The following is a 104139-nucleotide window of genomic DNA, read 5'->3' on the forward strand; positions in this document are numbered from 1 at the left end:
ACTAATTAAACTCGCCAAGCTATTAGCTGTTAGCTGTTAGCTGTTAGCCAAACACACCGTCCCAAACAATTCAAGTGAGCAAACTGTTTCCCCAAACTGTGTCTCGAGGTGCACAGGAGCAGATGGAGGGTTGGAGATGCACTCAGATGAGTGAGGCGATCAAGTATAAATAATAAATGTTAGTGAGCACCCAAAATATGATGCAGTTTGTTGCTGCAGAAAGACAGAATAGCCGTGGACAGACGTGGAGGGGCACACTCACTCACTCACTCACTCATGGATGCACAGACGTGACCGATCACATGACATATTCATATTATTATTTATTCACTGTAACTGTCTGAAACAAAAACGAATTCCCAAACAACTAAACTACGCTCTCAATTAGGTTTTTAGGGATATTTTAGGGATATTTTAGGGATAATTGAGGGGGGGGGGGTTTCTCGCACCAATCAGTCGCAGTTTGAAACGTGGTTAACGCACAAAACAAAATTAGGCAACAAAACTACTTGGTTAGATTCCTATAAATATGTCATATTTGCATGCTGACCACAGATACCTGTGTGAGTGGAGCCGGTCGTGGAGTCAGGAAAGCGGGTCGGCTATCATTTTGTCTTCAATAACTTTGGGGTTCCGGTCTCGTTGGGTTGAACGAGGTCGGGTCACTCATTACTGGCAAACGTGATCCACAACAAAATGTGTTTCCCCCTTTAGTTTGTTGGGTGAGTAATGTTCAGGACACCAGGCTGGTCAGAAGATCACTGGGATCAATCTTCCATTAGCCTACGAACCTCTAAGGTTTCACGGTAAAACATCGGATGTGGTGGTTGTTGAGATATTTCTGTCTGGACCAAAGTGTCGCTAATGTGGCTAAAAATCACATGTTTCATTCTTTGCATGGAAAATCTGCTTCTTCTATTATTCTTGAACCCCCTGTTGTAAATGTGTAAATGACTTTTGGTTTCATGATCTGTGGGACAAAAGGAAACAAGTAGCTTCCAGTTAGTCGATAATTCAATCTGGAAGAGAGAGGAGGGAAGTGAACGAGAGAGAAAACGAGGGGGGGGGGGGGCATGCTGGCTCTAATCTCCACAGCGGGACTGCTTACATTATTCTCGGTGGTCTTGTTGATAGTATTCACACTGTACAACATCCTATCAGGTAATATCACAGTCTTTGAAGGATTACTGGGAATGGGGGGGGATAATTCCTCTGAAATACTCCGAACATTTTCATACTAATATGGAAATGGATTTTGGCTTTTTTGTTCATCATCCTGAGGTTTCTTCAGAGCATGGTGACAGAAGAGAGGATGAGTTTGGTGATTGGACAGTCGTGGATGGAGGAGGAGGTCGGCAGAACGTGATTTATCTCTCTGGGACAAAGTGACTTTCAAGGCTTTTGGGGGGGTTTTCTTACCCTCTCTGGGTGTTACATTTACATTTAGGGCATTTAGCAGACGCAGACAATAAGTACATTTGTCAAAACAAAGAAACCACAACATATTATTGCCGATAAAGTAAGAGTGAAAAAATAGAAACAAGTGTTCGGTCCTTGTCTGAGTAAAGTAGTAGCTGTTCAGCAAACATACCTTAAGAACAACAGTGCTATGATCAAAGTGCTATAGGTAAGAACATAGAAGTGCTTTCTTTTGTTAGCATTAGGCTAACGCTAATACCACAGTGGTAAATGCAGACGGCTCTAGATAAGCCACCTTGTTATTATTCTTTTTTTCCCATAGGATGCAAATAAGAGGATCATAACCCTGGATGTGATCCTCCACGGAAACACGTTTATTGTTCCCCAATTGTTTTTTTTTTGGAGTCAAACCAAGTCAAACCAACATAACAAACACCTCTTGTTTTGTGTCCCGCTGTACCCTCCCCCCCTCCCCCACTGTTTCTGTTTTGTTAATATGAATATCTGGAGAGAGAGCAGCAGTGGAAACGTCACCTTGTTAAAAGGCAATATTGTTCTCAATTAATGAATCAATTAACGTATCTAACTGCCACGATACTGTATATAAATCATTCATTATCAATGCTCCGCTAACCTTCCGGTGTTATCTCAGCGGCCCAGTAGACGTCCCCCGCCCAGGTAGACTCTCCCCCTCCATCCCCCCCCTCGGTCTCAAGGTTGATCTGGTCCAGCATGGACAACAGACAGCTGCCCATCAGTCTCAGTCTGCTACAGCGGGGCCATTAGAGCACCGGCCCCCTGTTTGTGGCAACGTGTTTGTCATTTAACAGGTTTAATTAGACGCCGGCATTAATGGCCGAGATGACTTTGGTGGGCTGGCGGACGAATGACGCGCTCTCGACTCCGGGCAGCAGGGGGCGACAATATGTTTGTCTAAGAGTCGAGGAGGGGACTACGATGGAGGAGCAGAGCGAACGAGGGGTGAAAGGAGGGTCATATCGATATTATTTATGAATGGATGATTCTGTGTGTGTGTGTGTGTGTGTGTGTGTGTGTGTGTGTTAATGGAGCCCCATACTCTATCTCTGCTGGTCCAGCTCACCTGCCGTTCCCTCTGTCGTGCTAAGGATTATCCCAGGAAGTGAACTGGAGCAACAGTAATGTGAAGCGTGCCTCTTACTGTAAGCCCGCCCAGGAGTCTTCAACACACACACACACACACACACACACACACACACACACAATTCATCAAAAGAGGCATGCATGCTACATGGTTTTCAACCCTTGTCGGCGTCGATGATCGGAAACGTTCTCGCCAACGTTACGTTACGTAAACCTCCTTGTTACGTACTCAGAGCAGCTGACGCGATACGATGTGCAACAACACGATCCACGCAGGTTTGATGGACTTTCATCCAGGAGGCCACGGTTCGTGTTCTGTACGAAACTAAGAGTCAACGTCGGCATTTCTGTCGTGTTAGTCACGTGACTCACGTGAGTCCAATCATTTCCGAACTAACGGGTTTTGTTGCCTAAAGGTTTTGTTTTGAAAAGACACCATGCATAAAACAAATGTACACTCTTAGCTTGAAGCTAAAGAGCACGTTTGCAGGATTCATAGCTAGCATGACAGTTAGGAGTCGTAGCAACAGCCATGATCGTGGTTTACGTTCATTATGGGGGAGTGGCTTTGGAGGGAGGCTTGAAGGGACGATGCAGACATTGTTGCTAGATTTAGCAATTTAAACTTAGTTCATTGGAAGGGAATAGGCAACACTGATCATTTCTAAAATCTAATTGATCATCAACACTAGCTTTAAGGGTTTTGAGGGTTACTTCGCTCACATGCTAATTTTAAACCGTTAAGTTTGACCTAAACCTACCTAAGTGGTTTTGTTACCTGAACCTAACTAAGTGGTTTTGTTACCTGAACCTAACTTTGGCCGTTTCACAGAACACTTACGAAAAGCCTAAAATGCATTATAATGACATCCAGAATTTCTTTAAAATGTTGTTCCTGTAAAACTGAGTAATGTGTATACATTCGGTATACCTTCAGTAGCTAGCGTAGTATACTAGCTAACGCTAGTTGTTGGCGTGCTTAGCTCCACTGGTTTTTATGTTAAAACATAACATTTTTAAAAATCTACTTCCAGCCATCTTGACTATACCCAAATAAAACATGTTTGTTTTTTTTACAGCCTGGGGAGCGGGTGGATAGTTTTCGGACGCCGAGCTAACTGATGCTACGCCTTAGCGAGGCGAAGTCCTTATTTCAGGAAAAAAATGTACGGTAGTCAACGGTGAAAGACAATTATTTTTTTGATCCTGTTTGAATCGTGCCACCAATTACACCTGCGATGTTTGTCAATTTATAAGATAAGTTGTAGCATTATTTAGTTACGTTATTATCTGGATTGTAGCTATAAAAAAAGGCTCATTTAAGTTTCAAAGTGTCTGCAGGTTGATTTTTATATTTAATAAGCCCCCCTCGGCTGTGGCTTTTCGTTCCAGGCTACTATTTTTGAATTAATCGAGAAAATAAATGGCGGATTAATCAATAATAAAAATTAACCATTAATTCTTCCCTATACTAAAAAATATGTAATGGAACATCATATGCTCACATGTAACGTATACCTGATTTTATATTTTATATTTTAAAATAAAGACCTTTTCTTTGTTAACCAGAATCTAAAGCCCTTTTGTGATGTTGTTTTTAGTTTTTCATGTTTTCTACAGGTGCACCACAATAACAAACATGTTTTCCTCAAAACACATTGCTCATAAACAAATTAATTTATTACTTTTGGAGAATGGAATTGCTAAATATTATTAATCCAATCGTAAGCTTTCTTCTATTAATATTGCAAACAATAAAAACAGTGTTTTGTGATCCAAGCCAGGGAATTACACAGGACACATTTATATTATCCCCTTTACCGCGCACACACACACACACACACACACACACACACACACACACACACACACACACACACACACACACACACACACACACACACACACACACACACACAGAGACTTTTGATCTTCCTTATAAGGTGAACATGGGATTTCTGGTAATGTCCCGGCTCCATTTTCATTTTAATCACGGCAATGGGATCAGACAAGCTGGGAGGGGGTCGGCCGGCCGCGCTTGATTGTTCTGATTGAGTTTTCTTTGTTTGGCAGATATGTAATACAGCCTGCTTAAGAGGATTTGACGGACGAGGAAGGAGAGGTTATTGTGTGATTTAATCATGTTTCGTTGAGGTGAACCTGCACTTGTCCACTTCCTGACGGCCTTAACGTCTCAGCACACAGAGGGACACGTTCACAGGCATTAAAGCCATACTGCCCACATGCCACAATACATGGTAGAGCAATTTATTAAAAAGGACATGTTGCTGCCATTTTCCCTTTTCTTCAGTGCATCCAAAAAGCATGATTTAAAGTGGCAATCTCTGTTATTTTCATTTAAATAAATGTCTGTTAAGTCACTGTCTGTAAGGAGGAAACACAATGGTGATTTAGCCTATATGGCCCACTGATCAAAGTATTGCAATATATATATATATATATATATATATATATAACTTCACGTTGCAGCAGTACTCATGGCTGTCAATTATCTTTTCTTTCTGCCATAAATATCAGTCTATGGTAATTATATCAATATATATAATGTGAAAAAGTTAATAATTTTAGTGCTACTAAGAGCTTTATGATTTGTCCCACAAACTAACTACTTGACTGGATCTTTGCACACAATTCTGAAAACATGAAGCTCATTTATCAACCAAAATATATTTTTTTATTTCTTAGAAAGTACAAGTATTCAGAGACTTAGAGTTGAGCTCAGGTGTCTCCTCTTTCCCCCTGATCACGTTGAGATGTTTCTACCTTGATTGGAGTTCACCTGCAGTGAGTTCAGTTGATTGGGCATGCTGAGGACCGGGACACCCCTGCCTCTATATAAGCTCTCACAGATCCCAGCTCAGATGGGAGTGTGTGTGGTTGATCTCAGACCAGGTTCAGATCTGGAGATGATACAAAGATGGTTATGCTGCTTTGAGGAGCAGAGTGTGTGTGACTCAACAGGTCTCTTATACAGCTGAGCAAACGTAAAGAGAGGTGACCGAGAACCTCGGTGACACATGAAAACACCTTTAGGACCCTCAGACTGTGAGAAACCACATTCTCTGGTTTGATGAAAAACCAAGACTCAACTGTTTGGCCTTAATTCCCAGAGACATGTCTGGAGGAAACGGGCACCGCCTATCACTGGCACACTACCATCCCAGAGGTGAAGCATGCTGCCGGGGTGCTTTCCAGTAGCTTGTCCTTGAGTGGCCCAGACCCTGAACCCAATCAAACCTCTCTGGAGGGACATGGAGATGTTGGCGCCTCTCCAACAGCAGAAAAAACCCCAAATCTAGCGTTTTAATACTTATGTTTCATTGGTTCCCTTATAATAAAAGTGCACAGATTTCTGAAATCCTGCATGAATGAATGCACATATCTATATATTTAGGAAAGTGCACTTGATGTGTGCGATTCAGAGCCAATTATTTTGGTATAAAAAAATGGGATCAATACTGACCAGGTTTCTGGGATTATTCCATATTTTCCTCCTTTGTGTCGTCAAACCTCATGAATGGACAAAAAAAAGGAGCTTTCATTCCTGCTGAATAAAAAAAAATGGGTCATAAATATGTGTTTATCCTAAAACAGCTGGGCTCTGTGGCTTTAAAGCAAACGTTAATTAATGAGGCCTAAATGGTGCGTTTGTGTGAGCCAGCAGGATGAAGTATTATTATAATTATTCATTAAAGTAAGGAAAGTGTTCTATGGCAACACATTGGAATCAATACATTGTTGGTTTTGGCTAAAATAGAATTTCATCAGACTTTTCTGTGATGTTTTTGGAGGGTTGGATGTCTGGATGGGTATGGGGGGGGCTTTAACGTTTTAATGTGAAACAAAGATGGATTATTTAGCCGAGCATCGGATAATAGACAGATTATGGATAACCAAAAGTCATGAGGATAAATTATGCTGGACAACGTTAGTTACTGACCTATAAGGACACACAGGTTTTTTTAGATAAACTGAAAATACACATTCCGAATGTTAAAATGAGCATTGTTTTTGGACTTGAATGATAAATGTGGGTAAAAGCACCGCTCTGAATACGTCCAGAAGGGTTTCCTGGTGTCTAACTGGTCTTACCGTCTGCCACTGGGAGGATTAGGCAGGCGGAGTCGGTGGGTGACCCCGCCCCCCTCGTGGTCACTCTCCCTTCCTCAGAGAGGAAGCAACTTTTAATGTAACCTGGTGTGTAAAAGAGAGAGAGGGGGGGAGAGAGAGGTAAGCCTAGCATTAGCTCTGCTCAGCTTGTGTTATTTACTGGAGTCCCGGCGGGGCGCCGGCTCCCGCTACAACTCAACGCTGGTCGCTTGTCGGTATTTTGACACGACAGATTAATCTAGATTGAGAGACGCACAGCATGCAAGTTCCTACTTCTGCTCCCACAGTAGATCACACAGGAAGTAGCATCATGAATGTACTTTCTTTTTTTTCACATTTACATGATTTCGAGAGATCGTACAGCAGGTTTGGATTTAAGCATTATCATATTATTTCTTTCTTTTTTTAACAGTGTACCCTTAATTACTTAATCCTCTTACACCGATGGAAAACGGGGTCATGTGTGTGTTGAATATCATGTGAGAATCTATTGTATGTGCTTGTGTCTAATTCGCCCCGACGTGGAGGCCCACCCAAACACACAGCAGCTCCATGTCCTCAGCTAACGCTACCCTCCTCCTCCTCCTCCACCTCCTCATCCTCCTCCATCCCATCAGATCATAAGTGATCAACATCTACGCCATTTATTATGAGCAGCAACAGCTACGCTCTTAGAAATGAAATGTATGTACAACAAAAATATAAAAAAAACCTCACTGAAGATTTCACTGATTTTATTTTTTTGTAAGACTAAAGTTTCCATCAAGAACCCTTTTGGAAGAAAGAGTTCTCCAAGGATTGTTGGAATCAAACCAACCTGCCCACACATCCAGGAACGCTGGTTGAGAACCGGGTTGTTGTGCTGCACCACAGGAGAGAGAGCTATGGGATAGGAACGGGTTCTTGGTAGAACACACAGGCATACGGTCTGTGTGTTCTACCAAGTAGCCGGAGTGGACGTAGTCCTTGTGACAGCACCCGTCGTTTTGTGGACTGCGGTTTTGAAGCCATTTTGGCTGTGGCCATCTTGGATTTTTGCAACCAGTGAAGGAAGTGACCATATTTGGATTTGACCGAGCTGTAAAACCTCTGTAGGGGGGGTCAGGGTGGAACCTTTCACAGATGGTTCTATGTATAACCCTTTGTGTTGGGTTTTAGGTAGAGCCTTTAGAACTGGTTCTAGGGTCACGGTTATAAAAGGTTCTACCAGGAACCAGAAAGTGTTATCTTATGAGGACAAGCCGAAGAACCCTCTTTGGTTCTGTTTAGCACCAAGAGTGTGGTGTAGAGATTTGCAACTGGAATTCTGTTTATAATTAATTATAATTAATTCAGTAAAATCTCTCCTGTATTTAATTTTTTCCTTCATTTGCTGCCAAACAACCACACATTTTATTGGTTTTATATGAAATACACACATGGATTAGTACTTCTACTACAGTCACTATCTGAGGTATTTGATAACATTTCCTGCAGAACATTTCTCCTGTCTGGTGGCGTTCGGGGCCTCTGTGGAGGCTCTTTGCGGCCGACGGCTGGTTGAGTGTGGCTGCTTGGCTTAGCGTCAGCTGTTGGCCCAGTCAGGCTCAGCTCAGATTGCTCCAGATTAGGAGATGGGGCACTCTGAGAGCAACTATGATCCATATTAAAGCTGCATAAAATGAAAATTGCAAAGATTTAGAGGCGGATCATAGGCCACAGAGAATTTAATCACAACCTGGCAGTGTGTGTGTGTGTGTGTGTGTGTATGTGTGTGTGTGTGTGTGTGTGTGTGTGTGTGTGTGTGTGTGTGTGTGCAAAACTCTGCATAATACAGAGCACATAGTGACATGAGGATTATAGATGTAGGCTGTATTTACTTATCAAGCCAGTGTTCAGAGATGTATCACAAATGTTTTAGCGCCGCTGCAGCTCCTTCTCTGTCATGGTACCCGAGAGCTTGATGATGCATGAAAACTGGGGGGGGGGGGGGGGGGGGGTTTAAACGTTTTCAGACAAATGTGACGACAAAAAAAAAAACTTGGACATGCATTTGTACTGTGTTGGTGTGGGACTGGGAGAGAGTGTGTGTGTGTGTGTGTGTGTGTGTGTGTGTGTGTGTGTGTGTGTGTGTGTGTGTGTGTGTGTGTGTGTGTGTGATACGGTTCCGGTGTCCTCAACTGTTGTAATCCCCCTAAAGCTTTAAATACTGCTACTGTGTATTTAAAGGGTCTAGTAATAGATATCTGCACAGAGACCACATTTTGTTATAGTAAAACATTTTTTTAATTGGAATTATAACTCAGAAATTGTCTTTTTTTTTAAATCTCACAGTAAAGTCATGAATATGAGAATCAACTAACATTCAACACATTTTACTTAAATTACAAACAATAGTGTGGATTTAATTATTATTCAAAATGCAATTTAAAGATGTAATATTGAATTAAATGAATTAATGATATGCTACTTTGTACATCTCCTGTTCCTCATTACATGTACTGTTCTTTTTCTGCACTACTGTGATTTGACAGCTGTATTTACTTTGCATGTTTTATTATGTGTTTACGAATAAGCCACCAGTTCAATAAATATGACGTTGTCAATATAGATTTAGACGATCAAATACAACAACAAAAAAGCGTGGCTGTTAGAATTGGCTTAACTTCGACCAGCTGCAACATTAAAATTCTCTTTAGACGCATAAAACATTAAAATCCAATATTACGACGACGGGCCATTCTGCATAATGAGTACTTTTACTTTAATACTGATAGTAAATCAGATTTAAATGATTTTCCCTGCACCTTTAACGTGCATGTGCAGCCTGAACCAGGTACATGTTTGATTCTTACAGTAATGTGAAAGCTTTTTATTGTTCTATGTCACTGCGTTGGTGTTTGTGTGTTTGCAGTGTGTGTGCGCGTGCAGCGTGTTGTGTTGTGTGTTTGCAGCCGCAGGCGTTATGTGTGCTGGAGATACCTGACAGGATTGCTGACCTGTGCTCTATCTGTGCTCACCTGTATCTGCGTCTCTGCTCCGTCTAAACACATGTGATGTTGCCCACAACAATATCATTTCCTCCAGTTTCCTGCAGCTTTTTTCTGCTCGCTGCTTCCTCTTTCTTCCATTCCATATCTCCAAATCCCTCTCCAAGAGCACAGTGTGTGTGTGTGTGTGTGTGTGTGTGTGTGTGTGTGTGTGTGTGTGTGTGTGTCAGCATGATTGTCTCACACACACACAAATGTGCTCACATGCACAGAGCGCAGACTTAGATGGAGCAGATGGTGACCGTATTCGTTTTTTCCCCGACTAACATTAACCATTCATTATAGGCGGCAGACTAAGCCAATCCCACATCCTCCCCCATGCAACATGTACACACACACACACACACACACACACACACACACACATACGCACACATGTCCAATAATTTTGCCATCAGCCCATTGATGGTTCCCAAAATCTTGCGTGGCCCGTCAGTGTTGATGCTCTCCTTCCAGACGGTCCCAGCTCTGCTCCGACTCAATCTGTTGACATTTCTGATTCCGTCCCCACGACTCGGATTTCTGCTCCGTCACTCCGGCAACCCACAACAGGAATCAGGAGCATCTGACGCTTCCCTCTGCTTCGCCTTTCCAATCCAATCCTGCTATTTCTTTATTTTTTATGGTCTTTGTTCTTTCCACTTTGGCTGTCTGGCTTCCTCTGACAACCTCCCCATAAATAAGAAAATCACTCCTTCTTTGTGTGTCTCTCTCTGTAATAAAAATCTAAAAAACCTGTTAGGAAAATCAGGTTTAATCTCTGGCTTGAAGAAAAGATGAGCATTAATCCACATCTGTCCATGCAAAATGTTGACTTTGTGTATTTCGGACCTCACAAGGCCTGTTAAAGCTGCAAGCTCATGCTGAAGAACAACAGGAAGATACCATCGAATGTGTCGAAACATTTTCTTTCAAACTTCCGTGCGTTCACGGACATGCACGCTCACCCTCCGAGTGAAAGGCGTCTGAGGAGGCTTTTCTTGGCCCGCTGCCTCTCTGTGTGGTCTGAAGGGTGCAGAGAACTCTCACACACTTAAACTAATGAGAGTCTCGATGCAGCCGGAGAGCAGTGTGAGTTAGTGTTCCTCGGCCGCCCGCCGGACATCAATCGCCCCGCGGCCTGAAGGCTTTACTCAGTTCCCTTTGCTAAACTGCACCCATCGCTGCCCTTTAACCACACACACACACACACACACACACACACACACACACACACACACACACACACACACTCACACACACTCCTGAGGAGTCTGAACCTCCTGTGATCTACACCATAAAGAATCAAGTCTGCAGCCAGCTTGAGACACACTTACTCTTTAATAATTGCTGTATACAAGAAGTGCACACAGAAATATGAGCAGCTGTAAAAAAAAATGTTTTAATAAATACAAATTACAGCTGTTTTAAAGGTCCACTAGGAGTGCTGTGGAGCAGCTTGTTACGAAGCTACAAAATGACATTCCTATACAATTAAACTGCATCCTCCATCCCAGCGAAACACGCATTTAACAAACACAATGAAAGAAAACAAAAAAACTTGTTCAGGCAACAAAGCTACCTGGTTAGTTTCTTTTAATAATAATAATAATAATAATAATATTTTTTATTCGTTGGCACCTTTCAAACACCCAAGGTCACCTTACATGTTAAAAAACAGAAGAAAAAAACCCCATTAAATACATACAATAGCACATATAAATACATACACATATACAAGGAAACTACAATGTTACGAGATAAATACATAAGAAGGACAAAACGGTGGGGGGCAGAGAATTATAGGGAGTAGGACAATTTAAAAAGGTGTGTTTTGAGGTGGGACTTGAAGGGTTTTGCCTAAAATTATTATTATATAATTGAAACTAAACAAAAACACAAACACATACGTTTCCCTGGAAACGTAATTCACAACACAGTCTCGTGGTTGGGGAACGTGAACGTAAACACACCTGCATCTCGATTACTCGCTCAGAGCGTCTGACGTATGATAAGGTTCACAGAGCAGGAGGGGAGGGTGGAACAAACACGGGACTTTCATGCAGGAGGCTGCTGTTCGTCTCCCACGTGAACGTGAATCCTTTGTCGTCATGTTTGGATCGTGTTTCCTCTTGCATATATTTTCTGTTGATTAATTCCATTACGACACAAATGTTGGCTTTATTTGCTCACAATTAACTTTCACTCATGTGATATTATCCATAATATGCATATGAACCTTTATGATGACTGTTAATAAATTAATTAGTTGGATGTATTTACATATATCACAGGGATGTCAACATGCGTTTCACCGTGTCCTCATTTATTCACCCCCCCCCCCCCCCCCTTCCCAAAAAAGAAAATACTGTAAAGACAAAACGCATTAACGCCTGTCTGCCCCCCGTTTCCACCTCCGTGGGTCACCCCGCTGCCCTGAAACTGTCCTAAATGACTTAATCTCGGTCCGCCGGCGCTCCAGAGAGGCTGCTGAGTGAGCGAGGAGGCTCCGTGCTGTAAGGGGATTGCTGTAATTACTGGGATCTGTGCACCGTATTTATCTTTTCAAGGGACGGGTGATCCTGCCATAAAAAGCCCAACATTTGGCAGTTAACTAATGCATGCCATTAGATTGATTGTGCTGGATTTGTGTGTGTGTGTGTGTGTGTGTGTGTGTGTGTGTGTCCCATATTTCCCCTACTGCTGTCATGCTCCGTGATGTGTGTTAAATAATGCCCGGTTGTTCCCTGTAATCCTGATTAAATGGGGGTTAATGTGTGTCTGTTATACTTTTTCACAGACTCTCCAGCCGTGACCTTCTGGGACTAAAGAGTCCTCGTAAAGCGGACTCTCGAGGCGTGATGAGAAAGAGGGACGAGGTTCAGGTCTGGATTCCTGCTCGTCTGCGTGGGAAAAGCAGACAGACAGAAGCACGGACGTCGTATGAATACAAATAAATTAAAAAAGCTCTTTCCTTAAACACAAACCCCGGAGCAGCTTTGGAAATGTGAAAAAAAGGGAATAATGAAAGAAAATGAAATTATCACTCTTCTTGGATGTGGCAGAGAAACAAACAGATTGACCACGCTCTTCTTTTCCAAAATCCTCCCCCGTTGCAGGCAACATGTTCCTCACGTCCATCTTGGCTGATTTTTTTTTCTTTTTTTTTTTGTTGTGTTGGTGTCAGTGTGTGTGTGTGTGTGTGTGTGTGTGTGCGTGTGTGTGGGGTTTGTGTGAAGACGGAGGCTGCACCAGGCTGTCCAGCCTACACACAAACCGTCCCGTCGTTAAATCACCTTACTGTTCCATCCACCGTGCACCGCCCTGAGCGTGCTTTCATTTGATGTGTGTGTGTTTTGGTTGAAAATGAAAGAGACACAGACACACACACACACACACACACACACACACAGGGAGAGGAGAGAAAAAAATAAAAATTGCAGGGATATTGAGAGAGAGGATGCATAAAAACACTGGATGTCAAAGTAACTCCAGTCTGCTCTCTTTGCGTTAATAAAACTAACTTTTGCCATCTTTGTCACTTCAAACTCTCCTGCACACACACACACACACACACACACACACACACTTTAATCTCTTTACTCCGTCCCCTTTTTCTCCCACTTGTTCCTTATTAATTTTTATGTTTCTGACCTCAGAAAATGGCCATGAGTACACAGATATATTACAGTAATTATCTAATTTTACAGTGCCATTAAATGTCACAGAAAGCCAGAGTTATGGCATTAATACAATAAAGAGGGTTTTGGGGGCCAGAGGGATGATAACTTAATACTGGACTGTGGATATTTGCCAGTTTTTTCAAAAGACATATCAACATCAGTGTCTTTTATTGTAAAACGTGATTAAATAAATGTATTAATATCGGTTGAATGTAAACTTTGTTTAATTTCATGTGCACTATTTAAAAAGCCTGTTTTATATTTAGCTGAATATTTAAAAACCGTTTCACATCTTCGTGTCTGTATTCAGACGGAGGAAGTTTTTTTGCAGCAGAATTCAGATTTCCAACGTATTATATTTAGACTCTCCTCATTCTTCCGGCGGATCCTGGCTGCCGATGGTGTTATTTACTGTGGCTCTGACTGAGGCACATTTGGGTGCAGTTCAAATTCAAAGCTGTGCCAATCGACTGGTTTCTTTTTTTTTTTTTTGTATTTGTATTTTCACCCCCTTTTCCAAATCGCCCTCTCTCCACTCGTTTCCACGTACCTCTGTCCCAGTAGATGGAGATGTGAAATATTTAAACACACTTTGTTGTTTGGGGACAATGCACTTCAGCAGATGGGCCATCGCCGCCCGGACCCCCAATGTATGCAAATCTCCATACAAAGCAGCCCAGGATGTTTTCAATATAACACAAGTGCCTCGGGCCCTGTTTTAATCCCTCTTTACCCGCAGCCAATGCACTGTTTCATCCAGTCAAACGCCTTAAGCGCTATGTCAACTTGGACATCTGGCCACATAACTGAACCAAAAAAAAAAAAAAAGGAGTGTGGATGTGTGTTTGGAGAGGAGGGGGACGGGGGGTGTTTGTGGAGGGTTAGATGGGGAGATAAAGGTGATACAGTGCATGCTGTTGGATGGAAATATCCCGAGATGAAATGATCAGCGGCATCATTAGCGGCGAGCACATGAACAGGAAGTTGAGAGGAGATTCTTCGGCCTCCACACCGGAGGGGAAGCAGGTGCCAGTGTTGCTTTCTTCATTGTCTCTTAACTTGTCTTGCTGTTTTTCTCACTTGTTTTTCTCACCCCACACACACACACACACACACACACACACACCCTCTAGGAATAAGCAAGTGCACACACACATGCGTGCACAGATGCATCAACACACACACACACACACACACACTGGAACGTGGCAGGGTAACACACTCATGCTGCCTGCAGACGTTCTGGTCAGAACACTGATTTCTGTCGTTGTGACATGTGAAGGGTGCTACAGCACAGCCAGACACCTGGACACACATGGCAGCTTTCACTACTGTGTGTGTGTGTGTGTGCACGCTAGGTGTGCATTAGGTGTTGGGGGAGGGGGGGGCGACATCTCCTGAGGGTGTAACTCATCAGCTTTTCCTGGATGGACCACAAGTTCAGACGCTCGTGGCGATGTTAGTCGTCCTCATTGACCTACATGATGTAGAAAACACACGTGTGTGTGTGTGTGTGTGTGTCTGTGTGTGTGTGTGTGTGTGTGTGTGTGCAGCGCGTGTGCACGGCGAGATTCGATGCGTTCTCACGGGAGGACGGATCTGATCTGGTGGATCCTTGTCCACGTTTATGAGGACCGGATGGTTTATTAGGTTGGATTTATTATTAAAGGCTCCCTGAAATAAAAAGGTTTATAATGTATCAGACTTTATGATTGATAGATAGATAGATAGATAGATAGATAGATAGATAGATAGATAGATAGATAGATAGATAGATAGATAGATAGATAGATAGATAGATACTTTATTGATCCCCTAGGGGAAATTCGGGATGACAACCACGTCACATTTTTCATATTTAAAAACAATTATTATCATGCATGCAAATCTGAAGCAGGTTAGAAATATGTTTGTAAATGCACATTGAACTATTAACATTTCTTAAATAAGCAGCGCTGACGTCTACTTTACTTAAAGATGTCTTTGGAAGACATTTAATATTTAATTTAATATTTAATACATTTAATACATTTAAAGTCTTATTGCAGGTTAAAGTGAGAAACAACAGGTGGAACTAAAGATGTTTTGCTTCTTTCAGTCGAGTGGAAAGAAAACATTGAAAATACAACTTTAAGTGTATTTTACTACTTGTATTTTTGGATGTAGATTTCTGTGATACAAAATATAATAATGGTAATCACTTGGGACAGTTTCATGTTGATATCTAGTTTTTTTTTTTACCGCAGTGTTTTCAGAATGTATGCAGTTTTACAATCTGTATATTTAAAGGCTGTTTACTCTAAATGTGTAGATTTAAGGTTTAGTCAGAAAGCTTTTACATCCACCAAACGTTCCAGTTTATTTCCCATTTCTCTTTTATATTCTATACTGAGGCGTGTGTTCGTATATCATTCATAGCCGGATTTACACAAAAAAAAAATTTCATGACTGTTGACGGGGTTTTCTGATTTATGGAGCGATACAAAGAAATGTCCAAATTCCCTCTGACTCTCAGGTGTCAACAAATTCATTTTGAACTTGGCTTCATTCAGATTTCTCTTTTGGAAATGTATGCAAACAAGCACATATTTGACAAGATAATGCCTCATTTGCATATTTAAACAATATATCAGAAAAACAAAAACAAATTTAAGTGATTAACTCAGATCATTTTGATGATATCTCATTAAAAATGTGAGCCTGTTCACCTGTAGCGTCTCCTCTATAAAACACCACGGATTAGAACAACGAGCAGCGTTTCACTCGGACATTCGGCCTCTTTTTCATCAGATTGTAGAAATGTGTTGAGGTTAGAGCGGCCGCTGCACACCGGAGCTCTGCAAGCGTATTCCTTTTGCAGCGTGTTTGTAGCTGGCATGAGAGAGACTGCCTGCAGCCTGTGTGATGGTCTGTGGATGTGTGGGGGGTGAGGAGGGGGAGGGTGGTGGGGTGGCTTGTGTGTGCATGTGTACTTAAACCTCAGGCCATGCATGTGTGTGTGTGTGTGTGTGTGTGTGTGTGTGTGTGTGCAGGGGAAGAAAGAGCGTAGGTGAGTGCAGAAGACGAACCTGTCAGATTCACAGCTGGTTTCTCTGGCTGCAGGGCTCAGGCCGGAGCAGGGTGACACTCGGCATCACAGCACCGCAGCACAGGGCCCGGGGTAAACACACCATCATATACTGTAGGCAGACCTGTGTGTGTGTGTGTGTGTGTGTGTGTGTGTGTGCATACACAGAAACACACACCTCGGTTTGGCTGCCCTCACCCCTGTAAAACCAAGAGACCAGTGAAACACACCACCTGGGCAAGTCATCATATCTTGTCAAAGATTTTTTTCTTCTTCTTTTTGGCTCGATGGAGGTGTGAACAACATCACAGACCAGATTGTCTGGCAATGGACTGATCACCATGTTGTACGGGAAGGGGGGGGTTGAAAGGAACAGAGTGAGAGAAATAATAAGAGCAAGAAGTAGAATGCAAGATGAGAATGTTTTTATATATATATATATATATATATATATATATATGTCTGAGTAGACTTGTCTCCCTGCATCACATGACCACGGTTGCTGGATCAGGACTATCACGGTTGCTGGACCAGGACTATCACGGCCACTCTGGATGATGATTGGTGATAGAAGTTGATGGGGTCTATTAGCTGGACTGCATCCCCGTTCCTTTGGTCTCATTCCGGGACTCGCTTCGTGGCGTGTTCCCGAGCGAAGTGGACTCTCTGTGGGGGAAAAAATAAAGAAAAGAGCCTCGGGCATCTCCCCACATCCTCCACCATCCACACACATTTACATCTCCACCAAGATGCAAGTGATGGCAGTCTCTTCAGGGTGTGATGAGGAGGTCGGCCCTATTTTACCTCCTCGTAACAAAAAAAACGACTGAGGTGAGGAGATGTTAATTATGATTCTGCACAGAGCACACAGGTACGCCTCGGAAAAACAAACGGCCACCTTGTGGATTGTGTTGACGTTTTTTGGGGGAGAAAAGATCCAAAGTGGAGTCAATTATAAAAATAAAGTAAACATGTTGACAGCAGCAATGGAGCTGTGTTTTGACTGCTGCTGTCGGGGGAGGTTCCCCTGTCTAAAGTTACACAGCGAGTGATTACACCTCAGTGATTGTGTGTGTGTGTGTGTGTGTGTGTGTGTGTGTGTGTGTGTGTGTGTGTGTGTGTGTGTGTGTGTGTGTGTGTGTTTGAATGCGTGCACTCGGCGATCAACTTCTGCTAAATACTAATTACTGAATACTTAGTACGGATGCCCTTTCTATTGGGTCCCTTTAGTATAAACATTCATTATGGCTCTTTTTGTCCTTTGTAGCCCACCATCATTACCCCCCCCCCCCCAGGAGGAGCAGGCGGAGCCGGGGCCCTGGCCTGGACCAGGCTGGGGGAGAAAACACTGTAGAACCAGAGCGCCGCGACCTGGGAAATGCACACAAGTGATATTTGTGCGCGGAGATCAAAAAGCGTTTACCTTTAGATGTTTCCCTGATATGAATATTCAACATCCTTATTGAAATCTAATTTGGGTCTCCTTGTCTCAGGGGTCTTTTCATCAGTGCCTGTTGCCCGAGGCCACTGCTGATTGACAGCCAAACTTTAGTAAAGAGCAAGCAGGGGGAAAAAGGGGGGAGATCTGGTGTGGCGTTGGAGATGTGAAGCCGGGGAGGGAGCTGGAACAGATGAGTGGAAGGGGTGCCGAGGGGGGAGGAGGGGGAGGAGGGGGGAGGAGGGGTGTTTAACCTCCTCGTGTGCATGCACAAACAGAATGCTGCAGATTATTAGGAGCGGAAAATAATAAGCAATCAGAGCTTTTTAACAACAGTTCATCAGCTCACTCATAGATCATTTGTCTCCCCGTAACCTTGGCGACTCAGTCTGTCGGGAAGGACAGCAGATCTGCATACAGCTGCATTGATTAGTCCATTAATCCATTAATCAATCGGTTTATATCATCCCAACATTTTGGACCGTTGCTCAAACAATCACATTGCATTCTGGGAAAGCACATTTTTCAAGGTTCACATTGATTTCTCACCAGATTATTAACAAAAAGGGTTATAATTGTTTGTCACAGCCCAAGCAAATACATTTTCTTTCAAGGATCTTACTTCTACGTCATTACATCAAATAAAAGTTTTATTCCTGAACAATCGTAATGTTCTTCATGCATTCAATCTACTTTACAGCCGAAAGGATGATTTGATTCATCAATTAGTCGATAAACAGAAAAATGATTTGTGCTGCTTTTCTTCGTCTTCTGTGAGAAAAAACCTGACAAATGTTTCCTCATTTCTGACATTTTTATAACCGGACAGTTAATCGAGCAGATTGAGCAATAATGACAATAATTGTAGGTTCCAACTCCACTGAAAATAACAACAATAAAGAAGCATTCACGTTTAAAAATAGCTTAACTTTTTATGGAAAGAAGATTTGCTACATTTACACAGCAATTTAATTTGTTCTCTTATTTTAAACTCAGCATCTGATGCTCCCCGCCAACGGCTGAGCACCATATTGTATTTCTTAAATGATATTTCCACACATTTGTTCAGTCGTTTGTCTCCGTTTCTGACTCACGACCTGTGAACTCTGACCTTTCATTTGGCAAAAATATAAGAACGATTGAGACTCTCACTCTTGTCTGCGGGGGGGAGAGACTTTGTGTCTTCGTTTTTCTGGCTTATATAATAACACATTTTCATTTTCAAGGCTGAAAAAAAAAGCAGCCAAAGCTGCCCCTCTCCTGGTGAGGCTCTGAAACCAGAAAACAAACACTGTGAAGAAGGATTCAAACCAAACATACCCGCGGAGCCTAGAGCAAACACACACTCACACACACACACACACACACACACACACACACACACACACACACACACACACAAAGACTGTCAGTGTTGGATTTTACCTTGTTCTGTACAGATAGTCCTATTGCTGGTGGTTCTGAATTAAAATACACACACAGGCTGGAACTTCTTCGGTTGTCAGGACTCTTTGTCTTCACAAGTCTTTGATGTCCTCACGAAGTAGGCACGTCTCCCATTGAGGTGTCCTCATAACCCAGGGAAACGTACACACACACACACACACACACACACACCGTCCTCATCTGGCCAGCGGGTTGAGCATGATTTAATGTTGTTATTGCGCAGGTGTGGGTCTCGTCCCTCAGGGTTCCATTAAAACGATGCCCCCTCTCAATAGCGGCTCCATTTGCTCTTTAGATTTAACACAGGCCATATGTCTAGCAGGAGGCAAACAGCTGATGGGCTTTAATTGACAGAAATCAACATATTTGGTAGTGTGTGTGTGTGTGTGTGTGTGTGTTCGGGCTCAGGAGATCGCTTTAAAGGGGTCAATTGTGTATCAGAGTTTGGCAAGAAAGGGGTAGAGGGGGAAACGAGAGAAGAGACGACGATGAGGAACAAGAGGAATTCATTAAATCCAGATTCACGCCGTCGCAGGACGTCAAGGTGTCGTCGTGGAGACGGCGTTCTCGTGTTCCAGGAAGCGTGTACAGAGCGTTAACTTCATGCTTCATCTCGCTTCACAGAGAACCGGAAATAAAAGCTGGCCTCCACTGCAGGGCACTCAATCAAGACACTGAAATAATTAGATATATCGAAAAACCATTTAATGCTCACTTGACAGATATAATTCTTGGATATATATATATATATATATCTTTTTTTTTTAAACTAGGAGAATGGTTAAAAGTAGTTCCAAGTCATGGGGGATAATCCGACATTAGGCTAATAGCCGCAACGCAATTAGCACATAAAAGCTGTGAATGGGCCCTCGATATGGAGCCCTCTAAGGAGTGGCAGACTTCCGAAGCCTCCGATTCCACCACTACAAAGTCATTAATCCTTCCCACACAATGACCAGTCTTAAACAAGGCCTCTATATTATTAGCTAGCCCCTATATGGCAGTTTAGCCGTCGCACTAATTAGCATGCAGATCAGGGAGACAGAGGAAGGACACGGGACGAGATGGCGACACAGCGAAATGTCATTAACTTGATGTTAATTACTAATTAATGGGGCTATTTCATTTACATGTATCTCTGGCTCTCTGATGGGGGGGGGGGGGGGGTTGCCTTTACTGGGTTCCTCTTACAAGCCGACAAAAGTTGGGGGAGGGTTTATATCTCCTCCACACTTCACCCTCGCCGTGTTTCATCTCTGCTAATTAAATAGTGGGCCACTCATCATGATTATGTCTGCTTTTACAACACCGCTTTCTGTCATTGAGAGCACTCCAATAATAAGTGACCGTCCACCTCTTTTAGCACCGCGGCTGTTTTTCTGTGAACTATTCATGAAAAAAAGACAAACTCCACTCTGACTTCTATCTGACTTGTTACTTTCACTCACTTGTAACCCCCCCCTCCATCCCTCCATCCCTCCCTTTTTCCTTTTCATTGCCTCACGGCAGCCACAAGCCACCCGTCTCCATGGCAACCTGAGCCGTTCGGGTCCCATGAGAAGGAGTGGGTTGGGTTGACTAGCGTCTGGCCGTTCACACGTGGGCAGTGCCAGCTAGCCAACATGGCACACAGCATCCTGCCATATGGTGCCGCCACATACGTCCCGCTGCAGTCCGGACTCGGGGATTCTGGGCCCGCATGTGAGGGCAGACCTGCACCAGACCCAGGTCCAGCAGCTGATCCACAATGCTGGGTTGTCAGGGGTCACAGCTTCATGATGGAAAAGGGAGGGTTCATTGTTCACCTGTATGAAATTACAGAAGTTATCTCGTTGAAAACTTTCAGCGGAAATTAATAAATAATACATATCACCGTGATAATTAAAGTTGATTACTAACATTGATATGATTTTTGTTACAAGAAAATGGCTGTTTAAATATGCAAATTATGCATTATCTTATTTAAAATCTGAACATGAAGCCAGGTTGAAAATTCTTCTTTCATTTTGTTGGCATATTAAGAGTCAAAGGTTTTTTTTGTGTGTGTGTGTTTTTTTTTTTGGGGGGGGGGGGGGGGGGGGGGGGGGTATCTCTTTGTATTTTTCCATAAATCAGTAAAAAAAAAAATATTGACAGCCACTCAAATTTTGGGTCAATTTGTGTTCAGGCATAAAATGTTAATGATTCTGGAAAGCTGAAGTGAATATTTTTTGGCTCAAAGTGAGAAAAAACATTAAAGATGAGAGTAGGGTAAAAAAAAAGGGGGAATAGATATCATGAAACTTCCCTGGTTGATTAGGCCTACATACATTTAGACGAATCTTTTTTCTATTACAAGTTTTCTGAAGTGTTGTGTTTAAATATGCAAATGAGGCATTGTTTAATGGTCACTTTAGAAATTAATTTAGAAATCTACAAAGAGACAAATAGTGAAATAAACATCGAAATGTGTGTTTTGGATGTTTTCTTTCCACGAGTCAGAAAGAAGACAATGTTTTTGTCTGTAGAGTTCCCACATAGAGACAGTAATCAGCACGTGTCCTCTCCTCATTATCGGTACTGTGCTGCCCCCTTGTGGCCTAACGGGCGGATAATGCTGCACACTGAAACAACTCACCAGTGGTGACAAAATAGATTTTTATTCAAAGTTAATATATGCTTTTAAATACAACTTTATCTGAAAAGCATTAGAATACTGCATTTTCTTGCAGGAATGTATTCTTTCTATAATACATATCTTACATGTTATCAAAGAAGGGATTTTACGTTAGATATGTCGCCAGTTATGATCTATTACATTTTGCATTATTCAGTAACAGACAAGCAATGAAAGCAGCTGTAAATAATGAACATATGGAAAGGCGACTAAATCACAAAAAAATGTTTAACGTACTTATAAATACATACGTACATTTTGTATCTGAAAGGTCTAGGCATACACTTTGTGTATGATCACGTCACGACTGAATACAGGTGCTTCACAATCAGTCAGTTGGTGTAGATATCAGGTTTCAGATCAGATATCAAAATAAATTATTCTTAATAGTCAGTAAAATTGTCTTTAATAACACACACACAAGCAATCTAAAGATGTGTGATATGCAGAAATATATATTATATCTCTAATAAATAGAGCAAGGGTTTGAATACATCAAAATAATTTCTTATGCCCACATTTTTTTATCAACAATGACAGAGAAATGTTATAATGTGCATTTAACAAATAACAAAATGTGACTATACTGACGAAATATTCAGCCAAAGGATACCCTTCCGTGTATTAAAACATCCAAGTATGTGAATAATAGTAACGAGTCACAGAAGAAGCAATAAAACCCCTACAAATAAGGCAACAATGTAGCGATGCATGAAAATCAATAAATGACGGTGTAAGCAGATCTTAGTCCTGTCACGGCTTAAATCAGGCACAAAATAATAAATGCATAGATTTTAAAAAGTAGGCGTGTCACGTGAGCACTGAGGATGAAAATCTTTCAAACGTGTTGTGAATGCTACAAACAACCACATCCAGCCCCGAGCTACGCAGCTAGCTACATATTTTTGCGGTAAAATCTGCGTGTGTTCTCCAGTTTCGGCCTTTCCCGCAAACATTCACAGCGTCAGTGTGTAACACAGACAAAATATTTATATTTCCCCCAACGAGACAGACAGACACTTCCTCCGACATCACCGTGACACGTGCATAGGCTTTGTCCTAAGCCCCGCCCCTTCCACTAGACCGCCACAGGTCCTTATTTTGGAATAAATACGTACGCTCGTCAACGGCTAGAGACAAATAATTTTGTTTAAATTCTGCCATGAACTACACATATGTTTGTCAATTTCAAAGATAATTTTAACACATTAATGAAGACGCAGTTTGTTGTACAACTGCTGAAGAAAAGAAAATACGTAATTAGAAAGACGACCAAAAAGTCGTGAAACTGACGTATTTCCCTGAAGCTGCATTTGTGTTGTAACATTAGATATTGAGATAACGTTACATCTGTGATGGAATGTAGCTAAGTTAGCTAGGCAGCAAGCTAAGCTAAGCTAACGGCCATGTTGGTGACCGACATTGTGCGAGACTAGAAACCACGACAAACTCCAAAGGTCCCACTTCACCTCCATTGCCTTCTCAGATACTGATGTCACTTCCTGTCTACCTCTTAGGTTACAGTGATGTTAGGTGTGACATTTTTTTTTTTCTTTTTTTTTTTTAAACGCAAAAAAGTTCGGAATCCGGTTCTCACCGAAACGAGTACATATAAGTTTCTCTCCACCAAAGTGAAACTACTCTCACAGAAAGATCCCTTAGGATTATTCACACGAAGATTTTCTTACTGAATATATTTATTTTTCCTGTTATCTAACTTAATAAACTCTTGAAATAAAAAAAAAGCCATATAAAAATATAGGAAATCAAAAAGAATTAAGTGAGGTATTTGTTTACATGCCTAGAAAGAAAATCATGAATTAACTTGGTCTTCCTACTTGAAACATATTCCTTTAAAGGAGAGAAGATCGCACTTCCCATGACCCCCCCACACACCGACTGTGATGATAAGAAGGAGCTCGTAACCATGGAGACGGGGACTATAGAAAGTAAATCGTACAGGACATTAGAGTGCCTGCCAAGTAATTAGCGGCTGGGTAATGAGGTGTCACTCATCGTTCTAATAAAAGCCTTCAGGTGCTACGAGGGTCTGGACCCCCCCCCCGCCGGGTGACATCACACACACCACCTGTCTGTCATCCATCACCGCCACATATGACAAGACGTGGACAACAACTAACTTCCACGACCCAAGTAACACAAACAACAAATGACAACTGTCGCCCAGAAACCGCTTAAAGGTGCTAAACGTGAGATCGCCTTAATATGATGATGGCTGAGCCGGGGGGTTTGCAGCTAACGGTGCTAACAACGCAGATGACGGCTGCAGTGCTGACGTGGCTAAAAGCGTTTTACCTGAGGGGGGAAACGGACGGTGGGCGCTACATCGTTAACAAAGTGATGTCTGATAACAACGCACACAGAGGGACTTCTTTCTCTGCTCAGGGAGACATCTTTTACACAGCTAAGAGATGTTTGCTGCTACATTTATGCTCCGATTATCGAATGTAGCACCCGTAACCACCACGCGCTGCCCCAGCTGAGATGTGGAGGTAGTGAAGGCCACCCTGAACTGATGAGTATCCTCCAACATGCCCGTATGTTTCTAGGATTTTATGCTTTAGCTCCACAAGGTTTTTCTCAGTGACAGTGTGCCGGCTCTGCCGTGTGCTTTTCAGTAACTCTTGCGGTACTTCCTCGACCGGACTCCAGGGTTTCGTATGTGGGCTTTGTCCGTGTGCCACTCGGTCCCCCCCGCTGTGGACAATGTCCTAGCTGCTGGTTTGACCAGGCGGGTGGTATAGCACGCCGGTCCTCTCTGACGGCTGATGATTTAGATGTGGATGTGGTGGCGGACCTTGCTCGTGTCGATGTCGACCCGGCGGGCCTCGGCGAAGGCCAGGAAGGTGCAGAGGCCCAGCAGGTTGACCGTGGTGATGAGGGCGAACACAGTCGCCCAGGAGCCCGTGGCCTCAATGAGATACCCCGAGAAATACACCAGGAGGACGCCTACACACACACAGAAGCACCATTAATAGCATATCAGCACTATTTTTTAAACAAAAGCACACAAATGCATTCCATGTGATTTTTTCCCACAGAGGAAACAGTCCGTTACACTTCCCTCACAGGACGACTGTCATCCTCTGTATTATTCATCTGACACAAACTCCATCATGCTCCCTTGATGAAATATGCATGACACATAGGAGCCGGCGTGAGTGACAGGAGACACACACACACACACTCTCACACACACACACACACACACACACACACACACACACACACACACACACACACACACACACACACACACACACACACACACACACACACACACACACACACACACACACACACACACACACACAGTATTCCCAGAGTCTCACCTAAGAAAGCACCGAATGTATTCATGACACCTGGAAAAGAAATGCACACACACGTGTCAAATTAAAATTAAAGTTTCACCTGATCATCTAAAATATTTGGTATGCGTTATCATCGCATGAGAAGTTTTCAGAATTTTGGGGAGTTTTTTCTTGTTTTCTTGTTTTTTTGTTAAACTTACCGAATAAAGCTCCAGCACAAGAAGGAGCGAGATCTTGGACGTTTACAGACACACCGCTGTAAAAGAAACATGTGTAATTAGCCAACAAGTCATCTTTTTTTTTCTTTTCTTTTTTTGCATCGCTCAAAGAATACTTGGCAGAATTAGAAGTAACACGTAGGACGATCAAAATAAGAAATGAATTGTGATTTATTGAAATTATTGTCAGCAGATATTATCATCTATATATATTTTTTGGGATCAGTGCTGGAAACATGAGTAATTATTATTATTTTATTTCTTTAGGGAGTAAACTGTAAAAAATACAAATAGAAGTAAAATCTACATGCGTCCTGCCCAACAGTTGGAGACATATTTTAGTTAATAGAAGTATAACTTCAGAAGAAGAAAAAATAAATGAATATTTAAAAAACAACCACGTCACAACGCCGATGCTTCCTCATACTTGTGGTCGTGTTTCGCCATCGTCTGTGGTGACTCACCCTTACTTGGTATTGCGATTGCACATGTTTTATTTTGGCACATTGTGGACATTTTCTGGGAGCAGACGTGAAAGCGTGGTTGGACGGTGGGTGCCGGTACCTGTGACTGAAGGTGCTGAGGCCCATGGTGGCAGACACGAAGGCTACGGCCCAGGGGAAGGTGGTTTTACCACACAGCAGCAGGGTGAACACACTGGACACACCCATGGAGAAAAACTAACACACACATACACAAAACATGCAAATGAAAATATTGCATATGCATATACCAATAAACAGATAACACACAGAACAATGAGTCCACTTTCAGATATTTTACCTGCATCAACTTCCTCACTGAGGCTGTATCGAAGCCTGTAGGGGTCAACAGAGAGAAAACACAATCATTCAGCTGCTTTATCCTTAAAATAAAACTCTTATATATCTGTTGAACCGTTGCCCCACCTTGACTGATGAGGTGGTCGGACAGGCAGCCACTGAACAGGGAGGAGGGGATGGCCACCAGCCAGGGGATCACGTTGAACACCCAACCCTGGAGGGACAACATGTGCTCTGGTGTGAACCAACATTTACATTTACATTTACATTTACATTTACATTTACATTTAGGTCATTTAGCAGACGCTTTTGTCCAAAGCGACTTACAATAAGTACATTTGTCAAAAGAAGGAAACAAAGAAACCACAACGAATCATTGCCGATAAAGTAAGAGCTAAAAGTAGAACAAGTGTTAGGTCCTCATCTGAGTAAACTAGTAGTTCAAGAGCAACAGTGCTACGATCAGAGTGCTATAGGTAAGGGTGTTTTTTTTTTTTTTTTTTTTTTGGGGGGGCGGGGGGGAGGTCATGCTAGTCGAGGTCAACATGACCAGAATCAGCAGGGAACACTCCAGTGTGAAGGTCCACGGAGATGAAATGGGAACATTCTGTTTCTGTCATTCTTTAATCTTCTTCTTTACCCCATGGATTGCTACGATATCCGATGTGCATGGTCCCCAGAGGACGCATCCCGATGACGTGGATGATTCCCTGACTTTTTAATCTTAGCCCACCAGCATGTCAAATCAAAAAATCATTCCTATTATCTGGGATGTGAGGTCAGAAGGTCGCCTGGTTACCTTGGCGTCGGGGAAAGTGTCTTTAAAGAAGGTCGGCAGCCATGACAGAAGGGTGAAGAAGGTGCTCGCTGTGCAGAGGTGCGTCACGATCACGGCACTGATCGGAACCGGAGAAAGACAGACAGGATAAATTAGATTAGATTACTCATGCTGTTGTTTTTCATGCACTCGTCCATGTTGACATTTTGGGTTATTTAGCTCTTCTCTCAGAATAGTGGATAGAAAAAAAACTAATTTAGGTGTTTATTTAACAACTTGGTCTATTTGACCTCGTCGATATCTCCAAAAGTAACCATTAGATAATGCATGATTTGCATATTCAAACATAACACGTACAACATTGACTCTAATTTGTCAAACAAATAAGAACAAGAATAAACACAACGTGTCATAAAACCAACTGTCCAAGAACACAAAAACTAACTGTCTTACAGTCTTACATACAAGGAATCAACTGGGGAAGGTTTTTATTTTATGAACACGGTTCAACGCAGAAAAAGCCTACAGCCATGAAACTATGATCGAGGTGGTATCATTTAAATATGATTATATAATTTGCATGGCAGTGTATACACATATCTAGCCCACAGGAAGAGACTGGAAGGACATGGAAGAACTCAATATGAGAGACCTGAATCTGGTCCATATAAAACCTGGTTCTTAGTCTGCAGAAAGGGTTGTATTTCTCACTAAGCTATGATCTGTCATGACTGAGATACACTATTCTGCACCTCCTCTTAGATGATTCTTCTTCATTTCAATAGAGATAACACACACACACACACACACACACACACACACACACACTCTCTTCCGGTATCGTTATCTCACCAGACTGAAGGTTGTCTGAGGAGCCGCAGCCAATGCCTCTTTGACAGTTTGTTCTGGGCGGAGCCACTTCCCAGGGACTCCAGGGTGATGATGGGCCCTGCAAACACACATGAACACCAGCACGTGAGCAAACCAGCGTGCTCCGACGCTGCAGACCACCGTGCATTTAAAGCCCCATCTTGCCTTCTCCTTTGAGCAGATACTTCCACATGCAATAGGCCCACAGGACCGAGAGGAGGCCGGACACGTAGAACACGCTCTGCCAGCCGTACAGGTCCAACATGAGGGAGCCGGCCCCTCCGATCACCAGAGTGCTGGGAACAACACACACACACCTCCGTAATGAAGCACTGGATCGGGCGTACACACAGCATGAGCTGAAGTTTGCAAGTAAAAACACATCAGAATGCTCAAATGAATCCGTCTATGCAGCTGCATGTATAATTAATTCAGCGTTTTATCACAGTGGTTTCACAATTAGTGAGTTTGGTCATGATGAACCAAATGAAGATTTGAGGAAGGAGATGGAGGAGGAGCCTACTCGGGAGGATTGTTGCTGTTTTTTAGTAAAAAGGAAGGGGAACAATTGTATTAAAAATATAATACAATGAAATCGATATAATAAAGAAGATTTTAAGTTTTTTTTTAGGCAAAGTCAAATTGCTGAGTACTTGTGTGCAAGATTAAAAAAAATACATATATAGATCAAAGAAAATGAGTATTGTGTGGAATCTATATGGAACGAGGCTCCAGGGATCATGGTTAGGCCTTCTAGATTTGCATCTGATTGGTTCCAGTGATTCCAAGACCAAGGGCATGATGGGAAAAAACGCCTGGCTGACGCCTCATCACTGAGCTGATTGGCTCTTACGTTTGAGTACAAACACCACGTTTTGTAGAAATGCAAATTCTAATATCAATGTGTTGACAAACGTGTTGTGTGGTTGATAATAATATAAGAGTATTGATCACTAAACTCTTACAATGTGTTTCACATATAAATAGAACTACAAACAATAAAACTACAGGTAGTGGGCTCTAACAGGATGTAGCTATTTCTCAAATTTCCTGTAAAGTCTCCGCCCTTTTGCTGCTGTGGCTTTTACCCAGAATGCATTTGGTTCAGAGTGTTTGTTCCAATGCAACATACTATTTAAACCATAATGTTACGACGAGGTAGTACGTCCCAATCGAACGCAGCAGAACATACTTTGTAAGAAGGACGGCTGCGTGACGTTCTAGGACAAAAGAAGCCTTCGGACGGCCGACTCACCCGAGGTAGGAACCGCTGCCCACGGTGCTCATGAGGAACCCTCGCTCGCTTTCCACCACCTTCTGAGAGCACAGGCTGGCCAGAGAAGGGTAATGAACGCCTGCAGGCCGACAAGAAACACAATCGGCTGAGGCACTTCAAGAGATTAAAGGCAACCAAAACACACACGTGGTGTTTATTTTACTACTTTGTCTATATGTGTATGTAGATTTCTCCTTGGAACCCAACCAGGTGGGTTCTACCACAAAACCTTTTTGATATTCTAAACATAACATTTGAGAAAAATTTGAATACAAATAATTATGTACGTAATCAACTGGGGAAGTTTTATGATGTGAGAACCCCTTGTGAGAGGTTCTACAGACAATCCTCCTGTGGTGTAACATTTTCACCCAGAACCCTCTGTGGGGGGTTCTGTCCAGAACCGTTCCACCTTCTATGGGTGCTTACAGGAACAGTCCAAGAGATTCTTCTAGAACCCACCCAGGGGGTTCTAGATGGAAACCCTTTTCCGATTCCTTGGGTTTTATCTGGAACCCAATCAAGAACTCTTTTGTATTACAAGGGTTTCATCTAGAACCCAACAAGATGGTTCTACCACAAAACCTTTCTGCTATTCTGTGGGTTGCATCTAGAGCACAACTAGGGGGAGTTCTGCCGAGAACCTTTTTATACTGTAGTCCAAGGGTTTCATTTATTCTGGGGGTTCTACCAATAACCCTTGTTCTATTCCACGGGAATCAACTAGAATCCAACGTGGGGTGTTCTATAGGGAATCCTAGGGAGTCCTCTCTGGAGGTTCTGTCCACCTTCTGTGGGAGATTAATCTAGAACCCACTCAGGGGGGTTCTACCACAAAACCTTTTTGCTATTCCAAACATAAGACTTTAGAAAACTATAATACAAACAACTGTGAAAGGAATCAACGTGGAAAGTTTTCTGATGATATCTGCTAGTGTTTTGTGTGTGTCCTTTATCTAAAAAAGCATAAAAAGGTACCCAAAATGCACTTTGGGAGAAAAACTAGTTCTGAATTTAACATGCATTTGTGTGATTTCGCATTGTCCGTCTCAATCTAACAGATTGATTATGACTGATAATTATGCCTTGGATTATGATTGTGCTCATCTCACCTTGCAGCAGGCCCATGAGGAAGCGGGCCAGGGTCATGGAGAGGATCGGCTGGGAGCAGAAGTGGGCCAGGATGGGGGTGAAGGCCGTCATGGAGCCCCAGGCCGCCGCAGACAGCAGGAGGACCTTCTCACCCCCGACACTGTGGACACCGAATATAACACCTGCCTGTTAGGAGAGCTGCTTCTATCAGCTAAAGGTTTGATCTCTTTTCTTTGTCACACAAGTAACATCGGGCACTGTGGATGCTTCATAAAGATGACATCACTGTAGACGTCGGTGCCGGTTAGTGATATCAGTTTAGAATGACGCTGTGAGCCTTCTGGAGTAAACAACTTTGTAATACACAGAAAACCTCCAGCTTAATTCACCGCGTGAGCAAACACCAAATGGGCTGTTTGCGTCAGTGCTTGTGGTGTTAGCAGGCAAATATGACTCAATTACCAGGAAGCATTCAGGATCATTCATAACACATCTGTGCACCCACGAGAGGTTCTGTTTGCTGAGGCCTCGGTTATCTCACAACGACGACGTCGTCGATACCCACCGGTCGCTCACGTAGCCCCCGAACACCTGGGTGAAGCAGTAGCCCCAGAAGAAGCTGCCCAGCACCATGCCGGACTCCCTCTTGCTCCAGTGGAACTGCTCCGCCATGCTGACGGCGCAGATGGGCATCGCCACGCGGGCGCAGTAGAGGAGGCACGTCCCGAGCAGCAGCACCGCCGTCCACACCCTCGCCACGGGCCTGCAGAGGGGATCGAACAACGTTGTTAGGGGGGACAAACTTTGGAGTTAAAGACCACTGGACAGGGGAAGCGTTATCTAACTGGGGGAGGGGCGGACTGTCCCAAATGTGTACTCTAAGTAGCTATGAGTCAGAGTGGCTTCTACACTCTTAGAAATAAACGGTGCTAACCAGAACCGTCAGCTGGTTCCTGGTAGTATCATCGTTATGAGAGCAGGTTCCCTTTAACTACAAGGTTGGCACTTTGATCCCCAGCTTCGACTTTTTTAAAGGTCAACGTGTCTTTTAGCGTGACAGAAAGGTCAGATTTCATGCACTTGTATGTATATGAGGAATTTGGTCTTCATAAAGGTTCCAACTGGAACCCTTTAGGAGGTTCTATCTAGAATCGAACATAAAGGGATTCTCATCTGACCAGCTGTGAAATGGTCCACACAGAACCCCCATGAGAGGCTCCAGACAACCCTCCTGTAGTGTAATAGTTTCACCCAGAACTCTCTCACACCTGGGGTTCTGTCGAGAACCTCTCCCCCTTCTGTGGGTGCTTACAGGAACAGCTCAAGAGATGAATCTAGAACCAACCCAGGGGGTTCTACTGAGAACCCAAGGGTTTAATCTAGAACCGAGCCAAATGAGGTTCTGACTACAACACTTTTTCGATTCTGTGCGCTTTATCTAGAACCCAACCGGGGGGGTTCTACCACGAAACCTTTAGCTATTGTGTGGGTTTCATCTTGAGCCCAGCTCTCTTATTCCACGGGACTCAACCTGAATCCAAACAGCGGTGTTGTGGACTGTGAGGATACCTCAACACCCGTGTGTTCAACAACACTTGGAGAACTCTGTCGTCCAGAAATGATTGCTAACAGAACCCCTCAGTGTTACAAAGAACCATTGAAAACAGAAGCAAGGGGTTCTGGGTAGAACCCCCACCCCATCAGGGAGAACCCACCCTGATGACTGAGGGGTCTGTGTTCGCCAGGTTGAAGTTTTAAGGGTTTTAGTTACGGTTCTAGAAGTGGATGCAGACCAAATAAAGGCCGTAACTTTCCGATGATGACGTCCAACACATTTAATAACTGACTTTTCATGGAGGAAGTGCGGTTTAATAGTTGACTTCCTCCTTTACCAGCCGAGTTGAGCGGTAAACGTCATCTTCATACGTGTCATGTTTTCACCTCCACCGACGCACGTAAACACGGATACAAAGAAAAGCACCGCTGCAGATTCACGTTACGCACACTTGTAAAGCGAAATGATGTGCTAGCATGTTGAGTAACGTTAGCTAACGCGTTAGTAACGTTGAGGAAGACACGTAAACGTTACCTCGGCCAGTTGGCGTTGTGTTCGGGCCACTTCTTCTGACTCCCGGCGGCAGCGCCGACCTTCTCGGACGGATGGTTCTCCTTGTGACAGACCACATCTGGATCATATTTCTTGCCATATTTTTGAATAACTGCCATTCAACGCGAGTTTAACAGCAGCCCTCCCTCCTCCACCCCCCTTCTTCTTCTTCTTTCTTTTTTTTTAACCGCTTCGTTTGTTTTACTTTCAAAAAGTAAACAAAATCAAAACCTTCTCATAAAGTATGTTTTCCGATCATATCTCCAACTCCATAATCTGCTGGGCTGACGGGGAAACGCGGGGCCGATGGTCGCGGAACTGATCCGGAGGAGGGAGTGTGTTGCTCCCGATGCCCGAGGAGGAGTAATCCACGTGTCAGTTTTTTTCTCTCGCTCTACCAGCCTCCCTCCGCCGCGCACGCAGTTCTTCTTTTGCTCGGTAGGGGTTAATGTGGAAGGGGTTTTCTGTTTGTTGTGTTAGTCTGTTAGTCCAAACCGGTTACAACTGTCAATTCGGCCGATTCAAATCAAGTCATGTCATCAAAAAAAAAAAACCCGCCGTCTGCCTCCGCCCCCCCTCTCCCTCTCTTCAATCGTGACGGTGCAAATAGAGAAACCCAGTGGTGTCTATGGGAGCATCGTTGGAGCACCAGGATGTGCTCTCTCCTCCACCTGACCCCCACGTCCTTTTCCGGATGGAGACGTGATGGTGACCGTGCTGAGGAGCTGCTGTGCAGGGAGGGGAGGAGGGGAGGAGGGGGGAGGTATTGCGCATGTTTGTTTTTAAACGCACCGTCTGGTCCTGGACTTTTTAACAGTTATATAAGAATCTGCATTCTGCAGAACTTTTTTTTTTAGCTGCTCACTTGCCCCCCGGATGGTGTTGGTGGAGGAAGGACTCCCATGATGAATATAAGTATGATAAATGTGCTAACACTCACTCTTCTTCTATATTATTATTCTTAATGCTTGTCAGTCGTGCAGGTTCACCAAAGAGAAAAAAGCCCACCACAGACAGACCCAGATCCGGCTCCCACCTGCAGTCTGGAGGTGGTGGAGCTGGACCAGGACTTCAGAACAGGGCAGTTTGCATTCATCCTCATGTAATTATTGTTTAAAAGGAGCTACAAATGCACTTTTGTTGTGCATCGCTGTTTTGTACAAGGACGATAAAAGCTCCTTGAATCCATCATAACACAACTCTCACAGGAACAATGATGGAGTACTTTTATAAAGAAGTCATGCCACTTAGGGAAGATCTGAATATTTCCTCTACCATTCTGCATCAAGTAATATACATATTATTGGATTATTGTAATATTAGTATTATTGTAGCTGGTCAAAGTTGAGCTTATTATAACTACTTAAGTGATGAGGTAGTTTAATCTATTGCATCAATTATTATAGATTGTGTTTTGTGAAAAACCTTCATCTGACTAGTGACTGAATTTCCCTCTCAAATGTAGCATAAATACCATAAAATGGAAGCACTCTAGTTAACATAATTAAAGTACCTCCTCTGCCGCTGTACTACTTTTTTTTTCCAGAATTAAAAACAAACTTCCAAGTCCTTTATGACTTTAAAAATCCACTTTTATTGCAAAATAACATCCCAGCAAAAAAAGCACATCAATTTTTTATTATTTTTATTTTGCAAAATATCTACGTATACCATATATGTAAATATTCCATCTGTAAAAGTGTCTCCATGTCTCTGGACACAGATTTTTCCGTTCACATCTTTTAATATCATCAGTGATATTTTATAATGAGGCTGCCTTTAAGCTTGCACGGTACGCTGCAAAGTTTGAAGCATTCCAGGAACCTTCGCCATGTCCCGATTCACTTCTAGCGCGATGCTCGGCTTCTCTTTTCTTTGTTCTCGTCTATGTTTGCATCTTTTTTTATAATGTCTCAAGCAGTAACGCAGCGCGAATCTTAAGCTGAATTTTAACTTTCAAAGTCACAGTAGTTCGAAGGATCCCAAGTATCTTGCTTTGGCTAGTGCCGTCACCTACAGTACGAGCTAAAAACTACTAGCTGAAATGTGTATGTTTTGGATGTAAGGTCAAAGTTCGTGTTTCTTCAAGGCGCTGCACACCGAGCCAACCATTTTCCCTGAACACCAAACTGGTCACACACAGAAAGTGACAGCCTAATTTAGGCTTTATTCACACCCTCCGATGCCAACAACTTTCCCTGCCAACAGACAGAAAAACTAGTGTAACTGAAATATACTAATTATACATAAACACATATGTAAATTATAATACCAAGTAAAATAATGGTCTGCACATTACTTTAGTGTGAGAAGTCATTTTAAAATGCCATCAATCCAGTTTGCACATTCTAAGTTATTAAAGTATCAAAAAGCAACCCTTACAAAAAAAGAAAAGGTTGTACTCTCTATGAGTCAGTTTGTTGGGGTATAAATAGATAAAGGAAATGTGTCCATTTTGTAATGATGCGGTGTGTATTATTCACTGGGGGAGGGGAGTCCTTTATTTTGGGTCTTCGATGGTTCCCTTGCTGAGGTCTGTCATTTTGGGATACTTCACTTTCTTTTGGTCGAGTTCATTTTGAGCCCACAGCAGGAGCTTCAGGAGCTTGGCCAGCTTGGGTGTCGACTCTCTGTTTTCATAGTCTAGCACACACTGATTCACTTCGCTCCACACCTGAAAACAAAAAGACATAATCACGTTATTGTCTTGTACACTTTCAGTAGTTACCAGCGGATCACAGGCAGACATGGTTACAAGCTTCCATCGTACCTTCTGTCTCTGCATCATGTTGAGGAGATCCCCGAATGGTGACTCCTCTGGGTTGTCGAAAGCCAACAGGGCCAGCGTCCTCTCCATCTCGGTCAGACATTCTCGGCTCTCTTCCCCCTGCTCTGCTAACTGAGACTGGGCAAACTCCAGGGCGGCTTCAGTCTCCCTCAAACGGATCAGCTCAATCAGATGCTGTTGCTGCAATCACAAAAGGGGGGGGCGGGAGTGAAACGGAACGGAATGCATGCAGTAGAAAGAGGTTTGTTTTTTATTTTATTTTACCTGTAGGTGGAAGTAGAGGTAACGGTTAGTATCCAGCAGCTCTGGGTGCAGACTGTTAATCAGTGCGATGGCGTCCTGGATCTGCCCCTTCAGGATCATCTCCCTGATCTTAATTCTTTCATCTAGGGAATCCAAGTCGACGCTCGGCTCTATTCCAGACTCCATCCTGAACTTCTCCGCCGCCTCCTTGAAGCCCTCTGTTGAGCGGTGACATCACACACACACATTCCACATTAAAAGCACCGCGTGAAGCGAATTTGGGTTGAGGGGCTACTGCAATGCCTTGCATTAGAAAAACTTACATATGCTATTAAAGGGAAATATAACACATCTGTAAAGATTTGGGGCTCATTTATGGAGTGGGATGATTTCATGACAGCTTTGTAGTCTATTGTTCTTGCTTTGTTTTATTTATTTATTTTACTTTTTGTTTTGTTCATTGATCACAATATGTATTAAGGGAATACTTGTATGTGGGATACAACTATGTGGATGCTTGTAAAATGTTTTTATTCTTTACTTTTCTTATGGAAACATGATGTAACAGTTAGTTACCAAACTAGCAATATACCACTTATATCTGCATATTCTTTAATTCTTCAAGTGCCTTATTAATGTGCCTATTGATTTGTTTTGATTTGTGTCTTTGTATTGTACCAGAAAAAAAGACAGTAAAAACATTTGTCAAAAAAAGCACCGCGTGTATCTGTATAACTGACATTTACACAGTAAATAAACAACCTTTAAGTGACAATTTAAATAAAAAATCGGTACTTCACCTGTCACCAGATAGTTCATAATAAGCCTGTTCATATCAGCTCTCTGGATGTGGACATTATTCAGTTTATCCATCCACTCCTCCCTCGTTATGTCCTCCGTCTTCTCTGCATAACTCATTATGATCCTGGACGAGCAAACACAGAGGTTATTTTTTAAATGGACGGAAAGAAATTACGTTACTCACAATACTGAACTCGTAGTGAGGACAATTACATAGTGTAATAACTGTTTTGGCAATTTGCTCTTCAGTTTTGACAACAACAGAATCCCGGAAATCCTGAATCACAACAGTTTGGGCCTTCGGTGAAAAAGACAACATTGAAGCCCGACTTTCGTCAACGCACATCAAAACAAAGACAACACCGCCTTTTCGGTGTATTTATATCGGATACAGGCATCCGGAATACGCGCTAATCTGTTTAAACGTCGTCTATCGCCGTGTATCTACGGTAACACACAAGTATCACGGTTATATAACTCATAATACCTGAAAATAGTGTCGCTACTTCCCAGCAGTAGCTAGCTAGCGAGCGGAGAAGAGCCTCTTCTTCTTCTTCTGCTTCCGCTCGTCTATTTCCGGTAGTCTACACGGGAAGTACGCCGGACTGCTGCCCCCACAGTAAGTCAAAGACATTGCAGGAATATTCAACACTGCTTATTACAGCCATAAAATATGTTTTAAAACAGAGGTGAGAAGTAGCGATGTAACAAATACTTCGGTATTGTACTTAAGTAGACTTTTTAGGTATCTGTTCTTGAGTATTTATTTTTCTATAACGGCCCTGCATCACTTTTAGCAGCTCTAAGTGTGCTCTACTGAAATCACTTGAAATAAGAGGAGCTAAAGCGACCTCTACTTGTTTGATTAAGCTATAGACAGAACTGTACGTTGCTTGAGAGAATATAAGTAATGTGTTTCCCATTATTATAAACATTACACACAGACCGGCTGCTGAAAAAATGCAAACCATAATCATAATCATTCAAATTTGCCCCCCTAATTTTTTGATTTGTATTCAAAACCCACAACTAAATTATTCAGTTTTTTAATTAATTACTTTTCATTGTTGTTGTGGCTTTGGCCACATATATGCTCTTTGGTCTTTGCAAATTATACAATTAGAGTTAATTTTACAGGATGATAATTCATGTAAGCACTCATGTGACATGTCTGTTATATGTGGATGATACTGCTCGTCATGGTTCCTCTCTAATTTTTCTCTAAGTTTTATATTTAATTGATAAAAAAAAAAACTATTGCAAAGTGGCACACCACATAGACAGTGTAACATAGTATGATACAGAATATTAATAACATATTTGTTTGTCTAGTAGTGAACTATTTTCATCATATCATATTATATTATATTATATTATATTATGTTATAATATATTATATTATATTATATTGTATTATATTTTATCATGGCTCCATGTATTTCCGGTCCGTCCCACATACCTCCAGATGTCAGCAACAAGAGGCCCCGCCTCCCCCCATGGTTACCATGTGTACCGTTTCTATGGTGATGACGCTGTTAACTTTAAGTTCGTCCACGGGATAAAGCGAGTCGCTAAAACTATATAAGTTATCAACCAGCTACCCAAAGCGAGAAGATATTGAATGAACGAACAGGTGAACAGGTTTAAACGGGTTTAAACATGTTTATAAAGGGTTTAAACATGTTTATAAAGGGTTTAAACAGGTTTATACAGGTTTAGAGATGTTGCTACTACTGCTAAATAAGCTAACGTTAGCTAGCCGCTAGTTAGCATAACAGCCACAGGTGAAGTTTGCTTCCGGTTATTTTTCAGTCGCCAGAGATGGCCAGCCCTCCCGGAGTTTTCAGCGACACAGGAGCGAGGGGCAGGGCACAGTTCCCAGTCCTGCCCCCGCTTAAAGGCCCTCGGGTCCGGAAGGAGGAGGAACAGCTCGCCGCAGCAAAGGAGAGCATCGCGGAGCTGATGACGTCTCAAAAGGAGCTGCTGAGGCACAGGAGGAGTACAGTGCAACGACAGCAACTCAATCAGATACTGTATGTTGTCAGCTCGGCTGTGAGATAATGATCCCAGTATCCGGCCTGAGCCACTTTACCATTATGTGGTAATGGGTCCCCTGCAATGTGACAGTGTTGACTAAATGATTGCAGGGTGTCCAGAGCCATGGAGTCGTACAGCAAAGAGAGGCGAGCAGCACGCAGCCAGTCACCAGAACCACAGTTCCCAGCTTCTGTATGACAATCATCATTTAAATGCACATTTTATACAAATATTGCACAGTATAATGTGGTATATTTAAATAATTCCTTTGTAGATGTGGAGTGAGAAGCGGAAGCGTAGGGTAAGAGTTGTTTTTAATTCACTTTTTTAATTAAACTTGATGTGAAGAGAGTCCTGTCACTCATTTTTACTTTACACTTGCAGATGAACCATATGTTCCTGAAGCAGTGTGCAGAGAAGCGCCCGGTCGCTCCGATCCAGCAGCAGTGGTTGGACTCCATCGTTGCCCGAGTCTCGCCTAGACTTAAAGAGGGGCCCGAGGCCAACACACTCCTCCAGGAGCTCTGCAAGGAAGTCAGAGACGACTTCCATGATGTGATTGTCAAGCACGGAGGTATTGGCAGCTCTGATCTCTGAGTCCTTGTAGACTTCCTGTTAAAGCATGTCTCACTGTGGCATATTCACTCCCTGTAGGGGACACCATACTGAAGAATCCACAGACAGAAGGACCTTTCTTAGATGGACAGACAGCTGTCCAACCAAAGTGAGTGTCTAAATGATTTACCCAAAACAACCAAACAGTTGTTCTGTGTTTAATGTCCTTTACATTTCCAATCTTTTGCAGAATTCTTGATTTCTCCCAACCGAGGCGTAACAGCTTCAACAGAAGCCGCAGTATGATGAAAGCAAATTTGCACATTGTTCATCCGGTAATGCAGACTGTCTTGGATGTTGGCCACATGACATTTTCTCCACTGGTCCTGGTTGATCTGTCAGGATGCAGGTAAGGAAAGACACAATAACACAACGCGGCGCTAAAATAAGCACAGAGCTGCTGATTCTGATCACACAGAGAGTTTCTTTCCGTTTTGGCCTCAGTGCTTCAGGACCCGTAGACTGTACGAGCCTACGGAACAAAATAGCCGTGGAGTGTAAGAGGACAGAAGATCGTCTCATGAATACCTGGTTTCCCAAAGTCATCCACATGTTAACAAGTACAGCAACACTGAAGGGAGTTAAAGAGGACAAACTGGACTCCTTGTATGACTGTGCGTGCACTCTCATCTCCAATCAGGTGAGCTGAACAATTTAACCGTGTTTATATTATGGTTGTTTCACTCATTGCTGAATCAAAAACGGCAAATGGATATATGAATTATGTCATACAGTCCTATGCTATCATTTTAGCAAGGCAGTCCACTAAGACACACCTCCACAACTGTGACATGTTTGTGTTTTTAATGCTGCATATGGAGTAAATTGAATTGAACAAGGAAGATTGTCAAATATAATCTCCTCACTTTATGCAATCAAGTACATTTATAGCCTGCTGCAATGAGATCTGATCCCCGATCTGTTTTTTATATAAGCAGCACTCCAGTATTTAAATGTTTTTTAATGAAATGTATGGATTCTGTCGCTTTATTGGCATGTACGTTCCTTGATTGCACATTTTCTTTTGACACTTCCCAGTTAAAGTCCTTGCTTCAGACAAGTGTAGAGGAGTTTGTCAGTCTATTTGATCCAAGCAGTCGTCAGCGCTTGCCCGTCTTTCGTATGGCTCTGACGTTCGATGATGAAAAGATGGAGATCTATCCCTCCGTGCAAGACCTGGAAGCTGCTGTTTTTGAGATGCTCAACGCCATCACAAACACACTGCAGGTGAGCTGATGTGTAAGAGCGATTTAAAGGAAAAATGACCACTTTATGACACATTCTTCATATAAATATATATATATATATTTTGACAGAGAGTGCAGACGGTCCAATCATGGCTGGCACAATCCGTACCTTCGTTTGTGGATGCCAAGGTGGCGGATCACATCCTCGCTGAGGCTCGGGCCACCGTGAAGTCCGCTGTGTGCAAGAATCTAGAGGAACCTGACGAACATTTCCAAAACTATGGTGATTCAATTATATTCAATGTTATTTATAGTGTCATATCACAACAGAAGTCATCTCAGGACACGTAACACATTGAGCAGGACTAGAATATGCTCAAGTCCCAACATCACAATGTTTTAGAGTTAAATAATTGGCTTTCATCACCTCGTTGATTTTATTTCCATTTATTGCTGACGGGTTGAGCTTTATTTTGCAGTTGAAAACTACGACTGGCTCGTCAACGGAGCGGCACGGCTCAGAGTGGAGAGGTTCATGGAAGAAGAGCACTCCTTTGATGAGTACACTCAGGTGACTAACTTATGAAGTCTCATTCATGCTGCATATATGTTATAGACCTATTCTTGCTGATGACAGTCAATGTGTGATCACTTGTTTTCTTGAAGCAAGTGGAGGAGTTTCGTGTTCTGTCAAAGGAGATTACCAGCCTCCCAGCGAAAGCCCACTTCTCGATGGTCCATCTGGACTGTGAGGAGATGAAAACGGGGCTCGCCAACAAAGCCACACACTACGCTGAAATACTTCTGAAGAAGCTGGTCTCCAGCCACCGACAGCAAAATCTACAGTCAGTCTCTTCTTGTAGCATTCTTTAAAGGAACAGTGCGTAGCATTTAGGGGATTTATTGGCAGAAATGGAATATACTATTCATAAGTATGTTTTCTTTAAGCTGTAATCACCTAAAAAAAAGAGGAATCCTTGTGTTTTCGTTGTGTTTCCTTGTGTTACACACTGGATCTTTAACAACAACTGTCTGTTGAAACGCTCGGATTCTTTCACAATCCTCTTTGTGTTTGTTTAAAGGATCTGCTCTGAGTTTGAAACCGCCAGAGAGAACGTTCTGAAGGTACCAGAGAGCACGGAGGACATGGCTCAGATCACCGAGCACATTCATTTCACCAAGACGAAGGCTATCCCAGAACTTAATGACAGAATAAAGGTGAATAATCTGATGATCGCTTCTTCCTTATACTCAAGCATGTTGATTTCACTCATCTTATATCACATTGCGTTCCGACAGGAAGTCTACCGTAGAGTGCTCTACCTCCTGGAGGTCCACCCCATCGAGTCAGAGGATCTGGAGCTCAATACAACCGTCTTTCTCTGGCCGAGCAGAATCCTCCATGTCTTTGAACTCAGTGATGAGGTAATGCTCTCGTGCCTGCCGACAAGAGAATATCAGGGTGGTTTTGTAAGGATGACCTGATTCTGGGCGGCCATGTCATTTTCCAGGTGATGCAGAAGGCCATGAGGAAAGGTGAGCAGGATCTGCTCGCTGCAAGAGAAAGATTAGCAGGAGAGCTGAAGAAGTTGGAACGCAGGACGGAGGAGTTCCTCTATTACTCTGAGCTGGATGTGATCCAGCAGGTACGCTGTCATGGACACTTTCAGATCATAGTTGCAGCATTTCAGGAAATCCATGCATTTGCTTTCTTGCTGAAAGTAAGATAAGAAGATCAGTAACACTCATACTTGTCTGCACGATATCAAGCCTGGTAGCCTGTGAGCTTAGCAAGTGGAACCATTAACCCCACTTTATCTAAGTCCTAATCTCTCAATGCCTTCAAATTCCTTGTCAGTATCAGTTCAATGATATTAGTGATGTACAAAACTGTACAAAAACTTCATAAAACCTAATTTTAGTATGGTTTCCTAGCAATACAATTACATCAAAAGGGATTTTTTATATATATATATATATATATATATATGTGTATATATATATACAGTATATATGTAAATAGAAATCTAATATTCCTATCATCACTTTTTGGCCAGTACGTAACGGATGTCAGAACGGTGCAGAAACTCCTCCAGGAGGCTGAGAAGTTGATCGTCTTCATCAACAAAGAAGAGGCCTTCTACGAATGGGAGCAAACGTGTTACCCAGAGGTGGAGGTCATCAAAGAGCGGATCGAATCGTATCAGAAGCTGTTTGGACTTGTGCTGAAGTGGCAGCGCACAGAAGACAGGTCTGGTTTCAGCTTTGATGTGCTGTCGTCTCTTCGTTAAAATCATTTCCCCCGATAAGCTCTCATCTTATCTGTGTGAGTAGATGGATGGACGGTTCCTTCCAGGACCTAGATGGCGAGAGCATGGAAGTGAAACTGGATGAGTTCTTCAGGGAGATCTTCAAGATGCTCAAGTTGTTCCAACAGAAGCAGAACAAGGCCGAGCAAGAGGTTGGTGGGACGACGAGGGGGCAGGAAAGCCCCACAATCCTTCTGTGCTCCACTGTAATGGAGCAGATCAAAGGGTTCAAGGTACTGTATGGAACTGTCATCTCCTTTAAAGTCTTAAGGGAAGCCTTGTTTGTTGAACCAGCGTGTGTGTGTGTGTGTGTGTGTGTGTCAACAGGACCACATCCCTGTAGTGTCCATCCTGTGTAATCCAGGCATCAGAGCTCGCCACTGGGATCAGATGTCAGAGGTCGCGGCGTATGACCTCACTCCCGACTCTGGTTCGACGCTACGCAAAGTTCTCAAACTGAACCTGACCCCTTACCTGGAAGAGTTTGAGTCCGTCAGCGCCGCTGCTAGTAAAGTAAAAGGCTTCTACAGCGTTTAAACCCTTCATACTAAATGGATGTGCTGAATGCGATGTGTCCCATTTCTATGTCTCGACAGGAGTTTTCCCTGGAGAAGGCTTTGCAAACCATGGTGCACGTTTGGGACACTATTTCCTTCCACTATCAACCTTACAGAGAGACCGGCGTGTCCATCCTGACCGCCTTGGAAGAGATCCAGACCATGCTAGATGACCAGATTGTAAAGACCCAGACGATGAGAGGCTCACCTTTCATCAAACCTTTTGAGAAGGAGATCAAGGTTAGTTTTAGAGAGTTTCTTCACATAATGATACTGAATGAATTCTCAATTTAACCCTTTGTTCTTGGACCTCAGCTGTGGGAGGAGCGTCTACTTCGTATCCAAGAGACCATCGATGAATGGCTGAAGGTGCAGGCCCAGTGGCTTTACCTGGAGCCCATCTTCTCCTCTCAGGACATCATGCAGCAGATTCCAGAAGAGGGACGACTTTTCCAAACTGTTGACAAAAATTGGAAAGAGGTCATGAGGCACTGTGTTAAGGACCCGAAGGTAGGTCGTGGGTAGTCGTCTTTATGGACACATTGTTCTGAGAACAAGGAGAATCTAAAAGACAAACTGTGCCGATTCGTAATTGTAGATTCTGCCAGCAACCTCACTGCAAGGTTTGCTCGAGAAACTCCAAGATTCAAACACCCTCCTGGACACCATCATGAAAGGACTGAATGCCTATTTGGAGAAGAAGCGTCTCTTTTTTCCGCGGTAAACATTCTTTTGTCTAATTCTTGGTTATTACCTCTGATTTTATACTGACAACTAATGCCACTGCCAGGTTCTTCTTCTTGTCCAATGATGAAATACTGGAGATTTTGTCTGAGACCAAGGACCCACTGCGAGTGCAGCCCCATCTGAAGAAGTGCTTTGAGGGTATTTCCAAACTGGACTTCCTGCCCAATCTGGACATCCAGGCAAGGCGGCCACACGTATTGTTATTGGTACATGAAACCACACGATTTAAACCTTTATTAAGTTGCATACTGTTCTCGCCCAGGCCATGTATAGTAGTGAGGGTGAGCGTGTTCAGCTCATCCAAAACATCTCCACGTCTGAAGCCAAAGGAGCTGTGGAGAAGTGGCTGCTGCAGGTGGAGGACGTGATGGTTCGCAGTGTCAGAGACGTAGCAGCCCGCTCCCGGGTGGTGAGATCCCGCCTTCGCACCTTAAACGATACACAGTACTGTGATGGTGATTATGATGCGTGAACATAAACGTGAGTGTGGTTGCACCGACAGGCCTACGCCGAGACAGCACGGAGCCAGTGGGTCAGGGATTGGCCTGGGCAAGTGGTCCTCTGCACCTCGCAGATATTTTGGACCTTGGAGGTTCATGAAGCTATCAGTGCAGGAGCTGAGGTAGGGATTCACACCGCTTTTCTCTGGAAATGTTACTTTATTTAGTACAATTCTGATGAAAGTTGTGCAGATTCATAATTAAAATCCAAACTTAATTTATAAAGATGAAATCCGATTGATTAACAGTGCTGTGTACATATTACATTAACTATAGTCTAGAGGTAGAGCAGGGATGTGTCTCACTCCTGACCCGGTGACCTGATTTCTTCTTTTGTTCTCTGAAGGGTTTGAAGAACTACTATCAGCAACTTCAGAATCAGCTGAAAGACATTGTGGAGCTGGTGAGAGGGAAACTACCCAAACAAACACGCATCACTCTGGGAGCGCTGGTCACCATCGACGTCCATGCCAGGGATGTGGTCATGGAGCTTATCGATAAAGGTACCGCACGGCGCCGGACGCAGACGTGACTCTAACAGAGCTTTGAGGAAATACTTGGTGTTTTTAACAGGTGTCTCGGATGAAACGGACTTCCAGTGGCTGGCCCAGCTTCGTTACTACTGGAGCGACCACAATGTTCGCGTTCGCATCATCAACTGCGATGTTAAGTACGCCTATGAGTACCTGGGGAACTCACCGCGTCTGGTCATCACTCCACTGACCGACAGATGCTACAGGACCCTGGTAAAATATCTGACACGTATTTTATTTTCTTATTGGAGTAACGCTGAGTGATCAGTTATTTCGCTCCCTTTCTGTTTTCAGATCGGTGCTTTCTACCTGAATCTGGGTGGTGCCCCTGAGGGTCCGGCTGGAACAGGAAAGACGGAGACCACCAAAGATCTGGCCAAAGCTCTAGCTGTTCAGTGTGTGGTCTTCAACTGTTCTGATGGCCTGGATTACCTCGCTATGGGCAAAGTAACACCAGCTTGCTTTTAATTCTATATCATGCAAGTACATTTACATTTATTTAACTAATCCTTTGGTCTAGTTTTTTAAAGGTCTTGCTTCCTCCGGTGCGTGGGCGTGCTTCGATGAGTTCAACCGTATAGAGCTGGAGGTGCTGTCTGTGGTGGCCCAGCAGGTTCTCTGCATCCAGAGGGCGGTGGAGCTGAAGTTGGAGTACTTTGACTTCGAAGGGACGACGCTCAAACTCAATCCCAACTGCTTTGTGTCCATCACGATGAACCCCGGCTACGCAGGACGCTCAGAGCTCCCAGACAACCTGAAGGTCAGTCCCAAAAATATCATCCCTTACTACTGCTTCTCTGAATTATTGATTATATTAATCTACCTTATTTAATGCCAGCTCTAAAGCAAATTATACACTTTAATGAATCGGTAGTGCTTTTGCAACCCTTCAGTGTAATAGAAAGAAGTGTGTTTGTTTTTTTCATTCAAATTTATATTGAAATCAAAATTGGAGTACATTATACAGCACAACATATATATATATATATACATACAAATATATACATCCATAAACACATACATAAATCTAAATGAAAGACAAGAATAGCAGGGTGAAAACAAACAGTTAGCTCCATCTTCACCCTTCATTTCTTTGTGCAGGTGTTGTTCCGGACGGTGGCCATGATGGTCCCCAACTACGCACTGATAGCAGAGATCTCTCTGTACTCGTACGGCTTCCTCAATGCCAAACCTCTGTCAGTGAAGATCGTGATGACCTACAGACTCTGTTCAGAGCAGCTCTCCTCCCAGTTCCACTATGATTACGGCATGAGGGCCGTCAAAGCCGTGCTGGTGGCCGCGGGAAACCTCAAGCTCAAGTATCCGGATGAGAACGAGGACATACTGGTATTTGTGCTGAAATGAATGTGTTTGCAGAACTAGAACGGTGCAGAGTGCAGACCTCTGCCAGGTGTGTCTGGAAGGACTTCTGCTGTATTGTGTGATTGAGATAATTATTATATAGGATTATAAACGTCTCTAGTTTGTTAATTGGTTTGCAGTTGTTGACCCTTTTCTCCCCACATGTAATAACAACATGCAGCTCCTGAGGTCCATAAAGGATGTTAATGAGCCCAAGTTTCTCTCCCACGACATCCCGTTGTTCAACGGGATCACCAGCGACCTGTTCCCAGGCATCTCCCTCCCCGAGGCTGACTATCAGGTCAGACTTATGGAAGCCCTATGGAAACTCCAACATTACCTGTGTATTTATTGATATATTCTTATAAAGTATAGTTTTTTTTTCATATCCACGGCAGCTGTTTCTGGAGGCTGCTGAGGAGTGCTGTAAAAATCACAATGTACAGCCGTCACGGGTCTTCTTAGAGAAGATGATCCAGACATATGAGATGATGATAGTGAGGCATGGGTATGTATGTTTGCAGTTAGGACGCTGGCACACGGCTCTGAGGGAGTATTTCCCATCGCATAATAATATTGGGGTTTTTCTGTATCAGGTTCATGCTGGTGGGGGAGCCCTTCGCTGGTAAAACCAAAGTGCTCCATGTTCTCGCCGACACGCTGACTCTCATGAACGAGAGAGGCCACGGCGAGGAGGAGAGGGTCATCTTCAGGACGTTGAACCCAAAGTCCATCACCATGGGACAGCTCTTTGGACAGTTTGACCTGGTTTCCCACGAGGTAGACCCGTGTGTATTTATTCTGTCTCACAGAGAAACACAGCATCGGTGTATTTACAGAATGTACACGTCTAGGACACAACAGGAAGCTCTTTCTTCATCTGAGTCCTTTTTCCTGGTTATTAGTGGACCGACGGGATCGTGGCCAACACGTTCCGTGAGTTTGCCTCGGCTGACACGCCGGACCGCAAATGGGTGGTGTTTGATGGTCCCATAGACACACTGTGGATTGAGAGCATGAACACTGTGCTGGATGACAACAAGAAGGTGCGTAACACGCAGAAAATACACCTGATGAATGAATTTCTCCTCTACATGCTTCCATTAAGATCTGTCTTGCTCTTCTCTTCCTCCACAGTTGTGCCTGATGAGCGGCGAGATCATCCAAATGTCCAATCAGATGAGTCTGATCTTTGAAGCAATGGATCTGTCACAGGCCTCGGTGAGTCAGGGCTCTGGAGTTTTAATAAATTCATTTGATTATTCTGTCTTAAAATGTAACAGATAGTTATGTTCATCACTTGGAAGCTGGGAACCTGAAGGTTGATGTTAGATCCAGTCAAGTTAAAACTGAATTACTTGATTAAAATACATTGTGAAAGGCTAAAAGTGCTTGGAACACAATGATGGAAGTGATGGCTATTCTCCAAAAAACATTCTAAGTAGCCAAGACCTTGAGGAACACCAAGAGGACTCTTGTCCTTGTGATTTCCTTGTCCTTGTGACTTGTGATTTGAGATTCTAAAGGTGTGTTTCTGGTTTTGTTCTTGTTCCAGCCCGCCACAGTCAGTCGATGTGGAATGATCTACATGGAGCCGTCCCAGCTGGGCTGGGAGCCCTTGGTGATTTCCTGGATGAACACTCTTCCTGATGCCCTGCAGAGCCCGGACCACCGCTCCCTGTTGCTGGAGCTCTTCCACTGGCTGCTGCCCCCGGCCCTCAGGACGCTGCGGAAACACTGCAGAGTGAGTCCAGTGAAGTCCAGTGAACCACCATCACATATCTGTGGAACATTTAGCAGGCTATGTTTACATTTATATATGTATGTTTTATTTACAGGAAGTTGTCTCCACTAGCAACAGTAACACCGTGGTGTCCTTGTGTCGACTCTTTGAGATGCTGCTCACTGAACCTGTAAAAACCAGCGCTGGGGATAAAACTCTTCGCACATGGATCATGGTAAAAAGACTGAATCATATGTCATTACTTATTGCTTTGGAACGGTTCTCTGCACAACATTTGCACCTCCATATAAATGACTTTTCCATCTCAGTATAAAATAACATCTTCCTTTCTGATTGCAGGCAGCGTTCGCCTTCTCCCTGGTGTGGTCCGTGGGCGGCAGCTGTGACTCCGACAGCAGAGAGAAGTTCAGTGAGTTCTTCAGGGCGACGGTGTCAGGAACAGAGGAACACCCGATCCCCGCCACTGTGGGGAAGTGGGACTGTCCCATGGATGAGAAAGGACTGGTGTACGACTATTTCTACAAGGTATTGTGTATTTTTTTCTTTTGCGGTTTAAAGGTTTTTCACCTGCTAAAAGACTAAACTGTTGAGACCTACAAAATCCAGATCCTTCAAAGAAATGGCTGAAGCAATAAATCAAGTGGGACTGTCATTTAATTGCTGAATTTGCCAAAATAAAAGAGGGAAAAATGGAGTGAAATCCAGTTCATCATTTAGACAAATCAGGACCCTTTCAAGCGGGGAATCTGCACAAAACATTAGGAGACTTGACATTACACCTGGGGGATTTTTTCACTTTTAATTCAAATATCAGTGTATCATGCAGTCGTCTCTTGGAACAGTTTAAAGGAAAAGGAGGCTGGGCTCACTGGAATGATGTCATCATGAATGTCAACCTTGGGGACAAAAACACCAAAGTGCAGGAGATCATTGTTCCCACCATCGATACAGTGCGCTACACCTACCTCATGGACCTCTGCATCAGATACGGCGTGTGAGTATTCTAGTCGGTCACGGTGGCTCTGATACGTATACATTATTATTTTTCACATCCTTCCTCTGTCTCTCTGCTTAGGCCTCTCCTGTTTGTTGGCCCTACTGGAACTGGGAAGTCGGTGTATGTGAAGGAGAAGTTGATGAACAATCTGAACAAAGAGCGCTACCTTTCCTTCTTTATCAACTTTTCAGCTCGCACGAGCGCCAACCAAACTCAGGTCAGCATTCAGGGGAAACGTGGTTAGACGATGAATAATCAAAAGGGTTTAAAGGAATTAATTTGTTGACGTTGTAGTCGTTTTATCTTCCAGAACATCATCATGTCCAGGTTAGATAAGAGAAGGAAGGGAGTGTTCGGGGCTCCCATGGGAAAGAAGTGTGTCATCTTTGTGGACGACATGAACATGCCGGCACTGGAGCAGTTTGGAGCGCAGCCTCCCGTGGAGCTTCTGCGACAGTTCATAGACCACGGACACTGGTATGAACCGTCTATTATTAGATATCACAATGAAGAGCATCGTAATGAAGAAAGTAACCATTCCACTCTGGCAGGTATGACCTGAAGGATACCTCCAGGATCTCCCTCGTTGACCTGCAGCTCATCTCAGCTATGGGGCCCCCTGGTGGCGGGAGGAACGCCGTGACATCTCGCTTCCTGCGGCACTTGAACATTTTCAGCATCAATGCGTTCAGTGACGACACCATGGTTCGCATCTTCTCCAGCGTGGTGGCCTTCCATCTCAAAAACAACGCGTTCCCACCTGAATATTTCACTATTGGCAACCAAATAGTGACAGCTACGATGGAAGTGAGTCGCCCCAAAAACACACAATGGTTTCACGAAAACGGTTCACATGAGATGGATATGTTTGTGTTTTTTCTTGCATGTGTAAAAGGCTCTTATAAATCATATCTTGTCTTTTCAAATGCTTTAAATATGATGATGGAAAGGAACTCAAGAAAAACTTAGATATTCTCTGATATTAAAGGGGCACATTTACAAGAAAGAAATAACACATCTGGCAGCATTATACGGTTGAAGTTTAAAAGATAAAAACCAAGATATAACGTTGTATTGAATACTGTATGCGTTTAATTCCCAAAGGTGTATAAAAAAGCCGTGGAGAACCTGCTTCCAACTCCAGCCAAGTCTCACTACACCTTCAACCTGCGGGACTTCTCCCGTGTCATCCAAGGCTGCCTGCTGCTGAAGAAGAACTCCCTGGAGAACAAACGCACCATGATACGCTTGTTTGTGCACGAGGTCTTCCGCGTCTTCTACGACCGCCTGGTGGATGACGGAGACCGAGCGTGGCTCTACCAGCTGATGAACCGCATCCTCAAAGACCACTTCAAGGAGTCCTTTGACCAGGTGTTCGATCACCTCAAACAAAGCAGCAGAGTGAGTTGAGATTCACTTATATTTGACATGATGGAACCTCTTGGTTTGTGGACTTTTGAAGCCTTTTTGGCGGTTGCCATCTTGGTTTTTGCAACCAGAAGTGACACGAGTGGGTGGAGCCAAGTACAGCCAATACTGTCATTCAAAAGGATTACAATTAACTTGACTGGTCTGAAAACACACTGAAAGGGTTTTTTCTAAAACATAGACAACACCCAGACCGGACTGGTAGCGACCTGTCAATCACAAGGAAGCCCCGCCCTAAAGCATACCCTGATCTATCGTCTATTCGACTCTAAATGGACCATAATGTACTAAATGAACATCATGCTGGATTGAAGACCATAAACTCATGTTTACAGTGTTTAGTGAGGTAATAAATCAAGAGAGAAGTTTTTCTAATAGACCTTCATATAATCAGACTTCTTTTTGCATCCAGAGCAGTCGCCCCCTGATGGCCAGTAGAGAGAATGTAAATTCAAGGCACTTCATATGTTAACATATCTGTTTTGATATGTGGCGTGTATATCACCTTCCTTTCTCAGCTGGTTGAGGAAGACATGCAGAATCTCCTGTTCGGCGACTACATGAACCCTGACCTGGAGGACGATGAGCGTTTGTACACCGAGGTGCCTTCCATGGATGGCTTCTCTCAAGTGGTGCAGTCGTGTCTCGAAGAATACAACCAGATGCACAAGAATCGCATGAACCTCGTCATCTTCCAGTAAACATCTTTGCTTTTATCAAATCAATTCAGCGACACTTCTGCCTTGAATATCAGTCGATACCAACCACCTGTGTATCTGTATCTGCGTATTAAAAAATAGATGGTACGACTTTTATAATGTGCATACCTGACTTGACCTTTTTATTTGCAGGAAGTTCATGAAATCATGGTTTCATAACTCATAACTAACAGAAATGTCTGATTTCTGCAGCTACGTCCTGGAGCACCTGTCTCGTATCAGCCGTGTGTTGAAGCAGCCGGGAGGCAACGCCCTGCTGGTGGGAGTGGGAGGCAGCGGACGCCAGTCCATCACCCGTCTGGCCACGTCCATGGCCCACATGACCATGTTCCAGCCCGAGATCTCCAAGAGCTATGGCATCACCGAGTGGAGAGAGGACCTCAAGGTCAGCTCTCCGGTTTAGGACCTCCTTCTGTGTCCTGTCATTCTGACGCATCATAGATTCTCTTTTAATCGTTATTTCCTGTCTCCTTGCTTTGAATCACACTTTAGATGCTGCTGAAAAATGCTGGGGTGAAAGGTCAGAAGACGGTGTTCTTGCTCACTGACGCTCAGATCAAAGATGAGGCTTTTCTAGAAGATGTGGACAGCGTCCTGAACACAGGAGAGGTGCCCAATCTGTTCGCCATAGACGAGAAGCAAGAGATCATGGAGGTGAAACCGTAATGTAGACCCTCATAGAGCCGTGTTCCTGAAGGCCATGCTCAGCCCTGTTTAACGTCACTCTCATCTCTCTACCTCCAGGCTGTGCGTCCCGTTGCTCAGGCTGGGAATAAGAATCTGGAGTTGAGTCCTTTGGCTCTGTTCGCCTTCTTCGTGGCACGCTGTCGAGAGAACCTTCACGTTGTTGTGGCCTTCAGTCCAATTGGAGATGCCTTCCGAAATCGCCTGCGCCAATTTCCATCTCTTATCAACTGCTGCACCATCGACTGGTTCCAGGTGCTGTATCAGCAAGATCGCTGCTCGTTTGTATTTAATCTTTAGTGAAATGTCACATGCAGTCATGTGACATATGAAAAACAGTCTGTGTGTCAGTCCGATAGTTAGTCATGTGTGAGATTAAGAAAGAAACACCAGGGACCTCATGTGATTTAGAGATGAACCTGAGACTTTAATAAGAATAGAAAACAAATTATACCACATGATAATTATATTTCTCATTATAAATATTACTATTTATGTTTATGTGATACTCACAATGACCTCTTGCCCCAGTGCAAATGGGTCTCCATGCTGTGTAACGAGATGATCCTCCTGAATTTGCACTTTACGAAACCTTCAAAAAAAACTCCAAGTCACAGCGATGCAGATTCACACTAATATTATCCCATAATTACCTACTAATATATGGAAGGTAATTTGCGGTGGAATTATGACTCGACATATTACAGACATGGCAGATTTGCACGGGATTAAGATCACAGATGACCTCTGCAAGGTCATGCTCGTCCCAGCGAATAGGCCGGATGAGTAGATGCTGTTCTAAAGAGCAGTGTCAGCAGCGTGTCTTTGCATGTTCTAGTATTTGTTCCCATCCTCACCGTAGTTTCTTCTCTCCGCCCTGACAGCCGTGGCCAGAGGAGGCTCTGGAGCGAGTGGCCAACTCCTTCCTGGAGTCCCTGGAGATGAGTGAAAATGAGAGGCAGGAGGTCATACCCATCTGCAAAACCTTCCACACATCTGCCAAACAGCTCTCCCAGAGGTAGAACACACGCTTATTTATAAGAGAGTGTATTTGTGAGTCTTTAATTACACCGTCGCCGTCATTTCAGATTCCTGTCAGAGCTCGGTCGCCATAACTACGTGACAACCACATCCTACCTGGAGCTGCTTGCAGCTTTCCGTCTGCTGCTCACTCAGAAAAGAGAAACCGTCATGAAAGCAAAGCGGAGGTACACCAACGGTCTGGATAAACTGGCCTTCGCTGAATCTCAGGTACACGCAGCACCATTCCTACCACATTATTATTACAGCATACCTCATTCACTCATTTCCACAATGTTTCTCTGCAGGTCGGTGAGATGAAGAAGGAGCTCGTAGACCTGCAGCCCAAACTGGAACAGGCAAAGATAGACAACAACAAAATGATGGAGGTGAAGCTTGTTCATTCAGCCTGAGGGTCCCGACCCCATCTTTGTGAATACCGTTATAAATGAACATACTGAATGTGTTTAACGTGATGACTCCCAGGTGATTGAAGTGGAGTCCGTGGAGGTGGAAGCCAAGAGTAAAGTTGTGCGTTGTGACGAGGAGGCAGCGACTGTGAAAGCCGACAACGCTCAGGCTCTGAAGAACGAGTGTGAGAGCGACCTGGCGGAGGCCATCCCGGCCCTGGAGGCAGCGCTGTCAGCCTTGGACACCTTAAAGGTGAGCACCGCGTCGGCTGCACCGCTTCCTTGTACCGAGGTCAGACGCTCAGGCCATGGCTGCTTAGACAGTGGAGTGAGTTGAGCCGCCTGTTTCATTTTCAGCCATCGGACGTCACAATCATGAAGTCGATGAAAAATCCTCCGTCGGGGGTGAAGCTGGTGATGTCAGCTGTGTGTGTGATGAAGGAGATAAAGCCGGATAAGATAGCTGACCCGGCTGGCACCGGAAAAAAGGTTGGGAAAAAGGAAATCACCATCGTCTGTCCATTTTAACATTATTAAATATACTATATCTGGATGAGTAACATGTTGTCTTTATTGTCTAGGTTTTAGACTACTGGGGTCCAAGCAAGAAGCTGGTGGGCGATATGAACTTTTTACGAGATCTGAGAGTATATGACAAGGACAATATTCCTGTAGGTTTTTTTTTGTTGTTTTAAACACTTCCACTTGTACTTTGCTTCGCCTGACTTTTCTGTTTCTTCTTTGCAGGCCTCCGTGATGCAAACGATCCGTAGTAAATACATGACGAACCCTGACTTTGACCCCAGTATAGTGGCGAAGGCCTCCTCTGCAGCGGAGGGCCTGTGCAAGTGGATCAAAGCCATGGAGGTGTATGAAAGGGTGGCAAAGGTGCAGTGTTTCTGGCTATAAATGGATTGGTTTCTATCGCCTTCTCCTGAGTATACAACGTGTTCTCTGATCTCAACCGCTCTCTCTGGGTTTCAGGTCGTAGCTCCGAAGAAGGCCAACCTGGCTGAGGCGCAGGAGTCGCTGGCCACCGTCATGGTCCTGCTGCACCAGAAGCAAGCGGAGCTGAAGGAGGTGGAGGACCGTCTGGCTGCCCTTCAGCAAACGTTCGAAGAGAAGACGGAGGAGAAGGTCCAGCTGGAGTTCCAGGTGGATTTGTGTGCCAGGAAGCTGGAGAGGGCTGAGAAACTCATCGGCGGTCTGGGCGGAGAGAAGACCAGGTTAGGATGACGCTCCAAACTATTTTAACTCTTTTCTACAGATATATGCCACTGAATTGATATCTGTCTTCAGATGGTCCAAGGCAGCAGATGACCTGCAGAGCACGTATGATAACCTGACGGGAGACGTTCTCGTCTCGGCCGGTGTCATCGCCTACCTGGGGGCCTTCACCGCCGGCTTCAGGCAGGACTGCACCAAGGCATGGACCAAACTCTGCCAGGTAACGGTCCTCCGTCTCGTTAGTCTGACTGTTAACTCACGTTCTTTGAATTCAGACATATTTAATTGCTTACTATATTTCTCTTACACCTACCTTCCTATTTCCAGTCTAAGAAGATTCCATCAGCAGATGACTTCTCTCTCAGTAAGACTCTGGGGGATCCCATTAAGATCAGGGCTTGGAACATCGCAGGCCTTCCCAGCGACTCGTTCTCCATCGATAACGGCGTCATCGTCAGTAACTCACGGAGGTGGTGAGTCTGTATGGCCTCGTGTTTCATCCACTATTAACAAATTATTACATTTGAGGAAAATATCCAGTCTTTGGTGAAGAAAACACCTCAACCTGAGACTGAGCTCATTCTTAAAGGTCAAACATGCATATCTAACCTCTTACCTGTAATGGGATTTATCAATCTAGATTGTTTTGATGTGCTTTGCCTCGTTTCGTTCTGTGGATTATCTTGAGTAACCGGAAACAAATATAAATGTATTTTTTGGCACTTTGAGCAGCACAAGCCGAGAGCCATATCATCATTCCATCATATCATCATCCCGTTATATTGTAGAGGAGGCAGACGTTTACACTAGACGGATAAACCTAGATTCTGAACGGTACCACTGATGCTCGTGTCCTCGTAGGCCCTTGATGATTGACCCCCAGGGTCAGGCCAACAAGTGGGCGAAGAATTCAGAGAAAGACAACAACCTGAGCGTGATCAAGCTGACAGACGGGGACTACATGAGGACTCTGGAAAACTGTATTCAATTTGGAACTCCCTTGCTGCTGGAAAATGTGGGCGAGGAGCTGGACCCGTCGCTGGAGCCGCTGCTGCTCAAACAAACCTTCAAACAAGGTGCTGGGAACGTGAGGTGGCTGGGTTTTTAAATGTGAAACATAATATCTGACGTCATTTTTTTGTGTCACCTAGGCGGCGTGGATTGCATCCGGCTGGGGGAGAGTGTGATCGAATTCTCCTGCGATTTCCGTTTCTACATCACCACCAAGCTGAGGAACCCACACTACCTGCCAGAGCTGGCCACCAAGGTGTCCCTGCTCAACTTCATGATCACACCGGAGGGCCTGGAGGACCAGCTGCTGGGGATCGCCGTCGCCAAGGAGAGGTAGCCTCGTCGAAATGGTCACATTGGCAAACGGCTTCGATAGATATTAGAGTTTCTGCTCCTCTGCAGGCCGGAGCTGGAAGAGGAGAGAAACGCGCTCATCCTGCAGTCGGCGGCCAATAAGAGGCAGCTGAAGGAAATCGAGGACAAGATCCTGGAGACGCTGCAGTCCTCCGAGGGAAACATCCTGGAGGACGAGAGCGCCATTCAGATCCTCGACTCTGCAAAGATCATGTCCAACGAGATCAGCAAGAAACAGCAGGTGTGGCCGTCGCACAAATAACTCTTAAACGTTCTCCTTAAATAAAAGAACTGTGAAGTTGATGAGTCTGATCTGTGGGGATCTAACCTCCCTCCAGATTGCAGAGAAGACCGAGATCAAGATAGCAGAGTCCAGAGAGGGTTACAGATCCATCGCCAAACACTCCTCCATCCTGTTCTTCAGCATCGCTGATCTCACCAACATAGACCCCATGTACCAGTACTCCCTCAGCTGGTTCGTCAACCTCTACATCAACTCCATACAGAACAGGTGAGTGGATTCTGCAAAGCACTAATATTTCATTTTACCCTGAACATACAACTTAAGCAAACTAGCTGTAAGAAACTGAGTCCTTTACTCAGTCAGCACAAAGATCTAGCTGCGTTTTGAAATGCTGAATGAAAGACTCGGTCCGTGTTTGTCTGAAGCTCCGACGTTTTGTCTTTTTCTCCTTCAGTAACAAGTCCAAGATCCTGGAGAGGAGGCTCCGATACCTGATCGATCACTTCACCTACAACCTGTACTGTAACGTGTGTCGCTCTCTGTTCGAGAGGGACAAACTCCTCTTCTCCTTCCTCCTCTGCTGCAATCTGCTCCTGTGAGTGTTGATGGCCGACTGATCGTTAGAATTTGAATCCACGCGCTCAGATGAAGAAATGTGAACGTGTGCTGTCCCCTCCTGTATCCACTCAGGGCCAAAAAGGAGATTGAATGCTCTGACTTCACCTTCTTTGTGACGGGAGGAGTGGGCCTGCAGAACAGCGTTCCCAACCCCGACCCCAGCTGGCTCCAGGACAAGAGCTGGGACGAGACCTGCCGAGCCAGTGAGCTGCCCAGCTTACAGGGAATAAAGTAAAAAGCATCACTCTCTCAACCGAAAATGACCTTTTTTTATGACTATGTCTACAACTGCACCGTCTAACTAATCTATGTGTTGTTTATTCCACAGAGAGGCCTTTACGAAAAGCCCAGGAGACTTTAAATCCATTTACGACAGCAAAGAACCGAGCAACACTCCTCTGCCTCCTCCGTGGAGCGAGCGGCTCAACGACCTGCAGAAGATGATCGTCGTCCGCTGCCTCCGGCCCGATAAGATCCTCCCAGCTGTGACTAAATACGTGACGGGCAAACTGGGGAAGAAATTTGTCCAGCCGCCTGCCTTCGACCTGAGCAAGAGCTACCTGGACTCCAACTGCAGCATCCCGCTCATATTTGTGCTGTCTCCAGGAGCTGATCCCATGGCTAGTAAGTCACAACGGAGCGTCCACTTGATGCTCTCCTCCTGTAAATCAATAGATTTAACAACCCCCCCCCCCCCCCTCCCCTCACAGGCTTACTGAAGTTTGCCAGCGACAAGAACATGGTTGGTGCCAAGTTCCACTCCATCTCTCTGGGGCAGGGCCAGGGGCCCATCGCTGCCAGGATGATATCCACGGCCATGCAGAACGGGACGTGGGTGTGTTTGCAGAACTGTCACCTGGCCCTCTCCTGGATGTCTGCCCTGGAGAAAATCTGTGAGGAGCTGAGTCCGGCGACGTGCCACCCCGACTTCCGCCTCTGGCTCACAAGCTACCCTTCACCCAAGGTAAAGGCGTTTTTAAGACCAACTGTAAGCAGCAAGAGAGAGATTTATCGTGATGACCAGTCATTCCTGGTGTCAGTTCCCAGTGACGATCCTGCAGAACGGGGTTAAGATGACCAACGAGCCTCCGACGGGACTCCGACTGAACCTGCTGCAGTCCTACCTGTCAGATCCGGTGTCTGACTCCGCCTTCTTCAGTAACTGCCCCGATAAGGAGCTGGTGAGGAGCTGGTCCTTATTTACTTATTGAATATCTCTGTATGGAGACTGACTCTTGGATTTGTCCTCTAGATCTGGGAGAAGCTCCTGTACGGTCTGTGTTTCTTCCACGCTCTGGTTCAGGAGAGGAAGAAGTTCGGCCCGCTGGGCTGGAACATTCCCTACGGCTTCAATGAGTCCGACCTGCGGATCAGCATCAGACAGCTGCAGGTGACCCTTCAGAGCTTCAGACGGGCGAGTTCCTACGTCACGCCGATCTAAAAGTGCATCCTTTGTGTCGTCCTCCAGCTGTTTGTGAACGAATACGACGAGGTGCCCTTCGAGGCCATCACCTACCTGACCGGGGAGTGTAACTATGGCGGCCGCGTGACGGACGACTGGGACCGCCGGCTGCTGATGACCATGCTGGCCGACTTCTACAACCAGGACATCATCCAGAAACCTCGCTGCCCTTTCTCACCCAGCGGAGAATACTTCGCCCCACCGAAGTCCGGCTATGACGACTACATCGTATTCATCAAGGTAACGCCGCGTCAGATAACGCCCGCGGACAGGATGAATATGTATTCATACATATGTAATGTCTTTAATATCGTTCTAGGAGCTTCCTTTGAGCCAGCATCCGGAGGTGTTTGGGATGCATGAGAATGTGGACATTTCCAAAGATCTGCAGCAGACAAAACTGCTGTTTGATTCGCTGCTGCTCACCCTGGGGGGCGGAGCTAAGGGAGGGGCTAGTTCTGGGAGTGACAACGCGCTATACGACATAGCCAATGACATCCTTAATCAGGTATAAACTAACCAAACCTCCTCTTCATTTTGCAGTTGTTGATAGCCAGATTTCTGTGCAGGGTGTAGCATTCCAATAACCTTTAACCTTTCCCGTGACTGTAGTTGTATATTTTGTATATTCAGATTTGCTTATTTCCCCCCAGCTTCCAGCTGATTTCGACACAGAGGCAGCTCTCCTGAAGTTCCCGGTGCTCTACGAGGAGAGCATGAACACGGTGCTCGTCCAGGAGATGGAGCGCTACAACACGTACGAACTAACTGCTCTGTGCATCGTCGCCTATGTCACTTAAAGGGACAGTTCACCACAAAATCAGAAATACACATTTCTCCTCGCACTTGTAGTGCATTCATCAATCTAGATTTTTGTTTGTGGTGTGAGTTGCCCAGTTAGGAGATATCAAGCTGACCTTTCTTGAAAGAAAATAGTTCCTAAATGAACCCGCTCACAACATAGTCTGAGGATTTTGTTAAATTTATTTTTTTCACACTTAAATCACCACAAGCCGAGCGCTATATAGTCTCAATAATATATTGGAGAGAAGGTCACACATCCAAAAAGAGTTAGATAGATAAACAGTTCTACAGGTGTGATTTTTTGAGGTGAACTGTCCCTTTAACTGCTGTTTCTCTCTCTCTCTCAGGCTGGCTGGTACGATCCGTGTGAGCCTTCAGAATCTGTTGAAGGCCATTAAGGGTCTGGTGGTGATGGATGCGGAGCTGGAGGCGGTGGCGGGCGGTCTGATGGTGGGAAAGGTTCCAGAGAAGTGGGCCAAGCGCTCCTACCCCAGCCTCAAGCCTCTGGGCAGCTACGTTACGGACTTCCTGTCCAGGCTCAAGTTTCTGCAGGTGTGACGGCTTGATAACGATGATGTGGATGAACAGGAGATATGACATGATACGGGAGCTTGGCTGAGTTTGTTTACTCCACTTTGTGCGCCTGCAGGATTGGTACGACGGCGGTAAGCCCAGCGTGTTCTGGCTGTCCGGCTTCTTCTTCACGCAGGCCTTCCTCACCGGGGCCATGCAGAACTACGCCAGGAAGTACAGCGTCCCCATTGACCTGCTAGGCTTTGATTTTCAGGTCTCTTTGAATCCCTCCGTCTCCACCTCACAGATACTCACAAAGCCCTCAACGTATACTGATGTGTGCTTTTGTTTTCCTGGTTTTATCCTTCAGGTTCTTCCTATCGATGAGTCGGACTCGCCGCCTGATGACGGCGTTTACGTCACTGGAATGTTTCTGGATGGAGCTCGATGGGACAAAGGAAGGTACGTGTTCATAAAAGGGTTATTTTTAGAAAAAGCAATGATATATCATTGTGTAAGGAGACTCAATGAACCCTGTTTATGTCTTTATCAGTGGAGTTCTGGCTGAGCAGAACCCCAAAGTCCTGTTTGACGTGATGCCGATCATCTGGATAAAACCCAGTAAGTTCATGAGCACAGTGTGGAAACCAGCAAATGTAGCACGAATGAAATGATTTACATCGTCTAGTACAAACCACGCCACCTCGCCAGAAGTATCCAAGTACAAATACTTCCTTACATTTTCAAAACGGGCTCGTTACTTTAGTTTTAATGCATTTTTATTATTAATATTCAGTTATCCTTGCAATAAAACAGCCAGTAGAAATGTCCTTCATAGAGATACTTTTGACTTTATACTTTGAGTTATACTGAGATTTTTCACTTTTACTTGAGTAAAGAAGATGAATCAGTACTTTTCTTTTTGAACACAAGTATCCGTACTTCTACTTGCCTGGAGGACATTTCTTCAAATTTGGTCCAAAAGGTGATCAAAGGTCACTGTTTCCTCACAAAACACGTTTGTTTTGGCCATGACTCAACAATTCATATGTTATATTTGACAATTTAGCAGATGTCTAATAGGATAAAGTTTTCATTAGCCTTCCGTCTCTCCCACGCAGCGGAGAAGAAGAGCACGGACCAGCAGGCTCAGAGGCTGTACGTCTGCCCTCTCTACAAGACCAGCGAGAGGAAGGGCACCCTCTCCACCACCGGCCACTCCACCAACTTTGTCATTTGCATGGTGCTGCCCACCAGCAGGCCTCCTCAGCACTGGATCAAGCGTGGCGTGGCCATGCTCTGCCAGCTGGACGACTGAAATCACACAAGCTGTTTAAGCACTTTAGTGTCACACTTTTTATTAAGTAAGCAGTAAATAAACACAATTAAACAACATTCATTCAGAAAAAAAGTCATTAAAAAAAAAGTGAAATGTTAATGCCCCCCCCTTGGAAAACTGTGACATAGCAAAGCCTATTAATTAATAGAGAGATCTTTATTTTTGTGTTCCTGCTTCAGTCGCTGCAGGGAGATTCTTATTGTCGCCACTAGGTGTCAGTATTGTGTCTGTTAAAGTTCCACCGTGTCTTTCACAGGCTGAATATTCCACTGCTTCTTCTGGTTTGAGATCTCATTGAAACGACCATAACGCTGAATCCCACCTTTTTTCATTTTTAAGCTCACACCTGCAAATCCTGGCTCACCTGCTTCTTCTTTATTGGTGTAATATAGTTATTGTGTGTTGTTATATCTGCACTGGTTTCTTTAATAGCTTATGTTGTGCAACGTCTTATTCATACAGTATTTGTAATACATACATGTTATTTCACTTGTTTACTGTTTGTTTTGGATGTAAATAGAGCTATATTTCTCTAGTCGACGAAGTAGGAAAATGAGTTGTGTTGTATAATGAGTGCAGTAACAGGGCTGATGGCCACAAACACATCGCTGTCTGTCTGTGTGTTTGGGACAAAACAGGAAGTTGATGTTGCGTGGGAAATCATTTCCATATAATCTAAAATAGCTCCTTGTGGCTTTTCAGCTCCAAATGACAATGGGAGACATGAAGTACGATTGTTGCATGAACCTCACCTCCTACCTTATTTATTTTGACTTTTACTACATTTTTAAAACATGTTCTACTCTGGAAAAGTTCAGGATCATTACTTTTTAATGCATTTGAAGGGACTTATCCATTATTGTTTCTTATTCATTGTAATAAGATTCAGTTAGCCTTGCAAAAAAATAAAAAATACTTTGAGTACATTTCAGATTTGAGTCTTTTTGAACACAGGGATGTGTACTTCTGAGTATATAACCTGTTCTCTGACATGTGCCTGATGTACAAATTGACCCATGATCTTGCACCACCACCACTTAACCATGTGTTTCATCCTGCAGGACAATGTAAGGGTATCCAGGGCTGCAATGGGAGGGGACTGTTACACTAAACTTAAGAAGACCACCTTCGGCCAATCAGCATTCTCATATCAAGCAACTGGAAATGGAACTCAGTTCCACTCATTATCAGAGACTCTACAAGTCTTAAAAGTCTCTGAAGACATGGCTGGAAGACAGTCAATCTTGTGATCATTGATGTTTTAACTGAGTTTTGACTTGTAATGTTAATCCTGCTGTCTTTTAATTGTGTCTGTAATGTCTAGTTTGTGTGTTTTACTGGTTGAACATCCTGCCCAGGGACTACAGGTGCAAATGAGCTATTCAGCTAACCCTGGTATAGAAGCTATTCTATGGTCCCTGTCAAACAAAACCAATGAATCAAATCAAACCTTATACTATTATACACAATCTTATATAGTCGAGTATAATCAGTAGGTATTAAAGTTGGATCAAACAGACACTGTTGGTTCTCTATAAGGCTTTTATTTTGGTTCGACTAATAATTAAAATCCTGAGGAGTCTGTAAATGTATTTAATACGTCATGATTTCATCTCCATGAAGATTAATAACCGATTTGATTCCATCTGTGTCGCTTTTCGGCTGCTTCCAAAGCAGGCTGCTGCTTTGGAAACTGGATCAGACGTTCTCTGATTGGCCGAGCACCTCAACCTGTCTGGATGCTAATTGGCTCACCTGCCTCCCCTCCTTCCCCCCTTCCCCCTCCCACCTGTCAGGCACGCTCCTCGCCTTCCTTCCAGGAACAGAGCCTCTGTCGGAGGAGCAGCGTCGCGATGGACACCTGAACTCTCTGCGCGTTCACGTCTTTTCTCCAACGTCTCCGGTGAGTCATCACGAAATAACTCTGTTTAAAGACAAAACTCACTTTAAATGAGCGTGTGTGTGTGTGTGTGTGTGTGTGTGTGTGTGTGTGTATGTGTGAGAGAGAGAGCAAACTACCTCTTTTTTAGGCTTTTATTTTGTTACTTCCTGTAGCTGAAGCGCTTTTAGGAATGTGTATTTCTGCAGCAGGTGAAATATTCCCACCGAGTACAAGTATATGAGTAGTACTGATACTTTTTCTTTCCCATGATGACACGTTGATTGTTGCATCGCTGCATGTTTGGTGTCTTAGAGGGTTCGAGTCCAGGAGAAAGTCCAAATATTTACACAGAAAACGTCAATAATGCTGATTTCTGAAGGTGCCAAGCTAAACATTAATGAAATATTTCTGTTCCCTTGTGCAACTCAACAACCTGCTGTTCGCCATGAACTTTTGTTGACTGTTAATCATTAAACGAGCTGTGTGGCTGCCCTTGAACGCATACTTCACATATTTGGACCCCTCCTCCTCCTCCTCCTCCTCCTCCTCCTCCTCCTCCTCCTCAGCTGTTCCCACAGTAAACACATTAAAGCCCTTTCTTCCAGTCTGCAGGCTTTTTATCTGAGCAGTCCCACAGCGATCGGCCTCCACTTGTCTGTGAGCCAGCAGAGTGACATTCCTGTCACTATTAAAATGCTGACTCAGCTGTGGGTGTAGTGAGCTCGCCCTGCTGCCGCCCTGCTGCAGGTTTGCTGCCTTGCTCAGGTGTTGAGGTGTTGGCTGCGGAGGTGAATGGGCTGCTGGGAGGGACGGCGATGAGGATGCTTGGTCAACCTGCTTTTGTTGTCAGAAAACAGGCGTGAATGTGGAAACCGTCGTCGCTGTGTTTCCATGTCAACAAGTTTGAGATCAGGGTCGTCGTGCTGTTTAGTGGTGTTTAACCCCAAACTCTCACTAAAGACCACGTTATCTTCTTATTCTTTTAGTGAACAAGACATGTTAAAGTATTATTTTAATCAAATGAGTGATCAAATCTAGTGCAGCATCCTGCCTTCTTATTTATTGTTTCTAAAAAACAGTAATTTCTCAAAAGTAAGTCGTGAAATTTCAGTTTCAAGGTTCAGAGCCGATGTTTACGCTCAAAATAAAGTTTGTTGGAATTAATACAAATAAATGACTTGATAAGATGTTCAATCAACTTTTTTTAAACTTTTTTAAAAAATCCTTGAAACACTGAAAATGAAAATGAACAACTTCATGTTGAGGTCACATGTTTAGTAAAAACAGGCAGGATTTTACAAACATCAAGGTTCTCATTCAGGGGATTCAGAAAGTTTTGACATCCAGAAAAAAAAATCTACATTTTTTAAAATTATTAAAATATGTTAACAAGCTGTTTGATTGAATGTTCCTGTAAATTTAATTTCCCAAAGCCTGTTTAAAAAAATCTTCAAACCACAAGGAAGACTAACCAACGCCCAGTCTGCATGCAGGTGTCAAAGTAATTATATTTAAATATTTTGGCTTGCAAATACTTCCTACTATGATGGCCACTATGTCCCTTCCTTTTATTTGTTACAATGTAAATTCTAGAAAAATACATCGGACTTGACCTTACACCTTTATTTATCAAATATCCATTACATGAGACGTCTCGGAGGCTGCTGACACTTCAAGCATCATGTGTCATGTGACATCTGATCCGTGTCTTGGCGGCGGAGCAGGCGTGATCATGTTTGTGGTCGTGCGTCTGACTCGTCCTCACAGGAATCTCACGCCGGCGGTGAACGCCGTCAACGCCGGCGGGCTCAGAGAGCTGCTGTGACACCGGCTAATAACTGGAAACCTTCAATAAGAGATAAGAGAACAATGCAGGCGGCTTCGCTCCGCTTCCACGGACACACCTGGAGAACAGGCCACATATACATATACTGTGTGTGTGTGTGTGTGTGTGTGTGTGTGTGTGTGTGTGTGTGTGTGTGTGTGTGTGTGTGTGTGTGTGTGAGACCCGTTTAGTCCAAATCCTCTGTGCAGTCTTGATCAAATATTATCCCTTCATGTCTGAATCACTCTTCATTGTTGGTGCTGTTTGCTTCGGCCACTTAAAGTAAGAGCTTTGCTTTGAGTGGCTTTTTCTTGTAAAGAAAAGAAAAAAAGTCCCGTCCTTCAGCAGATCAGAGACCAGTGTGGGTGGAGCTTGTGGCCTCCGTCGGGGTCATCATGAACCACGTGGGCCTGTAATAATCCCTCCAGGTCTCATCTCACATGACGTGTCACATTAAAGTCAGGCTTATTCAGTGATGGTGAGCGTTTCTGGTGGTGAGTGGAATATCAGTTCATAGAAGCATTCACTGTTTCACTGGTATAGTTTTCTGTTGAGCATCACCTGAAAACATCCTCTTCCTCTGCAATCCCATGGAAAGCTTGTGCTCAGTTGTCGGTGTAATAAACCATAAAAAGGTCATCAATGATGTCAAAGTTGTTGCACAATATGCAAGTTCTGTAACGAATAATAATCTTTAACTGCTGTTTTTTTAAATCATCGATGAAATGTCAGAAAAACCTCCATTTAATATTCAATATCATCAGCCTCTTAAAATAAAAGCCTATATCATATTTTCTACTTTTTCAAGTATTTTTTCGAGTGTATGATATTTATGAATCATTAAACATCTATTGTTATAAGACAATATATATTACTTTAAAAGGGTGGCGACGTGCAATCAGACGAGACAAAGAGATGTTGCGTTGTCAGAGGACGAACGCTTTATATTTTTATGACACAAGTTGTTGTGTGATGTTTCCAAACCAATGATGTCACCATCGAGGCTCGTAATGTCGGCGCGTTCAGGTTTGGTTACACAACAAGCAACTCCAGGATCTCCAGATCCACATCAGTCCAGATCCTCTTCCACCTCAACCCTCCTCGAAACCAGGACCAACAATCCTGAAAACCCGATGTAATCATTGTTTAAATATTTAACCCACAAAGTCCACCCGACTGTCCACTCAGCACTTTTATTATCGTCACTTTAAGACTTTAGGATGCATCAGTGTCTACTGTGTGTGTGTGTGTGTGTGTGTGTGTGTGTGTGTGTGTGTGTGTGTGTGTGTGTGTGTGTGTGTGTGTGTGTGTGTTGTCTTATATCCCAGAGCCAAAGACACATTTCCATTTTATGCAAATCTAATATAAAGGAATCAGAATCTCATACGAGGCTTCATCTCTCGGCGGTCCGTTTTGTATTTTCTAAAGAGACGGCCACACAAACATCACCTTTTTCCTCCTTTTCTTCAGGTTCTCCGTCATACTGATCCCTGGTGATACTTAGAGAGTCCACAGAGGGCCCACGAGGCCCAGGTCCTAACCCCCCCCCCCCCCCCATCCCCCCCCTCGTCCTCCTCCCTGTGCAATGCCGAAGAGTGACACGTGGCCAGGCGGCGTTACCATGGAACCCTCGAGCAATCTGGACAGCGCCGGGAGCTGCGACAGCGTGATCAGCATGAACTCTGGGAACTATGTGAGTATCCCACTGAGCTGTCTGTTTCCTTGTTTCAGTGATGACTTTACTGTCACACTTACTTTGAACAATGCTTCAGTGTGTTGCTGCAACGTGGGAGGAAATGAAGAAGTGAGATCTGTGCACGAGGCTGCACGTTTACAGTAAACCTCTGAGAAGGTCAGAGGAGAGGACCGAATCTGTGAGAGACCTTCAGGGGGTTTTCAGTGTCGGAAACAGAGCCATGAACCAACTGTCCTGTCTCTGTGTGCAGAGTGAAGACAGCATGGAGCACCTGTCTGCAGAGGAGCGGGCGTGCCTCATGTATCTGGAGGAGACCATCGAAGCCCTGGAGGTGCAGGAGGACAGCGGCTTTTCCAACGACGAACCGGATCTGGGTTCACAGGCGGGCAGCGGGGGTCAGATCAGAAATGGTACGCTCCTCGCAGGGAAATATTCTGTGTATGTACCCGACAATACCTGCAAGTAATTGTGCTTTTCTTTCTCTAGACGTTTCCAGCTTCAAGGCCGATGAGTCCGATCCAGAGTCTGGATCCAGAGTGTCGACCATCGAAGACGAGGCTCTGGATCAGACCCCCGAACCTCAACCTGAATCTTCAAACGCCGATGGCAGAGTCCGCCCGTCAGCCACGGAGCTGTGTGTCTCCACGGATGGAAACGGTCACCTGAAGATCGTCCCGAGTGCCAGACTCTGTGAGACTAATGAGGCCTGTGACGGGGGTCTGGATGTGATCCCCCCTCCCGTGGACTTCATGGATGAGCCGGGTCAGATTGTAAGACTCCTCCCTCCGTCTGCAGGAATCTCCAACGGAAAGCCCGCTATCGACCTGGAGCAGCTCCGCCAGAGGGCTTCTGGCAAGAGGACTTCTGTGGACCAGGTGCCTCCAAACAAGCCCCCAAACCTGAGTCTACCAGCCGTCACCTCTGACCCCCTTATGACTCCTCCTCCCGACGAGCCCAGGAGCCCCCCCACCGTGGCCCCGAAGCCCAAGAGGCTTCCCGCCAACATCATCCTGAAGTCACACAAGGTGACGGTTGGCTTCCCCGACCCCTCGGAACATTCGGTGCCCTCCGGCAGAGACCGGCTCTCGTTGGACCCCCAGAGGATCCGCATCGAGGCCCTCAGGAAGCTCGGCCTGCTGCCTGCCGGGGCCGGTTCGCTGAGCCCCAAACTATCTCCCAAAACCAGAAGGTCGTGGGCAGCTCCTCCTTCTCCGATGAGTCCGGGAGCGCCACAGACACCACCCTCCACCCCGCCTTACAGCCGGGTCCACAGCTCACCTCCTGCCTGCCTCCCTCCACAGTCTCCTGCAGCTCCTTCACCTCCTGCCTGTCTCCCTCCACAGTCTCCTGTAGCTCCTTCTCCTGCCTGTCTCCCTCCACAGTCTCCTGCAGCTCCTTCTCCTGCCTGTCTCCCTCTCCAGTCTCCTGCAGCTCCTTCTCCTGCCTGTCTCCCTCCACAGCCTCCTTCACCTCCTGCCTGTCTCCCTCCACAGTCTCCTGTAGCTCCTTCTCCTGCCTGTCTCCCTCTCCAGTCTCCTGCAGCTCCTTCTCCTGCCTGTCTCTCTCCACAGCCTCCTTCACCTCCTGCCTGTCTCCCTCCACAGCCTCCTGCAGCTCCTCCTGCCTGTCTCCCTCCACAGCCTCCTTCACCTCCTGCCTGTCTCCCTCAACAGCCTCCTTCACCTCCTGCCTGTCTCCCTCCACAGCCTCCTTCACCTCCTGCAGGAGATCCTGTGGAGGTTCTGCCGGCTCCGGCTGCTTTCAGTGACCCCGTTGGACCTCCGCCGTCGTATGACGAGGCCAGAGTTCATGCGGGGGTGAACACGCCCCCTCTCACCCCTCCCTCCCCTCCCTCCCTGGCCAAGCGTCTAACCCCACCCAAGGGCGTAAGTGTCAAATCAGCCACCCTGGAGCGCTCTGGCCTCGGTCTAAGCAGCTCCCTGACCGATCAGGACTCCATCAAGATCGGCCACCTGCGTAAAACCCGGGCTCGGCCGGCCTCTCTGGGGGGCGGGACGGAGTTTACCAACGCTGCTGGGGGGGAGGTCTCGCTGGCGGGCCACGCCGCCGCCACCACCAAAGAGCCAGACTTACGGAGGTTGCTGCCCACCCACAATGCCTTGCAGCACTCCAGAGACTCTCAGAAGCTGCCTCGGTCGCAGGGCATCAGCGTGCTGATCTGCCCGCGCTCAGAAAACGGAGAAGACCGCCGCGAGGCCCTGAGGAAGCTGGGTCTGCTCCGAGACTGAGGCCCTGAGGAAGCTGGGTCTGCTCCGAGACTGAGACCCTGAAGAAGCTGGGTCTGCTCCGAGACTGAGACCAGATACTTTATTTAAAGGAACATACCGGAGGTTTTTACTGGGTCGACGACGGCGTCACAAAGCTTTCCGGGGAATCAGCGTTACCACATATTTATGCATTTTTCATTTCATACAGCATTAAGCACAAGACGTCTCCTCACTTGTGTTGAACGGTTGTCATGGCGACGCTTTCAAATGCTTGTTTCTCATTTTGTGCAGCCACACGTACAGTGTTGTACTTGTTTTTGGGATATTCACTGATGCTCTCGTGTTTAAAATTAAAAAATGCTGTTACTTCTAAGAGGAGATGAGTCATTCTTCGTTACCGTGACAACACTGATGCTGGTTCCTTTAGATACTTTCAAAAAGTCCTGCTCTTCACTTTCACTTCCTTAAAATAAATGTTTTTGAAGCTGTGTTGACTTCAGGGAACAGGTTCTACGTTTGTGTACTTGAACGGCATTGAACCTGCGATGCTCGGTGCCGTCTGTCAAAACAAATTGGTTTTGCACCACAAGTGGAGGGTGTTGGTTGTAAGTGAATATTTAAAGCGTGTGTCCTGCACAGCGAGGACATACCTCGGTGTGAAAAGCACATTGCCGGTGTCCGCTGGGCGATAAGAATCTGAAACATGCAGTCTGCGTGGTTGCACCGTGACGTGCAAAGATGTACAGAAATGTAAAATGTGTTTTCATTTTGGCGGATGATACTCCGTCGCCGTGGTGACCACCTTTTTGAATACGGTGTGTATCGTCCTGTCAAATCCTAAACACTTTGGATTGGTTTTCGGGCCTCGGCACCCTTTGATCTGATGTGATGACGAGAGAACCGGTGCGACCTGTTTCCTCGCCTCCTCCATGTTTTTGTGCGACACCTTCGCTGCTCGCGGTGGCACATTTACGAGCAAGAGGTGAGAGCAAAAGACAGTGTTATCACTGCTGCTGCAGGCGTTCAGACACCAATGGCTCTGCTCTTTCCTGATTTCTGTGTTCAGTGTTCAGTGAAAGATTGTTTAGATCCAAACAGAAGCAGCGTTGTTGCTGGTGAAGCTGTGAAATGTGTCCAAACTGATACTTACTCATCATTTATTGTTGTATAATATTCCACGTAGGTGTGTCTTCTGTGATTAACTGCGTTCGTGCCACCAAGTGGTGTGAAGCTCTTTGTTCGTCTTGATCACACCCTTGGGTGCATTTTATTCCCATCATCCAATTTTCCATTGTCTGTAAACAGAATATTTCCTTGTCCTGTGTTTATACTTTCACACGTCTGAAAGGAATTAAATACCTGATGAGTCAGCGGGAAACTCAGAAACACAGGAATATGGATGTGAGTATTTTAAAGATAAAGCGTGGGGGCATTAAAGGTGGACTTTCAAGACACCAGAAGGTGGAATCAAGCAAATAATCAAACTGGTGTGCTTCATTATTCCACATCCTCTTTCACCGTCGAGCCGAGAGAAGAGGAACCAGTGATGTGCTGTCAAAAGCAACACAGGCTGCTTTGTGCTTCTCTGTGGCATGTTGGTATGTGAGCCACCTTTCCATCCCCCCCCCCCCCCCCCCCCAGACCTGACACTTCCTGTCACTTTCCCTGGCGTTGCCCTCCGAGGCATCGTAGATCAGCTGCATTCTCGGTGAAGAACAAAGTTCAAAGGTGTGCGACGAGGGAACAAATAGACTCTTTAGCCTCCTAATAAGAGGGCCTCGGCTTCACTAGTGGGTTTCACTTATAGAGGAGAGAACACAGGTACTCTCACAGTCTGTGTGACGGTTTCTGAGTCTGGGGGGGATGATGGTCGTTATGTGGACCTTACATTAGCCGTGACCCGACTCACTCCTGCCAGACACTGAGTCCTTACAAATGCTGATGTAATGCATTTTAAAATGTTTTATTATTTTCTTTTAATTCTTCTATTTTTTTGTCTCACTTTGTTGTCTGATGTGAAGCACTTTGAGTCTGCCTTGTGTATGAAATGTACAAATAAAGTTGCCTTGCCTTGGCTTGCCTACCCCAAACCGCGGAGGGAGACGCCACCTGAAGGGGGGAACTACTTTTGTTAAAGTCAACCGGAAGTCAGATGCGGTCCGGCCTGCAGAAAGGAGGAGCAGCAGTGGATGTGAACACCTGGAGGCAAGGTACATTCTAACGTAATAACGCATTTATATATGAACGCAGACATGCAGTTACATATGTCTATATTCACTGTGACTTATATCGTAAATAAATGAGCCCTTAAAAAAAGACGCTTTTTGAAACTCCAGAAATTGCCTGAAAATAATCGCAATTTTAAGTTGACTTCACCGTCAACGTCATCCAGCGATAGTTGCCTGTATATTAATGGATGCGTTGCGTGCTGGAGCTGCTGTTTGCTAATTCGGCATGTTTTTAATCTGGCAAAAATGTAACTAGAGATCAATTTGTAGCCCCCGGCTAGCTAATTAGCTAACTTAATGGCAACAACAATCCCGTACTTATGACACCTGTGACAAAACTTACACGTCATCATCCCCCAGTTATAAGCAAGACAATTAATAATAATCTCAGATTATCCCTGTCCATTCATACAGTGATATTGGTTAAAAAGCCTATTTTACAGAAACAGACCACTAGAGGGCAGTGTAGATTCATACATATGTGTACCAGAACAACCAGAACAACCAGAACAACCACACTACAGACACTGTGCTTGAGATAAATAGGGTTTAAACAGGAATATTTCCCATCACATGTTGAAGAAAACGCTGCAAACAGACTGAAGACTTTCAACATTTCTACTTTCTGCGTAACGACACGGATCCAACAATGAATGATGGGAAGTGAAACTAGGAAAGTAGTGCACGTAGATACGTAGTGTTGAAACTGACAGATGTCTTTTGTTTGCATGCTTTTTTGTATTTTCTCGATGACTTAAAAAGAAATTCATGATCAGATGATTCATTGTGGAAATTGCATTCATTTATCACATGCATTTATATGTCATATGAGATCATTTGTTTGTAGATTTGGCAAGCTTTTACATTCACTGAGTCATAATTAATTTTAGTATTATAATTGTATTGTTATAGTGGAAAAGCTGGGGAAGGATAACAAATCGGCTTGCCCTTTTAAGGGGATTAAGTTTGCACCAACAGGTCATTTTATTGCCAAATATGCAAAGTGGGGAAAAAACCCCAACAACCCCCAAATCAATGACTTTAATTCAATTTCCATTTTATTTGCCTCATATGTTCAAGTCTTTTTGAAGTTCACTCGTTGAAAATGTGGGAAGAATTAGGTATTTTGCCTCTGCAATAATGAAATTGGTTAACTAATTAAAGTGTATTTGGTTCAGCTGTGGATCCATGAAAGGTCTCATAAAACGGGCTTTTGTCATGAAAACAGGACCTGTAGACTTCTTGTTAGATTTTCCTTACAGACTTATCCGTCCAGCCTGAGGGAATGAATAATATTTTGCAGTTCCTTTTTTTTTATGTACTGCTTATGAGGTCACGTCAGTCCTGAGCTGCTGCTTCTTTTTTTTTATCTTTCCAAACAAAATTGTCTCGTCTTGTTCTTTCCAGAGGAAATGATTCAGGTCGGAGTATTAGCAAAGAATGTAAGCGCTGAATGCGGCGGGCGATTTGCGGGAAGATGGTACTCATCAAAGTGTCACGGTGACCCTTAAATCACTCGTGTGAAGCTTAAGAGCGGCTGACGTTGTTTGAATGGGATGTGATGTTTGGTATTTCGCTGGTTGCAGGAATTAAACACGGCCGGGATCTTAAAGGCTTAGTTATATTTATACACAACCTCCACAAAGCTCCTCGGAGACACTCCCTGGAGTGTTGGAGCAGGTAGAGGAGGCGTAGCCGCGGTGCTATCAGGCTACACGGTGAGCTCATGGGACCCCCCCACCACCACCACCACCACAGTCCTGGTCCCATTCTGATCTCACCTACTTACAGTGTCTGTCTGGAAGAGACTCAAACCCTTCTCTGTGTGAGTCCACCTCAGAGGATCAGTGGAGACAAAGTGGTGCAGAACCCGGCCCAGTTCTTACCTGTGTGTGTGTGTGTGTGTGTGTGTGTGTGTGTGTGTGTGGGGGGGGGGGGGGGGGGGGGAGAAATAATTCGGGCTCATCAGTGAAGATTAAACTTAAGATCTCAACAAGGACGGAGTCTCCCTCCCCTTGATCTTGATGAGTTCACTTGATTTCAGGTGCACACACACACACACACACACACACACACACACACACACACACAGACAGTAGATACAGTATATATAAACACACGCACAGGCCTGCATCCCCTCCAGCACCTGCATGCTCGCTCACGCAGCCAACAAGCCCGAGTCCGTCTCCCGTCTCACCTTCCTTCCCCGGTTTGCAGGTGAAACTCGGGTTGATCATGTGACTCGGGGGGGTCGGCGAGGAGAACCCTGCGGGGGCCGTCGCCGCGTTGATAACACTCATTAGAACTCATCTGACATGTCCAGCGCTGTGATGTTACAAACACGGCTTTAAACTCCTCTCGTGGAGTGGCTTTCATCCGGCGACGCTGCCAGAGCAAGAAGAAGAAGAAGAAGTGTTTCCATGTGACACCTCCGTTTCTTCTTGATAACAGTGTTTCCTCTTTCCCCCCCGCTCCCTCTCTCTTGCTCCCTGTTAGTGCCAGCGACTGGGCCTGTGGTCGGGAGACATTCCTGGGGCAAGCCCACAGCGTTCGCTGGGATGCCTGCGCTCAAGTGTGGAACTCAGCAAGCCGCTGCGCTCCCCTGCGGTGCTGGCATGGTGAGTACCGAGAGATCCTGCTGGGCCTGCGGTGGTGTTGGTAACCTCGCATATGAAGCCCCTGCAGAGAGGGAGGGGAGGGGGAAGGGGGGGCTTACTGAGCCGGGATGCATTTCCACACATAAATCATTCAGACAATCGGGGAGGGAATGAATGTGGAAGTGGTGAGGAGAGTAAATGAGGAGCTGAGGTGATGCGTCCCCGTGTACGACCATCTGGAGGAGAGCGTTAGGCGCTCTGCAGGACTTCTACCTCCTCACTTCATTAGCATGCACTAGTACAGCCGAGGCTCTCACAACATGCATCCATCTTGCATTTATCTCACAGCCGCAGCTGCTTTTCCGTATCGTCTGACTCCAAAAAGCAGGTTGGAACAAACTCCCGTCTCTTAAAACAACCGGTTGCCGCATCCTTCTTTTTTAAGCTTTCTGATGTCTGAAAAAGTTTTGGAACCGTTGTGGTTTTATATATCTGACAATAGTGCCGTGCCTTTAACTCTGGGAAAAAAAGTTTTATAATAATACAGTAAAATCAAATGGTAACAACCATCTCCCTCCCTGCTAAAGGGCCGTAACGCAGCATACGTCGACTTGTAATCTCAGACGGATCCTCGCCGCTCTCTCGACACCTTCCACACTCCAGCCCAAGGTTTTTTATTTCCTGACGAGCATCATACATTAAACATGGCCTCAGCTCCCCCCTTGTGTGTGTGTTAGTGTAAAAATAGGTTTGTTGGGTGCACAGTGGGACGCCCGAGCACAGTCCCTCTGTCTTCTAATGAAGTGTTGCTGTGAAAAAGAGTGTTCTGACTTTCTCAAACTCCCCGAGTGACTCTGAGCTCATTTGGTTATACAAGTGCTCACAATTACCCAGAGACTTAGACGCGGGGACACGGGGATATTTCCATATCCCTGACGGATGTTATTTTAATTACACTCAACTGCTCGACTTTGTGCTTTGGATTTACGTTTTTTTTCTTCTGTGGATGTGAAAGAGGGATTCTTGGAAAGGTTTTCTCCGTCGTACTGAATCCCTCGTTTATTGAGCCCCTGGTCTCCGGCGGAACATATGGCGGGGGGGGGGGGAAACCGTATTAAATATCCTCCTTTATTAAATATGTCTTTTGGAAATAAGGTACATTTTGACACATAATCTTGAAGTGAAAGCAATTACGAAATGCTGATAAGACAGGATGATGCAAAATGTTCCTTTTGTTGGCATCATCGCCCACGAGTTAAAAATGATCTGCAACCTCGGGAAGAAAAGAGTTGTTATCTCCAATCAAGCCTCGTCGTGAGGATGAAATTATCTCTGATTTGTGGGGGAAATAAATCACGCACCGGGAGCCGGCGTGGTAATTATAGTGTAGAAATGCAAACATGAACGCATGGGCACAGCTGATTCATTTAGGTGATAATGCAGGAGGCGCTAGCAGGTGTTTGATGGGGGGGCAGATGCTTCGGCTCGGCGGGACTCTTCCTCCAAACTAATGTTTCACGTGTGATCGGCAGTGATGTGTGGCACGGCGGCCCAGCGGGCGGCTGCTTCATGTGAGAGGTCAAACAGCTCCTCCATGCTGACAAGCAGATGATGCACTTTATTTGATCAATACATGTATATTATTCGTTCAACATAACTTAATATCTGCAAGGATTTTTTCTATAAAGGTTCACTGGGATTTCAGTGCATCTATTACAGGTTTGAAATTGCTTCAGCCCCCAATTGAACTCTGAATACGGATGACGTGTGAGGGAGGAAATCAGTGGAGGTATGAAATAATAATAAAAAAAACACTGTAGGGTTTTCATTTCCCGTTTTCAAATAGGTTTTGCAATTTCACTCGTCGGTTGAACTTTTAACTCCAGTCGGATGAATCCGTCCTATTTGTTCCCCCTGGATTGAATAGTTTTCAGACATCCTGCATATACAAATATATACTTCATATACATACTTCATATATATATATATATACGTCATATACATATATACTTTATTTGACTGTTTTTATTTGTAGTTCTCAGTGAGAAAGCAGACATTCACCCACCATCACCCTGGTGGATGAAAACGTGCTGATGAGCTGCAGCAGAACAAAAATGCAATTTCCAGGCTATTACTTTTTCCATCTACCCCCCCCCCCCCTCCAATTTTTTAAGACCTGTTTTTACCACGTGACAGGACACTTTTTCTTCTTCTTCTTGCCAGTGACACCTTCACGGGACCACGTGGTCGGACTAAGCCCGGTCCACCTTCAGCCTCTACCGGCACCTGTGTGCGTAAAGTCCCGCAGGAAAAAAAAGGAGGGGAGGGGAGTCCGAGGAGAGAAGGAGCAGCGGAGGAGTCCGGAGCGCAGCGCGGACGCGTCTTCTTCTTCTCTCCTCCCCCTTCAGACCCCGCCGCTCCGCTCCATCTCTCCCTCTCCCCCCTCTCTCTCTCTCCCTCCCTCCTTCTCCCCCTTTCTTAAATTGACATTGGTCTGGCTCGGAACATGATAACAGAGAAGCCTTCCCCCGCTGCGCGTCGTCGGGCCGTCCTCAAGCCGGATCACTTGGAAGTCAAATAAGCAGGAGGGAAGAAGAAGGATCGCACAGTCTGCTATCAGCGGGAATAACCGGAGACCTTCATACGCACGCACGCACGCGCACGCTCCCGCACGCACCGTATGTGCTCTGGCGCATCGCCGATCGTTAGAAAGTGCTCGTGTTGAACTCCGGGGAAAGTTAACATGTATCTGCGCGCCGTGATCCGCGCGAGTCTGGGATTTGTAGGTCTGTGCCTGGTCGCCTTTGTCCAGCAGTCAGCTTCAGGAAGTAAGAGCACGCAAGGTACGTGAAGAAGAGCCGCTCTTCTTTTCTTTTCACTCCTGATGGCTGGGAATGTTCAGAGTGGGAGATCTGTGAGATGCTTGTGGATTTAAAAAAAAAAAGCTGATGATGACACTCGGTTAGTTGTAACAAGTGGAAGTTGAATTTAAGTTAAAAGCAAGAAATGTGAAGTTTTTTTGGGGGGAGTTTGAATCCAAGCAGGTGTCTGATCCGTGTTTCTGCTTAAATTCAAAGTTATTAAAAGTGCTCCCAGGTTGCCTTTTGGTCCTCAGACCAGCGTGAACAGTAAGCTCATCCTGCAGGTGATTTGTAGCGTAGACTCCTGCAGACCAGACAAAGTATTTGACACCGGCCTGCAACGCACACATGGAGGAGTCTGTCAGACGCCGCCGCCGCCGCCTTCATTCACACTAAAGGGCAGAAAAACCCTCCGCCACCTCACCGAGGGAACAAGACAGACACGGTGCTACACGCTCAATTTCAAGACCCCTCCTCCAGGGTTTTCATCACTTAATTTTCCCACAATGCAAATGCCAGGGCGAGAGCTTGCCAGAAGTATTTGCATGCAAAGACACATCACGGTTCCTGTGTGTGAGTGCTGATTGTGGTCCGTGATCTTTCGCACACACACACACACAGAGAGAGAGAGAGAGAGAGACATCTCTCGGGCGGTCGACGAGGCAAAAAGAGAGAGAGAGAGAGAGAAAGGGGGTGGGTGACTATTTTGCATCCTGGGTGGTCTGCCCCCGCTTGTGGGAAAACTCAATATTTACATTTTGCAATTAGAACTACTTTTTTCTCACTTAATTTCCCTGGACATGGACAACACTTGCTTGTGGCGTGGAATGCTGCCTTAACGGCGTGCACCTGTTTGAACGGACCCCGACTCGGGGGGCTGCCCCTCCAGATCGGCGGTACCCCGTCCACCTTATCTGGGTTATTTGTCAAATAACATGAAAACTAGAGAGAAATCTGGATTATTTATTCAATGCAGATGTTTGCGGACGAGAGCGTCGGACGAATCACGGCATCCGTCACTCTGGGAAAGAGAAGGAATGAGGGAGGGAAGGGTTGGAGGATGTGGTGGAGGGGATGACAAAGAAGGGAAAAATGAGAGCGGAGGAACCGGGAAGAGATTAAGGGTGCGAGAGACAGACAGCCAGCCAGAGACGAGGCTCCTCGGCGGGGAAAAGAGAGGGGAGCCGTGCACGTCATGGCAAATCACTTTCCCCTTGAACGGAGTCGGGGAGCTCTTTGGTTAATGCGGCGGCACCAAGGCAACGGTTGGTGTGGGGCTGACATGCATGCCGTGGCTCGGGCTATGTTGGTGTAACCTCTGCTCCGGGGCCCTGGGGGTCTAAAGACGCGAGGCCAGCCTGAGCGTAGGGAAGACCAGATCCAGGCGGACCACACTGTGGGAACCGAGCAGCCTTGGCAGTGTGGAGGCCTCGAAGGCTTACGTGGAAGAGATGCCGCCCCGAGTTCTCCACTATGAGCGAGATTGGAAAAGGAAGGAGAAGAACCCACCCCCCAAAATCATCCATCCACCCCCAACACTCACTCACCCCTTTCCCCCTTTTTTTTCCTTTTTCACCCAAACTCCTGCTTTGTCTGCTTTGTCCTCGCTTCCTTTCCTTTTGCACTTAATGAAGTAGCTTTTTTTCCTTTTCTCTGTCGGCCATAAGCAACGACTGCGTTACACCCGGAAAGCTTGCTGTCAGCTTGTGTGCTATTTATATTTTAGCAACAAAAAAAAGAAGAAGACGTGCACAGCTCCCCTCTGTCCCTGGGTTGCCCCCCCCCACCTCTCCGTCCTGTCCGGCCCACTTTTGTTTCTTGATAGAAGGCTGGATGTGTTGCAGGTCTGGTGTGTGTGTTTAGCGAGAGAGTGTATGTGCTGTGGTCATTCGGACACTTCTTTGAAACTGTACGTGAAGCCACATAAAAGAAGCATTTAAATGGGGCTTTTCTTTCCGCCCGTGGCCTTGAACTTCTCTGAGGAGAAGCCACACAGGCGGACGGAGACTGCGGCACTGTCTTCTGTGCACATGGCCAGTCATCTCGCTTTAACGTTTTGACACCACTTTGGCGCTCCTCTTTCATCACCTTCACTCTCGATTCTCCGGCTGTGCGGTTTCGCCGTTACCCCCTCCTCCCTCCTCCTCCCCTCCGAATCCTGCCGAGCTCCTGCAGTGGTATTTGTCAAGCCGTTCCCCTCAGGGACTTGCTTGGGCCTTTTTCCGCAAAAGTCCCTGTTCGCCTCGCCAAGGTACCGGAGAACAATCTTTTTCAACAGCCAGCGAATGGAAGATGTATTCAGGTCAGCCAGGGGAAAAAGGGACTCCTCTCGTCCTCCATCAGGATGCTGTGAGAGGTTAAAGTGGGCGATCTGGGAGATCTTCATCCAAATAATGTCTGCTATCTGTTATCAGAAGGAGGCGACGTGACGGCTCACCCATGAAAGCATTGCAATATTTAGACATTTGCAGTTTGACACGCACAATTCTGATGAAACATGAAGCCCACGTATCAACAAAAGACTCCAGAATCTATTGTTTTCACTCAAATACGAATTCTAAACCAACCAGGACTTAAACCACGGAGGATCGCCACTTTAAGGACTTTGCAAATCTGCACATTTAGTGGTTGAACCAAAGTCCCCTTTTTAATTCCTTCCATTTGTGACTTCTCACGATGTAAAGCAGAGAAACACCCTTTTCCCCGTCTCGGCCTGTCTGTCTGCCTGCCTGTCTCTCTGCAGCAGATATGTCAGATAGTCTCGTTCCGATCGGAGCGTCTGAAGGCGGGGAGCGCCTCGGGGGAAGCCCCCCGCGGGTGAAGGGGGATCAATCCCGGCTTCACCACTCGGGAAGCATCTGCCTGAGGAGTGGAGCTCCACAACGCTGTACGTGTTGCTGCAGAGAGATTATTATCTCGGCATTTACTCGAGTGGTGAAAACACGAGATGGGCTTTGATCCGCGATGAGTGATCTTCTGGATATTAATGATTGCACTTAGCGTGCAGAAGTGTTTTCACTTCCCAGAATGAGGCTGTATTATAGACGGAGGAATCCTCACAGAGAAAACTGGGACAGTGGAGATTTATTTTTCGGTGTGGCCGAGCTGCAGCTCGGTACGGACCGTGTTTACAGGCTCATGTAAAGTGGGAGCTGTCTGGTTCACGCTGTGACCCGAGGCGTTCCGCAGGGCCTTTCCTTCTTCGTTCTGGACAGTTGATCACTTTCATCCTCGTGGCTGGAATGTAAAACTCTGCAACAGAGTGGCAAAAAGATTCTGGCCTTAAGAAATGTGACTTCCCCACTCGAGGTCTCCGAATGAAGAATCTTTCCAAATGATTAGCATTTAATCCATTCATAGTATTTTGGTCAATAAAGCTGCTTATTAGGTTATTATTCCACTCTAGTGAAAGGATGAAGAGTTACTGCTGCTTTTCTCTGTAGGAAATTAAGATTTATCAGCGTTGCATGAAGGGTTTCTGGCATTCATTTAAAGGAATAGTCCATATTTTAGAAGATACACTCTTTTGGAGTTGGATGAAATGGACTTCGGATGCCCCGGATTGATCGTCCGCCAAACGTCATCAGCCATTATTCAGTAGAAATACTAGATCGGAGATCAGCATTAATGTACTTTTATTTGCCGATCCCAATGGGACAAATGTCATCTTTTAACATCTAGTTTTTGGGGCGAGAAACATGAATAAATACAGTTGTTTGACAGTGTTTTTGTTGCAATATAAAGTAGATTTTGGAGTGAATCATGGCCTGTTTCACCTACGAACACTAGCAGCTTATTGTTCATAAATAAAACTATTAATGCTGAGATTCACTTTCAACCAAAACAATCAGTACCTGCAGGAAAAATAAGGTGATGGCGGCATCTCTAGCTCATCTCTATTACTGTTCAATGTAATGCTACTGCTAGCTGCTGGTTAGCTTAGCAAAGACTGGCTAACTGGCTGAAACGAGACCTGCCAGCACTTCGAAAGCAAACCCGCTGCTTGTTGCCTGGAAACAGATCGGAGTTTAAAAACCAGCGTGACTGGTCAGAATGACCACCGTTTCTGCTTTTCCTTCCGTTTGCATCCATTTATATTTGTGCTACTCATTGTCTGCATGCGTATATATACTTGATTCACACGATTCCGTCTGCAGTACGAATGTCCGGTCGGTTTCAAACAAACGTTAACCCGTTGATCCCCGGGAGCAACCCATCAGATATTGAGATTGCCCCTGTCGCAGTCTTTTGTTGAGCAGAAAAACCACCTTATCTGCAGCCAGCGCCGTCACCTCCTTTAGAAGGTGGAGATCTGCTGTGGAAGAGAGAGGAAAAAGCAGAGAAGTAACCCAAACTTCCCCCCGCACCCCCGAGAACGACTGCTTTGTATGCGACGCCGGTGTCCAAGCATTCAAGCCCTCACACTCGGGAATAAGGAGTGCAGACCTGGTTCATTTATCGAGGCCTTAATCCGAACAATCTGTTCCAAACGAGTCACTCAGCTGTGGCTTTAAAATGAGGAGCTCTTCCTCCCGGCCTCTCCGGCTCCGGCGGTGGCCTTTGTTCTCTGTGCAGATGCGGCGCTGTGCTGACAACATCCCGCTGGTGTCGGGGGAGGATGGAGTCAGTGTTGACGGCATGCCGACCCCCCCGGTCTCAGACTCACCTCCAGCCCTCCATACAAGCCGGTGGTTTGAGGAGCCTCGGTGTCGTCCCTCTTAGATCATTAATCAACCCAGAGAGCACACGTTTGTTTTCCCGTTGCATTATTGGGGATACCTCCAGGAGAAGATATGAGCCGGATCGATTCCCAGTCTGTACTTTCCTCCTCGCTCTCTTCCCCGCTCCCCTCTGTGACCTCTCGGCTGAATAATGGGGGGGCGAGTCTCTCTTTGAGAGTTTGGGGGTGGGTGAGGGGGGGTCAGTGAGGGACATCATTAGGCTGGTCTGCGGTGGTCAGCGTTTGTCGGGAGGGGGGTTGGGGGTCAGAGCGAGCCTTGTTTACAGACTTGTGTGTTTACATTCCTGATGGTGAGCGCCAGCTTTAGAGACTGCTGCGAGTGAAAGGAAATGCTCTTATTCTGCTTAGTAATGGAAAAATCCAACCCGATACATCAAGGAATCCAGATGAGAGAAGAAGTTATTTATTTGGTGAGTTCTGGCCAATGCATTCTGGGTAGAAAGGATGACTTCACTGATGAATTTGAGACTTCCTCAATGGACAGAGGCATGGGAATCAAACACATGTGACCCTCCAGTGTTTAATCACCACATATTTATAGGTTTATTTATTGCAGACTGTAATAGTTTAGACTGGAGATTAACTGTTTGTTCATGGCTTTTATTACCTATTTAATGTACGGATTCATTTCCCCATTTAATCGTTTGCTCTATAAAATGTTAGAAATAGTGAAAAGGTTCCCAGAGGCCACTGTAACGTAGTCCAAAACCCCAAATAATCAGGTTACGATACAGAAAACTAATATATATACTCAAATTTGAGGAGATATTTTTGTTAATTGATCAACCAAATAGTTTTCTGTTGATTCAACTCAACTAATCGTTGCTCTACAGGCATTCAGCCCTTTTTAACACAGTTTGCTGCAGTGACTAAAGTACCTGATAAACTGTGATATTATATATGTTTAGAGTGAGATTAGAACAGTGCATTCTTAGTGTGTAATGTTTCATATTGCTTCATACTGACGTGTCAACTATTAGTCTTAATAAGTAGGTGTCCATCGCTGGAAGAGAGCACTTTTTAAAATTAAACTGTCAACACTCATATTTTAATAATTATACAAACAAATGCTGCATTAATTACAGGAAGAAACATAAGAATGTGATAATGGACGGCCAGAGTCTTTAGGGGAAACTTCGCAGCAGGAAGAGGATTTGAGACGCCTCTCTGGAAATTCCGGAGGTTTAAATGTCAGCACATTAATTGTAGTTTTCAATAATAACAATAATCACAATCATAATGGCTTCCAAACTACAGCTGACATGATTAATTGATCAGTCCATCGTGAAGAAATTAGTTGGCGACTGTTTAATTGTCATGTTTGAATTAAAATGCCAAACCTTGTGAGGTCCTGAGGCTTCTATGTGTCATATTTGATAATAAACTTCATATATTTGGGGTTTTGGTTTGACTAAGATGCAAACTTGGGCTCTGCCGAGGTAGATTGGCTGTTTTCAAACATGATGAATCCGTTAATGTTTGAGATTATGAGAATAATCATCAAGATCCGACAATTGGATGGATTATAAGTACAACTCAGGCAGGATGCAGGTCACCTGATTAACCCTCTATTGATGTTTTATTTGATTTTATTGGTTTCCAGTGGCAAAATGTGCCACCCCTTTTTTGAGATTTAATATTTCCTGTCGTCTTCTTTACGGAGTCTCATTGAACCAGCATTAAGTCCATTAAGTCGCCTTTTAAACGAAGGCACATATATATGTATTTATATATCCAGTCAGCTCCAAGGCCCCGCTGAGTTCACGTTTCTGAGCTCCAGCCGTTAATGCCCCGCTTCACGGCGCTCGCACACAGAGAACCATTCACTTTATACCTCCAGTTTGACAGGAAACAACTAAAAATATCACACTTGTGCTGTAATTGCCGCGTTTTGCCATCTTTACAGTCGCTGCCCGTATCTGGTTAAAGCGACCGCCAATGAATGTAATTGCTGTGTGCAGAGGGGAGAGTGTCATGTCAGTTAGCTCTGGTTGTATAAATATAAGGTACACAGCTGGACTAAGTGCCGCCCTTTTCCTCGGGTAGAAAATATGCTGCATGAGGCCAAGAAGTCATAATCGGTTGAAAAAAAAAACCTTTTGAAAGGTACAAATGAATATCTTTGCTCCTCGGGGGTTACAAGTTCTGCTGGATTATTCAGCGCTGTTATCTTTTATTCCTCTGACACTCGGGAGCGTGTCATGTCAGCTCGCTCAGTATTACTCTATGATTCACTTAATTACTGTAATAAGTGTTTTTCTTCTGGAGGTGGTCCGGAGGTCTGTGAGTCAGTGTCTATTAAGGCCACACATGCTAAAAGGAAAGGGCAGAGCACCAGACGCTCGCTCTGTCATCATCAAAGATCCCAGAGAATCGCCATCCTTCATTTGGAGAGTTGGAGATTTATTTGATTTTTTAATGAATGCAGCAATTTACTCTGCAGACCCGAAGCAAGCCATCGTGCCCCGGATGTGTTCAGGCTCTCGGAGGGGAAACCAGTCGAATGATCCAAAGTATTAATTTAGAGAATAATTGTTTCTACATGAAGAGGCACTCCGGCCGTTCACTGTTGCACTTCTACAAAGTTGGGGCCAAATATTTGCAGCAGAAGTCGAGATATCTAGACTTTAAGCCTCTAATATGGGTCGGACACTAAAAATACACAAAACCTACATTTCCCACAATGCAACTCAAAAACATCTTTTCTTTCTTACAACTAAATCACACTTCCTCCAGGACGTTTTACTACTGTTTGGCAGGCTGAGTAGTACTACCTGACATGAGTAGTACTCCCTGAACGGAGTAGTACTCCTTGATATGAGTAGGACTTCCTGGTCTGAGAAGTACTCACTGACCTGAGTTACTCCCTGATCTGAGTACAACTCCCTGAACTGAGTAGTACTCCATGATATGAGTAGTACTCCATGATATGAGTAGTACTCCCTGATCTTAGTAGTACTCCCTGACCTGAGTAGTACTCCCTGACCTTGGTAGTACTCCCTGACCTGAGTAGTACTCCCTGACCTTGGTAGTACTCCCTGACCTGAGTAGTACTCCCTCATCAGTAACCTAACATCATGTCTCAAATTGGTGGCGTGGCCCTTTAAGAGTACAACCAGCAGGTTGAGTCATGACTGTCATTGTTAACTAATGGACGATCAATAGAAACAAGTGATAAAAGGGGAGTCCTGTCTGTCTTTTAGTGTCGTCCCCCCCCCTTTAAACTCAGCCTGCATGTTCTTGTTAACTTTCCCTTTTTGGCTGCAGATTCTTCTGAGGCTTCACGGTTGGTGGACAGCAGGGAGGGGTCCGGGGGGGTTTGAAGTTGTGATCCCAGTTTTGTGAAAGCACAGGATCAGTCAGTGGTCATGATTCCTAAACATTTAGAGTGTGTGAAGGATGAGTGTAAATATCCCGAATGGAAGCAGTTGATATTTTTATTCACAACTTTTTAGAGGCTTGCTGGCGGGCCAACAGTGTGTCCCTTCATTAGCCGAGGAGGCGGGGGGGTGTTAATGTTGACGTCTGCATTTCATCAAAACCATTTCTTTTTTCGGGGGTGGATGGTCTGCTGCCCTGCACAGTTTGAAACATTCTCACAGTGTGCTGAGATAATGTTGCACCGTCCAGCTATAGTTCCTGTCCTCTCCACAACCTCACACTCACTTCCTCTCATTAGTGCACACCAGATATATATATAGCACCATGTTCACTATAGTGTTAATGTCATGTGTTGTGCATTATACTACATTATTTATCATGGCTCCCCCTCTATGCTTATTGTTTATTTATTCTCTGCAGAATCGAGGTCTGAAACATTTTGTTTTTGCACATTTATAGATTCTGGATTTCCCGATAGGGCTAGTAGATGTGAAAAAAACCAAATTATTATTTATTTCTTCATTTAAATCTAGTCTTCAAACATGCCTGCCATTCAGTGTTCTGCTCTGCCTTAATTAATTACCTTGACCCCATCCTGCACCGCCACAACCCAAAGTATAGTGTAAGTGTGGTTCTAAGACGATAATTACAGTACTTGTTCCTTTGTAATTATACGCAGTATGACAAACGCTGTGATCCACGGAAGACCTTATTATGGACTTGAACCCGGCACCCTTCCTCCTCCTCCTCCTCCTCCTCCTCCACAAAACTTCAGGGATTTCATCTGAAAATGCTTTTGTGGAACAAGAATGTTTTGTCTCTAAAAACCAATAAAAGCGTCAAATCATGGCAGGAAAAGAAAAAGGACTGAATGAATTACTGGTCCATATTTTTTTTGACTATTATTTTGAAGTTTTGCTGCAGGCAGCGCGAGTAAAGCTACACCTTTGGGCGTCCCAGCTCCACTTAGTCTATTTCTGTATCTGAAGGAAAAGTGATGGGTTGGAGGTGAGGTGGGGGGGTGGGGGGGCAGGTTTGGGGCAAAGCAAACAGCGAGGGTCTCAACACTCAAAGTAAACATTACCCTATGTTTGAACTACACGCCTTCGGCCTTACAGTTCTCCCACACACTCGCGCTCTCCCCTCCGAGTTTTTTATTCCTTCTAACACCCCCTCGGTCCGGCCGGCTAAATACACTGCTTATCCCACGGCCGTGTCATAAATCAGGGAGGAAAAGCACCTCTGACAGGGTCTCACCTCCACGGCCAGCGGCCCTTAGCCAGCAGGCTTCTACTTTCAGAAGAAACGGACTAATGGCCCTTTTTTTTCAGTATCCTTCCTATTAAAGTCCCAGTTGGCAACATGTTTCTGATCATATTCACTGAAGCCGACACTACGCTCCGATAGAACAACATAAATCATCCGGTTTTAGAAAAAAAAGCGTGCCTCTTCGTGCACGTAGAGCCTGTTGTTTGTTTTGCAAAAATCAACAGCGCCCGGATCATCCTGTCCAATCAGCACGCAGGGCTGTGTTCGTGCACACACAGAGCCCCTCCCCCCTCGGGTCGTTCCACTATCACAGGGGGGAGGCGGAGGGAAGTAGCAACAAGCTTCCAATTCCTCGTTAAAAACCCAAACGAGGAGGTCCAAAACAACCAAGGAAAAGAAAACACCGGTGGAAAAGAAGGAAAAAAAGAAAGAGGGCGACGGTGCCCGTGATAAAACCAGACTCAACATCGGACCCGCGTTTCAAAGGGATTTCAAAGGGCACGGAGTCGAGGGGGAGGAGCTCGGTGGTTGAGGGGGAGGAGCTCGGTGGTTGTGGGGGAGGAGCTCAGTGGTCGTGGGGGAGGAGCTCGGTGGTCGTGGGGGAGGGGCCTGAGAGTTGGAAACATTCCAAATCTGACAGAGTGCCCTCCATCCGCCGGACTTGCCCACTGGGACTTTAATCTCCTGTGGATGTTTTATCCAGCAAACTTTAATGCAATTAGAATAAAATCCCGTTTATATATCAATATACCGCCGCCTCCCAAACCAAAACAAAAAAGTCTGCTTTGCTGAGTCAAGAGCATGTGATGAGGCATTTAGGGATTTAGTGAGGTTTTTATTGAGCGTAGAAGACAGCACGGACTGAATGGGTTCCAGAGGAGAGAAAAACAAGCTTCATTATCGTTGTCATCCAACAAAAATCATCGGATTCTGCACTCTGAAGAATGTCAGTGGGTTTGAAACGCAGACTCGAGCTATTTGTGGCTTTAATGTGCTCAAGTGCATGAACCAGAGGAAGGGCTGCAACGGCAGCGATATTCCAAATGACACATTCCCCCCGGAGGAGCGTTGCCCAACATCTCTTTCTTCTTCTTCCTTTCTGTTGTTTTGACTTTGTTTATTCATCCTTGTCTCGAAGCGCCGGGTTCGTCCTCCCCTGCCTTAACTCGTTCCCAACAACTTTGATTCCTCAACACAAAAGAATGAAAGGAACACAATCTTTTCATCTTGGGCGTGAGTGAATTACCAGGATGGTCCTCTGGGCCGAACACAAGCGTATACAAAGAGTGTATTGATTGTGACATGTTTACTTTCATGGCAAAGACATGTTGGCTCTCCAACAGGAACCAGCTCATGGAGCTCTTTGTCTGTTGGAAAGCTCCCAGTCACGTTTTTTTATGGGTGAATATTTTTGAAACCGTTTAGCTTTGACGGACACGGACTATTGTAGTTTGTGGGCCGGGATCTTAATTTGTTATTTATTTCATGTCATGCAGCTCAAATGGAAAGTTTTGGAATTTCCAGTGATTTCCTGTGATTTTCCAGATTTCGGTAAACGAGTTTCTCACTGGTCTCATAAGTTAGGTGTTTAACTGAGGCTGTGTTGTTTCTTTTAAACCCTACATGCATTGCTGCACTCTTATCTAATATTTAAATGTTCACTGAAGTCATTATGTATCATGGCAGTTGCATAACATTAGAGACACAGTCCAATATATCATCTGCAAAAGCGACTAGAAAAGTGCAGCAAGTAAAGGGGAGGTTGAGGGTTTGATGCCTCCTCTGAACACAAACTGTCATTGCTCATAGACTGTATACCGCTACCAGCGATAGTACCGTACACATGCAAGGAATCGTCTTATCTACCAGTGCAAACAACAGAGGAACAATCTGTAATCAGTAGCTGGAACACTTGTCCAAACCTGTTGATCACATATCATCCATTTAAGGCTCGTAAACATAGTAAATGAGTCAATAAATCAAATATGTTGTCAATAAAAGTGTGACTACGACCACTAGAGCTCCAGTCATACATGAGGACAGAAATACGAGGCTGATGAACTGTGGACAGACAGACAGACACACAGAGATGTGCACTCACGCACGACTGAATATACATCATCTCCAAAAGTGTTCCGGATATAAGTTTGAAAGAAGAAGAAAATAACGAGGTCGGGCATAAACAGACACGTAATATAATATAATTGACAGTTATTCTGCACTCTTTATTTGGTGTTTTAATTTCATCATTAACCTTTCAGCCGACGCGTTAAGCTGTCAATCTTTGAGTCCTACTTCCCGACCTTAGGCGTGTGTGTGTTTGTGTGTGTGTGTGTGTGTGTGTGTGTGTGTGTGTGTGTGTGTGTGTGTGTGTGTGTGTGTGTCTCAGACTGGTACGATAAAGAAGAGCCGACGCTCCAGATGGGAACATTAAATAACGAGATGAAAAGAGGGAATCTTTTGAGTTTCTGTCAGAGTGAATATTAATTACAACAGAGAATTTGGCCCTCGAGCAAACGCTGACAATAAGACACGATATTTTGTCGTGATTAATGCCCTCCGCTATTGAAAAACACTTCCTCACACAGCCCTTTCCCTGCTTTATCCTGGAAGAAGAAAAGAGCTCCTTAAGGGGAATCCATATTGTTCTCACATGATATGAATCCAGCATCGCTAAGTGGCTTTGTGGAAACTTGGAGGAGAGAAACAACAACTGTCCCAGGTATTATACTCCACCGAAATCTGAGACAGCATTACATAACGGCAGGAAAGTCTGGATCACTTTATCTGGACCCACCTTTGGTCGTATCGGTGTCTCAGGTGTGACTCCGATGTTTGCTCCTCAACGTTAAAAGCCAACGTCCGCTGCTTTGGTGCAGACTCAAATATTTAACCGTTGGATGGATTGTGATGAAATCACGTTGAAATGTTGATGGTCCCCAGAGGATGAATCCTTACCGAGTTTGACTTTTCCCTCTAGAGCCCACTAGCAACTTGACATTTTAGGGGCTTTTAGCAAAATGTTTCTAACTGTTGGATATATTGATATGCAAATGTACGTCGTCACCTCAGGTGGAATAGTAAGCACGTCGGTGAACCCATAACCTTTCATCAAATGTTGAAGATCCAACATTAATAGATCCTTAAAAAAGAAAAGGTGTTCTCGGAACCAAATCTACGCCAAGACTTCCCTTTTCCGATCTATACTCGTTGTTTCCAGTCCGATTAGCAACTTGAGATGTGGGACTGCTGTTAAGAGACGATGTTTCACGATGCGCCAGTTTACGACTCATTTTAAAATCGGAAAAATCTAAATCCTCATTGGACGGTAGATTTTGGGTTCCCAGGTTGTATTTCAGCCTCTTCTGCTCTCCACACGGACATTTTACCAGCATTCAAAGCCTGCTCGAACCTGATTGGTCAACAGGACTACGAGTGTTGTTGTTTATAGAGATTACATTTGGACGACCAGGGCTGGATTCCTAGGTATTTGCCTCATTACAGATATCAGATTCTTTGAGGCTTTTCTTACTTCTGGAAGTAAACTTGGAAGATGTTGTTTCATTATGGCTCTCACTTAACATTGTTGCTTTTTAGCCGTGGTTAAACTTGTCCTTTCGATTTGTGTCGTCCGATCGTTCCAGGACACTTTAACTTTCAAGTTTATCTCAAGATAAGATGTTTGCTGGCGTTGGCGTCCGATCCGCCGGCCCTCATGCCGAGGTGGCGGTGTGGCGCTCATCGAGTTCGGGTCTCCCTGAGGTGTGGACAGAACGTGGCCTCGATCCCGTCATTTTATCAAACGCAGGTCTCGCTACACCCCCACCCACACACACATGGGATCTCTGCTGAGACCTGCTGTCTGAACGTCCCAACTTTCAAAATAAAAGCTATTAAATGACTTATATGAGACTTTTATTGTGAAGAAGTGGAGCTTTGTTAGCAGCTGTGAATCTACTAATATTGCAGGGAGGGAAAGGAAGCAGCAAAAACAACAACGTGGGCCTTTTTATGAAGAAGAATTTATAGGAAATAAAAACAATTGACAGCCGTTTCTTATATCTGATCACTATCCGATCACGCAGGTCGAATTTAGGTGTCAAGTGTGGTCACACATGAGTCCCGATTTAGTTCTTCAGCATCCGAAATGGTATCAGGACGAGTGTGAATGTGACCTCGTGGCTGTGTGTTCCAAGCATTAACTAGCTGCCGTGGTGATGTTTGCCTTAAAGCTGCTGAAACGGCCTTTTCTAACGGTTACATTAAGGTTCAATATTGTGACACAGATTCCCTCTCCCCCCCGCCGGCTTCATGACACCCAGCGACAGGCAGATGGGCCGTATGCTAAGCTCAGAGGTTTAGGTTGCAGGTCATTTCCCAGTGGGATCAGCCGGCTCCTACAGAGGGCTTCTGATAAGAGTGGTTATTGGAAGCTATGTAAACCTTGTTAATCTGCCCTTCCCCTGTGCACGGGGGGGTAATCCTAAACACCTGGGCTAGTTAACTGGGATTTCGCTGGGATTAGGGGCTCCGTGAGGGCCGAACCTGATCACGCTTCTGGTTAAATCCATCTCCATTCTCTCTTTATCATTCACACTCAATCCAGTTACCTATTTTATTCGTATGGAGCTATTTTCCATCTGCCCGTATCTGTTATTCTATGAAAACTATAGTCGGGTGTAAATGTCATTCATTAGTCCGGCCTTGAGCGATTCAGATTTGTACGTTTTAAAAGCTCAAATGTGGCGTATTTTCATCCAGATGGCGTTGTTTTGTTGGTCATTTTTCAAGGTTTTAACGTTAGCAGCGTGTCCCGAGAGATGGTGATGTTGTTGTTATTGCCTTTTTATTCTGGTCTCCGGATCCATACTGGCATTATTGACCATGGAGCCATAAATCTCTATTGTTTTTTCCTTCAAATTCCTATTCAGATGTTTCAAAATGCCATTACCCCTTTTTTTTTTAATACCATTTTTATCCGTTAAAGGTCTCTGCAGGCAAAACCAAGTGGGTTAACCAGGTTTAACAACTCAATTCTGGCATATGATGTGTATTGTCTTTCATTGTCTTTGTATTGGGTGGTTTAATAGTACAATCACTTACATGCCTCTCTCTCTCCTCCCTAGATGTGGACGAGTGTGCCGAGGCGCTCGACAACTGCAGCATCGACGCCATCTGCCAGAACACCCTGAAGTCATACAAATGCATCTGCAAGTCGGGCTATAAAGGCGACGGCAAACATTGCGAAGGTAGCGCTTTTAACGGATTAATGTGCTCGTTTTCAGCTTCAAACTTCTGCTCCCCCGTCTTTTTAACAGTACGTTGAAGTTTAGGAATAATGTCCATTAGCCTCATCGGTGGGAGCGTGAGCCTCCAGGTTATTAAGACTCAACGTAACTCTTACGCTGTAAAACTGAAGAGGAGGAGAGGCTCGGCGGACGGAGGAAGGCCTGGCAGAGCGCTTCCTCTTTGTGATGAAACGAAGCGGTGTATTTCCTGCACGTATTGGAGGAGAGAGTTAAGATAGCGGCTGAAAGCGGCGGCCGGAAGGCGCTGCCAAGCAGTCGGGGATATTTCCACTGCCAGAGGCGGAGGCCTTGCAGACTGTCAGACACAAGTCTGTTTTTCTAGGGTTTTTTTTCAATGTGCCCAAAGCCTCCCGGATCATTATATCCCACTATTTTTTATTAGTGGTATTATTACAAAACCATATTTCACAATGTCATTTTCTTTTATTTCCTTATTATTATTCTTTCATTTACTTCACTGAGTGTTTTTCATGGCCTCCTGCCTGTGACTCATAAAAAGTTTGCTTTATTGAATCTATTGTAAAAATATGTGCAAGGTTGGGTTTCCGTTGAACCTGAAGGTGAGCCGAAGGCTCCTCGAGGTCCGATACAAGCGTACTGTACCATATAAACGTATATAATGCAGAATTACAAAGCGCTTTGGGTAACGAGTGGTAACAAGCTGTCTGACTGCTGCAGAAATCATCAAGACAATAGCAGAAGGAAAGCTTTGCTTCATCCACATTTCCTCCCTGCTCATCTTCATAGTCTGTGGTTCAGGTTTGAGTCTCTATCTGAAACACTATTAAACGATTGGTTCACAATGTTAAATCCTGTCCATCAGGTGCTCATATGGACATTGGAGCAGGTTTTGCCTGCTGTAATGATTCCTCCTGGTTCATACCGGCAGTTACAGAGCCCTCATGTGCTTTCAGTGAAAGTAAGAAGGGTATTGTGGGTGTTTTCCAAGTTTCCCTGTTTGTGTTGCCTTGGACAGTATTTGCTTGTTGGGCTACAGAGGGATGGAACCAAAACAGGGAAGGATTTCTGCCTTAAGGTTAATGTGTAATGTCTGGCCACATGCTCAAAACAGCATTTTACCTCTCAACTGGTTCCATACGATCTAAATTAGCCGTCATCTTTCTGTTGTCTGTTTCTGTTCTTTAACCTCCCTGAGATGTACAGGGACAAACAGGAGGACGTGACAAGGGCAAAACACGAATTCAAGGAAAATCACGTAGTTTATTTAGTGGAGTCGTTCCAGGTTTAGAGAGCAGTAAAAAAAAAAAGGCGAGATGTTTGATTGAGTGCTGCGATCTGGAAACGACAGAGACGTGAGAGGAAGTGGAGAGTGTTTCTTTGTTTCAGCGCCGTCCCGCCGCTGTCAGCTCCGATAAAGTCCAGAGTGGAGACGGCCTCCAAGACCCGGGATCATCGGCCCCTAAATGGGCCAGTAAGTGCCGAGTCGCAGCGCGGCGGTTCTCCTTGGTGTCGGCCCGTCATCGTAACCGTAACAGACAGCTCCTCTCAGGCTGTCATGACGAGCTGCAGCCTCGCTCCTTGTCAGTGTGTCACATTTGCTGGGTTTTAGCTACCGGGACTGATGACCTTTAGGGTCACATCGATTATCGTCTCAGCCTGTTATTAAGTATCGGCAGTAACAGTCAGCCTGTAATGTCACAACTAATGTAACATAGATTCCTTTATCTCTTACATTGGCTTTAAATAATGTCTTTTTGGATGTATAAATGAACATTTCCATACAAATATCTGCAGATTGTCACAATTGACTTAATTCTCTGTGTCTCTGTAGCTTTTGTTCCCCTTATTCTGCATGATGCTATTTTAGAGGCTTTTATTCTGAAATCCAGTGAAGCTCTGGGATGTACGGGGTTACATTAGTACCTGGTGATCTAACACTCTTCCCTGTTTGACCTCACAAGAGCTCTAATGAATAAAACGGATCATTATCCCTCTCCGTATTGTAGCAAACGTCCCTAATTTCACTCACAGATTTGAAAAAATAATGTTTCCTGTTTGAAGAAGTTTATTTGCTTTCGGGCAGAGATTAAAGCTCATAAGAATTTCCTTTTGTGAGAGGGACAACGTGTTGATTAGCACTCTGTAGAGGTCCTGATTAGGGGTGAGTATTGGCAAGAACCTTACGATACGTATCACGATATCACAATATCGCGATATAAATAAAGATGAAAACCTGTACCTGTATATGTACATCAGATGATATTGATCAGAGGACAAATTGAGTCAAAACATATTTCATTCAAAACAGCCTCTCCATTTTATTAATTCCCATGAAATTCACTGAAAATATAGAAAATAAAATGAAAAAGGATAAAGTACTGCATTCACAAGTCTAAACATGAATCTTTTTTTTAATCGATCTTTGTAATTGAAATCGATATTTTTACCCACCTCTTGATACGTCCTGATACGTGAAAACTGTTTTTATTCGTATTGAACTCCTGATTGGTTGAGGTTTCCTGCTCTCACCTTGTGCGTCTTCGTCCTCCAGATGTGGACGAGTGTGCGACCGAATACAACGGCGGCTGCGTCCACGAGTGCATCAACATCCCGGGGAACTACAGGTGCACGTGCTACGACGGCTTCCGCCTGGCTCATGATGGACACAACTGTCTGGGTGAGTGTGTTTTTTCTGCAGCTGCCTTAATTATGCAGGAAAATGGCGTTATATAAGCAGCTTTTGTCAGGAGAACACATGCATTAAAACTGCATGTCACATTTGAGGCTCTGACAGAAGTCATGCGGTTGCATAAATTTCCCTCCCTGCATGTGTAATGTCACATCATGGATGGTAATATATGTTCCTGAGCTCTTATTTGAGCCATTTTGCATAGCAGGTAGTCTCGGAATTTATTTTCACAAAGTTTTTCTTCTTTTTTTAATAAGTCTGAGGAAAAGTGGTGAATTTATGAAGAGCTTGACCCTGAGCGGGGAGCTCATACTTTCCCAAGGTTTAATATTTCACCAGTGTGCCATTCATGTTAACCCCACAGAGAATGTATTACGCTTAAAAGGTTATGAAATGGAAGAAGGAAAAAAAAAATACTGATCTTCCTCCTGCTGCTAAACATAGACATCATGCACCCGTCTCCCCCAAAGCTGTCTCTCCCGCTCCTTCTCCCCCCATTTACCATCCCACATTCTTTCATTTTGTTTTTAACCCCCCAGTCAGACCCCCTCCCCCCCAGAAATCATCTCCCTCTTTGGTAACAACCTCAGCTCTTGACGTTGAAAGCCGACTCACCCTCGTAGCTGCAGCGGATTTCACATTCAGGGGAAGTGATGACAGAGAAACTCACCAGCACTCGGCGGTGATTCGCTGTGAAGAAGATGCTTTTATTTTGACACACGACGAGGCAGCGCATCGGTTTCCCTGGCGATGGCGGGATTAAGGTGGAAGAAGGGAAAACAAACAGAAAACATCTCCAGATCGATAATACAAACATGCTGTGACTCGTCGCTGCTGTCGTGTTTCCCCGAGTGTCTTATTGTACTGTTTACAGCTATTTTTCCTGCGTTCAGTTGAGTGGATCATTTCCTGTGCTTGTGGATCGGCTGACCCGCCTTGCTTGCATGCAGGTGTGTGATTGCAGTATCCGGTTTCATCTCATCAATAGAACTTTGATTTCATTTGTTACAGCCAAACACACTTTTATTTTCTTCCCCTGCCATGTTTTATTTTCTCACAAAGTCTCTCATGTACGACGGCATTTTAGGGCAACTGTAGAAAAAAAAAACCGAGAGGGCAACAATATTCAGAGAAGAAAAGGTAAAAAAAAAAAATTTAAAAAAAACTCCCAAATCTGCGACTTTAGAAATTCGCAAAATCTGTGGCTTAATAAACTCGCAAAATCTGCGACTTTATAAACTCGCAAATTTGCAACTTTTTTTCTATTATTTTTCAAATGACTACATCACAACGTGACAATGCCTCGTTAAGTTTCTTAGGGTGATGATGTTGATGCTTGACGTTGTTACACGTGATGTAAGACGTAAAAAATAAGTGCGTACATTCATGGGAAGTAAGCTCGCGTAAATGCTGGTTGTTAAAGTAGCAAATTTGCGAGTTTATAATGTAGCACATTTGCTACATTTTTCTGATGAATACGTCACAAGGTGTGACAACCCCCCGTGATGTGTTACTTAGAAAAATAAATGCGTACATTCATGCGAAGTTAGCTCACGTACAGTAAATACTGGTTGTTAAAGCAGCAAATCTGTGAGTTTATAAAGCAAATGTGCTACTTTATAAACTTGCAAATTTGCGACCTTTTTTTCTCTGAATATTGCCCCCCTCTCTCATTGTTTTTGTTTTTTTTTCTCCGGTGGCCCTGAAACGCCGTCTTGCATATTCAATCTAATTCATTATTAAATGAGTAAATGTGTTTTTTAATCTAAATATGGTGAGCAGGGTCGACACAGCCAGAGAATGTGTGCATACCTGCGTAGCTGTCAAGTACAAATCCAGCACTCGCCGTGAGACGTTTCAACAACATCTTTTCTCAAGAATATAAACTCATTCTAATGCCTCCGCTCTGCTCCGCTCAAGGAAATAATCCTCTGCACAAACACAGGAGACGAGCTACAGCCGAGGTTTCATGTTTAAGGCCCCGGCTTCCTTCTTCCAGGTTTAAGCTCCTTTTTGGCCCCTGAGAAAAAAAAGATTAGTCCCCTTGGCCCCGGAGAGCAGAGAGCCCCAGCAGCTGGTTTGCCAGACGAGGTCAGACCCTCAGAGCCCCTTATAGACCAGATGTGCTGCAGAGGAGGAAAACCTTCACCTGATCCTCAGAAGGTCTTGAGCTCCTTGACTCTCGTGTTTGTTTCTCCACAAAGTTCTTTTATTTTGGCTGCTTTTCGTGGTCCGTATTTTACTCTCGGTGGTGTCCGTGAGTTTCTCTCAGCTGTGTGTGATGCTCATCCCCCGTCCCCGTCTTCCTTGTTTGCCCGCCGTGATTTGTTGGCAGCGTAATGACATCGGGGCAGCGGCGGCGGCGGGCGGCGGAGCATGAACGCCTCAACCCGACTCTGCTCCGGTTTCTGAGGTCCTCTCCTCTCGACTGCCCCCTAAATCCCACAAAGATGTCAGCGAGGCAGCAAGGTGGAAGCGATGCAATATCACAGCACGCCGCTGCCGAAGTGAGATGTCACTCGCTGTATAATTTACCTCACGGGGAGCTATTGTGCCCTCCTGAAAACCCTCACGCCGAAGTGGAGGGGCGGGAGGGGGGAAGTGAAGCGTGTGAGAAGTTGATTACATCTTTTATAACTGTCACCACTGTTATATCGCAGGGCAGGGATGCCATTTCATCACCACGCCTTCCTTTTCTTTCCGTGGCTGTAAAGGTTTTTTTTTTTTTTTTTTTAGAGTCTTAGGAAAAACAGAGGAATCAATGTCAATTTAATCCAAAACACACATCCTCTTGAGAATGAAAACCAGATGCGGGGGAAGGCTATTAGCTCCCCACTGTAGCACCACCGTCCCCACATTTATGACCTGTGTGTTTTGGTTGAGGTCCTAGCAGAAACCCAAACACCCTCTTATCATTGCTAGTTCATTAAAACGCTCTCAAGGAGCTCAATATCGCAAAGCATCTGCACAAATGCCCCCTCCTGTTTTTTTTGTGTTTTTTTTGCTTCATAACCACACGAAGCACCGACCGCCTATCTGGAAGTGGAACACATGTATGTATGAGGATATTCTTTATGCAGCAGAGTGGGAGAAAACAGAAAGCAGGCTTGAATGAAGCGGATGTTTGACCACCACGCTGTAAAAGATACGACTTTTACTCATATTCATCTCAATCAAACACACACAGGCTTAACCCTGCCATGTTCCCTTCTTTTGATTTCTATTGACCAACACTGATTTGCTTTGTATTGATCCTGCGGTGCTCAATTCCCTGTGCAATCTATAGGGAAATGAACGCCCTTTTACTTTAACCTTCCCCAAAGACGCAGCATGATCCATAACATGAAAGCAATGTCATTACGTCTCTGAAACGGGCCTTTTTTTGAAGCGGCGGCGAAGAAAAGGTCACGTCAGTTTAACACTATTTGGTGTTTTGCTGATGGCTGTAATTGTATCGTGACATTGTGGTGTTTTTTTGAAGAATATCTCGAGTCATCGCCGGCCCGAGCCTGTATCACTGCTCTTGTACTCCTTTGCTTATTATAGGTAGTATGTTAAGGTGTATTTTTGGACATATTTAAATTTTTGGAGGAAATAACGTTTGCAGTAACCCTGCGGACCCCCTAGGGGTGCCGGACCCCCCTGTTGAAGATCTCTGCTTTAGCGAACGTGTTGCAAAAGGTTGCCTAATCAAACAGGAGGTTTTCCTGAATGATGTTTAAATGCATTCCTTTTAAACCAGCAGACTCATGTTTGAGTCCTGGAAGCTTTTGAACCGCCGGCCCTTTAACTCCTCCGATATGTCGGACCGAGATCTGGCGAACCCCGGCTCCCATCGCACCCAGAGGAGTCCAGCGTAGGACTGGTGCTGGGGGGTGGCTTAGCGCTAACCCTCCTCACTTCCCAGGATGCAAATCCCCTCGCCCTCGCCCTCCCCCCCAGTTAGCAGTCACTCTGCTTTTGTTGTGACACGCTCGGATCGAGTTGGAACAAGAGAGTCTCTCCACAGTTCAGGGGGAGTGATGAGTTAAAGGGACGTCTGTGAGATTGGTGCATTAGCCTCCCCCCCCTCCCTGAAGAGGATTGTTCGGTCCCATCCACCATGAAATGAACAATTCCAGCCGAGCCCACTGGCAGGGCTTTTTTTAGGGGAAAGTCAAGCCTGAGATTGGGCTTAGAGAGGCAGACTGGGAGCCGTCAAGACGTCAGCGCCAGCCTCAAGGCTGTCCGACCCGACACTTCTGTTAGAATACTTCCACACTTCTTTTGGATTATCTTTAGTTGTTTTTTTTCATTTAGGAAAGATGTGCTGATTCATCAAAAACTGCTTACCTGGGAAAACCCAAAGTTGAAAGACGTCCAATCAAAGCATGAATTAGTTTTCTGTTTACGTAAAAATGCATGAATTTGATCTCTACCTGCTGATTTCTGAAGGAATGAAATGCCACAGCAAACAGAGATTTTAATCATGTTTGCATAGCAGATGTGAGCCGGTGGCTTGAAACACGGTTCAGATCAGAGCAGCCAGGAAGCACTGGAGCTAATAAATGTTCAAAGCTTCAATACTGTAAGTGTCTTAATGCATCAGCTTCCAGTTTGAAATCAGTCAGCCACACTTCTTTGATTTAACGGAGTGTGAGTGTGTTCTGCAGATGAAAAGATCGGAGACTTCCTGCAACACATCCGTTTATGGAACATCAACGTTTTGTTCACGCAAAAGCCAGTTTGCCAGCGTGTGTGAACCCGGGTCCCCCCCCTCCCCACCCGGTCCGGGTTCAAACCTGGCGCCGTGGTCGCCGTCCGTTCATGTGGGCCGAAGAAATGCGCCGTGTCATTGCACTCCAGCAGCGACTGGAGGAGCGAGAGGAAATCCTGTAATCCTGTTTAAAACAAGAAAGGATCTCGTTTTAATTGGAGCTGTGTGTGTGTGTGTGTGTGTGTGTGTGTGTGTGTGTGCCGGTCAAGCCAAGCCGTGCCTGTTCCTCCACCAGAGCGTCCACCAGCTGTTTTGCTGCCTGTCGCCCCACATGGCTCCGATTTTCTGCCTTATTAAAAAGTGTGTTGCCTCTTTTTCGACTGCCGTAAACAAAAAAAAAACAAAAAAGAGTCCAGAGTCCGTCCACTCACCTCCTGGTCTCTGGTCTCTGGTCTGTCTAGACCACAGAGACGGATCTGTCTGATCCAGAGCAGTGGGGATGGGATGCATGGACAGCTTTGATGACAGACACCGTCGTTTTTCACTCAAAACCTCCGGCTCAGCAATAAATGCCCCCGAAGTTGCTGGGGAAAAAAAGGAGAGCAAAAGAGTTGAGTGTTTTCTCTGAAATAAGGGTTCAGGAGTGTTTCTGTAAAGGCGACCGCGGTGTTTACACGGCTCTAAAGCTCCGCGAGGCCAAACGTTCTATATACAGTCGAGGCTATCTGGAAACCAGCGGACACGGCCTCGGCAAACACCAGCAATCTCTTAATCTCCGTTTGAACCTTCCCTCTTCCCCTCCGACCAGCTCGGATCCACAAAGAGACAACTCTCATTTTTCAGACGTTTTAAACTTGATTACGTTTTTTTTCCGTTCTCCAATTTTTTAAAAGTCCAAATAACACGAGCGGGCCTGCGCCAGAAAAAAAAAAAAAACCTTTTCCGCTTGGAAATATTTGCCTTGGACGCCGGCCTTGCCCAGCACACAACACAGGCAATTATGGGAGCTATTTAAACAGGGAGATCTACTGACAGGCGACGCCTCATTTGGAGGGATGAAGGAATCAGGAAATGAAACCTTCATTGATGCGCTGAGGGGATGGAAACAGGAATTTCTTCTCCAGGCCGTTCGCCGAGGACCGTTGTAATCGCCTTATTACGGGTTTTGGGGGTTTATGTGTGTGAGAGACTTTGTGTGTCCCGTATGAAATGTGGATTTTTTTTCAGTTTATCTGTAAAGGTGCAGCTGTAGGTTGTCGGCAGCTCAAAGGGCTTCTCTCTCTGGTGCCGATGCTTTCATGATGAGGCCACGCTGTCGAGTCAAAGCCAAACATGTTCCCTTTTACTCTGATTTAAAGTCGAAATGTTAACTTTCTGCAGAGAGACGACCTTCACTGACATGACACGTGGTTTTTAGCGGAGCGGGAAGGTCACGAGTATTACCTCGACCCAAGAGTTTCCGTCCTGATCTCCGGTCTCGCTGTGATTCTGCCTTTCTGTCTCCGTGGAAAAGAAAGGAAAGGAGACGGACTGTGGAGCGAAGTTTAATTTCTAACTCCGGGTGCTGAGAATTCCCCCAGAAAGGGAAACTTAATCTGGAGGCCGTCTCAGACTGACAAATAGACAGTAAATTAGTTTCGCATGACGGTTTATTAAAAAAAGCCTTGTGTATACAGCAGATTATTGATGCATCGAGCAGAGGGGATGGATAAGGTTCCAGTGTGGTGAGGGGGGGGGGGGGGGTCACCTCCAGTCTATGGGGGGGGGGGACATTTTTAACATCTTTTTATGTTGGAAATAAACAATTATATCAAAAGATTTATAGTTCTTCCACCGCCGTTCATTTTGTTCCATTTTAATTTTAGACAAAAGTAATTTTTTTTAGATTTTGAGCCGTTAAGAGAGACCAGCTGGAAGAGACCATCATTCATTATGGGGGTGGAAATGAAGTCAGCGACTCTATTCCGTGGTCAGTTTCCCTTTTTGTTGCCACGGCGACAGGACCAGACCCCCCGGGCGACACCTTTGTCAACGCTCCTCCGCCTGACGTGTCGACTCGAGGTGGATTTACATGGTTGCTGGTTTTCCACCGTCCTCCTCCTCCTCCTCCTCCTCAATACTCTCTCCTTTTCCATCTCTACTCAACCCCCCCCCCCTCCTCCCCCTCCTCTTCCTCCTCCCTCCTCCTCCTCCTCCTCCTCCTCATACTCTCTCCTTTTTCCATCTCTACTCAACCCCCCCTCTCCTCCCCCTCCTCTTCCTCCTCCTCCTCCTCCTCATACTCTCTCCTCTTTCCATCTCTACTTGACCTCCTCCCCTCCTCCTCCTCCTCCTCTCTCTCTTTCCATCTCTACTCGACCTCCTCCTCCTCCTCTCTCCTCTTTCCATCTCCTCCTCCCCTCCTCCTCCCCCTCCTGCTCATACTCTCTCATTTTTTCCATCTCTACTCAACCCCCCCTCCTCCTCCTCCACTCCCCTCCTCATTCTCCCTCCTCCTCCTCATACTCTCTCCTCTTTCCATCTCTACTCGACCTCCTCCCCTCCTCCTCCTCCTCTCTCCTCTTTCCATCTCTACTCGACCTCCTCCTCCTCCTCTCTCCTCTTTCCATCTCCTCCTCCCCTCCTCCTCCCCCTCCTCCTGCTCATACTCTGTCCTTTTTCCATCTCTACTCAACCCCCCCCCCCCCCACCTCCTCCTCCCCCTCCTCCTCCTCCTCCCCCTCCTCTTTCTCCTCCTCCTCATACTCTCTCCTCTTTCCATCTCTACTTGACCTCCTCCCCTCCTCCTCCTCCTCTCTCCTCTTTCCATCTCTACTCAACCTCCTCCTCCTCCTCTCTCCTCTTTCCATCTCCTCCTCCCCTCCTCCTCCCCCTCCTCTTCCTCCTCCTCCTCATACTCTCTCCTCTTTCCATCTCTACTTGACCTCCTCCCCTCCTCCTCCTCCTCTCTCCTCTTTCCATCTCTACTCGACCTCCTCCTCTCTCCTCTTTTCATCTCCTCCTCCCCTCCTCCTCCTCCTCCTCCTCATACTCTCTCCTTTTTCCATCTCTACTCAACCCCCCCTCCTCCTCCTCCCCCTCCTCCTCCTCCTCCCCCTCCTCTTTCTCCTCCTCCTCCTCCTCATACTCTCCTCTTTCCATCTCTACTCAACCTCCTCCCCTCCTCCTCCTCCTCTCTCCTCTTTCCATCGCTACTCGACCTCCTCCTCTTTCCTCTTTCCATCTCCTCCTCCCCTCCTCCTCCTCCTCCTCCTCCTCCTCCTCTCTTCTCTTCTCTCTCTCCTCCTCCCCCCTCCTCCCCTCCTCCTCCTCATACTCTCTCCTCTTCCATCTCTACTCGACCTCCTCCTCCTCCTCTCTCCTCTTTCCATCTCCTCCTCCCCTCCTCCTCCCCCTCCTCTTCCTCCTCCTCCTCATACTCTCTCCTCTTTCCATCTCTACTTGACCTCCTCCCCTCCTCCTCCTCCTCTCTCCTCTTTCCATCTCTACTCGACCTCCTCCTCCTCCTCTCTCCTCTTTCATCTCCTCCTCCCCTCCTCCTCCTCCTCCTCCTCCTCATACTCTCTCCTTTTTCCATCTCTACTCAACCCCCCTCCTCCTCCTCCCCCCTCCTCCTCCTCCTCCCCCTCCTCTTTCCTCCTCCTCCTCCTCATACTCTCCTCTTTCCATCTCTACTCGACCTCCTCCCCTCCTCCTCCCTCCTCTCTCCTCTTTCCATCGCTACTCGACCTCCTCCTCTTTCCTCTTTCCATCTCCTCCTCCCCTCCTCCTCCTCCTCCTCCTCTCTTCTCTTTCCATCTCCTCCTCCCCCCTCCTCCCCTCCTCCTCCTCATACTCTCTCCTCTTTCCATCTCTACTCGACCTCCTCTCTCCTCTTTCCATCTCCTCCTCCTCCTCTCTTCTCTTTCCATCTCCACCTCCCCCCTCCTCCCCCCTCCTCCCCTCCTCCTCCTCCTCCTCATACTCTCTCCTTTTCCATCTCTACTCGACCTCCTCCTCCCTCCTCTCTCCATCTCCACCTCCCCCCCTCCTCCCCTCCTCCTCCTCATACTCTCTCCTTTTTCCATCTCTACTCGACCTCCCCCCTCCTCCTCCTCCTCCCTCCTCTCTCCATCTCCACCTCCCCCCTCCTCCTCCTCCCTCCTCTTTCCATCTCCTCCTCCCCCCTCCTCCTCCTCCTCATACTCTCTCCTTTTTCCATCTCTACTCGACCTCCCCCTCCTCCTCCTCCCTCCTCTTTCCATCTCCTCCTCCTCCTCTCTTCTCTTTCCATCTCCCCCCTCCTCCTCCTCCTCTCGTCTCTTTCCATCTCCACCTCCCCCCTCCTCCCCCTCCTCCTCCTCCTCCTCCTCATACTCTCTCCTTTTTCCATCTCTACTCGACCTCCCCCTCCTCCTCCTCCCTCCTCTCTCCATCTCCTCCTCCCCCCTCCTCTTTCCATCTCCACTTCCCCCCTCCTCCTCCTCGTCCCTCCTCTTTCCATCTCCACCTCCCCCCTCCTCCTCCTCCTCCCCTCCTCTCTCCATCTCCTCCTCCCCCCCTCCTCTTTCCATCTCCACTTCCCCCCTCCTCCTCCTCGTCCCTCCTCTTTCCATCTCCACCTCCCCCCTCCTCCTCCTCCTCCCTCCTCTCTCCATCTCCTCCTCCCCCCTCCTCTTTCCATCTCCTCCTCCCCCCTCCTCCTCCCTCCTCTTTCCATCTCCCCCTCCTCCCCCTCCTCTTTCCATCTCCTCCTCCCCCCTCCTCCTCCCTCTTCTTTCCATCTCCACCTCCCCCTCCTCCTCTTCCTCCCTCCTCTTTCCATCTCCACCTCCCCCCTCCTCCTCCTCCTCCCTCCTCTTTCCATCTCCACCTCCCCCCTCCTCCTCCCTCCTCTTTCCATCTCCACCTCCCCCCTCCACCTCCTCCTCGTCCCTCCTCTTTCCATCTCCACCTCCCCCTCCTCCTCCCTCCTCTTTCCATCTCCACCTCCCCCTCCTCCTCCTCCTCTTTCCATCTCCTCCTCCCCCCTCCTCCTCCCTCCTCTTTCCATCTCCACCTCCCCCCCTCCTCCTCCTCCTCCCTCCTCTTCCATCTCCTCCTCCCCCTCCTCCCCCCTCCTCCCTGCATTCCTCCCGTCACCGGGCTGACAGACACTCGTCATCAGCAGGTACTCTGGCTCAGGTGGATCAGGTTTCGCTCTTTGCCTGGAGATTGTGCTGCGTGTGCACTTTTCTGGCTTAGTGCTGCACAGCTGGAGGTTTTCAGTCAAACGCTGCCATGTCAGATAACCATTAAGACATGACATGAAGACACATGAAGACCAGCTCCTCTGGCTTTCCCAAACATCCCAGCACCTTGGGTTTTCTATAGTTTCTATAGTACGACATTTGCACTATAAAAGCATCCTCACAGTCATATTTGTGCAGAAATCCTTCTTTTTTCATATAATGCAAACTGTTGGTGAGAGGTTCAAGGTTCTCAGACTTGATGTTCTTACCTTGAAGAACATGTTTTGTTTGTTTGTTAGTTGCTGTTTCTGGACATTTTTTAATTCAAAATTGATTTTATTTAAAGCAGGAGGGAAGAAGAAGCACCTCTTTAATCTTAATATTTTTTAGATTTGTTTCTGAATTGTTCAGGAGTGGAAAGTAACTAAGTACATTTACTTAAGTACACATTTGACATACTTGTGAGGTACTTGAGTATTTCCAATCCATTATACTACACATATACTTCTACTCCATTACATTTAAGGCAGAAGCGTTGTACTTTTTACTTCACTACACTTGATGGAGAGATTTAATTAGTATTTATTTTACTAAAAAACTACTATAATTACTTATAAACACACTTATGGACTAAACAACTCAACTTTACACCAAGTAGTTAAATCTGGCTCCACCTCAACGATCTACAATGATAAAACTCTGCTTTCCCATGAATGCACCACTAATAATAATTCAATAATAATCATGTTTTCATAACTACAACTACTTTCACGATATTTGAAGTGTATCCTAACAGACTATTGTTATATTATATATTATTATAAGTATCTCAGTACATTCGCCAACACAATTCATATCACACACGAGAAAATACAATAAAAAGGAATA

The 104139-nt window shown here is 45.2% G+C and overlaps 5 protein-coding genes across 6 annotated transcripts in view; 3 read left to right on the forward strand and 2 right to left on the reverse strand.

The window, feature by feature from the left end:
* Positions 1-21934: 21934 nt before the first annotated feature.
* On the reverse strand, positions 21935-32895 carry slc17a9b (solute carrier family 17 member 9b). Its single transcript, XM_084015497.1, has 13 exons — positions 32408-32895; positions 30884-31081; positions 30339-30478; positions 29206-29305; positions 28116-28246; positions 27933-28029; positions 27102-27198; positions 26429-26516; positions 26304-26338; positions 26085-26200; positions 25503-25558; positions 25324-25353; positions 21935-24940 (listed from the first exon to the last, which is right to left on the reverse strand). The coding sequence occupies exons 1-13, from the start codon at positions 32542-32544 to the stop codon at positions 24765-24767; spliced, it is 1401 nt and encodes a 466-aa protein (XP_083871623.1). The 5' UTR covers positions 32545-32895; the 3' UTR covers positions 21935-24764.
* Positions 32896-33995: 1100 nt separating this feature from the next.
* On the reverse strand, positions 33996-36837 carry LOC311016864 (glucose-induced degradation protein 8-B homolog). Its single transcript, XM_084014860.1, has 5 exons — positions 36745-36837; positions 36257-36381; positions 35478-35674; positions 35196-35393; positions 33996-35099 (listed from the first exon to the last, which is right to left on the reverse strand). Exons 2-5 carry the CDS (start codon positions 36372-36374, stop codon positions 34926-34928), a joined length of 687 nt encoding a protein of 228 aa, XP_083870986.1. The 5' UTR covers positions 36375-36381; positions 36745-36837; the 3' UTR covers positions 33996-34925.
* A 2149-nt stretch (positions 36838-38986) lies between these two features.
* dnah12 (dynein, axonemal, heavy chain 12) lies at positions 38987-60669 on the forward strand. Its single transcript, XM_084016519.1, has 69 exons — positions 38987-39018; positions 39100-39258; positions 39354-39549; positions 39948-40136; positions 40226-40379; positions 40576-40667; positions 40763-40941; positions 41179-41314; positions 41396-41521; positions 41608-41742; positions 42154-42347; positions 42431-42638; positions 42733-42918; positions 43002-43202; positions 43278-43472; positions 43561-43682; positions 43753-43888; positions 43972-44118; positions 44212-44331; positions 44556-44712; positions 44783-44955; positions 45037-45189; positions 45263-45502; positions 45844-46089; positions 46286-46405; positions 46503-46612; positions 46701-46884; positions 47010-47150; positions 47242-47325; positions 47660-47848; positions 47943-48062; positions 48188-48373; positions 48691-48842; positions 48924-49062; positions 49156-49322; positions 49397-49652; positions 49950-50246; positions 50792-50970; positions 51185-51377; positions 51485-51646; positions 51737-51931; positions 52561-52694; positions 52765-52927; positions 53005-53085; positions 53183-53359; positions 53464-53595; positions 53688-53777; positions 53854-53994; positions 54091-54332; positions 54406-54553; positions 54661-54806; positions 55195-55409; positions 55485-55677; positions 55747-55939; positions 56037-56209; positions 56397-56537; positions 56633-56791; positions 56889-57184; positions 57271-57524; positions 57601-57741; positions 57813-57950; positions 58029-58262; positions 58342-58530; positions 58676-58779; positions 59174-59378; positions 59476-59613; positions 59710-59801; positions 59893-59960; positions 60461-60669. The coding sequence occupies exons 2-69, from the start codon at positions 39152-39154 to the stop codon at positions 60655-60657; spliced, it is 11250 nt and encodes a 3749-aa protein (XP_083872645.1). The 5' UTR covers positions 38987-39018; positions 39100-39151; the 3' UTR covers positions 60658-60669.
* Positions 60670-62453: 1784 nt separating this feature from the next.
* On the forward strand, positions 62454-68415 carry LOC311017030 (uncharacterized protein). 2 transcript variants are annotated; one of them, XM_084015138.1, is made up of 5 exons: positions 62454-62581; positions 65856-66078; positions 66332-66491; positions 66568-67703; positions 67797-68415. In XM_084015138.1, exons 2-5 carry the CDS (start codon positions 65971-65973, stop codon positions 68328-68330), a joined length of 1938 nt encoding a protein of 645 aa, XP_083871264.1. In that variant the 5' UTR covers positions 62454-62581; positions 65856-65970; the 3' UTR covers positions 68331-68415. The 2 variants fall into 2 exon arrangements, with proteins under 2 accessions (XP_083871264.1, XP_083871263.1); XM_084015137.1 differs by having other exon boundaries at positions 66568-68415.
* A 7191-nt stretch (positions 68416-75606) lies between these two features.
* The window catches only part of LOC311017803 (uncharacterized protein), a gene marked incomplete at its 3' end in the record, with an annotated part of 31327 nt that continues 2794 nt past the window's right edge, over positions 75607-104139 (forward strand). The window contains exons 1-3 of the mRNA XM_084016380.1: positions 75607-75977; positions 90513-90635; positions 93208-93333. Coding sequence (XP_083872506.1) covers positions 75878-75977; positions 90513-90635; positions 93208-93333 — 349 coding nt within the window. The 5' untranslated portion in view covers positions 75607-75877. The remainder of the gene's footprint in view (positions 75978-90512; positions 90636-93207; positions 93334-104139) is intronic.

Source organism: Eutrigla gurnardus, assembly GCF_963514095.1.
Source record: "Eutrigla gurnardus genome assembly, chromosome: 8".
Taxonomy (NCBI): domain Eukaryota; kingdom Metazoa; phylum Chordata; class Actinopteri; order Perciformes; family Triglidae; genus Eutrigla; species Eutrigla gurnardus.

Coding starts and splice junctions, on each gene's coding strand:
- slc17a9b (XM_084015497.1), bottom strand. CDS start 32,544: ATGGCAGTTATTCAAAAATATGGCAAGAAATATGATCCAGATGTGGTC. Junction 30,479..30,883: donor GGGGGCTACGTGAGCGACCG/GTGGGTATCGAC, acceptor CGGTGTCCACAG/TGTCGGGGGTGAGAAGGTCC. Junction 28,030..28,115: donor GTATCTGCTCAAAGGAGAAG/GCAAGATGGGGC, acceptor GTGTGTTTGCAG/GGCCCATCATCACCCTGGAG.
- LOC311016864 (XM_084014860.1), bottom strand. CDS start 36,374: ATGAGTTATGCAGAGAAGACGGAGGACATAACGAGGGAGGAGTGGATG. Junction 35,394..35,477: donor ACCTCTACTTCCACCTACAG/GTAAAATAAAAT, acceptor TTGTGATTGCAG/CAACAGCATCTGATTGAGCT. Junction 35,100..35,195: donor ACATGATGCAGAGACAGAAG/GTACGATGGAAG, acceptor TTTTGTTTTCAG/GTGTGGAGCGAAGTGAATCA.
- dnah12 (XM_084016519.1), top strand. CDS start 39,152: ATGATGAAAGCAAATTTGCACATTGTTCATCCGGTAATGCAGACTGTC. Junction 50,247..50,791: donor ACCTCAAACAAAGCAGCAGA/GTGAGTTGAGAT, acceptor TTCCTTTCTCAG/CTGGTTGAGGAAGACATGCA. Junction 53,360..53,463: donor CAGCCTTGGACACCTTAAAG/GTGAGCACCGCG, acceptor TTTCATTTTCAG/CCATCGGACGTCACAATCAT.
- LOC311017030 (XM_084015137.1), top strand. CDS start 65,971: ATGCCGAAGAGTGACACGTGGCCAGGCGGCGTTACCATGGAACCCTCG. Junction 66,079..66,331: donor GCATGAACTCTGGGAACTAT/GTGAGTATCCCA, acceptor CTCTGTGTGCAG/AGTGAAGACAGCATGGAGCA. Junction 66,492..66,567: donor CGGGGGTCAGATCAGAAATG/GTACGCTCCTCG, acceptor TTCTTTCTCTAG/ACGTTTCCAGCTTCAAGGCC.